At 44.5% G+C, this 144,179-nt stretch overlaps 1 protein-coding gene across 1 annotated transcript; it reads right to left on the minus strand.

Annotated features, from left to right (window-relative positions):
- Positions 1-56,073: 56,073 nt before the first annotated feature.
- On the minus strand, positions 56,074-103,153 carry JCAD (junctional cadherin 5 associated). The gene is given in 5 exon segments (XM_033208733.1): positions 56,074-61,188; positions 69,670-72,405; positions 72,408-73,426; positions 91,035-91,374; positions 103,058-103,153. Coding segments are annotated over 4 exon segments (4,071 nt in total). The 5' UTR covers positions 91,316-91,374; positions 103,058-103,153; the 3' UTR covers positions 56,074-61,153.
- Between the last annotated feature and the right edge of the window lie 41,026 nt (positions 103,154-144,179).

Below are 144,179 nucleotides of genomic sequence, written 5' to 3' on the forward strand. Positions count from 1 at the left end.
TGCAGCCTAGACCTCCTAGGCTTAAGCAATCCTCTTGCTTCAACCTCCCAAGTAGCTGGGACTACAGGTGTGTGCCACCATGCCAAGCTAAGTTTTAAAAAATTTTGTAGAGAATGGGGTCTTACTATGTGCCCAGGCTGGTCTCAAACTCCTAGCTTCAAATGATCCTCCCCGCTCGGCCTCCCAAAGCACCGGAATTACAGGCATCATATCTGAAACAAGCAAACAAAAGATTTTCAATTTGAAAATAGTTACAAAATAATAGTTTAAGTAACTTTTAGTAATATAGATCATTTATAGTTATTATAGAACATTTTAAAAATGAGGATAAACCAAAAATAGAAAAAAAGAAAGAAGAAATCATCTAGAATTATTCTATCCAAATACAATCATTGTTAGCATTTTGGTGCCCCTCTTTAGAGGCTGAAACAGTCCCATCTTACACTTGTGGTCTCCCTCACAGCATCTCATACAGGCCTGAGGCTTGGAAGACACTCAGTGGCTGAGTGCTTTAATGAAGGCTCTGCTGCCAGCCTGCTCACCACAGTTCCTGTTTCTTCACCCTACGCAGAAAGCACAGTATATTGTAGCAGCGAAACTTCTCTTTTCTCCAATCTGCCTTTATTAGGGCTCCATTCACTCCTCCTCTTGGGCTTCCTGCCTTCCCTGTCTCACAGCTTATGAGAAAGGGCCCACTGAAAACTCCCCCTAGCACAGAGCAGGGCAAGGTCTGCCATCCCTTCCAGCAGATACTAAGACTGGAAATGCACAGGTGCTTAGGGTTGATCTACACACGAATACCTGGGTTTGTTGAATAATAGGAAAATACTTTGTTCAAATTGGAAACTTCTCTTTTGAATGCCTGGGAACCTGTGGGATGACACTGCTGGAGTTGTATGCTAGGAACCGATTGCTCTTCATCTTTGCCACACTTGGGGTCCTTTGTTCCCACCTCTGATGCTAAGACCTGCCCTTCCCTGTTGCCTTATCTGCCTGGCCCTTTTAGTCTCACCACTCTCAGGGAAGGCTGGTATTGTTGCTTGGTGTCTGGCCAGGGTCACAGTCCTCTAGGAAGGCCAGGGTCAGCCAGGGCTCAGCCTCTCTGAGAGCCACAGGGCAATGGCCCATGGCAATCTTGCAGGGACCCAAGCCCTGATCTCAGGGGAATGTCTCCTGCCTTCAGCCTTTAAAAAAAGGGAAACTTCTCTCTCACTTTGTGCAAAACAGTTGTTCAAAACCAGTTGGTGGTATTTGCCAACTCATTCCTCAGGCTCAGCAATCCATCTTGCAGGTGGTAAACACAGTCTAAGGTATTTGCAAGGGGAAAAGGTCAGTGAAAGAACGAACACTCTTTGATTGTGCGACCCACACAGTTTGGATGGCTTTTGAGTCCTTTCTGGAAGCACCCTAGAGACACTTCTTAGAAGCAGCACACTCAAAGAAGGGATTTAGACTTTTGCCAGTGACGTTGTCTGCCTAGGTGCTTTTAGTATAAAATGAGCTGTGCATTTGGACACAACGTTATCTCGGTAAACACATGGAAATGAAGAAGGTGAAATGGTATTGAGAGCAAAGGAAAGGGTGATGGTTATCCTAGACCCAATAAAGACATGCACAAACATTTGCTGAGCACCTACTATGTGCAAAGCCTTGCTTAGATTACACCGTGGGAGGAAAAAGGAGATAGGTAAGACCATCTCTGGCTGTCATAATATGCGTGTTGTCATATCAGAAAGAATGCATTCACCTTTTGTGATGCGGTTACATGATTCACTCAAAAAGCATAAGATTCTGCTTTCCAGTCTGATGCCACAGCACCTGCCTGCCTGTCAGACCATGCAGGCTCCACTCATTCTGCCTCCGCTTCCCTCTCAGCATGTCTGTGTTCTCACTGGGACCTCCCCAAAGCCTCTTTTCTCTGCACTTTGGAGCCCCAGTCCTCCCTATCTTATTTCGACCTTGTTGTGTTGGAAAGGGGCCCTGGATTTAAAAGATTCAGATTAGAATTACATGTGCATCACATGTTTCTTGTGTGTCTCCACACAACTTGAATTCTCCGAGTCTCAGCGCTATAAACTGAATGTTTGTGTTTCCTCAAAATTCCTGTATTGAATTGTATCCCGCAGTATGATGGTATTTCAAGGTGGAACCTGGGGGAGGTGATTAGGTCATGAGGGTGGGGCCTTCATGAATGGGCTTAGTGCCCTTATAAAAAGGGCCCCAGAGAACTCCCTGGCCCCTTCTGCCGTGTGAGGATACAGCAAGAAGACAGCTGTCTATCGACCAGGAAAAGGCTCTCACCAGAGCCCACCATACCGGCACCCTGATCTCAGAATTCCAGCCTCCAGAACTGCAAGAAATAAATTTCTGTTGTTAATAAGCCGCCCAGTCTATGACATTCTGTTATAGCCACCCTGGCAGATGAAGACACTCGGTCTCTCAGTTTGTCAAACAAGGTCTGTACTATTGGCTTGCTGGGATTATTAAGTCAAGACTCACCAGCAATGTGTCTGGCACCACTGGGTACCCCATCAACTGCGATTTCCTTCCCTCTTCTCTAGTGTCCAAGGCCCCTGGATAGAATAGAATGCTCTCCCCCTTCTCATTCAGAGGGTTTGGGATATGGGAAGGATCCTTTACCTGATGATGAATTTAACCAACAAAAGTGAAGTCATTATTTTCAAATTTTGGATCTCAATTTCATTTTCTCTCTGGCAGGGTGATTGATGCTATATCACATTTCCCCCTGCAGCCGGAACAGCTTCTATTATGTCATCAATTACATACGGACACACGTCTGGGCTCTTGGGTTCTTGCAGCTGAGCGCTCGGCTCTCTGGGAGAAGAGGCCCCGTCACATCTCAGCTGCAGCAGATGAGGACCGGGCCGCATGCCGATCTCTTGGCTGGACCCGTGAATGTGAGAGACTTCCCATTCCATTTTCAAAACTTCCAGCAAAGCCAGATGTATAAGAGAAAAGGCATCCAGCCTCTGTAAGTTTTGGCGCGGTAGGAAACAGACTGATCTCTGGAAGATCAATACAAAAGGCAATGCGGCAGTTTTGCAGCTGAAAATACAGACGGCAGCAGCCAGCCACGCCTGTGACCAGGGGAGAGGGAGTAGAATGTACTTATGGACCCTGTAATACCGACCATATTGAAGGGTAAGTGGCACCCAAAGGGAGGCTGGTACTTGCTGGAAATGGTCAGTAAACCAGAGCACACCTTTGGTGCCGGGGAAGAACTTTTCTGTCACTCCCTGGAACTGCTCATGGAAATGCCATGGCTCAGATGAAGCCCACACATGCCCATACCCACACTTCAGTTTTCTACATCAGCTGACATTGCAATCTGAGAGCGATGGGAACAGAGGTTGACCCTCTGCTCCCATCCCTGATACCCAGGGACGATTTGCTTTTGTGAGAGATCAAAGACCTTGAATGCATTCATTTATTTTGCTATGAGTGGAGACAGTCGCCTTGAATAGGTACTCAAGGGAGAATTCTGGAACATATTTCTGCCTGTGGGGGTGCTAAAGTTTTGCAGCATGTGTCTAGTCTGGCATATGTCAGAGTCACCATGCCCAGTGGGGTGCTGACTGACTGGGAATGAGTGCCAGCCCAGGGCAGGTATCCTGGGATTGAAGTTCTTTTCTGTGGATCTAACCAGGTTGCTCCTTCCTTCCCTGCTTGGTACAAATTAGTTGAGAAAACAAGAAAACAAGGCATTTGCAACAAGCATAAGTACAATATGGATAGAATGATTCTAGCGATGCCATGAGGCAGTGCCCAGTGGATCCCAGCTGAGGAACAGACAGGGGTGCTTTGGGAGTTTAGGGAAGAGAAGGGCTGTGGGGAAATTAATGATCAGTGAAGCTCCTGGGGCACAGGAGCAGTTGATAGAGCCAGTTGGGGCCCTTGGCTAACCCCAGAAAGCCAGGTCTGTGGAAAGCCATATCTGCTTCTGAGAAAATGTTTGAAGGAAGTGGGAATCAGGAATGTGATTCTAGCCAGAACCCCTTGGATTTCAGCCTAAGGCAGAGGAGAAGCCCCGGCTTCCTGGGAAGGCTCAGAATGGGCATATTCCACTTTATGGAGTAGTATCTCCCCCTAGACATGGCCCCTGTCAGACCACACTGTGGACTCACTCCCTTCGTCAATGGCTGAGAGACTAAACCAGGTTAAAATGGGCATGATGGTCAGGCTGAAGTAGCAACCAAGTGACAAAGCCTGTGTAGCCTGGGGAAGATGTGAGGACCCTCCTGGTGCAAGTCCTAGGCCCAGGGTTGAGGAACTGACTCTGGACTTTCAAGCCCCAGCTGATGGCTTCTCCTCCACCGGCAGCGGCAGTAACCTTCCTTATTCTCTGCCTCCTCCCACTCCTATGCACATGGGCCAAGTCACTGGGGAGCCACCAGTGAAGGCGAGCAGACGAAATGGTACAAACTAGTTGAGGAAACAAGGCATCTGAAAAAAGTGTAATTACAATATAGACATCACAATGCAAGAGATGCCACGAGGCAGTGCACAGTGGATCCCAGCTGAGGAACAGATGGGGTGTTTGGGGAGTTTAGGGAAGGGCTGTAGAGGAATTAGTGGTTAGTGCAGGTAATGCTGGCAATGTTTGCAGAAGGCATGTGTCATGATATGATAGAACATGTTCTCTAGAGAATCTCCTTTATAAGGCTCTTCTAGGCCGGGCGCAGTGGCTCACGCCTGTAATTCCAGCACTTTGGGAAGTCGAGGCGGGCAGATCACCTGAGGTCAGGAGTTCGAGAACAGCCTGGCCAACATGGCCAAACCTCATTTGTAAAATACAAAAATTAGCTGGGTGTGGTGGCGGATGCCTGTAATTCCAGCTACTCGGGAGGCTGAGTTAGGGAGAATTGCTTGAACCAAGAGGCAGAGGTTGCAGTGAGCCAAGATCCCACCACAGCACTGCAGCGTGGGCAACAGAGTGAGACTCCATCTCAAAATAAATAGATAAATAAATAAAATTAAAATTAAAAAAGACTCTTCTTAGCCTGGGTATAGAACTGACATTAGTGATAGATCTAGAGAATAAAATGTTCTGTTCTTTTCCTCCTCTGCAGGTCAAATCCATTCTTATGTTTATTTATGAATCCATTATTATGTTCACATATCTATATTTCTTCTCTTTGTTTTTATGTGCATTGAACTGTATTGTCCTTGTGACTATCGTAGTGCATTTTATTAGCATTTGTAAGCATTGCAATAAATCAGACATTTTTTAAGTGCATTTATCTCTAAAAATAATTACTTGAGTTTTGGCTAACACAGAGGTATCTCCAAGAGGAACATCAATTTCTTTTGTTGGAGAAAAGGCAAACGTTTTTATGAAAACAATGCTCACACCACATCCTAGGGTATGGAGGAGCATACACGAGAGACAGGGCAAGTGCTTTTCCCAAGCAGCTGAGTCGAAAAGCAAGACAAATATTTTGAACAGTTCATATGTCAAGAAGACATGTGTAGGCTCTATTATTAAAATAATAGTGGCATCACAGTGTGCCGACATGGTGCTTTTATCTTCAAAGCAATTTATGACTGCTCATGAATTGACTTAGGACAAAAGATCAGAAATTGGCGGGAGGTTCTGGGTCTGTGATTTTGGGAAGAATGGATGGGACAGAGATCAAAGGAACATCCCCAGCCCCCATGCTTTCTCAGTGTGTGGCTTTGGATCCTGAAAGGAAACCTATGATTCTGCCCTGGGGCGGTTTCTTCTGGACAGTGGAAGCTGACAATTCAATGGCAGGGGTAGACGGGTGTTCTTAGATTCATCAAATCTCATTCTCCTAGTCCATGGCTGGTCATGGTCCTAGAACCAGGGTGGATCAAGAGACAAGTCCCACACCAGGGTCCCAAGGACTACATCCCACCCAAATCTGAAAAGAAATTTCAGATTCTCAAGGGACTTCTATGTCATCCCAGTATCCTTGGGACAAGATGCCCCCACAGGCTAACTCTGATGTGATGAAAGTGACATGGGTTATTGAGCCCTCACAATGTGTTGGGCCCTACCCCACTCTGTATACAGATTGTGCCATTTAACCCACACAACTCCTCTTTAAGGTAGGCACTCAGGTTTTCCCCATTTTACAGGTGAAGATAGTGGGATAGAATGTGATCCATATGGTTTGGCTGTGTCCCCACCCAAGGTCTCATACTGAATTGTAATCCCCATTATCCACACTTGTCATGGGCAGGACCAGGTGGAGGAAATTGGATCATGGGGGCAGTTTCCCCCAGGGTGTTCTCCTGATAGTGAATGAGTCCCACAAGATCTGATGGCTTTATAAGCGTCTGGCACTTCTCCTGGTTGCTCTCACTCCGTCCTGCCACCCTGTGAAGAAGGTGCCTGCTTCCCCTTTGCCTTCTGCCGTGATTGTAAATTTCCTGAGGCCTCCGCACCAATTTGGAACGGTGAGTCAATTAAACCTCTTTCCTTTATAAATTACCCAGTCTCGGCTATTTCTTCAATGCAGAACTGTGAGTCAACTGAACCTCTTTCCTTTATAAATTACCTGGTCTTGGGTATTCCATCGTAGCAGTATGAGAATACAGTGGTTAAGCAATTTTCACAAAGTTGGCAGCCATTGGCAGGCAGCAGGGTCAGGATTCACCCTTGGGTAGTCAGCAACTGGATTTCACGCCATTAACCTTAAGCCAGGTTGCCTCCATATGTCAGAGAAAGGAAATTGAATTTCTTAAACTTTGTGCTTCCATATCCAATAAACTTCTCTCAGAGCCTGTAACTCTGGGCTCATGTCTAATTGTGATTCCATCCAGTGGGTGTTGCAAGGTGTTGACCAAAAGGTCAAGAAAGTCTAAATGGCTTTTTGGCAAGCTGTATATCTGGGAACCCAGGGGGCTGAGTGACCGACTTTTGATCTCAACATGATAGACCAGGAAATAATAAGAAGAAAGCTTTCCACTGGCCTGTGATGAAATAGGCGCTGTCTGTCCTGACCCAGATGTCTGCTTCCCAAACCTGAACAGACCTCCTGCCCCATTTCTCTGCAAGGCTGTCCCGCTGGCTCCCTTGGCCTGGACTCTATAGTCCTTCTCTTACCCTTTGCACATAGCTCTTGCCCTTTCCTCGCCATTCTCCAGGCTGAATGACACTCTCAGGTTCCCAGTCACCCTCAGCTCCTTGTGACTCCCTCCTTGCTATCAACCAAACTCAGCCTACTGATGACACCTTGGGTAAGGAGGCTGATTCCATTAGATCCATTGCTTCATTTATTTCCATGCTCTTTAACTATTTATGGAGCACCCACTTTGTGCCAGGCTCTTTGCTAGGTGCTGGGTACACAGCTTGAATAAGACAGGCCTGGGCATTGCCCTCATGGAGCCTGTGGTTTAAACAGGAGCCCAGCATCAGAAAAATGAATGAACAATAACTTATCAATGGAAGTGAGCCCTAGGAATGAAAATTCTAGGGATTGGAGTGAGGAAAAAATAGGGAGTCCTGATCTCCTCTGGACATCAGAAGGGGCTGTTTTGAGGAAGTGATGGTTGAGACAGAGGCTGAGGAACTGGCCAAGAGTAGAGAAGGATGATAATCCCCACTGCTTGGAAGGCTGAAGTGGGAAAATCACTTGAGCCCAGAAAGTCAAAGTTGCAGTGAGCTGAGATCATGCAACTGCACTCCAGCCTGGGTGACAGAGGACACCCAGTATCAAAAAAAGAAAAGGCCAATGTGGCTCAAGGCCAGAGAGCACGGGGGCAGTGAGAGAGGGAAGGTGGGCTGAGCCAGGACCTGCAGGGTTCTCTGGGTCACAGGGCACATTTGGGTTTTAATCCTAATAGCAGTAGGAAGTCCTTGGAGGGTTTTAAGTAGAAGGTTGATATAATTTACATGTTTAAAAGATCATTTCAGTGTAGAAAACGGATTGAACAGGGTGGGAGTGGAGGAAGGGATACGCAACTGTGGCTTCACTGGGAAAGTCCAGGTGAGAGATGATGGGCCTGGATTAGGGGTGGCAGAGGAGCTGGAGGACTCTGTATGGCTAATTTCTGCAGACCCAGGAGAGAGTCTTTGCGTATATGCTCAGTCAGTAGTAAGTGTCCTATAAATGCCAGCTTCCATCATTGTTGTTATCAGTTCGTGTATGTGGTTTGGAAATACATAAATTAGCATAACATTATTAAGTAAAGGGAAACAACATTCTAGATCAAACACATTGGCAAACCACAGCTTGTCTTGTGGGCCCAGGCCAGCCTCATGCCTATTTTTGTAAATAAAGTTTTATTGGAACACATCCATGCCCATTTGTTCTCGTATTGTCCATCTATAGCTATCTTTGATGCTGAGTTGTGTAGTTATAACAGTGGTCTACAAAGCCTAAAACACTTACTGTTGGTCCTTTATGGAAAAGTTTGCTGATCCTTGTCCTAGATGAGTATGCTTTGTGTTGGTGAAAGCTGGATTTCTTTTTTCTTTTTTTTTCGAGACAGAGTCTCTCTTTGTCAGCCAGGCTGGAGTACCGTGGCGTGATCTTGGCTCACTGCAACCTCTGCCTCAAAGGTCCACACAATTTTCCTGCCTCAGCCTCCTGAGTAGCTGGGATTACAGATGTCCACCATCATGTCTGGCTAATTCTTGTATTTTTAGTAGAGGTGGGGTTTCACCATGTAGGCCAGGCTGGTCTCGAACTCCTGACCTCAAGTGATCCAGCTGCCTCAGCCTCCCGAAGTGCTGGGATTACAGGCAAGAGCTGCCTGGCCGAAAGCTGGATATCTTAATCTTTTTTCTCTGGCTTCCCAATCCTGAGACATGGGATTCTCTTCCACCTCTGCCCATGAGGCAAAGGCAAATTGCCTACCTTCCTGGGTAAAAGGAGTGCCATGGCTATGCTCACACAAGTAGCTATAGTTTTATATAATCTTATTTTATAGAATACATCAGAATATAGTAGCAAGGCCATTAGCCTTAGTGTTTTATTTTAGATTGACATTCTGGGTAAATATCTTAGAATATTTTGACCAGACCCCACAAAAGTCAGAGTTGTTGATAGGTACTTAACAGAGGGTGCTGTCCTGTGACGGCTCTCGGAAGCTTCTGGCTACCTGACAGGTGGAAACAAACACATCTGTCTGTGTATGAGCCTCAACACTTTTGTTCCTAGTACCAGGCAGGCTGAATAACTGTGGCTCAAAAATTCCGGGTAGAAAGTGGAAGGATTGGCAGCTATATAGAATTAAAAAATGGATTAAATTCTCATAGGACTTCATAACTCATGAATGAGTCATGTTTCAAAACAGTTTTTTATGTCTTTATTTTGTTCATCAGGGCCCATTTTACTATTTAACCCATTTTATATGTGGGAGTTAGGTCCTCTGGCAATGAGAAGATGCTTGTTTAAATCGTAATGAATCTGAAGGCTAGAACTGCACCAGTAGCACACTTGCAGATGGGTGTGACCATGTGCCTGAGTTCTGGCCGGTAGAATGTGGAAAGAGCCACTAAATGCCCCCACTCAAGCCTGGGATATCAACACATCCTGAGGAATCCTCCCCTCACTCTCTTCCTCCACCTGCTGGCTGGATGCAGGGGGCCCAGCAGAGGCCTCTGAGCCCAGGGGCCCCACATGTCCCACAAGGCTTAAACAAAAAAACTACAAACACAGTCAATTGTAGAGTTATTTTATTTGATGTTATAAGAAGTAACAACCATCAACACTAATGGGCAATGGAAAACTTTGAGAAATGGAATCCACAGTTTTAAAACAAAAAATTATTTTAAAAGTGCGTGTGTTTATTTTACAGACAGGTTCTTGCTAGGCTGCCCAGGGTGAAGTGTGGTTGCTACTCCCAGGAATAATCATAGAACACTACAGTCTAGAGCTCCTGAACTCAAGTAATCCTCCCACCTCAGCCTCCTGAGCGGCTGGGACTACAGGTACCTCCACCACTGCACCCGGCTGAATTCTCAGCTCTGTGTGACAGTGGAAGGAGTAGAGAGATCACTTGTGAATAACAGAGCATTTAGAGTGGACAGCCCGGACACTCAAGATCTGGCTCCTCCACTCACTCACTGGCTGCGTAAATCTGGGCCATTACCAAATTCCTATAAAACCTTAATTTCCTTGTTTGTAAAATGAGAATAATAACAAGACTAACATCATAGGGTCGTATTCATTCAATAAATATTTATTGAACATCTATTAGGTACAAGGGACCGTCCTTGTTTTGGAGAGTTCAGTATGACAAAGTCAGAATGTGGAGTTTACAGAATGAGAGAAGGCCCAAGAAGTGCCCGGCAAACCCAAAGCACTCCACAAGTCGAAGCTGATATAGTATAGAGAACATCACCCATCTCCCCAAATCATTACCCCAGACCTGCTGTAGTGACCCGGGGTTTCAGGTATGTGGCCATCTGAAAATTATCCACAAACTCAGAGCCAGATTAGGATGAGGAGAGAAGGGCACACTCATCCCAGGCGCAACATTTAAGGGGGCACCAAAAACTCTAATTAAAATAAACAGGACAAGCTCAGGGACTCATGTCTGTAATCCTAACACTGTGAGAGGCCAACGTGGGAGGACTGCTTGAAGTCAGAAGTTCTAGGCCAGCCTGGGCAACATAAAGAGACCCTTGTCTCTGCAAAAAAATTAAAAATTGGCTGGGTATGCTGGTGCATGCACCTGCAGTCCTAGCTACTTGGGAGGCTGAGGAGAGAGGGTCACTTGAGTCCAGAAGTTTGAGGCTGCAGTGAGGTATGGTTGTGCCACTGTACTCCGGCCTGGGTGGCAGTGAGATCCTGTCTCTAATTAGGAAAAAAAAGAGATAAATAATGTCTGAATGCATGTATTATAGCAGTATCCGTTCTCTCACTGATATAAAGAACTGCCCGAGACTGGGTTATTTATAAAGGAAAGAGGTTTAATTCACTCGCAGTTCCACATGGCTAGGGAGGCCTCAGGAAATTCACAATCATGGTGGAAGGTGAAGGGAAAGCAAGGACTTTCTTCACATGACGAATGGAGAGAGAAGTGCAAGCAGGGGAAAGCCCAGTCACTTATAAAACCATCAGATCTCGTGAGAACTCAATCACATCATGATTCAATCATTCCCTCCCTTGACATGTGGGGATTATAACTCAAGATGAGATTTGGGTGGGGACACAGAGTCAAACCATATCAATGCAACATTATAAACATACGCAAAAGAATCCATAATGAACAAAATATCAAACGTTTAAATAAAGGCAGGCTCAGTATGACTGAATTTTCCTTTTGCCTCAGAATCCGAGATAGTTTGCTGCACAAACTCAAATCTACAAGGCCAAGTCCACGATCTCTATTCCCAGGCACACATTATACTTTGCTAGAGCACTGCCACATTTTCTCTCTTCTATCTGAGAGAAAGCCACTTGCTAAGCATATGTCCAGAAACTGCCTTTTTCCTCTGGCCTCTTCAGATGCTTCAGAAATGGGGCTTTTGTTTTGTTTTGCTTTTTAACATTCACCAGAACATAAAGCAGAGAGCTCGCAATTGTTATTGGAAGGACCTAGGGAAGCAAAAACAAACACATAACTAAAATAGCAGCCCATGAAGGTCTAGATTCCCAGCCTCGGAGGCGAAGGTCTGTGGGCTAGGGCAGGGCGCACTCAGGGACCTCGAAACAGAGCCGAAATGAGCCCAAAATTCAGATCTAAAGCAACAGGCCATTTTCCTGTCAGTCCCCAGGCCTTGGACAGATCTCTCTCTCCCTCTGAAACATACACACACTCATATTGGGCATTTAACCATCTGCATTTGCCAGAAAACTGCAGTCTTCCTTTCGGGTTGTTAATACAACAAAAATCAGAATGATTCATGTCAAAGCAAGGACATACACTTATGTAGAGGACTGGGCAAATACATTACTGTGTGTGTGTCAGTGTGTGTGTGTGCTTGTGTACGCGAGTGCCAGTGTCTATGTGTCAGTGTGTGTGAATGTATATGTCAGCATGTATAGTTACGTGTGTGTATGTTAGAGTGTATGCATGTGTCAGTCTGGATCTGTGTGTGTGTCAGTGTGTATGTTTGTCATTGTGTCACTGTGTGTAATTGTGATGTGTATGTTCGTGTGTAAGTGTATGCATGCCAATATATGTCTATTTGTTCTCAGTGTGTATAATTGTGTATGTGTATGTTAGTGTGTACATGTGTCAGCATGGGTGTGTTTGTCAGTGTGTGTCAATGGGTGTGTGTGTCAGTGTGTCACTGTGTGTAATTGTGTATGCGTATGTGTGTATTGGTGTGTTGGCGTGTATGTGTCAGTGTGTGTTTCTGTGTGAGTGTGTGTGTGTCATAAAGAAACTGCCCCCAGGCACACTGCAGATCCTGCTGAAGCCATCTGGCCTGGACATTAACGCAGTGCAGATGTGGCCTGCAGAGAGTGCCTGAGCCACACAGGGCCACTTCCGACGCCCCAGTGACAGTGAGTGGCCTCCGTGTAACATGTTGTCGTTGGCATTGCTAGCAGCAGCAGGTGCTGTTTGGCTTCTGATTTAACTCCTCCTGCAGGCCCAAATCATTGCAAGGAGATTTATGGGTGTTACCACATTTTGTTACAGATTTTGTTTCCAGGAGCAGAGCCTTCTGTTGCAGGCAGGAGAAAGGGTGGCAGTTAATCCATCATGTCTGTATTGAGCTACATGATACTGAAGAACATTCGAGCAGGTTAGGGTGCGATGGAAGGAACACTTGGCACGTCAGTTTCCCAGAGATTGAAAAGTACACCTTAGAAATCAGTCTACTGACTGGGCAAACCATGTACCTGGGTAAATGATATCTTTCTTATTAACCAACAGCCACTTGTAGCCTACTAGGCTAGAGACTTTGAGGGGAAAGGGTGAAGTCCATGATCCCTGTTTTTAACCCATTTATGCCTAGCCTTCCATTATTGGAACACTAAGTCTGTGGGAGTTATTTATATCCTACTGCTCAAGGTTATTGCCAAGGTCTGATTTTTCATACACACACACAAAAATTATAACCTCTGGCACAAACGGGTTAAGGGACTTATAGAGTAGTTGTCTGGTTAGAAAATAATCACACTCTTTTGAGGAAAGATTTGTGGGCTCAATTTTATGAATTGACATCCCCTTTCTGCATGCATTCTCATCTTTAGGTAGACAGCTCTTGGAGGGGAGGGAAGGCTGGGCATTGGCTCTGCTGCTGACAGCTCTGCTGCTGGTGACCTGAGGCCAGTGCTTCTCCATGTGTGGCTGGGACCAGCAGCATCCACATCACCTGGGAGCTTATGAGAAATTCAGATTCTCAGTCCCAGCCCAGACCTGCTGAATCAGAAGCTCTGGGAGTGGGGCCCAGCAATCTGAGTTTTACCAGCCCTCCAGGGGATTCTGAAACATGCTCAAATTTAAGAGCCATGGTCTTAGCAAATCCCTTCATCTCTTTGGTCTTATGTTCCTCACTCCCTGCAAAATTGTAAAAATCATACGCTATAGTTCACTCCATTAAATTGTGGAGATCAAATGGGGAATTCAAGGCACTGAAGGCATAGTAAAGGACAATAACAAATAACCAATTAATAACAATAAAGTATCACCAGTGCGAAGCACAAAACATTCCTGAAGGAGATCAGCAAGCTCTTGGCAATGATTTGCAAGGATGTTCTATTTCAGGGATTGTCTCCTTCAGGGAAATGTCCAAGAAGCACCTTCCACTCAAGACCATGTTTTCAATTCCCACACCATGATGAAAACCTCACTTGCCCTCATGGTTGATTCTGTGAGCCAGCATCTGTGGCATCTTTAGTGGAAAGCATTCATATCTTCAGAGGCAAGGGCTCAGCCCGTATGGGCATCAGGCCAGGTGACTTCAGGCCAGACCACTTGGAACCTTTTCTTCACAGGGAGTGGAAGTCAAATCAGGAGATAAACATTCAGGAGAGAGAACAGCATTCCCCATCACTTCAGAGGCAAATCAAATATACAGTGGTGAATAGGAGGAGAAACCTCCTTTATTCAAGACATTGGGATAAAGGTTACATAAATAGTTCGGAGAAAACCATCTCTACCATTAAAAAAAAAACTCCCACTCATAAGCGGGAGATGAACAATGAGAACACATGGACAGAGGGAGGGGAACATCACACATGAGGGCCTGTCGGGGGATGGAGGGCTAGGAAAGGGGTAGTAATAGGAGAGATACCTAATGTAGATGACAAGTTGATGTGTGCAGCAAACCACCATGACACATGTATACCTATGTAACAAACCTGCAGGTTCTGCACATGTATCCCAGAACTTAAAGTATGATAAAAAAAAATTTTTTTAAGTTAAATTCACAGATAATGGGCTATTGTGTTAAGCTGTTCTTGAGTTGCTATAAAGAAATATCTGAGACTGGGTAGTTTATAAGAAAAGAGGTTTAATTGGCTCATGGCTGTGCGGCTGTGCAGGAAGCATGGTGTTGGCATCTGCTTCCAGGAAGGTCTCAGGAAGCTTCCAATCATGGCGGAAGGGGAAGTGGGAGCCGGCACATCACATGGTGAAAGCAGGAACACGAGAGAGAAGGGGCCGATCATGACTAGATCTCACAAGAACCCACTATTGCGAGGACAACACCAAGAGGATGGTGCTAAACCATTCACGAGAAATTTGCCCCACAATCCAGTCACCTTCTGCCAGGCCCTACATCTGGTGCCGGGGATGACAAATCCACATGAGATTTAGCGGGGACACAGATCCACATTATATCAGCTATCAAAAACAAAGTGTTATGATAGAAATTCCCAAGCTTATCAAGTAAGAAAGTCACTTGGTAATGTCAGTTTCTCACAGGACAATTTTTTTACTTTTTTACTGTGGTAAAATATACACAACATAGAAGTCACCATTGTAATCTTTATTGTATTTATTATTATTACTATTATTATTATTATTATTATTATTTGAGACAGAGTCTCACTCTGTCACCCAGGCTGGAGTGCAGTGGCACGATCTCAGCTTACTGCTATCTCCGCCTCCTGGGTTCAAGCAATTCTCCTGCCTCAGCCTCCCGAGTGGCTGGGATTACAGGAGTATGCCCATCACACCCAGCTAATTTTTGTGTTTTCGTAGAGATGGGGTTTCACCATGTTGACCAAGCTGGTGTCGAACTCCTGACCTGAGGTGATCTACCCACCTCAGCCTCCCAAAGTGCTAGGATTACAGGCATGAGCCACCATGCCCGGCCATTGTAACCATTTTTAAATGTATATTCACATTGTTGTGAGGCCATCGCCACCATCCATCTCCACGAGTTTGCCATCTTCCCCAACTGAAATCTGTACCCAATAAACACTAAGCTCCCATTTCCCCATCTCTCAACCCCTGGAAACCACCATTCTAGTTTCTGTCTGTATGAATTTGACCACTCTAGGGACCTCATATAAAAGGAATTATACAATACATGCTTTTGCGACTTGCTTATTTCACTTAGCATAATGTCTTCAAGGTTTATCTGTGTTGCTGCGTGTGTCAGAATGTCCTTCCTTTTTAAGGCTGAAAAATATTCCATTGTATATGTATACCATTTTTTATGTATTCATTTGTCTGTCAATGGACAGTATTTTTACTTTCCGTTTCCTATTTATTACCTACCTCAAAAGGTGATATCTGTAAAACACATAGCACAGGCCAGGTACAGTGGTTCATGCCTGCAATCCCAGTATTTTGGGAGGCTGAGGTCACCCGAGGTCAGGAGTTCAAGACCAACCTGGCCAACATGGTGAAACCCCATCTCTACCAAAAATACAAACATTAGCAGGGCGTGGTGGTGGGCACCTGTAATCCACCTGGGAGGCTGAGGCAGGAGAATCTCTTGAATCTGAGAGGCAGAGGTTGCAGTGAGCCGCAATAGCACCAATGCACTTCAGCCTGGGTGACAGAGCAAGACTCCATCTCAAACAAACAAACAAACAAAACAAAAACACACAGCACAGTGCTCAGAATGCGATGTGTGCTCAGTAGATACATATTAGCATTATTCATTATCTCTTGAGTAAGAAAATGCATGTTCACATATGGATGTGTAACCCCAGCCTAACTGCTCAGCGGCTAGGTAGGACATCACTGTTCAGCCTGTTAGCAGGTGCCCTCATCAGAAATGTCATTGTTGGCCGGGTGCAGTGGCTCACGCCTGTAATCCCAGCACTTTGGGAGGCCAAGGCGGGTGGATTGCCTGAGGTCGGGGGTTCAAGACCAGCCTGGCCAACATGGTGAAACCCCGTCTCTACTAAAAATACAAAAAATGTGCCAGGTATGATGGTGTGCACCTGTAATCCCAGTACTCAGGAGGCTGAGGGAGGAGAATCACTTGAACCCAGGAGGTGGAGGTTGTAGTGAGCTGAGATGGTGCCATTGCATTCCAGCCTGGGTGATAGAGCGAAACTCTGTTTCAAAAAAAAAAAAAAAGAAATGTCATTGTTCACCCCCCGCTTGAGAAAGGGATGGAAAATATAGCCTAAATGTTAATTTATAGCAAAACAAATATAATCAAGGCCATGCGTTTGGTAATGTTAATGCTTATGTTAATATGCTCCCTGGTGACAGCATTTTGAGATACCTGAGATAACGACATTGTGGTGTACACTTATCTGACAAATGTTTACATGGATACATACTGAGCCTGTGTCCACTGATAGTAAGGGCACAGATGTTTGGTGTTTATGTTGATGATTCTATCCTCAAACTGACACTTTATTTTCACTATAGCTGCTGTCTTTATCAGAGGTGTAGCTGATAATAGAATGTAAATCTTCAAAATATTAGAATATTTAGAATGTAAATCTTCTAGATTTTATTTCACTTAGATGTAAATCTTCAAAATATTAAATTTGGGAAGGAAATAATCTGTGTCTTTGTTTGCTCCTTTGATCCAAAGTCTACCTTACTAGGGCCCTAGTGAGCTGAGATGGCACCACTGCACTCCAGCCTGGGTTAGATTTTTGTTCAACTAAAAGGCAAGTAACAAGGAAGCAAAGACTGACCCTCAGTGGGCATTGGCTGGAATGAATGCATACATCAATAAACAATAAACATCAATTGGTAGGCAAGGCTAACCTCGATGGAACCTTCCAGTTGTGTTGCTTGACGAGGAGAAAGGAAGGCTTGAGGGATCCTCTGAGCTCCATGCCATGCCCAGCCCCTCAGTGCTTGCAGGCCTGTTTCCTTACCCTTTGGCCCGGGTTGAACAGTGAATGGGATGCAGGTGTGGAGTTAGTCAGGGTCTGCTTACTAAGCAGAATGAAAGAGGAGAGGAAAAGTTCAACTCCACATGTGCAGAGGAAGTCAATGGCTCCCTGGGGGAGAGAGAAAGCCCTGACCAGAGTTGTGCAGGCAGAGCTGTGCGCTAGGTGGAATATTTCATAAATACAAGCTAGAGAGGCAGCAAGATGGTAATTAACATAATATTCACATCAAATTAGCAGCCCAAGGGGACAGAGACAGAGAGGGGTGAACCTCTTTCTATCACTGACAGGCTCCCCAGAAGAACTTTTATTTTCATTTTTCTTTGTGCATCTAAGTTCTGTTTTATTAATAAATAACTGGACAAATGCAGATTTCTCAGGTGGCTTATTCACTACATCTGGACCATGCAAGTGAAGCTATTTAGGGTTATCTCTCATGTGGGAAAATTTTGAGCCCATAACTTATAAAAATCTCTTCATAAACTGACATCATGGATATCCTGATGAGATGCAGTGGGAGAACACACAGAACTTATATCATATTCTTGCCAAAATGGTGTAACCTGGACTTAAAATCAGAAAACATCAGAAAAACCCAGAATGTAGACACTTCCCCCCCAAAACTGGACTGGGTTCTGTAAAGAAATGTCATGTTCTGACATTCAGTGTCACAAGAGGCCAAAATAAACTGTAGGAGATGAAAGACTTTTCCTCTACTCTTTAGGTTTTGTGGTTGGGACCTATGAATTGAATTTACAAAAGACAGATTAACAGGAGAAAAAAGGAAACAATTTTTATTTGGTATTAATGCCTTTAAATGGCACAGGGGCTTTGTAGAAAGGAGTAAAGACCCCCAAAGAAGCAGTTAGATATGAGGGCTTATATACCATTTTAACAAAGAATGGTAAATTGTGATGATGTTGCAAGACAAAGGAAAAAGGAGTTTGGGTTGAGATGAAAAGTTGTGGAAAAAGTGATGAGGAAATATATGGAGGGAACTGATGGAAGGTAAGGATTATTTGTGTAAGGCTTTTTAGCAAGATTTGAACAGACTCATCTTAGTATCAGCTCCCCATCTCTGGTGATTAAATGTTCTCGTCTTCATGATACAGGAAGGGCACATTTTTTAAGGAATTTTTTTTTCTGGGACAGGGTGTCACTTTGTTGCCCAGGCTGGAATGCAGTGGCATGACCTCGGCTCACTGCAACCTCTACCTCCTGGGTTTAAGCGATTCTCATGCCTCAGCCTCCCCAGTAGCTGGGATTACAGGCATGCACCACCAAGCCTGGCTAATTTTTGTATTTTTAGTAGAGACAGGGTTTCACAAAGTTGGCCAGTCTAGTCTTGAACTCCTGACCTCAGGTGATCTGCACACCTCAGCCTCCCAAGGTGCTGGGATTACAGGCATGAGCCACCACACTCAGACTGCTTATGGAAATTTTATGTCCTACTTTTAGATAGAAAGGAAGACAGTGGAGAGCCTTTGTTGCATCTGCTGTTTCTCAATTCCCTTCAGCTCAAAATAATCAACATGCCGAAGTGGCTAGTTTTCAGGGTGGCATGTTCTGATCCCCTTCAAAACAAGCAAACACACAAACAAAACAACAGCAATTACAACAACAAACCAAAAAAAAAAAAAAAAAGGCAAGGGATTGCTCTGTATTAAAAGAAACAAAATGAGAAACTTTGATTAAACCACTATAAAGGACATTATTTAGACTACTGGGGATATAAAGGATATTATTTAGAATTTTTTGAATATGGATTACTTGTTTTATGGATTCATTACTTTGAATATGGATTCTGTATTAAATAATGTTGACATTGAATTTCCTGGGTGTGATCATGTGATTTTGATTATGTAGGAGAATGTTCTTGTTCTTAGGAGATACCTAGAATACCTGTCATACCTAGCAGTGAAGCATTGTGTTGTTTCTGATTTTTAAATGGGAAAGAGAAAAAGAAATGATATGTGCAAAATGTTAACAATTGATAAAAGGATATCCTGGTATTCATTATACAATTCTTCCAACTTTTCTATAAGATTAAAATTTTTCCAAATGAAAAGTTGAAAGGTAGAAATTATATTCTTTCCTTTATTTATAAAGCTGACACTATGGCCAGGTAAGTCTGTAGGATCCCAAAGAATAACAATCCCACAAAGAGATCACCAGCAGAAGGGAAGGAGCAGAGGACACTTGGTGAGCGCTTGTCCCTTGGTCCACAGAGGGAAAGAGCATAGAGCTCATGCTTCCCTGGGCATGAGTGCCAACTACCAACCAACTGGTTGCAGCTGCCAACAAGTCCTGACCTCAAGATGAAAATACACGGGGCCCCAAACACAACCACAGGGTCAAACTGCCAAGATATAACTGACTCACTATGGACCCAGAGACTGCTGCTTAATATAGCACTTGTCCAATATGAGTAATGGGGTTCTTTCTTTCTCACTCTCTCTGTTTTAATCAGAAATAGAGGATAATTCTAATTCAGGTGCTTTAAGTACCTCATATGAAGTTAGTCATCACTCTCTCGTGGAGTTCCCTGATTTAATTAGCATGGAAATTAAGAAGTCCTTGAAGCTTTGTTCAGCAATGATTCACCCCCAATTCTAAAGCTGAGGCAGAAATGACCCCTTTATCAGTTATCAGTGATGCTGCCTCTATCTCTTTAATCCCCAGAAGCAAGAGTTAGAAGAGATTCTTTACACAAGCCCATCACTGAGGAAGGCTTTGGGATACTTGATGTTTCCCTCCGTCAATGAGTCAGGACATTCCATGCTCTGTGCTTTTGTCCATGCTGTTCCCTTGTGTAGGAGGTTCTTTCTAACTTCTCCCCCTAGAGATCATTTATTTGCTATTCACAATGCTTTTCCATTTTGAGTAGCTGCTCTGTGAAGGCTTCTGGGACCTCTCCCAGTATGAAGTCAGAGATTCCAAATCCATTCTATCCACCTCTACTCTGCTACACTGGAAACTTGCTCACTAAGCTCAAATTATATTGCTCTCTTTTCTCTTTTCTCTCTCTGAAGACCAGAAGATAGTGGGTGTCTCCGGTCTAGGGATGAATGAAGTATTTGGCCCTTGGTAGGTAGTCAGTAGATACTTGTTGAATGAATGAACAGAAATCATCATAGATATCCAGAAAGACCATGTGGAATTGCAGAATTGGGATAACTCTTTAATGCACCAGTATCTCCCACTCACTCACAAGGATTAATTTATCAGTTTAGCTGGTGGTCACCTGGTAGAGAGCAGAGGCCTTAAGCAGAAATTAAGCAGAAGGGAGAGACATTAGTTCTGGCCTCAGTTAGACAGGTCCAGAGGGCTCAACTTAGCAGGAACCCTGGATAGCCGGGGCCAAGTACCAGCAACCTGTGCCAGATCATGGACAATCTCATTTCATCTCATCAGCTGTGTTTCTAGTACAACTGTTTTTTTAAGAGGAAGGCTATCCAACAGAAATACGATGCAAGCCACAAATGCAAACCTCACATGTAATTTAAAATTCCTTAGTATCTACATTAAAAAAGTAAAAAGAAATAAGTGAGGTCATTGTAGATACCATTCCTAATATAGATACTGTTCCTTAGTATCTACATTAAAACAGTAAAAAGAAGAAAATGAACTTAATTTTAAATGTATTTTATTTGATGTGAAACATTATTATTATTTGACCTAAAAAATTATCTTAATGTGATCAATATCGAAATATTATCTTAGCTCATGATCAATATCAACATTGTAATAGATTGTTTACATTCTTTTTTCCATTAAATCTTTGAAGCTCAGTGGTTATTTTTACTTAGAGCACATGTCAATTCAGACTAGCCACATTTCAACACCTCAACAGCCACATGTGGCCAGTGGCTGCCGCATCGTACAGGAGAGCTTTCTTTTTTCTTTTTTTTTTTTTTGAGACGGAGTGTGGCTCTGTCGCCCAGGCTGGAGTGCAGTGGCGCGATCTCCGCTGCTGCAAGCTCCGCCACCTCCCGGGTTCATGCCATTCTCCTGCCTCAGCCTCCCTAGAAGCTGGGACTACAGGCGCCTGCCACCACGCCCGGCTAATTTTTTTGTATTTTTAGTAGAGACGGGGTTTCACCATGTTCGCCAGGATGGTCTCGATCTCCTGACCTCGTGATCCGCCCACCTCGGCCTCCCAAAGCGCTGGGATTACAGGTGTGAGCCACCGTGCCCACCCAGGAGAGCTTTCAATCTGAATCTCTAGCAACATGGATTAACCTTCAACTCCTTTTTAGTCAAAAGAAAGTGAGCCACAGGATAGAACAAGCCAACCATCCTAGAATAATCAGTAGTCAGAGCATAGTGAGCTCTTGGCTTTTACAGTCTCTTTCCTGATGACAGATGAAGACAAGAAACACCAGCAGAAGAATTTCTCGTCTTCTCTCAATTCAATCTAACACAAAATTAGTGCACATCTGTACCTGGAGCCTCTTTTCATGTTTGTTTGGTTTTTTAAAATGTTTTTTCCTCACACATGCTAAATTTTATACACTGTGGCATAAAAAATTGACAGGAACTGAGTGAGATGTGGAAAATGTTATAATTTATTCAGTAACATTAAAATATTAAAAAGCCAGCCGGGCATGGTGGCTCATGCCTGTAATCCTAGTACTTTGGGAGGCTAAGGTGAGTGGATCACTTGAGGTCAGGAGTTCAAGACCAGCCCAGCCAACATGGTGAAACCCCATCTCTACTGAAAATAGAAAAAAAAAAAAAATTAGCTGGGCATGGTGGTGGGCGCCTGTAGTCCCAGCTACTCTGGAGGCTGAGGCATGAGAATTGCTTAAACTCGAGAGGTGGAGGTTGCAGTGAGCCAAGATTTTACCACTGCACTCCCGTCTGGGCAACAGAGTGAGACTTCATCTCAAAACAAAAACAAAAACAAAAAATCATTACCATGCCCCACCCCATATTAGTACATAATCTCATAATCTCCAATTATTAGGGAAACATAGAATTTTGGGTTACAGAAAATAAGGATTAAAAAGTCCAAAGAAAAATTTCAATAAAAAAGCAGTGTATTGGCCAGGCGTGGTGGCTCACGCCTGTAATCCCAGCACTTGGATCACCTAAGGTCAGGAGTTTGAGATCAGCCTGGCCAACATAGCAAAATCTTATCTCTACTAAAAATACAAAAATTAGCTGAGTGTGGTGGCGCATGCCTGTAATCCCAGCTACTCGGGCAGCTGACACAGGAGAATTGCTTGAACCCAGGAGGCAGAGGTTGCAAGGAGCTGAGATCATGCCATTGGACTCCAGCCTGGGCGACAGAGCAAGACTCCATCTCAAAAAAAAAAAAAAAAAAAAAAAGCCAATGTATAAATATTTTTGCTTTCTCACCATCCTTTTTTTTCTGTGAAATTTCATAAAACATATTTTTTTGGAAAATGTGTTCTCATATTTATGCTTCACATGTCTGTTTATATTTGATTTGTCGTGCTCCTGGGCTATCTTTGTGTAGCTATTTGGGCAAGAACACTTTGGCCATAGGTTACAGAATGGATTTTGTTCCTCCGATTTGTTGAATAAGCAGTTCCTGCCTCTTTGGAGCTGACAACTGACCAGGAACAAGCAAACTTAAGGCAACTCATCACAGTTAGGTCTTGCAAAGTGGTTGGGCTCATTTTGCTAGACCACTGCAACTTGGAAAAAATTCAAGATGACTGAGCGTTGGCTACTCCCTGCATTTCTCTACCAGGTTATAATAAAAGCGAGCTGTAGACTAAAATTTGTCCCAAACAGAGACATTTGTTAAATATTTATTAGCATATAGGCCAAAAGTTTAGATAATTAATTTGAAAGTTTGACAAAGGCCCAGTTTTCTGTCTGTTTAGGTGTCCAAGTGTGTCCTTGCATGAAAAGACTACTCCAGATAAGAGCACATTCCATGGGTTGAATTCTACTGGCCTCAGGCAATAAAAATCCACCTTGAGGCTAGGCACAGTGGCTCATGCCTATAATCCCAGCACTTTGGGAGGCCGAGGCGGGTGGCTTACCTGAGGTCAGGAGTTCGAGACAAGCCTGACCAATATGGTGAAATCCTGTCTCTACTAAAAATACAAAAATTAGCCAGGCATGGTGGTGGGCACATGTAGTCCCAGCTACTTGGGCAGCTGAGGCAGGAGAATTGCTTGAACCCAGCAGGCGAAGGTTGCAGTAGCCGAGATTGAGCCATTACACTCCAGCCTTGGTGACAGAGCAAGACTCTGCCTCAAAAAAAAAAAAAGAAAAAAAAAAAACCACCTTAAACAAATGTCAGAAACAACACCAGTGGGGTCAAGCATCAGGACCATGTCTAGGAAAAAAGGTTACAGGCCCTCTCATACAGCCAGTCCCTGAATAACACAGTTTGTTCAATGTCCTTAGGTTATAACATTGATGAGAAAAAAAATCAATTCTTGGTCAAGCTCACTGTCTATGTGGATTCTGCAGTTTCTCTCCTTGTCCATGTGAAATCTCCCCAGATACTGAAATTTCCTCCCAAATCCCAAAGATGTGCAGGTTAGGCAAACTGATGTGTCAACTGGTCCAGTCTAAGTGAGTGTGGGTATGGCTGTGAGTGACCCCTGCACTGGGATGGCGTCCTGCCCAGGGCTGGGTCTTATCTGGCTCCCTAAGTTGTTGGGACAGGCTCCAGCCATCAGCAACCTTCAACTGGAATAAGTATGTAAATAATTATCTTATTGTTGTTATTTGTCTCTAGTAAATGTCTATATAGCTCACACTTATTTCAATGTTTACATTTATTTATTTCAGTGTTTACATTCATTTCAATGTTTACTATTAGAAGTGTTTTGGTCTTTATTTAGAAGTTTGGTGATGTTTTTGTGAACACAAACACACTGTAGGAACTTAACGCTCATTTATATCAATTAGCCTGTGGTGAAATTGGTTTTATTATAACTCGTTTCACTTAAAGTCACAGTCTCCAGAAATCTATGGACACTGTTAAGTGATAAGTTACTGTACAAGGGTGAGAAGTGTTTCTAAAATATTTTCTCCTGTCTATACATCTTGACTTCCTTTAATTTCACTAATGAGGGTTTATTGCTGGCATTCAACATATTGGTCAACAACCCACTGTTTTCAACCTAAAAACCCTATTTCAGGTATTTATAAGCTAATTGAAAGGGTGGAGAGTTGATCAAGAATAGATAATAGGAACACTTACCATGGCTGCCTTGGGGCTTGGCTTTCTTCTGTTTGCTGATGGCAACATGGCCTCAGTGTCAACACTTAAACTAATAGAAATTAGTAATTTCCGGGCCAGGTGCAGTGGCTCATGCCTGTAATCCCAGCACTTTGGGAGACCGAGGCCAGCAGATCACTTGAGGTTAGGAGTTCAAGACTAGCCTGACCAATATGGTGAAACCCTGTCTCTACTAAAAATACAAAACTCAGCCAGGCTTGGTGGTGTGCGCTTGTATCCCAGCTACTTGGGAGGCTGAGGCAGGAAAAGCGCTTGAACCCAGGAAACAGAGGTAAGAGTGAGCCAAGATCACACCATTGCACTCCAGCCTGGGCATCACAGCGAGACTTCACCTCAAAAAAAAAAAAAAAAAAAAAGGAATAGTAATTTTACACTGTCTCTGTTGAAGGACTCTAAAGTAGACTACAGACAGAGTCCTATATTAGGAATAGGAGGATAGGGTCCTATGGGGAAGCCTAGCAAAGGGATAGAACCTAATCAAGACAGTAACAGAATTCCTCTCTGGGCCAGGTGCAGTGGCTCACACCCAGCGCTTTGGGAGGCGGAGGCAGGTGGATCACTTGAGCCCTTGAGAATTCCTCTTTGAAGTAACGTTTAAACTAAGACCTGAGGCCAGGTGCAGTGTCTCATGCCTATAATCCCAACACTTTGGGAGGCCCAGGCAGAAAGACTGCTTGAGGACAGGAGTTTGAGACCAGCCTGCGCAACATAGTGAGACCCTCATCTCTACAAAAATAAATAAATAAATAAAAATTATCTGGTCATGGTGGTGCACACCTTTAGTCCCAGGTACTTGGGAGGCTGGGGTGAGAGGATGGCTTGGGCCCAGGAGTTCAAGGCTGCAGTGAGGTGAGATCATCCCACTGCACTCCAGCCTAGGCAACAGAGCCAGATCCTATCTCTAAAAAAACAAAATAAAAAAGAAAAAATAAACTAAGACTTGAAGGATGAGTAAGAATTAGCCACAGGATGAAGGAAGATATATTGGGGTGAAGCAGGCTGGGAGTCTAGAAACAGGACATGGTGATTAAATGGCCATAGGGCATGAGGCAGGAAGAGCTCTGGTTTCGGAGAAAAGAGCCTCATCCACTCCTTTCCTCTGTTAATGTCTTTATCATTTGTTTCCTCTAGGACCTTTTTTGTCTGCAAAAAGAGGCCTTAATTATCCCAGAAGGCTGGGTTTCATTTCAGGGGCCCAGCAATCTTCTCCCTGTTACTTACGACAATGAACTTAGACTGCATTAACAAGGTGGAAAGTAATTTCTGAAATATATTATATTATTAATGTGTTCCTGTGCTGCTTTTAAAATCCTCATTTGCCACACATCTCTGACTTTCAAAAATGATGCCTGTAGTTATTAGAAGAAAATGCACCTTTGAAACTGAAATCTTTTGCACAGAAAAAATGCTTCTGAATCTGATATTTCTTTTCCTTAAAATATTCAGCCCAAAGATCATTTTTTCATCACGTGGGGTAAGGGGTGCATGGGGAGGAGGGTCTGTAATTATCTGGAAGACAGAATTGCCTCCTGTTTAGGCAAAGGGAGCTGGACCCACACAATGGGATGAAATTGCTCCTTAGCTTCTCAGATCAATGGTCAGATGTCAGAAATGCCTTTTGTTGTACCAAAGAAACAACAGCCTATTGGAGAGGTTATGATTTGCTAGTTCAATAGTCAGTCGCATATCTTTTATTTTGTTTTCCAAATCAATAAACACATGGGAACAGATTAGAGTCAATATACCAATTATGACACTTTAAGAAAACTAGTGGCCTCACTTGAAATGGCCTGCCTTGCTCAATGAGAGGCCTGAATACAAAGTTCTCCTGAAGATCAAGAAAGAAGAATTTGCTTGTTAAACACAGGCTGCTGGGCCTCCCCTCCGACAGCTTCTGATTCAGCTTCTGGGCTAGGGCCTGAGAATCTGCATTTCTCACAAGCTCCCAGGTGATGTGGATACTGCTGGTCTAAGACAACACTTTGAGAAATACTGATGAAGAAAAGCAGAGAGAAGGAAAGAAAGAAGGGAGAGGAAGGGACAGAGGAAGGGGGAAGGGAGGCAAAGAGGGAGGGAGGAAGGAAGGAAGGAGGAAGGAAGGAAGGAAGAAGGAAGGAAGGAAGGAAGAAGGAAGGAAGGAAGGAAGAAACAAAGGGAGGGATGGAGGGAGGGACAGAGGAAGGGGGAAGGGAGGCAAAGAGGGAGGGAGGAAGGAAGGAAGAAACAAAGGGAGGGATGGAGGGAGGGACAGAGGGAAGAAGGGAGAAAAGGAAGGAAAGAAGGAAGTGTTATAGAACCAACAGGTTTGTATGCCTGCTGTGCAGTCACAGACCATTATGCTGAGACAGCAAGGTTTGCAACAGAGAAAAAGTTTAATGATCACACCAATTGACGAGATGGGAAGATACCCTCAAATCTGTCTCCCCCAGGAGTTCTGGGCTGGTTTTTAAAGGAGATCATGGAGGGTGAGGGCTGGAGAACTGGAGTTGTTGATTGGTCAGGGTAAGAGAGGGTGAAATCATCAGGACATGAAACTAGGTACTTCAGTGAGTCAGCTTCTGGTAGGTTCCTTCAGACCAGCTGACCTCAGTAGCTTCACTGGTGCCCAGGACCTGAAAGAATATCTCAAATGGAAAATGCAACATTTTGTAATGTTCAAATTGTTATCTGGAGAGCAGTTAAGGGGAAATGTAACAGGTTCTGTGTGTTTCTGGGGCAATAGACAGCAAAGCACTATGAGGAAGGGTCAGAGAGCAGCTGACCCCAGGACTAATGCTGAGTGTGTACACGCCTGGTTTATTTTTGTTTCTCTCCCTCCCTTCTTCCCTGATTAATTCTGTAAAGTTTATAGGGATGGTTTTGGAAGGAAGGATGGAAGGAAGGAAGGAAGGAAGGAGGAAGGAAGGAAGGAAGGAAGGAAGGAAAGAAGAAAGGAAGGAAGGAAGGAGGAAGGAAGGAAGGAAGGAAGGAAGGAAGGAAGGAAGGAAGGGAGTTGAAACAGCCCCAGATGCGTCAAATAGTAGACCCCTTTTTTCCTGTGATGATTCTTGTTTTTTTGCTCACTAACCATGGGGTCTCCATAGGCAGATGAAGAGAAAAATGCTGCTGGTGGTGGGGTTGGTGGCTCAGAGATGGACATTCAGAGACCCATGCCAAATCTCTGTGATGGCAACAGAGTTCACAGGTGGGGTGGGCAGTGAAAACAAAGTTGAAAAAGAAAGGCAAGTGAGCCAACAGGTGGAGGGGAGACCTCAGAGCTCCAGAATGCAAATGAATTGTCTAGGTATCTTATGAAAATGCAGACCCATTAGGGCTGGGGTGGGGTCTGAGAGTTAGAACTCATAACAAGCTCCCAGGTGCCATTGATGCTGTTGGTCACCAGACTACACTTGGAGTAACAAGGGTCTAGAGGCCACAGGTGAGAGGTCTTGGCATTAAACACAGTGTATCTGTACCAAGAGACTTGGAAACAGTCATTGCCATCCTCAGCCCGGAGACCTCATGTACTCCACACATCACAGAGCACGGGGGTTCCCAAACCTAGGGAAGAAAAGGTCTTGTGAACAGTAAGTTAATCCACCCAGAGGCAGAAGCTTGAGTGAGAAAAGAGGGTAGATCCCATCAACTCACAATTAACTCACAGAGTGATTTTAGGCAAATCTTTATTTACTCAATTTCCTTATTGAAAAATTGGAGAAATCTGCTTAAAATGGGATCATGCTTGCAAGGGCTTTTAAAAGTCCAAGCAAAGAATTCTTGCCTTTGAAGTGATTTCTCCACTACTCTTAGGGCTGAGAAGCAAGGTCAAAGAATCCTAAGTCAGGAGCATCTTTAGAACCCCAAGATGAGGAATTCCTACTTGGGCTGGTCATTTGAATCATCTGGAATAATTTAATAAAAACACAAGTCCCAAGGCCTAATCCCCAGAGAATCTTTATTTATTAATATAGATTAATTTACTAGTCTATAAATCTATATTTATTCATATAAGTGGCTCATGCCTATAATCCCAGCACTCTGAGAGGCCAAGGCAGGAGGATGACTTGAGACCAGAAGTTTGAGACCAGCCTGGGCAATATAGCAAGAACCCCATCTCCACAAAAAAAAAAATATTTTTTTTGAAGTTCACCAGATTACTCTTATACTCATTTCTCTACTTTAAGCCCTATTTCAACACGGTATTTCAAGGCTTCTCAACCTCATTCCCAGGCATCAGCAGTACCGGCTTCACTGTTCTCTCACCTCCTGACTCTGTTGCTCTCTTCCACCCAGTCTGACTCATATACATATGTATTTTTAGTTAACTTTGTAAACGAACCAATATTGATACATGATTATTAAAGCCCCATAGTTTACATCAGTGCTCACTCTTTGTGTAGCACATTCTATGGGTTTTGACAAATGCATAATGACATGTGTCCACCATTATGGTATCATATAGAGTAGTTTTACTGTCCCCCTCCTCCAACTTTTTGTGCTCCACTTCCATCTCCATCTTTCCTCCAGCTTCCAAATCCAAACCCTGGCAACCACTGGTATTTTTACTGTCTCCATGGTTTTGTCTTCTTCAGAATGTCATATAGTTAGAGTCGTCCAGTACATTCATATTAAAGTGTTTTTCAGATTTGCTTTCACTTAGCAATATGCTTTTAAGTTTCCTCCATGTCTTTGCATGGTTTGATAACTCATTTATTTCTATTGCTGAATAGCCCATTGTCTGGATGTACTGCAGTTTGCTCATCCATTCACCTATCAAAGGGCATCTTGGTTGCCTCCGTGTTTTGACAATTAGGAATTCATGTGCATACTTTTGTGAGGACATGAGTTTTCAACTCATCTAGATAAATACCAAAGAAAGCAATTGCCAGATTTTATGGTAAAAGTATGTTTAGTTTTGTAAGAAACCACTGAATTGTTTTCCAAAGAGGCTGCACCACTCTATTTTTCCACCAGCAATTAAGAGGTCCTGTTGCTTGACTTTTTATTTTATTTTATTTTATTTTATTTATTGAGATGGAGTCTCGCTCTGTCACCCAGGCTGGAGTGCAATGGCGCAATCTCAGCTCACTGCAACGTCCGCCACCTGGGCTGAAGCAATTCTCCTGTCTCAGCCTCCTGAGTAGTTGGGATTACAGGCGCCTACCACCATGCCCGGATAATTTTTGTATATTTAGTAGAGATGGGATTTCATCATGTTGGCCGGGTTGGTTTTGAACTCCGGACCTCAAACGATCCACCCCACTTGGCCTCCCTAAGTGCTGGGATTAGAGGCATGAGCCACCATGCCCGGCTTGGCTCATATATTTCAAATTTATTTTGATTTAGTCAGTCACTTGTTTGGAAACCTTCCATGGATATTTGCTACTTCAGTATAAAACCGTGGTTTAGGGCCAAGTGCAGTGGCTCATGTCTATAATCCCAGCACTTTGGGAGGCTGAGGCAGGAGGATCACTTGAGCCCAGGAATTTGAGCCAGCCTGGGCAACACAGCAAGACCCATCTCTACAAAAAATAAAAAATTAGTGGGCCAGACGCGGTGGCTCACATCTGTAATCCTAGCACTTTGGGAGGCTGAGGCAGATGGATCACAAGGTCAGGAGATCAAGACCATCCTGGCTAACACAGTGAAACCCCATCTCCACTAAAAATACAAAAAATTAGCCAGGCGTGGTAGCGGGCACCTGTAGTCCCAGCTACTCAGGAGGCTGAGGCAGGAGAATGGCGTGAACCCGGGAGGCGGAGCTTGCAGTGAGCCAAGGTCATGCCACTGCACTCCAGCCTGAGCGACAGAGCAAGACTCCATCTCAAAAAAAAAAAAAAATTGGTAAGGTGTGATGGTGCACTCCTGTAGTCCCAGCTACTTGAGAGGCTGAGGTGGGAGAATAGCTTGAGTCCTGGGATGATACTATGTGTATGGTAGTGGCTAACATTTTGAGGAGTGCTTACCTGTACTGTTATAAGTCCTTTACATGCAGTATCTCATTTTAGTCTCACAATAACCCTACTAAGCACTATTTGTATCCCCATTTTACAGACAGGAAACTGAGGCACAGGTTAATTGGCTTATCCAATTTCACATAGCTGGGAGGTGGCAGAGCTAAGGTTTGAGCCCCAGCGGTCTGGTCATAAACTCTTGCTTGTAACCACTAAATCAGACTCTTTCTCATGTTGACTCTATACCTTTATTTTTCATTAAAAGATGTATTTTCTGGATGTATTTCCATGTCAGTTCATCTTATCTTTTTAGTACCTGCATAATGCATATAATTTCATTCTGTTATGCTCTATGATTTATTTATTTATTTTTATTTTATTTTATTTTTGAGATGGAGTCTCGCTCTGTTGCCCAGGCTGAAGTGCAGTGGTGAGATCTCGGCTCACAGCAACCTCTGCCTCCCGAGTAGCTGGGATTATAGGCATGTGCAACCATGCCCAGGTAAGGTTTTTTATTTATTTATTTATTTATTTATTTATTTTTGAGGCAGAGTCTCGCTCTGTCGCCCAGGCTGGAGTGCAGTGGCATGATCTTGGCTCACTGCAACCTCTGCCTCCCGGGTTCAACTGATTCTTCTGCCTCAGCCTCCTCAGTAGCTGGGACTACAGGCACACACCAACACGCCCAGTTAATTTTTGTATTTTTAGTAGAGACGGGGTTTCACTGTGTTGGCCAGGCTGGTCTTGAACTCCTGACCTAGTGATCCACCCACCTCAGCCTCCCAAAGTGCTGGGATTTCAAGCGTGAGCCACTGTGCCCGGCTTCGGTTTCATTTAATCATTTCCTATTGATGTTTAGATTGTTGGCTTTTTTGTTACTGTTGCCCTCAGTGCTGCAGTAAGCCTCCTCCATGCTCGTATAAGGGTCTCTGTGCACACATAGAGACGCCGAGAACTGTAATTGCAGAATGAGATGTGCACCTGAAAAACTGTGACTGATAAGTACCAAATTGTCCTCCAATTTTCATTCTCACCAACTGTGTATGAAAGTGTCCATCTCCCCCAGAAATAACTCTGGATATGAAAAAGTGTACAACTTTTGGTGAGCAGAACGAGTTTAAATGATCAGTAGGCGTTTCCCGCTTCCCACTGGGAAGGAGTAGAGAGGTGGTTGTGAGGAGTTACAGAAGTTACAAAAGACCCTGTGCTTCAACTTGTAGATGAAGTTGTGCTTCAACTTCACCCTGCACCCCTTGCTTCTGCACCATGTGTCACCCCACTGCACGCCACTTGCATGGAGAATAATTTGGTAGAACACTTTTTTTACCCCTATGAATCTACTTAATGGATCAATTCTTTAAATTGAGGTACAACATACTCACAGTAAACTACATAAAGTGCCCTCTGCTTAAGTATACGGCTTGATGGGTTTTGCTATGTCCATGCTCCATAACACCACATCTCCACACGGGACATTCCCAGCATCTCAGAAGCCCTCCACACTCACCACTGCCTCTCCAAATGTGACCACCACCTCAACTTATATTACTATAGATTCACTTTGCCTGTTTTTGAACTTTATATAAATGGAATAGTAAGCTATGTTATTCTTTTGGTGTCTGTTGTTTTTTTTTTTCACTCAATATTATTTTTGGAATTTATCCTTGCTGTTGTAGAACACAGTAGCTTATTCATTTTCATTGTTGTGTATATTTCATTGTTGTGTATATTTCACTGCATGGAAATCCCATCATTTGGGTATCCATTTGCACTGTTTCCAGTTTGGGGCTATTCTTGCATATGTCTTTTGGTGAACACATTGCATATATACTGAAGAACAGAATTACTGGGTCCTAGAATTCACATAGGTTCAGTTTTAATAGATACTTGGAACCAGTTTTCCAAAGTGATTGTACCAATTTATACAACTACAACCATAACTAAGAAAATGAAGAGGCAAGCCATAAAGTGGGAGAAGATCCTTGCAATACATTTCCTAACGAAGGATTCATATCTAAAATATGTAAAGAATTCCTACAATTCCAAAGAATTCCTTATTGATTTGTATCAATAAGAAAAATGTAGGCAGGCCGGGCGCGGTGGCTCAAGCCTGTAATCCCAGCACTTTGGGAGGCGAGGCGGGTGGATCACGAGGTCAGGAGATCGAGACCCTCCTGGCTAACACGGTGAAACCCCGTCTCTACTAAAAATACAAAAAACTAGCCTGGCGCGGTGGCGGGCGCCTGTAGTCCCAGCTACTCGGAGGCTGAGGCGGGAAAATGGCTGGAACCCGGGAGGCGGAGCTTGCAGTGAGCCGAGATCGCGCCACTGCACTCCAGCCTGGGTGACACAGTGAGACTCCGTCTCAAAAAAAAAAAAAAAAAAAGGTAGGCAACCCAAAAGAATCATTCAAAAGTCTTGAATAGGCAGTGGAAGTAGTTTCCATTGCCCCACACCCCACCAGTTGTATTAGTCAGGGTTCTCCAGATAAACTAAACAAATAGGCCATATATAGGAAGAGGTTCATTATAACGAATTGGTTTAACATGAATATAGAGGCTGAGAAATCCTGTGATCTGCTATCTGCAAGCTGGAGACCCAGGAAAACCAGTGCTGTGATTCTAGTCTAAGTCCAAGTCCAAAGGCCTGAGCGAATCACGTGAATCCCAGCCTAAGCACAGCAGAGGACTGATGTCCCAGCTCAAACAGGCAGACTAGAAGCAAAATTTTGCAAACTCACTCTTCCTTTGTTTTTTTTTTTCCATTCAGGCCCTCAAAGGATTGGATGATACCTACCCACACGGGGGAGGAAAACCTGCCTCACTGAGTCCATTCCTTCAAATGCTAATCTCATCCAGAAACCCTCGCAGTCACATCCAGAAATATTGCTTAATGCGGGCACCTTGTGGCACAGTTTAGATGACACCTAAAATTAACCATCACACTAATGCTTTTTTTTTTTTTTTGAGGCGGAGTCTCGCTCTGTCGCCCAGGCTGGAGTGCAGTGGCCGAATCTCAGCTCACTGCAAGCTCCGCCTCCCAGGTTTACGCCATTCTCCTGCCTCAGCCTCCCGAGTAGCTGGGACTACAGCCGCCCGCCACTTTGTCCGGCTCGTTTTTTTGTATTTTTTAAGTAGAGACGGGGTTTCAACGTGTTAGCCATGATGGTCTCGATCTCCTGACCTCGTGATCCACCCGTCTCAGCCTCCCAAAGTGCTGGGATTACAGGCTTGAGCCACCGCGCCCGGCCCACACCAATGCTTTATGCCGTCAATCTTTTAATAATTTTGAACCATTTGGTGTGTGAGTACAGACACCTCATTGTGGTGGGGTTTTTTTTGTTTTTGAAATGGAGTCTCGCTCTGTTGCCCAGGCTGGAGTGCAGTGGTGTCTCGGCTCACTGCAACCTGCGCCTCCCGGGTTCACGCCATTCTCCTGCCTCAGTCTCCCGAGTAGCTGGGACTACAGGTGCCCGCCACCACACCTGGCTAATTTTTTTTTTTTTTTTTTTTTGAGACGGAGTCTCGGTCTGTCGCCCAGGCTGGAGTGCAGTGGCCGGATCTCAGCTCACTGCAAGCTCCGCCTCCCGGGTTTATGCCATTCTCCTGCCTCAGCCTCCCGAGCAGCTGGGACTACAGGCACCCACCACCTCGCCCAGCTAGTTTTTTGTATTTTTTTAGTAGAGACAGGGTTTCACTGGGTTAGCCAGGATGGTCTCGATCTCCTGACCTCGTGATCTGCCCGTCTCGGCCTCCCAAAGTGCTGGGATTACAGGCTTGAGCCACCGCGCCTGGCCTTCACCCAGCTAATTTTTTGTATTTTTAGTAGAGACGAGGTTTCACTGTGTTAGCCAGGATGGTCTCGATCTCCTGACCTCGTGATCCGCCTGCCTCGGCCTCCCAAAGTGCTGGGATTACAGGTGTGAGCCACCATGCCTGACCAGAAGTTGTATGTTTTAATGTAGCCCAATTTATGTTTAAGTCAGTTTGTGTATATGTGTATAAGAATACTCTGCCAATCCAAAGCCATGAAGATATTCTCCTGTACTAGCTTTTAGAAATTTATGATTTACCTATCACATTCAGATCTACAATCCAACTGGAATTGGTTTTATTAATAGTAAAAATTAAATTTTAAGGGTAAAATTATTAATAGGATTAATAGGGGTAAAAATTAATGTCTCCTTCACATGCAATGTGGAATACTCCAAGGCACCATTGATTGAAAAGAACATCCTTCCCATTGCATTGTCATAAATCAAGGGGCCAATCCGGGCGCGGTAGCTCATGCCTGTAATTCCAGTACTTTGGGAAGCCGAGGTGGCTGGATCACCTGAGGTCAGGAGTTTGAGACTAGCCTGGCCAACATGGAGAAACCCTGTCTCTACTAAAAATACAAAAATTAGCCAGGCATGGTGCTGGGCGCCTGTAATCCCAGCTACTCAGGAGGCTGAGGCAGGAGAATCATTTGAACCCAGGAGGCGGAGGTTGCAGTGAGCCGAGATCATGTCCCTGCACTTCAGACTGGGCGACAGAGCAAGACTCTGTCTCAAAAAAATAAAAATTAAAAATAAAAAAATATATAGCACATACAATTATGTACAGTACATAATACTTGATAATGATAATAATTAAACAACTATTACTTCTTTATATTCTTACCATCCTATACTTCACATCATTATTTTAGAATGTTCTCCTGCTTATTAAGAAAAAAAAAGAGTTAACTGTGAAGTAGCCTCAGGCAGTCCCTTCAGGAAGTATCCAGAAGAAGGCATTGTTATCATATGAGATGACAGCTCCAAGTGTGTTATTGCCCCTAAGACCTTTCAGTGGGACAAGATGTGGGGATGGAAGACAGTGATATTGATGGTCCTGACCCTGTACAGACTTGGGCTAATGTGTCCTAGTTCTTCTTCTTCTTTTTTTTTTTTCTGAAGACAAAGTCTCTTTCTGTTACCTAGGCTGGAGTACAGTGGCACCATCTTGGCTCACGGTAACCTCCTCCTCCCAGGTTCAAGCAATTCTTCTGCCTCAGCCTCCCAAGTAGTTGGGATTACAAGTGCACATGCCATCATGCCCGGCTAATTTTTGTATTTTTAGTAGAGATGGGGTTTCTCCGTGTTGGCCAGGCTGATCTCGAACTCCTGACCTCAAGTGATCCATCCACCTTGGCCTCCCAAAGTGTTGGGACGATAGACGTGAGCTGCTGTGCCCAGCCTGTGTCCTAGTTCTTAACAACACCACCACCAACGCAATTAGAAATAGAAAAAAAGCGTATAGAATAAGGATATAAAAAATATTGTTGTACAGCTGTACAATATGTTTATGTTTTAAACTAAGAGTTATCACAAAGAGTCAAAAAAATTAAAAAACCTTAAAATTGTATAAAGCAAAAAAGTAAGCTAGGGTTAACTTATTATTGGAGAAAAAAATATTATGAATACATTTAGTATAGCCCAAGTGCCCAATGTTTACAAAGTCTGCAATAGTGTACAGTCACACCCTAGGCCTTCACATTCACTCACCACTCACTCACTGACTCACCCAGAGCAACTTCCCATCCTGCCACCTCCACGCATGGTAAGTGCCCTGTACAGGTGGACCATTTCTTACCTTTTATACCTTATTTTTCCTGTACCTTTTCCATGTTTAGGCATGTTTAGATACACAGATGCTTACCCTTGTGTTTCAATTGCCTACAGTATTCAGGACAGTCGCGTGCTGTACAGGTTTTCAGCCTAGAGGCAATAGCGTGGGTGTGTAACTGGCTATACCAGCTAGGTTTACATCAGTGAACTCTGTTGACACGGCTCCAACAAGTAGAGGAACACCAGGTTCTTCCTCTGGAGTCGAACTGGATAAAACCACACAGACACAAGTGGAATGGTTTTAAGGTGCAAAGGGCTTAATAAACAAGAAAGGAGGAAGGAAGAGGAAAACAGCTCCCTCCTACAGAGACAGAGGGAGGGGGGATTCCAACAAAGGGAAACCCTAGTGTGGTGGAAACCAGTCAGTTATTTGAGGAGGCAGGAGGAGGCGGTGTCTGATTGCATAGGGCTTAGGGGATTGGTTTGACCAGGCATGTCACTCACATGGCCCTGGAAAAAAAAACTGGCCCTCCCACCCTAGCTTTTAATATGCAAATGTGGGGCGCCATGATGTTCTTCACACGTGGGATATGGGTGCGCCCTCATGTTGCCAGGCACATGTGAGAGCAAGGACGTATTTGGGTGGACCCAGTTTCTAATGGCCAGCATTTGTATCAGAGGTTGCCGGCCTAGCTCTAAGAGCCGGAGCTTTCCTGCTAGACAAGAAACATTTCTTTAGCTGCTTTAAAAGAAACAAAAACTTTCCAAGGACCCCTTTTTCTCTCTATCTGCCTAAAATAATTTCTTAATAACTCCTGTAACACTATGATGTTCACACAATGATGAAATTGCCTTTGCATTTCTCAAAACATATCCCTACCATTAAGTGACCCACGACTGAAACATGTGTGTTCCTTATTTTGTCTGTTTCCCCTACTAGAATGCAACCTCTTTCTCTGACAGCCGGGTGTTTGTCTGCTTGGCTCTCTCCTGTCCCCTCAGTGTCTAGCATAGATGCCCGAGTGAAGCTTATGATGCTGTGAGTGCTCAATGAGATAACGTCTGTAAGGCAGCAAGGACAGTGCCCAAAGGCCAGGAGAGCTGAGGACCTGGTGGTGTCTGCCATCATTGTTCTGATGGTGGCGAGGTGGCAGGTGACTTCTCTGTGCCTCACAATCTGTCCAGGGCCGTGCTGGGGTCTGTCCACCATCAAGGGCCTCTGCAAGAATAGAGAAGTGAGGTGCCTTATTTGAGCCCGTCAGGCACTGAAGTTTCCAGAGAGCCCCCTCCCTACCATGACACCGGCCTCCACCCCCAGCTCTCCCCAGGACGGGGCTGGAACGCTCCCACGGATTGCAGCAGGCCCCTCCGCTCCTGTCTGGCACCTCATTACCAGAAAGATGTGGACCCACTGGAGCGAGTTCAGAGAAGCGCAGCAGCCCCAGGGAGGCGAGCTCGCGGGCTGATTTATGAGGCAAGGCTGGAGGGGGGGATCACGAGAGCAGAAGACACCCTGGGAGCGCAACTATGAGATGTGTGCGGCTGGCGTGGGGTGGGTGTTTCTTGAAACATTCCAGGATGAAACGAAGGAGAGAAGCTTTGAGACTGATTGTGGCAGGAGGTGTCCCTGACAAGGAAAGCCTCGCGTCAGCAGAACATTCTTTCCATAGGAGAGTGGGAGGCTACTATTTAGAAAGCAACAGATTAGACAAGATCCAGCACGGTGAACTGTGATTGATGAAACTCCCTGAACCAGCCTGGATAGGATACCTTTAGTCTCTAGGACAGTCAAGACATTGCCAAGGATCCATGATCTTGTCATCCTCATCCTGTTGGGCTCAAGAGCAGCCAGGGGAGCATACTTAACTTGCTGAAATGAAAATAAACATGGACAAGTCAGGGAAAGGGCTGGGGAGAGTTCTGGAGTGTTTACACATAGCGATCTGCCAGGCCTTGCCTCTCAATAAACCAATGCCTTAGAGAAAGGTTTTTCAGCCTCAGAGCTCTTGACATTTTGGGCCAGATCACTCTTTGTTATGGTGGTTGTCCCGTGCATTGGAGGATATTTTGCGGCATCTCTGCCTTTACCCACCAGATTCCAGGAGCCTTCTACACCAGTCATAATAAAAATATCTCCAGACATTGCCACAGGTTCCCCCTGGGGGCAAAATCACCTCTGGTTGAGAACCACTGCCCCGGGTGAGCTGAGCATGAGAATCTGCTCACTGTTCTGTCTCGAAACTCAACACTTTAACATGTTGTGAGCATCTTGCCATACTGAACGTGTTTCAGAGATATTTCTTCTACCACCAGCTTGTGGATGTAATCCATACACCATGGGGTGAAGAAAAAGCTACCCCATGTTGGGCTTATTGAGAGATGATCTTACATGGAGACTTCCAGAACACTTTTGTTTGTTTGTTTGTTTGTTTGTTTAGGAGATGGAGTCTGGCTACATTGCCCAGGCTGGTCTTGAACTCCTGGCCCAAGTGATCCTCCCACCCAGACCTCCCTAAGTGCCGGGATTACAGGTGTGAGCCACTGTACCCTCCCCCTAGAACATTTTTCAAGGATCTCTTTGACTCTGTATGATTTTCATATTACCCTACAACTAGAGAGCCTGATTTGTAAGTAGGGTGCTCTCCATCATAATAACCTTTGGCCACTCCTGGGATCATAAGAAAGACTGATGGATTTCAAAGTATTTGGAAAATAGAGGCAGGCAAATTGCAGTTCTTGAGAAGAGAGGAGTTAACAGTCGTGCTAAGAGTGGTAGCGTGGCATAGAGGTTATGATCCCTGAAACTCACGTGGATAATGAATGTTTCGAGATAAAGGCTCAGCTGCTGTAGCCAAGAGACGAAAAACACGGTGCCTGAAGGAAGATAGATGTTTATTTCTCCCTCATGTAATGGTCTCCACGTTGGAGGACTGTTTCTGCTAAATAAATCAGAGCGTTGACCCTCACTGGCAAGGACCCAGCTGTCTGTCTTGTGATTTCACCATCTCCTAGTGTGTTGCCTTTGGCTGCAAGGCAGGGGCTAGGTCGTGAGATGTCACTGAAGGGAAAAAGAGAGTCTGGGACAGCAAATTCCTCTTGAGTAAGTGAGGCAGAAGTGGCACCTGTCTCTCTGAAAAGAACTTGGTTATATGGCCACACCCAGTCACACGAAAGGCTGGGGAGGGTGGACTTTAGCTGTGTGGTCAAGTACTCGGGAAGTAAGGGAGAACAGGCCAGAGAAGGAAAGCAATGTCTACCAAACAAGGAATTCAAGTTTGAATCCTAAAGTAAAGCACCCTTCAGAAAAGGACTAATCCATGTTTCACAGTCTCTCTAGATTGTATTTGATCTCCTCAAACTCCCTGCATGTCCCTGGATTTGGGGCCAAAGGCTGTTCAAAGACAGGCATTCTGTCACTCCCAAAACAAACTCATGAGGGAGAGACAGTTAAGCTATCCCAGGACAGGGGTTGCTTGAGAGCAGATGGGGGATGGTCCGAATTTTTGGTAGGTCTTCAGGGGCCTTCCTTGCAATGCTGGGATGTGGCCAAAATCGCCTTATGGCTTTTGGGGGTTGTCAGCAATGGGCAGACCCACATTTTCCTACTTCCCTGAAGAATTTCTGTGCTGGAGGAATTACCCTCCCAGCCTGGGGGCAAAACTAACTGTGCATAACCAAAGGGCAGATGGAAAATAGTAGAAAAAGAACAAAAGGGGCCAGGCAGGGTAGTTCACGCCTATAATCCCAGCACTTTGGAGGGGAAAGGCAGACGGATCACTTGAGGTTAGGAGTTCAAGACCAGCTTGGCTGATGTAGCGAAACCTCAACTCTACTAAAAATACACAGTAGCTGGGTGGGGTGGTGTACACCTATAATCCTAGCTACCCAGGAGGCTGAGGCAGGAGAATCGCTTGAGCTGGGAGTCCAAGGTTGCAGTGAGACAAGATTGTGCCACTGCATTCCAGCCTGGGTGACAGAGTGAGACTCTGTCTCAAAAAAAAAAAAAAAGCTCACTTTGGGAGGCCGAGACGGGTGGATCATCTGAGATCAGGAGTTCGAGACCAGCCTGGTCAACATGGTAAAACCCTGTCTCTATTAAAAAACACAAAAAATTAGGCAGACGTGGCGGCAGGCGCCTGCAGTCCCAGCTACTTGGAAGGGTAAGGCAAGAGAATTGTTTGAATCCAGGAGGCGGAGGCTGCGGTGAGCCGAGATCACGCCACTGCACTCCAGCCTGGGCAGCAGAGTGAAACTCCTTCAAAAAAATAAAACAAAAAACAAAACAAAATGCTAATTGAAAAGGAACAAGAGACTCCACTTGCCGTTGGTTTTTGGTCCAGATTCCTGAGCAGAGTCCTGGGACCCATGCCTGGACAGGACTAGGAAGGGAACAGAAATGAGCCCCTTCCTTTCCCACCTCCTAGACAACATCAGGAAGGGCTAACCAAAGGAAGGAGACTGGGAGCAGACAGAGGACAGGTCAGAGGTGAGGGGGAGGGAGGGGTAACTGAGGGCTGCATGCCCTGCCCCTGATGCTTGCTTTCCCTATGGGGAAATTTGATCCCAGTTCAATCCACCGCCAAGATTCCCTGAACGCAGGTGAAGTAAGATGCCAGGCAGCCTATTTAACATGTACACAAACCCAGCCCAACTCCCCAGTCATCTGCTGTTGGAAGTACCCAAGGGAACAGTTGTGTGGGAGCTCTGCTGGTCATGTGACACTTGTCACAAGCCCAGGGTGTGGGGAAAGGGTGGATTAACCACAGAAAGCCTGGCACAGCCAGAACACCCCTGGATCCTCTATCTGGAGAGAGTGTCTGGTTACCACGCGCAAATGATATGCAGAATTTCTCATGCCTGTAGAGTTTGCCATGGTTCTCTGTTCTTAGAGGGGTTTCTTCGGGTAGCAGATGTGGCTGCATGGTAGAGTTTTAAATCACCGTGGCCTGATCCAAAAACCAAGAAATTCTGATTTCGTTGGTCTGGAGGCACACAGACAGCAGTCTTTCTGAATGTGCCTCCAGGACTAAGACCCACTGACATGTGGGAGCTCAAGTGATCTTCCAGTTACCCCACTGAGAAAAGGGGGACGTTTCATGGATAAGAAAACAGTCTCAGCAAATGAGATGATTTGCTTAAGATTATCTGCAGACAAGTCATTAGATTCTCTTGTCCAGAAACCACAATGTAATTGTCCCTTGGAGGAAAAAAATAATGTCTTTTAAAGTGGATTCATAGGTTTTGTGGTGTCTACAGATACTGTGATTTTATTTGACTCTTACAAAGTGAAGGAAGGAAAGCCATCTGAGTATCTGGGGTCCCACCTGCATTCTCCACGTGCCATACTCAGATGCGGGAGAGTAAGGAACATTCAGCCAGTGGTTGACATGTGTTTCCAATGCTTGAACATTTGTTCCACATGTTTTTGGGCTCTCCAGGAAACTCAGCCATCAGTTATTCATGTCTCTTTTTTTGTTTTTTCTTGTTGGGCGCAACACAAGGGCTCCCTCCACGTTGGAGAATTCTACTTTCCCATGGCTACTCTCGATCAGTCACTGCCACCTTCCTCAAGAAAATATCACCCCAGGGCCTGAAAGCAAGCTGTTTAGTGCAGAGCCTGGAACGTCTGAATCGCAAAGACAGGCTTGAACTAGAATTTCTGGCTCGAGAAGTCTTGAGGCCTGCAGACAACTAATACAAGAATGATTTTGTATTGAAGAATAATTTCGTAATGCTGCAACAAGACCCTCAAGAGGTTTGGGGATCCTGACTTATAAACAAGGCGCTCGTCTCACAGCTGCTTGAGGATGTTTGGGGCGGGCATCCATGACTCCCAGGATGGGAGAAAGAGTTAAGCTAAGGGACACTGTTGCTTTTGGTGTGGTAATGGAAGTGCAACTGTTGTGTACACGCATGATTCCCCCCACGTACAGCACATATAGTATACACACCTGCAGCACATGCGACACCCAGAGCATGTGCACTCCACACATGCTCACACAACACCTGCATACACAACACACACATGCAACACACAAAATTCGCAGTAGATGTGCACATAATTCAAGTTCACACAACTCCTGTATACACAACACACATGTAGCACACACAACAGTCAATGTGCACTCAATGCAAGCTCACAACATGCATGACGCATGCACACCACACACACGCAACACACAAAATTCACAATACATCTTCATTCAACACACACCACACACATACAACACACAGGACACACCATACATGTGCACACAACACAAGTTCACACAACACACATAGCACATGCATATACTTCACACACACACACACAACCCACAGGACACACAGTACGTGTGCATTCATTGCAAGCTCACAACACACATGCATATACACCATACATACATGCAGCACAAACAACACAGTACATGTGTATGCAGCACACACCCAATCCGGCTTCTTGGGGACTTCACTGAGCATTTTCAATAATTAGCCAGCAGGGGACAGCATTGCAAAGGCTTTTCAGGACAGGCATGCTCCCTCAGGAGGCAACAAGTGTCAAAGATTCATCAACTTTACAACCTACATCCAGTGCCTATTATGTACCAGGCATTTTGTTAGGTGCTTCCAGCCATGATGAAAACGGAAATGTCTCTTCCTTCAAGACTAAGCTTCCTTCAAAAACTCGAGAGGTGGAAGATGGTGTGGGGGTAAGGGGTTGCGACTGAGAACCACCACGTGGCCGCCTGGCTCCGAGGCTGGGCTTGGGCAGTAAAGTCGCTGCCTTGGATCTAGCTCTGCCACTTAGTCTCTGCCCCTTTTCTGTAACATGAAGTGGCTGCTACAGCAGCAGTGTCTTGCAGAAATACAGTGTGAGCTGCACATACAATCCAAACTAAATTCTCTAATCATGCAATTAGAAATGGGAGAAAGAAGCAGGTGAAATTAATTTTAGTCATATGTTTTATGTAACCCAGCATATCAAAAATAGTAATATATAGGGCCAGGCATGGTGCCTCACGCCTGTAATCCCAGCACTTTGGGAGGCCGAGGCAGAAGAATCATCTGAGTTCAAGACCAGCCTGGACAACATGGTGAAACCCCATCTCTACTAAAAATACAAATCTACTAAACATACAAAAAAAAAAATTAGCCAGGCATGGTGGCAGGCACCTGTAGTTCCAGCTACTCAGGAGGCTGAGGCAGAAGAATCGCTTGAACCTGGGAGGCAGAGGTTGCAGTGAACAGAGATTGCTCCACCTGCACTCCAGCCTGGGCAACAGGGCAAGACTCCATCTCAAAAAACCAAACCAAACCAAACAAAATAGTAATATATATAGTCAATGGGTAATATAAATAGATTGAGCTAATTTACATTCACTTTTTGTACGAAGGCTGCAAATCCAGGGTGTATTCTACACTCACAGCATGTCTCAATTCGGACCACCTGCACTCTATGCACTCAGTTGCCACCTGTGGCTGGGGCTTGTCGTATTGAACAGCCATCCAACTAGAGTTTTCAGGCTTTGCAGGGTGTTAGAATCACCTGGGTGGTGGGGGAGTGGCTACTAAAAAATTTCTTGTGCCCAAAACAATGAAACAACAAACAAATACAGTGATCAGGCCCTACTATATTAATTCTAGTCTGTCTGAAAGCCTGAGGCTGTCACCCAAATACCAAATGCCAGCCTAGCTCATTTATATTCCCTTTCCAGTGTGCACCTCCTTCCTTCACATCACACACACACACACACACACACACACACACACACACAGTTTGGAGTCTGAAATTAGGAGGATCACTTGAGCCCAAGAGACAGAGGTTGCAGTGAGCCAAGGTCACACCACTGCAGTCCAGCCTGGGCAACAGAGCGAGACTCTGTCTCAAAAAAAAAAAAAGGCCGGGCGCGGTGGCTCAAGCCTGTAATCCCAGCACTTTGGGAGGCCGAGACGGGCGGATCACGAGGTCAGGAGATCGAGACCATCCTGGGTAACATGGTGAAACCCCGTCTCTACTAAAAAAATACAAAAATTAGCCGGGCGAGGTGGCGGGCGCCTGTAGTCCCAGCTACTCGGGAGGCTGAGGCAGGAGAATGGCGTGAACCCGGGAGGCAGAGCTTGCAGTGAGCTGAGATCCAGCCACAGCACTCCAGCCTGGGCAGCAGAGCGAGACTCCGTCTCAAAAAAAAAAAAAAAAAAAAAAAAAAAAAAAAAAATCCAAACCACAACATAAAACAGAGGGATAAAGAGAAGATACAGTCCGCTCTTCTTCATCTCTTGGTTGTTGGACCTTGTACATCCCACAACCTTTGCTGACATCCCTCAGAGAAGCTCCGTCACTTTGTCCTCCTGCTCCCAGCAGATGCCAAGCCCGGGAAGGGCCCCTCCTCTTGTCACTGTCCCTCCAGGCCTGGCAGAGCCGGTTCCTTTGTTAGTGAGGAAGCTGTGATCCCGGGAGCAATGGCCCTTTCCTCTCTGGGCGGAACACGGAGCTCAGCCTCTGCCCTCCCTCTCTCTGCTCCTCCTTGTCACCTTGCATTCACAGGCCTGGGACAAGGACCCTCCGGGATCCTTGCCTGCAGTCCTTTTGGTTGGCAGGTGCTGCTGATTGGCATGGGCTGACAGCCTTCTTGAGGGGGATGTCTGGAGGCGACCAGCTGCCTCCACACACAGGTGACCAGGTGTGTGGCTGCTTCAGTTCCAGCAGTCACCGCCTTTCTGGGGAAATTCCATGCAGGATGAGGGGCTGAGGGAAAACCCCATGTACTTTGGGACCCCAGGACAAGAGGATAATTGTGCAAAATCCCATTGACATCACTTTTTCTCTGTAGGGAGCTGCAAATTAACGGTAAAAAAAAGCAAATGAGCAAAGTAACTCCTAGTTACCCCATCCATGCTGGGGAAGAGAAGTTTGGAGACACTAGTGTCTCTAGTTATGTAGCATTTATTTTCTAGACCTAAGCGTCTACTCTGCCATGGTATTAGCTGTCCTTGGAAGCGTCCCTAACTTTCCCAAGCCTCTGTTACCTCATCTGCAAAATAGGAATACCTGATGTGCCTGGCTCTCAGGGTTGTTGTGAAAACGGAAAGAAAACAGCAGCTGAGCATTGTCAAGGACTGTGACAGGGCTGAGGTTTTTACCCCATTTGTCAGGTTACAACTGGGCCTGCCAGTTTCATGAATGGGGATAGAAGACACAAAACTCCTGGGTCAGAGCTAAGGGCATTTATTACTCACTGCAACAGCAGTAGCCACGCATTTTCTTGCGTGGGATCTGTAGACTACAATACCCAGAGTGCGATGTGAAGAGGCCCAGTGAGATGGTCACACCAGGCAGGAACCCTGAGTTTAGGAATGTCACTTATTTTTAGAATGGGTAGGAAGCTTGCCTGACCTTTGTCCCTGAGAGAGACATTATCTTTATTCTGGGCAGTAAACAAACCTACCCTTTCCTCTGGAGAGAGACACTGACTCGATCTTCCCAGGCTGCTCTCTGCACAAACACCCTTGGAAAGCTAGTCCGGAACAAAAGCAGTCCGTGCCTCTCTTGGCAAAACAGGCTTCTGCCTTTCCAGGCAAGAGACCCATGGAGAATTTTCTCCCCACCAAAGCACTATTGAGAAAGTGCAAGTGCTACGTATGTGTAAGGTACTTGAACCTCATTTACCCTGACAATTGCCCTGTGAGGTGGGAGGGGGTAAAAATGACCCTATCATGATGCTTATGTGGAAAGAGTGTCAGGCATAAGAGGTTCAGCACGTGTCCAAAACCACCCAGCTATTTGGTGAATCACCATGTCTAGCACTGAGAAATCTAGGCTCTAGGCCCTCTGCTATTTCTACTACACCACTGGCAAGATCATCTTTAATACCCCTCAAGTCTCACTCATTCCCACTAGAATCTACAAATTGTGACAGGCCATCAACAGTGAGCAGTCAGCACCATTAGAAAACTCTGCAGCTTCCAAGGCTGAGTTCATTTGAAAGCAGGTGATGTGTGTTAAATAACCAGGCTTTGTTCCGGGTTATCAAAATTCACCCAACATGCCAACGTGGGTGTCGAGGGGTTACGAGGGAGTTTGCGGGCACTCGGAAGCAGTTGAGACCCCGTGAGCTGCAGAGTGGTGAGCGAGACTGAGGCGTACGGGAGTGGGAAGTCGCAGACCCTCACACCCGCACTGATGTTGCTGCTCTTCTGCTTTGCATAAGAGGGTTCATACCCGTTCTTTCTGTGCCAGAAGGAGGGACAGGAGCAAAAGTTCTGTGGCCTGGGGCTTGAGGTCTCCCTGTTGTTCAGCAAGTGTCAGCAAGGGCCTCTGGCCCTGGAGGGGCTCTCACTGAGCTCCTGTGGAAGTGGGACATGTAGAATCCCCAGTTCCTACACTGTCTCCTATGGGGCTCCAGCTTGGCTTGGACCTCTTTCCTGGTGCACAGTATGGCTGCTGATCAACACTCACTGAATACTTAGCAAGTGCTAGGCGCTGTGCTATGCCAAGCCCCTCGCACACATCATCTTATTTAATCCTCACAACAATCCTTTCTATAGGTGACATGCTTGTATCGCATGGTAAGTGACAAAGCTCCAACTCGTTGCAGATCTTATCTGGCTCTGAGGCCCAGATATGCTTCCAACAAAGGACTTGTGAGTTATCTTCACATTTTTAGAAATAAAGTTGGGGTCCAGGGAGCAGAGCCCCTGAAAGCCTCTCTTTTGTGCCACCCTGTCGCAACAAAGCACTTCCAACTAGATCTTTAGGTAGACAGGTCTGCGGGTTCTGCTTGTAGGAAAAACAGCAAGCAATTAGCACAAGCCGCCTGGATGTGGGGCTCAGAGAACATGTCCTTCGTTGGCATGCATGTACACTGCCCTCTAGTGTTGAAACGCCAGCAGGCTGCTACCTCTGCTCAGCTTGCACAAGAGGTCAGACCCTCGCCTTCTCATGGGTAGCAGAACAGAGCCTGGCATTTCCTACTCTGAAGAATGGGCCACTTCCCACTGAGTGGCCTTTCCTACACAAAGGGCAAGGAACCCCGCATGAAAATGTCCCGAGCATTTTTGTGCTGCCTGGGGCAGCTGGCCACTTTCAGCAGGCTTCACTCTACAAGCAGCTTTTTCCTCTGAAAGTGACTTCCGTACACCATTTATTATGATCTGTCATCTCTGAAGCCATTTATTTCAATGGCCAGTCATAAGTATTGATACTTGACAGGATTTTCAACTTGGATTTCACAAACCTCACATACATTTTCTCTTCTCTCCCATGTCAGTATTCCTTTAGAAATCAAAACTACATCAAAAGAGATTCACCTGATTGCAGAGCTCAGTCTGTGAAGTCGGTGCCTCCCTGTCGCCCCGAGATTCCTAGAGCTGCCATGAGCAAGGCATATCAAAGAAACCTGCCCTTTGACAACCATGTTTTATTTTCACCAGAAGGCATCTTCTCTCCATTGTATAATATGTGATTCCAGGGTCTATGCAATGGTTCTGTAACTTGAAACCTCTCTGGATCAAGAGAAAAATGAAACTCTTTGTAGGCATCATTCATTGGAAGCACTCAAACTTAATAAAGATGATCTATTGTAAATGCAATACATTTTCTGCTGGGTTTAGCTTATTTTTCTTCATGGTACAGCCTTATATATGTGGGATGGATTTGAACCAGATATAATATGGGTACAGTTATAACTCTGCAGGAAATCTCCTCAGAGTAACAAATCTTATCTTTATAATAAAGACAGCCATTTAAAAAATTTCGTATAAATCGTGCCCCACAAGGTTGGCGGAACTCAAGCATAGCATGCCATCTAAGTTCATGCATGTGGCGTTTCCCGCAGGCAGAAATAACTCTTTCGATGGCTTCTTTTTGTGCTTCCATAGTTGAAGACAAAGAAGACAGGTTCTATGGCAACATTATGAGGCCATCAAAATCAATGCTCCAAGCCCCACACTTCGTACTTCTTCTTTTCTCTACAACAATTACAAGTTGTTCTTTTGTTTTCTGACCTTCTCAGGTTCAAGGTCAAACCTCCTAATAAGTTTTCTATTTCTGCAAAACAATTGCTTCTACACTCAGCAGGTTTTCTTTTGGTTTTTTCTTTTCTTTTCTTTTCTTTTTTTTTTTTTTTTTTTTTTTGAGACAGAGCCTGGCTCTGTCACCTAGGCTGGAGTGCAGTGGCACCATCTCAGCTCACTGCAACCTCTGCCTCCTGGGCTCAAACCATCCTCCCACCTCAGCCTCCCAAGTAGCTGGGACTATAAGCATGAGCCACCATGCCTGGCTATTTTGTTGCTGTTGTATTTTTAGTAGAAATGGTGTTTCACCATGTTGGCCAGGCTGGTCTTGAACTCCTGACCTCAAATGAATCACCCACTGTGGCCTCCCAAAGCGCTTGGATTACAGATATGAGCCACCTTGCCTGGCCCACATTTATCCTTTGTGTTACAAAAGATCCAATTATACTCTTTTAGTTATTTTTAATTGCACAATTAAATTATTATTAACTATAGTCACCTGGTTCTGCCATCAAATACTAGCTCTTATTCATACTTCCTATTTTTTTGTACCCATTAACCATCCTCACTTCCTGCTCCCTTCTGTCCTCCCCAGCCTTTAACCATCCTTCTGCTCTCCATCTCCATGAGTTCAATTTTTATTTTTAGCTCTCAGAAATATGTGAGAACATGCCAAGTTTCTCTTCCTGTGCCTGACTTATTTCACTTAACATAATGACCTCCAGTTCCATCCACGTTATTGCAAATGAAAAGATCTCATTATTTTTTTTGGCTGAATAGTATTCCATTGTGTACATGTACCACGTTTTCTTTATCCATTTGTCCTCTGATGAATACTTAGATTGTTTCCAGATCTTGGCTAGTGTGAATAGTGCTGCAATAAACATGGGAGTGCAGATATCTCTTTGATACACTGATTTCCTTTCTTTCAGGTATATACCCAGTAGTGGGATTGCTGGATCAAGTGGTAGCTTTATTTTTAGTTTTTTGAGGAACCCCCAAACTGTTCTCCATAATGATTGTACTAATTTATATTCCCACCAACAGTGTATGTGGATTCTGTTTCTCCACATCCTTGCCAGCATTTGTTACTGCCTGTCTTTTGGATAAAAGCTATTTTAACTGAGATGAGATGATATCTCACTGTAGTTTTGATTTGCGTATCTCTAATGGTCAGTGACACTGAGCACCTTTTCATATACTTGTTTGACATTTCTATGCCTTCTTTTGAGAAATGTCTATACAGATCTTTTGCCCATTTTGAAATCAGCTCATTAGATTTTTTCCTATAGAGTTGTTTGAGCTCCTTATATATTCTGGTTATTAATCCCTTGTCAGATGGTTAGTTTGCAAATATTTTCTCCCATTCTGTGGGTTGCCTCCACTTTGTTGATTGTTTCCTTTGTTGTGCAGAGGCTTTTTAACTTGCTGTGATCCCACGTGTCCAATTTTTTTCATGCAGTACTTGTTTTTTATAGTAAATACAGATAAGCAATCCATTCATACCTACATACCCATAACCCCAATTCCAGAAGTGATTATTGTTAACATTTTGGTGAAAACATGTCCAGGTTTGTTCTAAACTTTTGTTGTACTATGGTATTGACTTCCTGCTCTACCAAAATAAAATAGCGGACCTGGTGTACTCTGCCTCCCTGTTTTGTCTAATATCTAGACACAACTTTGCTTCAAAATAAATATTTATTGATAACTCACATTATTGATACGTGCCAGGAATTTTATTAGCCCCTGTGGATTTGTGAGACAGACACAGTCCAAACCCTCATGACACTGTTGCCTAGGAAGAGGGGACAGTGACATCTGATACTTTCAGCACTCTCCATTACAGTCCTTACAATGGTATGAAGGGGAAGCCTAAACCAGAACCGCCTAACCTCACCTGGCCAGGTCAGGGGAGCTGCTGCAGACCATGAGGCTCAAACAGACATGGTGGGTGAATGGAAATTGACAGAAGAGAAGGCGAAGGCCAACCAGCACAAATGAGTGGCACACACAGGCACCAAGATAAAGGACCCAGAGAAGAGCTGGTGGATGGTCTATTGCACTGTGTCTGAAGACACCTCAGGTGGCTATGGGACCGCTAGCATTAAAATCACGTATGTACTAGTTAAAAATGAAGTGTTCTGGTCCCCATGCCGGATGCACTAAATCAGCGTCTTCTCTTTTAACACATTCCAGGCACTGGAATACACATTGAAGTTTGATAGCCAAAGCCCTAGAGTCTCCATGGCTTGTGTGTGATGGCCAGGGAGCTCTTGCAGTTCAAATCTTACAGGGTCTTCCAGAACCAGCTCAGCAAGGGACTCCACAGGAGGCATGGGAGACAGGCATATTTGCTGAATCATAAAAAGCAAATGAATGAAGGTTAGTTACCATATTTCATCAACTGCACGGGCACTTTTTTTTTTCACATTTTAATTTCTCTGAAATTGGGATGCACTTATAATCAATGGCAAGTAGTAATTTCATCAATAGCCTTTTCTTCCTTTTTTGGAATGAAGCAAATAAAATGGCGTCTCTCCTGCATGTGTTGAAATACAGCAGTTGTCTTCTCCCATAGTCGCCCAGCCTCTCCTCCCTCATCTAGAAGACCCACCTGAGGGGATAGTCTACACCCTTTGGAGTATTTGCTGCCATGTTAATTTGTATTGCATGAACTTTCTCCCTGGACACAATTTTGCCCCGATATCTTTCATCACTTTCTTCTGGCACCTGTTTCATTTTTGCCTTTAGTCACAGAGTCTGATTTAAAAAAAAAAATAAAATTGAAATCTGTTCTGGGTGCATCCTCTGGATTTATAGAGGTATCTCTGTAAATAAAAATCTCAACAACCAGGAAAGTGAGTTCAGAACGCTTCCTCTGCAACTGAGACCAGCTGAAAGAATGACACAGAAAGGCAGAGCATTCAGCAGTAAAACTTAATATCTGAACAGAGAGGTTCTGGGGTTTCCAAGGCTCTGGGCTCCATCTCAGGCAGGAAGGCAGCGACAAAGGCCCTTCCTGGGGACTTTCTAGTAGGATGCGGGGGGCTGTGTCGTTCCATCCCTCTCTGTGTCATCTAGTCCTAACCTTTCCTCTTCCCCGGCCCGTCTCACCCACCAGCTGCCCCTGCCCCCGCTGCCCTGATGGTTTTCTCCTGAAGATGTTAGGACCCTCATGTACAGCCTCTGCCTCTGCAGAAAACAGGAAGGGTCTCCTCTGTAGAGCACACAAGGATGGATGAGGTCTGCTGTTCCTAGAACCCAGACACTTGGCATCTAGACCCCTGTGTTTGCCATTCACCTCTTCTCATGTATCCCTGTTATAAACAGCAAGGGCCACTGTGCAGGCAAAGTCATTTCCTCTATGGAAGGGGCCTCTCCCAGGAATGTGAGAGTTTGCACTTGACAGACCCTGGAACTAAATTACACAGGCAACTGCTTACAGATAACCCTCTTGGCCTTGTGGTTGCTCCTTTATTAAACTGAAGGCACTACTAACCCGCCCCCAACATTTTTTTTTTTTTTTTTTTGAGACAAGTCTCCCTGTTGCCTAGGCTGGAGTGCAGTGGCATGATATTGGCTCACTGCAGCCTCAAACCCTTGGCCTCAAGCGATCCTCCTTCCTGGGCATCCCAAAGTGGGGGGATTAAAAGTATGAACCACCCCTTTCTTCATGGTAGCATGTTTCGTTTTTTGGTGAGACAAAATCATCCTGCTGCCTTTGAGGTTCCGGTCACATCAGCTAGTCACAGAGACACAGGATGCACACTAGCTGCTTGGTATTGCCATCTAGTGAGCTTCCATCTGCCCTGGGGCTAATGCTCAGCTCATCGGTGGTTTAACTGTGTCAGGGCCTGCCGGTTGCCAATGAATAACTATTGTAACTCTCTTTATTAGCAACAGAACTTTGATTTTATTTAGAACCACTGTGATGCCCAGTTAAGTGGACTACATTTCCAAGACTTCCTTGCAGCTTGATCATGTGACTGAATTCTTGCAAATGGAATACAGTCCTTCTGGGGTATGCAGGGTATTGGTTCCAGGTCCCCAAAGGACACCAAAATCCATGGATGCATAAGTCCTTTATATAAAATGATGCAGTGTTTGCATATAACATTTATATGTCTTTCTGTAAACTTTAAGTCATCTCTAGATAACTTATGATAGTTAATACAATGTAAATGCTATGTAGTTATTATATTGTAACAGTTGTATTTTTAAGTTGTTGTATTGTTATTTTGTTTCTTTTTCTTTATATTTTTGATCTGCAGTTGGTTGAATTTGTCGATGCAGAACCTGTGAATATAGAGGGTTGACTGTATATGCAGAAGAGTGTAGGACTTCCTGGAAGTCTCTTTAAAGGAAGCTAACTCATCTGGGAGGATAATTCTTCCTCTTGTCAGCTGCCTAGAAAGTGTCCAAGATAGCCAGCACTATAGCAGCCATCTTGGACCGTGAGGTTACTTACTTTCAGGATGGAAGCCACTGCAAGGATGCTGGAAAAGAAAGATACAAAGAGCCCAGTCCCTGATTGCCAAGGAGCTTCTGTGCTGGCTGGCCCTGGACTGCCTGTCTCTGGGCTCCTTTGAAGTGTGAGACAATAAGCTTTCACTTCACTTAAACCACTGCTGTTTTCAATTTTCTGGCATAGGCAGCTTAACCCAATCCTAACAAATGCATTTCGTATTGTAAGAATATTACCATTGAATTTCATGACTAAATAGAAGATCATTCTGTCATCCTCCTAGGATGCAACAAGCTAAAAGGAACAGCATGGATGTTGGGGTTAATGTGAGTAGGTCTGAATCCCTGCTTGGCTGCTAGCTGTGTGCTGCAGGCAATAATTCAGCCTCTCTGTACCTGTTTTGTCTCCCACAAAATGGTGTGCATTAAATTAATTAATGCATATAATATGCGATGCCTACAGTAAGGAACCAACATGTTGTGCATTTTATTTTAAATACTTAAAAAATTCTAGGTATAGATTGAGGATCCTGTATCCAAAATGTTTGGGAACTGAGGAGTTTTGGATTTTGGAATTTTTTGGACTTTGGGATATCTGCATATACATAATAAGATATCATGGAACATAAGTCCGAACATGCAGACTGGAGTGCAGTGGCGTAATCTCAGCTCACTGCAACCTCCGCCTCCCTTGTTCAAGCAATTCTCCTGCCTCAGGCTCCTGAGTAGCTGGAATTACAGGTGTGCTCCATCACACCCAGCTAATTGTTGTATTTTTAGTAGAGATGGGGGTTTCACCATGCTGGACAGGCTGATATCAAACTCCTGATCTCAAGTGATCTGCCCACCTTGGCCTCCTAAAGTGCTGGGATTACAGGCATGAGCCACTGTGACTGGCCAAAACATGAAATTCATTTATGCTTCATACACTTTATATAACATCTTAAATAATTTTGTGTACTCATCACATGTGGTCAGGTGTGAAATTTTCCACTTGTGACATCATGGCATTCAAAGAGTTTGGGATTGGCCGGGCGCGGTGGCTCACACCTGTAATCCCAGCACTTTGGGAGGCCGAGGCAGGCAGATCACGAGGTCAGGAGATTGAGACCATCCTGGCTAACACAGTGAAACCCCGTCTCTACTAAATATACAAAAAATTAGCCAGGCGAGGTGGCAAGCGCCTGTAGTCCCAGCTACTCGGGAGGCTGAGGCAGGAGAATGGCATGAACCCGGGATGTGGAGCTTGCAGTGAGCCGAGATGGCACCACTGCACTCCATCCTGGGTGACAGAGCGAGACTCCGTCTCGAGAAAAAAAAAAAAGGTTTTGGATTGTGGAGCATATTGGATTAGGGGTGCTCAACCTGTAAATGCAGATTTGGGTTTATTTCCACACAAGCTGACCCTGTTATCATAATCTTAGAAATATACCAGTGGGGCCGGGTGTGGTGGTCATGCCTCTAATCCAGCACTTTGGGAGGCCGAGGCAGATGGACCACTTGAGGTCAGGAGTTCGAGACTAGCCTGACCAACATGGTGAAACCCTGTTTCTACTAAAAATACAAAATCAGCTGGGTGTGGTGGTGCATGCCTGTAATCCCAGCTACTTGGGAGGCTGAGGCAGGAGAATCACTTGAACCCAGGAGGTGGAGGTTGCAGTGAGCTGAGATTGCACCACAGCACTACAGCCTTTGTGACAGAGCGAAGGTTTGTTTCAAAAAATATATATATATAAATAAATATATATACACACATAATATATATATATATATATATATATATATATACCAGTGGAGTTAGATTAGGTAGAAATACCCATGGCTCCATGGTTGGCCCCGGTGTGGTGGCTCGCACCTGCAATTTCAGCACTTTGGAAGGCTGAGGCAGGCAGATCCCCTGAGCCCAGGAGTTTGAGACTAGGCTGGGAAAGATGGCAAAACTCCATCTCTAAAATTAAAAAAAATTAAAACAAACAAACAACCACGGTTAATGTACAGGACAGAGTGGGGAAGTCAAGAGAAGAAACAGTGACCAGGGTCTCCAGAATAAATCTCCTCTAACTCCAAGAAAAGCTGGGCTTTCCAGCAGAAACCAAACCAGAGGCCCCCTGGAGCTCATATGGGTTAGCACTCAGTTTCCCATGGAGTTTTGGTCCCCCAAACCCTAAGCAATGTAGGACTGGCAGCTTTTCCAGCCAGTCAATTGCAAGCTGACCACTTGGGGAAACACTGGTGTGTGGGGTAGAAGCAGAAAGGCGATTTAGCTGGTGAGACACAAATATCTCCAAAACGAAGTACATTTAAAAGGACCCCAGCAGCCAAATAGTGAGAAAAGCAGTCTATGTGGGTGACTGCAGATTAATGCCTCGGGCTGACTGCCCAGTTTATAAACACCCCAGTGCCCTGCCCTAACGTAAGAAAAACATGTCGGGAGAATTCAATATTGTCAGTCCCTTGGCTGGGCCATAGCGGCGGTGATGGGGAGACGCATGATAAGTTACTGGAATGGGGGAAGTGGACCACCCTGGTGAGAGAAATGGCAGGACTCCCACCCTGGCCATGACCCAGTCCGCAGTCACGTACAGACGTAGTTTTCCAATTGTTTTACTCTTGAACCCTTCTGGCAGGACAAAAGACCCTATGGACTTTCAGGTTTGCCAGAAAATAGTTATATAAGCTTAGAGTTGGAAGAAGCCAGCTAACTTAGCTCAATTCCCCTCTCCACTTACAGGATGAAGTGTTCCAGGGGAACGGCGTCAATGTCACAGCTAGTTAATGGCAGAGCCAGGCCCAGGATGAGTCCCCCAATTCCTGGGTTGTGTGTTTCATCTTCTAGCATTAATGTGGTCTAGGGATTTTTTCAGTTATATTTTAATATGTGGATTCAATTATCAACCAACTAGGGGATAGTCCTTACTTTAAAACCCACATCTCAATGTGATCTGAAATTTCAGACTACCTAGAGGGCCCTGGGATCCTCAAGCTTTGGGGCTCTGCACACGTGGAGCCAAGGAAGAAATGAGGAAAACAGCTTACAAAAGCTTACGGGAGAGAGAGGAAGCCTACACTGGAAAGAAGGACCATGTTTTTAAAAACTCAGAAGCAACAGCTTAGAGGTTTATTGGTCTGACAATAGAAACGATTGGAGAGTATGATGTTGCACCAAGTCTCCCTCCCTTCCAGAACTGCCCTACAAGAAGACAGAAGCCTGGAGGGTAAAACCTACAACACTGCCAGGCAAGTATTTTACCCAGAAGGCACTGCTCTAGCTTCATTTTCCATGCACTCGACACCCACAATGTGCTGGAGGTTCTCTGTATATTGGATTCTGATGTTCTTTTGGTAGGAGAGGCTGGGGAGGACACAGAAGCCAGGGATGTGATATGTACAAGGCCACATGGTTATTGAGAGTCAATATTCACACCCAGTCCCCAAATTAACTCTTGGCCTCTTTCCACAATGTCAGTAAGCCTTGGGGGAGATGTAAACAGGAGCTTTAACTCCCAGGAAATCCCGGTGGAGACCAAAGGTGCTGGAACCCTGTGGGCTACCTGTCCCTGCATTACCCACACCATCTGAGCTGCTGCCCTTCAGGAACCAGCCTCTAGGGCAGCTCTTGCACCCACAGTAAAAGACAACAGACATAGGTACTTTCATGCAAAATCTTTATTTGGAACATGTATGTTACTGAGCAGGCCAGCCACCATCCTGAAATAGCAAGGATATTTACATTGTGCAGAGAAATACAAGAGCTTCTTGAAGACATTCATCTGTGCTTTGCCGGCATTTTATCTGTTGCTTTGTCCTGTTTCTCTCTTCCCTGTACTCATTATTCTTCATGCACCCTCACCTCTCATCACCTTAAGGCATCCTGTACCAGCCTGATCTGGGGGCGGTGACTGCAGCCAGCAATCGGCCATTACCAATTGTCTTTCTGGGACCCTTTCTACCTGTCTTAGGTATTAATGGTGCCCAAAGAAAGAATAAACAGATGAAAGTTTCTGTGGTTAGCTGGGCACGGTGGTGCACACCTGTAGTCCCAGCTACTAAGGAGGTTGAGGTGGGGATAGTGCTTGAGCCCAGGAGCTTGAGGCTGCAGTGAGCCATGACCGCACCGCTGCACTCCAGGCTGGGCAACAGAGCAAGACCCTGTTTCAAGGGGGGAAAAAAAGTTTCTTTGGGGTTGCAAGGCCTTGTCTTCACCAAATTTTAGAAGTCCCCCTGAGATGTTTCTGCTTAACTTCTCTTACAGGCCTGTGAGAGCTCAAATTTCAGCTGACCCAGGTGGAGAGTATTTCATTGATTTTTATAATCTGGAAATGACTGCTTTTCCTCCTGGCTGGGACATATTGTTTTCATTTCTGTTTGCTGCCATATGCTTCTCAACTTGCACTTGCCTTTGTCTCCTTGCTCCATGGCAATGAATGTCTCACATCTCGGCTCTGCTGCAGGGCAGGGGTGAAGGGAGGTGGAAGAAAGAAGAGATGGTCCTTTGGCTTGGTTGTAAGCCCTAGCAGGGCCTGCCTTTCATACGGAAAGGGTTCCTCCTCACTTGCTTCAAGGCATGGGGATGAACGGCCAGACAATCTGGACTTGCCTTTGGGTTTAAGTTTCAGTCACTAAGCAGAGACCACAGAACAAGGACCTCCCGGTCCTCTGCTGTATTTGTACACACAAGTATCACAGAGGCTCTCTGAGGTCAGTCAGGAATCTGCAGGAGCCTTGGCTGCCTCCTCACACGGCTGATGAACCAAGGACTGTTGCGACGGGCAGGTTGCTAGCCCAAATCAACCTTTTCAAGAGGCCTCAATCTGAATTTATGGTCTTAATGACTCCCTTTTTATTTCTTTCCAACAAAACCTGCAGGCTGGAGGCCATTCTTCCTTTAATGTTATTTTATCATCTCCCCCTTCTTAGTGTGGTGGGTCCCAGAGTGGACCAACCCACACTCCTGGAGAAGGACCTCCCGCCATGCAGATTCTTAAAGGTCACTGGAATGTGTCTCTTAAATCCTGTCCTGAGTAGCAACTCTCCTCCCACAGACAGATGTACAGAATCTGCAGTCAAAAACAAAACAAAAAGAAAAAGCAAAAATCCCCCAGGCCTGCAACAGCTTTGGCTTAAGAAACACACTCCCATCCCACATCCCATCTTTTAAGCTTCATCTCCCCTGCACAAACGGGTCTGGTAGAACAATGCTCCCAAACGCTAAACTCATTGCTTCTAAGAACTTACGACATGGGAAATGTTTCTCTAAGCTCAAATACGGAGAGAGAGACAATTCTGCTGCACTGGTCCCCTTGTAAGAGATGCTATCCTGACATTTAATCGTGTATTATTTCATCATTTAAAACAAACGATAATAAAAAACTCAGCCAGAACACACAAACATGATCTTTGGGAGTCACAGGATGAAAGGTAGGTGAATGCTGTCTTCCATCAGACCCTTCTGCCTCTGAGCTGAGAAAGTAGTTGTTTCAACTGATCAGCTTCATCCTTTCTCTTCAGAAGCCCTAAACCGAGATGCTGTCAGAATAAGTCATTTTGCTACCACAAAAAAAATGATCAGGGTCTGGTTTCAGAGTCATTTGAGTTTTAAAACATAAACTTCCATTAACAATGGCCCTTCACCAACAGTAAAATGGGGCAGCAAAAGTTCTACTTAGAATTTCCACATGAATGAAACCAGCAAGGAACTCTGCTAAGGAAACCAGGATCTCAAAGAACAGATTCATGTTTTAGGGACTTTAAAAGAAGAAATCCAAGCAGTTATGCACATGGACATAATCCTGAAAACCCAATCAGGGGTTGGGTGCATTGTCAGTGAGGAGTTTTTCTGTAGTTTGCAGAAACATGAGGTTGAAAGTGATAATATAGATATTTGGTTTTCAGTCATTCAGAAATTTTCTTCAAAGAAAGGCAATTTGAGCTAAATTACCATCATTTATCCCTTCTTTTGCAAATCAAGAAATACTAATCCATTGCACATGTAATCCCTCATATAATTTTTAGTCCAAATGGTCAAAATTACAACTTTTAATTTTATGAGCTCCAAATTATTAAACACCAACAGTAAACTGTGTGCATGAGAACAACAAAGACAAATACAAAATATAGAAACTTTTTCTTCCAGCCACAAAAAAAAACAAAGTTATGTATGTATGAGAAATAGAAACAACTGAATAATTAGTGTTAAATTCAAGACCTCTGGGAAAGCTGTTGTTGGTTATAGGCTATTATTTACCTTAGAATACGAAAGTTTAAAGGTCAAATTTTCAAGTTAAACTTTTAAAGTTACCTTTCCCCCAAAAAAGATGTACATGTAGGCTTAAGTTTAGAACAGTTAAAGTATAAATGTTGATAATTTCAACTTAATTCAGAATGGTTTCAGAAAGATGTAACAGTTTAAGATAACAAAACAGAAGGGCATTGCAGTTTGGTTTGAGAATCACAGAAGGTACAACAGTTTTTTTTCCTCGGGGATCCTTCTCTTTCTCTTGAGGAATGAACTAAAATTCAGTTATTTTGATTCAAAGAGGTATTTAGATGGTATCAACAAAATTTCAGAGGAAGTCAGAATGCAGTTCATATACATGTATGGGTATGAATGCGTACACGTACATGTATACATGTGCACGTACATAAATGTATATACACATATACCTTCTTATGTTTGCATTTAAAGAGGGAAGTAAGACCTCACAAAGACCTCCAGGCGCCTCAGCCCTTATTTGGTACTACCAGGTAGGTGACTTGAATGATTCACCAACCACAACAGTGTCTGAACTCTTCCCCACTCAATTTTTCCTGGGAAGGGGAGCTTTTTGTTTCCTCCGCATACTGCTGCTGTGAAATCTGGAGTGCACTCTAATTTTTCGTAAGAGCTGAATTCTGGACTGCAGATAAGTATTTTGAAAAGATTTGGAAAGATTTTTTGGGGCGACTTAGATTCTGTTTTGTTTGTTACAGTCCAAATACATAAAGTTGTTATGAAATAAAATCATACGGTGCAGATGAGAACAGGCCGGGAGAGCCAGGCCAGCCGTTTTAGGGCCAAAGGAGAGATCACCCAACGGTTCACATTTTAGGAATTTGAAATGTCTAAAAATAGGTAAGGTGGTTTCTCTAAAAGAAAATAAAATGAAAGAGAAGGGGAAAAAAATAAAAAGGAAAAGGAGAACGGGGTAAGGAAGGAGGGCAAGAGGTAGTAAGGGAAGGAGGGAGGGAGGGAGGGAGGAAGGAAGAAAGGAAAGAAGGAAGGAAGGAAGGAAGGCAGGCAGGCAGGGAGGGAAGGGCAATGATTTAGGGAATGTTAGCCATCAAGAATACCTTACTTAGAAAGAAGGAAAAAAATGCATAAACTTTGTGCAGGTTAATGCAATATTAAACACATAGGCCTCATAATACTTTTGTAATGGCATATATATAACGTCCCCAAGCACTTTCTAAAAATATGCAGAGACTAATTCAAGATCATTCTAGATAAAAATACGTATTTCTTTAAAGGGGTGGCATGGCGGGGTGGGGAGAAAAGCATGGTTTCAGGGCAGATCCCCACATACATACAAAGATAAAACTATGTTTTTTGGTAATTCTAGTTGATATGGCAGCAAAAATTGTCATAACAATGTTGGCTGGTTTTGAGAGGGTTATTTTCAAATATAACCTGATAGCTACATTTGTACAAAAATCTTTGTGAAAAGTTTATTTTATTAACCCTGTGATATGTCTATATTGACATTTTCTAAGATAAAATAAAAGTAGCAGAGTTGTCAGTGGGTAAGAGACAGAGCTTTAAAGCAAAAGTGAACCCTCTTTGGGTTCCTCTCACACAAAGGGATATAGACTCTTAAATAAAATAATACTTCCTTAAAAATCTGCCGCCTAACAATTGTTTACATCATAGAAAAATAGCATTTTCGTAAAAAGAAATAGTCACTTTGTTAAAATGGTCTATTTTAAACCAGCAATTATTTTTCATATAAAGAATTTCTAAATACCCATACAGAAAATAAAAATAGATAATACTGAGTGCAAAGCAGACAATGGCATGTTTGCAACTGATCAAAATATTTCACTGCCAGATAAATAATACTCTTAGTATATTACAATACAAGTTTTAATTTTTCAGGAACTTAAAAGATATTGCTTTTATTCTCTGCTGGCAAGTTACTTATAAGTAAAGTGACTTCCAGCAGTAGAAGGTCAAATTGATTAGAAATGGATCATACCTATTGATTCACATTTCCCCTAAACTGGAAGTGCTGAAACGCCAGGCAATAGCCTGTGTCCCAAACTCCTTCACAAGAGCATGTACTGCAGGCCATGGAGACACAGAGGGGAGCACACCATTCACAGGCCTTTCCAAAGCATTTGCTAGATCTTCCATGTTGAAATCTTCACCCAGAACGAGAGCAACACCAACTATTTACCAGCTTGGTCAAATCTGTCATGAGGGAGGGTTTCTGTGAAAACTCCTTCCTAATTATAGGCATTAAATCTTCATGCTATAAAAACAGATGGTTTCAACGGACGATCGCTTTATCGCCACAAAGCAATTCTGAGAGGATGGCAAGTTTCCTAGTGGCAGTGGTAAAGAATGTTATCAGGATGCTAAAAACCCAGCAGCTTCCAGCTTCTACATGGGGAAGTGGGCTGATAGACTACATTTCTCAGCTCCTTGAGAATACTCAATTAGCAACGGAATGCAAGCTCCGCCAGCATTTCCTCACACCCTCTCCACTCTGCTAGGGTCATAGGAATCTGTAAAAAAAGAAAAGAAAAGAAAATCAGCGGTATATTCAACTGCTCTATTTTCTGTTTAATCCTTAGACCACAAATTTGTCTAGGGAACAAAAGCTACAAATGTATAAAGGTTAATTTTTGGACATTTTAACAATAATGTTTTCACTAAGGAGTAAAACAAATTTGTCAAAAAGGCCTGTTTTCAAGGAATGTGCATAGTCATTACCCAAACACAGATGGGAAAATATGAACTGCTTAATACTTCGGCGGCTCCTTCCTGTTCACCGTGGAATATACGTCACTTTAAACGCAGTGTTTCCAAACTGGCAGTGATGTGTTTGGCTGATATTAAGGTAGATATCTTATCTGGCTGATATTAAGGTAGAAGTCTTATCTTTCTTTCTTCTTCTTCTTTTTTTTTTTTTTTTTTTTTTTTTTTGGTAAGTTATAGCTCAAAAGAAAGCTTGCTTTAGGCCAGGCGCGGTGGCTCAAGCCTGTAATCCCAGCACTTTGGGAGGCCGAGACGGGCGGATCACAAGGTCAGGAGATCGAGACCATCCTGGCTAACACGGTGAAACCCCGTCTCTACTAAAAATACAAAAACTAGCCGGGCGAGGTGGCGGGCGCCTGTAGTCCCAGCTACTTGGGAGGCTGAGGCAGGAGAATGTCGTAAACCCGGGAGGCGGAGCTTGCAGTGAGCTGAGATCTGGCCACTGCACTCCAGTGCAGGCGACAGAGCGAGACTCCGTCTCAAAAAAAAAAAAAGAAAGCTTGCTTTAGAATATGCATCTTTGTGATCAAACACTGTCCCTTGAAGGCGTGAGGATCCCCAAATCCTGACTGCCTGGCTGGCAAAAAGAGGCTTTCTGTCTCTCATCACCACTGACCAGCAGGCAGCCCCAGGGCTGGATGCTCACCTGTCAGTGGAAGGCTTCTAGAGCCTTCTAACACATGTGTGTACCAGTCTGGGCCCTCACACTGATCCATTCTACTGCCGGCAATGGAAAAATCCCAATCTGTGCCCAGATGACCTGGATTTCTAAAACGGGACACCATGCAAAAGAGCAATCATCCTAAACTGCCACTACTGCTGCTGCTGGGCGCTGCCAAGTCCCACAACCTCCAATTCACAGATGTCTGTCTGGAATCCAGACAAACCTAAGGCTCATGTGTGCACCTCCTGTGGTAAGATTTTCCTGCCATAGCAGCTCAAAGGCTTCTTAATTTTTAAAGAAAAAATGTTTAAGCAATCTGGAAGGAGTACAACCATTATGGAAACATTATGGAAGTTCCTCAAAAAAAATTAAAAATAGAACTACCATATGATCCAGCAATCCCATGACTGGGTATGTATCCAAAGGAAAGGACATCAGTATGGAAGAGATACCTGCACTACAGCATTATTTACAATAGCCAAGTTCACGGCAGCATTATTTACAATGGCCAAGATAGGAAACTACCTAATCATTGAGGTTTTCATCACTGGAAGTACGGATAAAGAAATTGTATAGCTGGGCACGGTGGCTCATGCCTGTAATCCCAGTACTTTGGGAGGCTGAGACAGGCAGATAACCTGAGGTTGGGAGTTCGAGACCAGCCTGACCAACATGCAGAAACCCCATCTCTACTAAAAATACAAAAAATTAGCCAGGCATGGTGGCCCATGCCTGTAATCCCAGCTACTCGGGAGGCTGAGGCAAGAGAATTGCTTGAATCCAGGAGGCGGAGGTTGCTGTGAGCCGAGATCGTGCCATTGCACTCCAGCCTAGGCAACAAGAGCGAAACTCCATCTCAAAAAAAAAAAAAAAGAAGAAAAGAAAAAAAGAAATTGTATATACACACGCAATGGGATATTATTCAGCCCTAAAAGATAGGCAAATCCTGCCATTTTACAACAACATGGATGAAACTTAAGGCCATTATGGTAAGTCAAAAAGCCAGACACAGAAAGACAAATACTGCATGATCTCACCTATATGTGGAATCTTTTTTTTTTTTTTTTTTTAAAAAAAAGCTGAAATCACAGTAACAGAGATTAGAAGGGTGGTTGCCAGGGGCTGGGGTAAGGAAAAGGGGAAATACTGGCCAAAGGCTACAAACTCTAAGCGATAAGATGAGTAAGTACTGGAGACTGAGTGCATAGGATGGTGACTTTAGTTACTAATGCCATCATGTACACTTGGAATTTGCTAATAGAGTTACATCTCAAATGTTCTCAACACACTTCAAAAACTGGTAACTATGAGAGAAGATGACTATGTTAACTGCCTTGACTGGGGTACTCATTTCACAATCTATAGATGAATCAAAACACCGTGTTCTATACCTTAAATATATGCAATTTTTGTCAATCATGCCTCAATAAAGCTGGGAAAAAAAGAAAAAGGAAAAAAAAAAACAGCAAGGCTCAGCATGGTCAAAAAAGGTGATTCACTTAACAAAGGAAAAAAAGGAAATCTGGAAGTATCTGAAAAGTTAGAAAAACAATCTTTTGGCCAAACGAGGTGGCTCATGCCTGTAATCCCAACACCTTGGGAAGCTGCAACAGGTAAATCACCTGAGGTCGCGTTAGAGACCAGCCTGGCCGACATGGCGAAACCCCATCTCTACTAAAATACTAAACATACAAAAATTAGCCAGGTGTGGTGGTACATGCCTGTAGTTCCAGCTACTCGGGAGGCTGAGGCACGAGAATCACTTGAACCTGGGAGGTGGAGGTGGCAGTGAGCTGAGATCGCACCACCGCACTCCAGCTTGGGCAACAGAGTGAGACTCGGTCTCAAAAAAAAAAAAGAAAAACGAAAAACAATCTTTTCTGAAATCTATCTGGACAACCGTGCATTAAAAAGGCCATAGACATTCCAGTTTCTCCAGCAGCAAAACGTCTTACACATCCTCCTCACTCCTTTACAACCTGGCTGAGACAGATGTATGATACAACAGGTATCACGACTGTGATGACTGAGACAGCGTTCAGAGTACTTTAAGCCCTACATTACTAACCAGATGGGATAGTCTCTGCATTTAGGAAAAGAAGTTTGCGCCTGCTAAAACATCATCAGCTGCACGCAGGGATAATCTGGCTGAAAGGAAGGGCAGTTCACATAAGCTCTTCCTGACTGTTGATGCTTAACAACATCCATGAGACAATATAAGACATTAATAGCTGGGTGCTTCATTTCTGTGCTCAATCAGCCTCAGAGTGCTCACATTCTGAGAGGGTCCGCCTGTGAGCAAAGGTGTCTTTTTCTCCATTGAGAATAAGGTGTGCGGTCATGAAATTACGAGAATGTGTGGAAGTCACACTTCTGGCTAGTGGGAGCATCTGTTATTAAGATGCTTAGTTTCTTCTAGGCTAAGCCTCACATTACATAACATTAGGCACTGAACAGGCCATGCCATGTCTGTCTGTCCCACCCCACCCAACACACACACACACCCTTCAAGACCCTTATTATCTGTGCTGTGTTGTACCCACCATCGAGTGTCTTTAGATTACAGATAGTCATTTCAGCTCACATCTTTTCCATGGTCTTCTGTGCCAGGCACCCTAGAGACACCTCCACAGGACACGCCTGCTGCCCACAGTCCCCTGGGCTCTTTCTTCAGCTCATGGACTGTCCAGGTCCAATAAAATTATAATGTGGGCCACAAAACATTACTTTATTTTTTAGAGACAGGGTCTCACTCTGTCACCTGGGTTAGAGTGCAGGGGCACAATCACAGCTCACTGCAGCCTCAAACTCCTGGACTCAAGCGATCCTCCTGCCTCAGCCTCGCAAGTAGTTGAGACTACAGACATGCACTACCATGCCTAATTTTGTTTTTCATTTTGTGTAGAGATGGGGGTCTCGCTAGGTTGCCCAGGCTGGTTTGGGGCGCAAATGATCCTCCTCCCTCTGCCTCCCAAAGTACTGGGATTACAATCATGAACCACCACACCCAACCATCATTATTTTAAATTTTCTAGTAGCTATGTTAAAACAAATAAAAGTAAACAGGTAAAATTAATTTAAATACTATATTTCACCAAATATATTCAAAATATCGTTTCAATATGTAACCAATATAAAAATGATTGAGACATTTTAGATTCTTTTTTTGCACTAAATCTTTGGAATCTGGTGTGTATCTTACACTTACAGCACATCTCAATTTGCATGAGCCATATTTCAAGTGCCCAGTAGCTGTATGTGACGAGGGGCTACGATATTGGACAACAAAGGTCTAGAGGGTAGGGTGGTTTCCTGTGGGTTCCATTTCAGCTGAGGACAACTTACTGAGGACTGCCCTGGTGGGCATTTCACATATTAATGCCCTCGGAGAGGTGCTAATGTCCAGCCTTCTCATGGCGTGATCTGGCATCATGAAGCCTTCCCCGATTTCTCTCATTTTGGGCCTCACACAGATATCTCTTCTCATTCTTCCCCTGGACTCATATTAACAGGGTTTGCAGCAGAGGATGATGGAACCGGGAGGTTCTGTGTACGATCAATGCCTGGGATGACACTTCCGAATTGGAGCATCAGTCATCCAGCAAAGATGGGAATCTGTGACCCAAATTGGTTTTGGGCTGCTGATTTCTTAGCCAGAGGCATGAAAGACCACTAAAGACATGTGAGCTGAAACCATCAACTTTAATCTAAAATAAAGACACTTGATGATACAACAGGCACGACACAAGAGTGTGTGTGTAGGGTGGGGTGGTGCGAATAGACATGGCATGGCCTTGTGTTACAGTTCCAGAACAGATGCTTGAATTTAAGTGGGCTACAAATTTAGGAGCAATGAAGCAGTTCTAGCATGCTGGGGTCACGGGGGCAGCAGTGGGGTGGGGAAAAGATGAGGATTCTTATGTTTAAAATGATTAAATACATCAAAAGGAAAGCAAAGTCCAAGCGCTTATCAGTGACATAACAACAAGGCTTTACTCTAACTTGTGAAGCAACAGTGAGTGGAAAAGTGGACATATGTCAAAAGTATTACTACCTCCATCATATGACCTCAGCTGTTCTCAAAACGAGTGATTTTGAATATTGAGGCCTGGTGACCATCACATGAAAGGCCCATAGAGGGCCACCTGAGCAAAACAAATGTGAGAAATCGTCCCTAATGGTGCTCTCCCCTCCAATTATGGTCATACACCACAGAACAACGTTTTGGTCAATGACGGGCCACATAGATGACAGTGGTCCCATAAGACAATAATGAAGCTGAAACATTCCTATCATCTAGTGATGTCATATCATAGTGCAATCAATTTCTAAACAAATGTGGTATAGCCTAAGTGTACAGGGTTTATAAAGTCTATAGTAGTGTAGAGGAACTCTCTGGGCCTTCACATTCGGTTACCACTGACTCACTGACTTGCCCAGAGCAACTTCCAGTTCTGCAAGCTCCATGCATGGTGAGTGTCCTATAAAAGTAGTCCTTTCTTTTTTTAATATTTTATACCATATTTTTGCTGTGAATTTTTTTTTTTTGAGATGGAGTTTCACTCTTGTTGCTAAGGCTGGAGTGCAATGGTGCAATCTCAGCTCACTATAACCTCTGCCTCGCGGGTTTAAGCAATTCTCCTGCCTCAGCCTCCCAAGTAATTGGGATTACAGATGACTGCCACTACACCTGGCTAATTTTTGTGTTTTTAGTTAGAGACGGGTTTTCACCATGTTGGCCACACCAGTCTCGAACTCCTGACCTCAAGTGATCCACCCGCCTCGAGAATGCTGGGATTACAGGCATGAGCCACCACGCTCGGCCTCTACCTTTTCTTTAGATACATTTAGATACACAAATGCTTACCATTGGGTTACAATTGCCTGCAGTATTTTACACAGTAATAGGCTGTACAGGTTTGCAGCATGGGACCAATAGGCTCTACCAGGAAGACGAGGTGTTTAGTAGATTCTACCATCTAGGTTTGTGGAAGTGCACTCTCTATGGCGTTCACACAATGATGAAACTACTAAGGATGCATTTCTCAGAGTGTAGCCCCATGAAGCGATACATGACTGTACTTGAAAATGCCCGAGGAAGCTGTCAACATGAGTAGCTCTCTAGCTGCAGAGTTTTGGCCATTTTATTGTGTATTAGCAAATGCATCAGATGGAGAAGAGAAAAAAATAATTAAATGCTCTGCTTGTTAGTAGCGATGGTTAAAATAAAAAAAAAAAAAAAAAAAACCAAAAAGGTCATGAGGGAGGTGTTGTTAATAACTGGCTAAAATGAAAGTCTGCATTACCTGGGTGTTCTTAGATACCTACTGGACCTTCTCATGCTAAACAGTCAAGCTAAAAATGAGGGAGTGCTTTTCTGCACTGGAAATTCTGTGTTATCAAATACTCCCTGGACTGGGCACCATAACTGAGGCAGGAGGATTGCTTGAGGCCGAGAATTCAAGACCAGCCTGAGCAATGTAGCAAGACCTCATCTCTACAAATAACTAAAAAAATAGCTGAGTGTGATGGTGGATGCCTATAGTCCCAGCTACTTGGGAGGCTGAGGCAGGACAATGGCTTGAGCCTAGGAGTTCAAGGCTACAGCGAGCTACAATCATGCCACTGCACTCCAGCGTGGGCAACAAATTGAGACTGTATCTCAAAACAATCAAAAACCTCCCTGAAATAGGTGTCCATGAACTGAGACATAGAAATATTTACCAACTGCTATTTTATTATAACAGGATTTATTTGTCTTATTTTAAGCTCCTTACAATTTTCAGGAAGATGTAGGACTGAGAAAATCATCCTGATTTTATAGATGAAGAAATTTGCTTTAGAGGTCTATGACAAGTTTTAACTAGCCTTAAAGTCTAGTGGGCAGATTTTTTGAGGAGGAATGGGGACTGCAGAGGAATTACACTGAAGACTACAATAAATCCTGACAGCTCAAAAAATGGGCAGGTAACTCTTTTCCACCATAATGGCAAAGCCTTCACATTCTCAGTATTCTCTAGCACTGCAAAGCCCCAACTTGTCCAGCCAGAGGATCCAAAGGGCCCCGATGAAGGATTATCTCAATCATGTATTTTGCATAAGGAGCAGAGGAACAACACTGGCTAACACCCCTAAGGATCCCACTGTATTTGGGGGAAACTTGAGAGTGCCCATGTACATTTTTTTGTTCAATAGAAATCTCTGACTACTTCCAACTGAAACAATGGCTCTTTTCTATCTGCTTCAATATTCTTGGGTTTCAAAACAGAAAATAGAAAGGGGTAGGAGGAGCGGAACCACCTGTTGAAGACTGGGTAGGAAGACAGAAGGGCCCAGCTCAGGAGAGAGCATTCCTCTAACTCAACTTGTGGGGCCAAGTTTTTCTTTTTCCCTTACTGTAAAAAGGCTTGGACTGGTCCAGGCTCAGTGGCTCACGCCATAATCCTGGCACTTTGGGAGGCCAAGGAGGGCAGATTACCTGAGGTCAAGAGTTCAAGACCAGCTTGGCCAATATGGTGAAACCCCGTCTCTACTAAAAATACAAAAATAAACTGGGCATGGTGACACATGCCTGTAGTCCCAGCTACTTGGGAGGCTGAGGTAGGAGAATCGCTTGCACCCAGGAGGCTGAGGTTGCAGTGAGCCAAGATCGTGCCACTGCATTCCAGCCTGAGTAACAGAGTGAGACTCTGTATCAAAAAGAAAAAAAAGGGAAGGAGAGACAAGGGGAAGGGAGGGGAGGGGAGGGGAAGGGGAAGGGGAAGGGGAAGGGGAAGGAGAGGGGAAGGGGAAGAGTAGGGGAGGTGAAGGGGGGAGGAGAGGAGGAGAGGAGGAGAGGAGGAGAGGAGGAGAGGAGGAGAGGAGGAGAGGAGGAGAGGAGGAGAGGAGGGGAGGAGGGGAGGAGGGGAGGAGGGGAGGAGGGGAGGAGACAAGACGGGGGAGAAGAGGGGGGAGGGGGGAGGGGAGGGAAAGGGAGGGAAGGGGAAGGAGAGGTGGGGAAGGGGAAGGGGAGGAGAAGGGGAGGGAAGGGGAGGGGAGGGGAAGGGAGGGGGAGCAGGCTTGGACTAAATGACAGAAGGTCCCATCCAGTCCATGGCTTATGATGTGGATCTTTCGACATTTATCTCAATTCTTCTTCTGATCACCTGAGCTCAGGAGTTTGAGACTAGCCTGAGTAACATAACGGGATCTCGTCTCTACAAAAAAGTTAAAAAATTAGCTGGAAATGGTGGCGCACGCCTGTGGCCCCAGCTACTCAGGAGACTGAGGTGGGAGGATCGCATGAGCCCAGGAGGCAGTGGAGGTTGCAGTGAGCAGAGATTGCAGAACTGCACTCCAGCCAGGCGACAAGAGTGAGATGCTATCTCAAAAAAATAAAATAAATACGCTGCAAGATCTTGAAGTTTAAAGATGGCTTCTGGATAATTATTCGAAAATGAGGAATCTTTTGATAAAACAATTCCCAGGGTCAACTTGATCTTTTCTGAATATGCAGATTTACATTATCCACCAACCTGGTATTCTGTACTGACTAAAAACTCCAAATGCATACCTGATTTCTCACCTGGGCACCAGAAGTCTTGATCCACGCTCTTCTCCTTTTGTGCTGCCGGATGCTCCTTCTCTTCCCTGGAGATGCTGCCCTTAGAGACAGAGAGTGAGTGGTCCACTCTCTGAGCCCGGTCCCCACTGCCAGGAGACACAAGGCCTCCCGGGAGCCCAGCCTGGCCCCTCGTGGTGGCCTTCAATTCCTCGGCCTCCTCCTGGGAGTCGGCATTCCTGAAGCTCAGGAATCTCATCCGTGACACTGAGCTCACCTCTTTCATTCTCATCAGGCGGTCAGGGTCTGCTCTCCTAGGCGGGGAGGCCAGTTTCTCTTGTAAACTTTCAATCACTTTGGAAGGGCTTCTGAGTCTCTTTTCTGAGCCTGCCACACTTGGAGTTCTTTCTACAAAATGGAACAAAGTGGACCTGAAGGGTGGTTTTGTCTCCACATCCTTTCGTTCGAAGAACTTGGACTCCAAGGGGCTGGGCTCAGGCTCAGGGATGGGGTCTGTGCTGGTGACAATCCCGTCCACATCTGAGTGCTCGAAAGCCTGAGGAGCCCGTCTGGCACTGTCCCTGTCCCCTACAAAGAGAGGGCTCTTAGTCCAGCCACACTTCCTCCTGCCATAAAAGGCATCAGTGGACACCCTGGGGACATCTGCCGGTGCTGGGCGAGATGGCAACTCTTCCTGGGGGGACTCTGGGGTGTAGGCACTTGCATCGGGCTCAGCAGGCTGGTTCTGTCCCACTATACGGGTGCCCGGCAGGAGGGACTCCACTGCTACCTCAATGCCCAGGATCCTTGCAGCCCTGGCTTGCAAGGACTCACCTGGGGGGATTTCTATTGTGCTCGCTTCACCCAAAGACCCCTCTAGCTCGCTGGCACCCTGCTCTTGCCCAGGGGTGAGCCCCACAGACCGTAAGTCTGGAGCTGAGAGCCCTCGGTTCCTGTTAGACAGGGACATCGGGAGCCCTGTGCCCCTCTCTCCACCACTGTCAACCTTCCGAGGGACCGTTTCACTTGGTTTCACAGAGCTGAAAGCACTGGTGATTTTCTGACTTTCCTGGGGCTCCCTAGGTTTAGCTGGGTAGGACGGGGGCAGTGGTTTTGCATCACTTGATCTTGAAGACATTCTCATCACAGGAAATGGGCTACCTGCCAGCTCATCCATTCCATTGCTAACCTTCAGGTGTCTCTTCTCTGCACTCATGCTTCCATCTGCTGACCACAAAGGTGCACCGCCACCGTCTTCCATGCAAAAGCGGCCTGGGGATGGAGGCCAGGCACGTGGGTGGCCAGGCTGCAGCTCCTCACTCCAGCTCTCAGACTTATTCTTACCTCTTCCCGACCTGCACACAGGGCTCTCCGGCACCCACACCCTCGGCTGTGGCTCAACCCTCATTTCCAGGCTGTTTCTGCGGAAGCCCACATCCTCCTGTCTGCAGTGAGCACGGTTCTCCTGCTGTGGCTCTGCCTCACTTTCCTCACTGCTGCTACTGCTGCTGCTACTGCTGCTTTCTTCCTCTTCCTGGAGCTCCTTGTTAAAACTTTCTAACTGACTGATCAAATCCCAGGGACGACGGCTGACCGGTTTCAGGAGAAACTGCCCAAAGAGTTGTTTACTGTTGCATGGGCCTGTGGGCTCCCCCTTCACCACCTCCCGCTTAGGCCCAGGGTGGGCTCCACGCCCATGGACATCCACGCAAGGCTGACTTCGGCCTGCTTTTGGCACCGGTGCCTGATCTACGGACAAGGAAGTCCTTGAGAAAGCACTGTTGCTGGATGGGCTGAGGGACCTGTGGCCTTTCAGGTTACCGGCACTTGGCCTCTGTTTGTGATCACCAGAAGGGAATGCTGTGTGCGTCTGAGCTTCGGAGGCAGCAGGGTCCGAACGTTTTGGACTCAAAGCGGCACAACTCGGCCCTCCCGGCTTTGCACCAGGGAGCAGCTGTGAACTTTGGGGTTCCTCAGAGAAACTGGTTTGTGTTTGCTGATCTCTGTACCGGTGCCCTGGCCAAGAGCCAGAATGCTTGAGTTCTCTGTGCTTTGTAAGGTGGATGAGACTGAGGTCATTTGTTTGTCTGTCTTCTTCTGGTTCCCCTAGATCTTGTTTTTGGAACTCCGTTCTCCCACCCATGCTTCCTGTGAGGGCCTGCAACTCCAGGTCGGTGGAAGACATGCTCAGCAGACTCTGTTCTTGCAGAGCCGGGCTCTTATCAGACCCATTCTTTTGATCAGCACTGGGCTTTAAGTCATTGTTGTCCATATCTCTATCTGGCAGATGTGATTCTGATTTCACTGGGATAGAAACCAAACAAAATATAGTCTCATTCATTTTTGTCTTTGAACTTTTCTTGGTCCGAGTCCCAGTTTGGAACTTTTTGAGCTTGGTTTGAGTTTCGCAGGTGCTCTCGCCCTGTGAGTATGGGGAGGAAACTTGTCTCCCAGTGTGCCCATGCTGGCTGCCTCTCACATCAGGCCACTGTCCCCTCGCCACACAGTGGCCTCTCTGGTCAGGGAGGCCACTGTTTTCCCCATCCCCGGGGAGCTGGCCCCACAGCCACCGGGGGCTGGGATTGGCCAAGACCGGGCCTCTCTGATCCCCCGACAGGGGTATTAAGCTTTGTGGATTCCAAATGGCACCATCAGGCTGCATTCCTCCATGAGCCGGCTCTTGGGCTGTGACAGGACTGGAGTTATATGATTTATCGTCAAGTTTTATGTCTTCACAGAAACCCTGGGGCTGAGCTAGTTAAAATGTCGTAACCGTGGATCATCAAAGGGAATGTACTGAACGAAGCCGTCGTAGGCAGTGACGGGTCGGGGGTGTGCAGGGAGCCCCTGAGGCGAGCGGGTGCTCGCACCATACTCATTCCCAGTTCCAGGGGGGCCCGAAGGAGGCTGACCGCTGGCCCCAGCCTTCTCGGTCGGAGACTGCTGTTGACTGTGATCACCACATACATTTATGGGCACTGTGTCTTCCAGGTAGGGGTTTGGGATGTTCTGTGGGGGCGATCTGTATGAGGGCGGAGGCACATACACTGGAGGTTCCAATCCAGGGTCGGACAGGCAGAGCTCATGCCTGGGGACATAGGCGTCCATCTGCTGGCTGTCCTGAGAGTCACTGCTGTCCGCTCCTCCCCTAGACTGCTGGTGCGAGCTGTAAGATGGGGGCTTGAGGGGCCTCCCAAACTTAGGCCGGGGAAATGGGGCTGAGCAGCCACCTTTCTCAGAATTCCTCGTGGAGTCCAAATTCGGTGTGCAAGTGGGAGGATACGGTGGCATTTTAGGTGAATGTCTTTCATTGAATGGAATGGGAATGTCGGTGCAACTCAGACTCTCGGGGGAAAGAACTCTAGGCAGTGAGCGGGATTTCCCTTTGTTTTGAGAATTCAACACATGTTCTCCTTGAATGAATGGGTACAGGTCTTGAAACAGTCTCTCCCCAGCCCCATCAGACATCTGCCTCCCTAATTTCCTTGGCTGGTTCCAACTTTCCAGGCTGACATTCTGCCACTTGGCAGGACCCGACATTCTCAATTCTTCTTCCCAAACTGGCTTCTTCATCACATGCTCTGACCTTCCTCCAACTTCCCATGGACCCTCCCTCATGTGGACAGGCAGGCTGTGGGCTTGGGCCATTCCTCTGGCCTCCAGGTTTTCATGCTCCCTCGGCTTCTGGCTCCTGGCTTCTTGCCGTCCTCTCCTCCGGTAGGCTTGGTCGTTACCAGTAGGGGGATGAGAGGACCATGCTGAGGTGGGTTGACTATAAAACCTACAAAACAAAGAGTCACAGATGTTAGGCACAGAAGAAATATGTCTTCATCTGCTTCTGTGACTGGCATTCGAAGTCAAACTCAGGTCAGCAACTTGGAAAACTTGGTTCCCAGCCACAGTACTTGCCAGCTTGAAAGAAAACATATCCCATTAATTATGGTTGGAAGATAGCCACATGTTTTGGCATCAAGGGCCAAGAAGGGGCAGCAGTGGGCAACCCACAAGAATACAGGGATGTTAGGCATACTCCAGAGATGTCAAGGTCCTTATAAACATTAAAATGTTCGGTGGGAGGCTGGGCACCATGGTTCATGCCTGTAATCCCAACACTTTGGGAGGCCAAGGTGGGAGAATCTCTTGAGGCCAGGAGTTCGAGACCAGCCTGTGCAACATAGTAAGACCCTGTCTCTACACAAAATTTAAAAATCAGCCAGGTATGGTAGTGCCTACCTATCTCAGCAACTCCAGAGGATGAGGTAGAAGAATTGCTAGAGCCCAGGAGATGGAGGCTGCAGTGAGCTGTGATGGCATCACTGCACTCCATCCTGGGCAACAGTGAGACCCTGCCTCATAAGAAGACCAAAAAAATGCCCAAGGGAATGAGGGTTAACCATACAGCAGCATTTTTCAAGGTGTGGTCTTGGATCACTTGCAGCATATTGCTGGCTCAGTCCAGACATTCTGTGCAATCTCTGGGAGGGAATCTGGGAACCTGCTTTTAAAAACACTGCTTTTCAGCAGGGGTTCTGAAACTTTAGTGAGAATCAGAATCACTGAGTACTGGAATTGCTAACACACAGATTGCTGGGTCCCATCCCCAGCTTCTCATCTGGAGAGGGGCGGGAGAGGGGCTCTATAATCTACAAGTTCCCAGGTGATGCTGATGCTGCTGGTCCCAGGGCCTTACTTTGAGAATCATCATTGCTGGTGGTTGTTCACTCTGACTGCACATTAGAATCCAGGAGGACTTCAAAAATCCAGATGCCAGGCTGTATCCTAGACACATTACATTACAATCTTAAGACGTGTGGGTGGTAAATGCAGGGGGAGGCAACCAGGCATCCGATATTCTCCAAGTGTCCCCAGGGATTCCCAGTGTGCAGCCAAGACTAAGAAAGATGTCTCTAGCAGAGTCCCCTCATCTCTCTGATGGTAAGCATCACCCAGTGAGCTTGTAAAATATACACATTACCAAGTCTCTCCCTCTGAAAGTTCAGACTCGGTAGGTCTGGGTTAGGGCCCAGGCATTTGTATTTATATTTTTATTTTTGAGACAGGGTCTTACTCTATCACCCAGGCTGGGTGCAGTGGTGTAATCATGGCTCACTGCTGCCTCAAACTCCTGGGCTCAAGCAATCCTTCCACTTCAGCCTCCCAAGTAGCTGGGACTGACTACACATACTTCACCATGCCTTGCTAATTTTTAAGATGTTTTTGTAGACATGGGGTTTTGCTGTGTTGTCCAGTTTGGCCTTGATCTCCTGGCCTCAAGAAATCCTCCCACCTCAGCCTCCTCATGCATTGGGATTACAGACATGAAGCATCACACCTGGCCCATCTGTTTGTTTGTTTTTTGTTTTGTTTTGTTTTGTTTTTTTGAGACTGAGTCTCGCTTTTTCGCCCAGGCTAGAGTGCAGTGGCACAATCTCAGCTCACTGCAACCTCCACCTCCTGGGTGTAAGCAATTCTTGTGCCTCAGCCTCCCGAGTAGCTGGGATTACAGGCGCCTGCCACCACACCCGGCTAATTTTTGTATTTTTAGTAGAGACGAGGTTTCCCCATGTTGGCCAGGCTGGTCTCCAACTCCTGACCTCAAGTCTTCTGCCCACCTCGGCCTCCCAAAGTGCTGGGATTACAGGAGTGAGCCACTGCACCCGGCCCCATCTGTATTTTTAACAAGCACTTCAGAGGATTCTTATCCTAAATTCTGGGAAACACTGCTAGGGCTCACATTGAGATTGACTAGAGGAAGAGGGGAGCCCTGTTTATGGGGTGAAACTCTCTGCAAGGCAGGAAATGGTAGTATCAAATGCAGGGTGTTGTTCACCACTGGGCCACACATTAGGATTTCCTTGTGAGCCTTTAAAAAATACCAATGCTCAGGGCCCATCTCCAAATATTTGGATTTAATTGGTCTAATGAGAAGCCAATATATTTCAAAATCTCCCAACTGACTCAAGAGTTCAGAATCACAGTTCTAATGCAACCAAAGGAAAGTATCTGAAGAACATAATGTGCAGAAATATTAAGCTACTACCCATGAATGATCAGAGATTAGGGCCATATAATAGGCAAAAACCATTAACTGGAAGGAAGTTCAGGGGACTCAATAGTTTTGATTAACCATGGGCTGGGCTGACACTGAAAAATGTTTCAAGTCTGAGATAGCTGTTTGCTTTTTAAATTATTACAGTAATGGATTCATTGTTGAAAATGAATGTTGGAAGAATATAAAAAAGTACAAAAAACAAAAATTGCTTATATTCTTTCTACTCAGACATGGTTACTTTGATACGTATCTTCTCGCCTGTGTGTGTGAGGATGTGAATTTTTGAACAGCCTGAGTATTCTACTAGGTATCTGGCATTATGTGAACATTTCAACATTTCCTGACACTTGTAGCACAAACCACAGAAGCCACTTACACAGTGGTTGCTGTGTGCTAGGTCCATGCCACATGCTTTCTGCCTACTCATTTAAGCTTCACCAACATCCTTCTGAGGTAGGAGCTACAGTCATTACCATTTTACAGAGGAGGAAACTGAGGCACAAGTGTTCAGTAACTTGCTTAGTACTAACATTTACTGGGCACTCATGCTGTACCATGCATGGTGCTAAGCATGCCAAGTAAATTATTTCATTTCAACGTTATAATTACCACTATTTCCCACTTTTACAGATAAGAAAACTGAGGCATAGGTAGGTTAAATGATTTCCCCAAGTTGCACAGCTTGCAAGGATTTGGGAAAGAGTTCTAAGCCAAGAAATGGGAACCTAAAGCGCTCAATTAACCCCACGTTTTACTTCTTCCAGTGTCATGCAAACCCCCTCAGGTGCTTAATGTTCGTGGATGAGTTGTATTCCCTCACACACACGGGAGTTACTTAACCCTTCACCAATGTTGGACATTGACACGGATTCTATTCTAAAACACTTTGAGACACACCATTGTTCACAAACACGGGATGCAGATCTCAGATCATTTAGAGTAAGTCCTTAGAAAAGAAGTGAGTAGATCATGGGGTGTTGTGTGACACATATTGTCAAAATGACCTTAGATAAACTATCCAATTTATAGGCCCTCCTGTCGTGCAGAGGACAGCTGGTCTTGTTGAACCTTTTCATCCCCAGTTATTACAGCTATTTTTCCCCATAACTTCTCACTACTTTAATTTGCATTTCTTTGATTACTAGTGAGGTCAATTTCTTTTTCCCCATGTGCTTAGGTGTTATTATACATTTTGTGGTTTCAAATGATTCCGGCAACACAGTCTGCTTTTCAGCTGGTGGCACAGCGAGTGAACACAACATGAAACCGGGAGGTGCAAGGCCACCAGTTCTATGCAGCAACAGTGCATGAAGCCTGGGAAGAGTCCCTGCTGGGGACTGGGCTGCAGGAGAGCCCTTCCAATCACAGAAGCAGAAGGCTGTGGGCAGGAGCCCTGGTAAAAACTTCTATTTTTATTGCTACTATTCTTATTTTGGAATTACCTCTTTGCCTTAAAAGGTAAAGACAGACCCTCAAACTCTATCCAAGGCCGGGTGCAGTGGCTCATGCCTGTAATCCCAGCACTCTGGGAGGCTGAGGTGGGTGGATCACCTGAGGTCAGAAGTTCGAGACCAGCCTGGCCAACACAGTGAAACCCCGTCTCTACTAAAAATATAAAAATCAGCCGGGTGTGGTGGTGGGTGCCTGTAATCCTAGCTACCAGCTACCCGGGAGGCTGAGGTGGGAGAATCGCTTGAACCTGGGAGGCGGAGGTTGCAGTGAGCTGAGACCATGCCACTGCACTCTAGCCTAGGCGACAGAGCAAGACTGAACCTCAATAATAATAATAATAATAATAATAATAATTCTGTATCTGCTTCTACCCCCTGATAACTTGTTAGGCAGCCACTTACAGCAAAGCTTAATTATGGGCTGGAAAACCAGAAAATATCCAAAATCAATCTGAGGTAAGGCATTTGCCACTGAACAGCCTCAATGCTTCTGTGTTAACAACCTGTACGTGGTATAAGCTGTCTTAACACCGGGCACAGTAGTAGGAGATCATTTTCTTTTGTTGTCACTGAAACTATGTTTTGAGCATTTGAGTTTTGAGTGCTGAGAAGGGGACTTCCTGGTCAGGTTCTATGCAGATTATTCATTTTGAAAGCCATCACCACTGGCCCCCCTCCACATCCCTTTCCTCCCTCTCTCCCCACTTTAGCTGAGCCAGGCTTGCTGCTCCAGAAGCTGCAGAGTCCGCCCTTGGGGACTCCCGTGTGACCGCCCATCAGTAGCCTGCGAAATGCTGTAGAACATGAACCACTGAAAAGTCTTCAGCACCTACTGTCTCTAAGCTCTCAGACTCTATAGAAAATCCAAGGTCAAGACTTAAAAACTACAACGTAAGAAGGCATTACAATTGTTACACCCCACTGTGAAAGGCTAAAAGAAATCATTAGGAAGTATGTGGTTGGTGCTTTGCACCAGGAACAATCTACCCTCTTACCTCTGCTCTTAGGCTGATGGTGAGTGGGCTTGTATTAAGCACCATTCTCATTCCTGACAGTCCTGTGAACGTTTTCCTGGATTGCCTGACTTTAGGGAGGAAACCATACCGTATGGCTTTGATGCATTTTCTCAATTGATATTCGGGTTTCACAGTGTGCTTAGAGAAGGGGCTAAAATCCTAAGGTGCTACTTGTGCAAGTACATGCCACAAGCATAATCAGAAGACAGATAAAAAATGACAGAAATAGGACAAGAATACAAACAGCCCGTCACTTCCTACAGAGGGTGCATGGTTGGTTTTCTTCTCCACCCAAAAATGTTACATTATCACTTTAACTTTGTCAAAACTGCCATATATAACAAACCAAAATAACTAAGAATTTTGGGTTAAACTTCCCTCTGTTTGCACAAAGTGCCAAAATTCCAATTTAATAAAAACCCAGGTCATCTGGGAAATTTTAAATTATCCACTTTACAACGCAGTCCACATATCATAGAAAACTATAAACCATTTAATTAATAAACATTTATTTTGTACCTAGCAAGGGCCAGGCTCTGACAGGTGCAAGCGCACTCACCATGGGAATTGCTCTGGTAGATTTCTCCTTCAGACAAGTTAGCAAGAATGGCTCTTCTAGTAGCTTTGCTATAAGATGCCCATTACCAGTTAAAATGTGCACTGCTGCATATGGTTTCAAAGCCAAAAATATATTTTCTGATATGTTTAAGGAAATGAGATCAAATTTTTCTTTTTAGAAAAATGAAACTAATTATCTTACATTTTAAAAGACATTAACAATGGCACTTTTAAGAAAACATGCTGAACACATTAACACAGGGTGGGAAAAAGATAAGGAAAGCAAAGTGGAATGTGATCGCCCAGACAAATTGTGTCCACGAGTTCAATGGGACAGGCAGGGTCTTTACACAGAATTCCCGAGCGAACAGGACGGAGGTGAAACAGAAGTTACTCTTGCCAACAGCCCCATCTCTCATCTCAGGAGAGATGAGGCCAACGAAACAACCGCTAGCAACTGCTTGGGAAATATCTGAAATATGAGCATGTGGAAAACAACATGTTTAACGGAAAATGAGCAAATCTACTCACTGCATATGCAGCAGCTAATTATGAGAAAAATTAGGAGACAGTTCTGTTCGTTCACACAACTCCTTCTCAACCACAATGGAAAATGATACCCTTCTTTTAAAAAGTGAAAGTCTCCTTAGAATAGCAACATTTGCACCGGGCACAGTGGCTCACACCTGTAATCCCAGCACTCTGGGAGGTTGATGCGGGCAGATCACCTGAGGTCAGTAGTTCGAGAGCAGCCTGACCAACATCGTGAATGAAACCCTGTCTCTACTAAAAATACAAAAAATTAGCCGGGCGCGGTAGCAGGCGCCTGTAATCTCAGCTACTTGGGAGACTGAGGCAGAAGAATGGCTTGAACCCAGGAGGTAGAGGTTGCAGTGAGCCGAGATCGTGCCACTGCACTCCAGCCTGGGCAGTAGAGAGCAAGACTCCGTCTCAAACAAAAAAAAGAAAAGAAAAGAAAAAAATAGCAACATTTGGAATGCCTGTAACCATTGGCTTACATTCTCCATCTTCTCAGTGGCCTCCAAGGTCCTCATGAGCCACACTGACTTGTTATCACTGGGGCAGCTACAGCCTGGCACTGGGCCTGATACCCAGCAGCACGGGATAGATGTGTGGATTAACTTAAAAAATCAGCTAGAGGCTTGCTGCCCGCCTGATGAACTGGGGGTTCTGTGGGAAGTGAGACAGACAGTTACCCTTCCCTCCTGCATGAACAAAATCCTGAGCCTTGTCCTCCCGTGGGGGCCCTCAAAGTCCAGTCAGCTGTGCTTTGCTGTGGTCATTGGGGTGGGGCTGGGGAGGCCCCACTAAAGCCATGCTTTATCCAACGATCCCTTCCTGGTTCCCAAGTCTGCAGTCTAGCAGATGCCTACTGCTTTCCATTGCTTTCCAACCCTAGTGTTATGTTCTGGACCAGTGGATGGTCATGGCATGTTGGCCTAGCCTGCTCCTTCAAAAGCCACTCCCCTTCCACAGGCATCTGTATCTAGCCATTGGTATCTAGATGCAGAAACTGAGCACCAAGGCTGCAGGTCTCACTGAAAGAGCCAGGAGCAGCGTTCTCTTCTGGTTGGCAGAAGGGGCTTTGGGCATCTCTTTAGAGTGACTCATATTCACCAACCCCAGTGTCAGGTGCCTAACATGCTTCTGCGATGGCCTCAGCCATGTTCCATTCCAGAATTTGCTCTGAAAGCTCTCTGGGTCTGCAAGCCTGCAATTTCATTTTTCGGCATGCCTTGGTCTATTCAGTACTACCCTGCGCAAACGTCCCTCTGACACAGGGTAACGAATGGGCTAATTTTGGAAAGGGGAAATCTGGGGTCCAGAGAAGATGAAGACTGAAGTATAGAGGTTAGCATAAAATTAAAGGTCAGTCAGAAAAGAGAAAACTGCTCTGAAAATATAATGGGTAAATATCAGTCTTCAGCAAAGTTCAATTTGAACAAGAATTGTAGGTTGCACTGGCAGAATTGTAACCAGAAAATCCACAAATGCCGAGTCGGACTGCTAATGCATTGTCAGGCCTGCTTTTTATGATGTCACAATGAATGACTCTAGATGACAGACAGTGCAGATTCAGTTAAAACATAAAGTACCTGGCAGACTATTTCCGGAGGTTACTGTTTTTTTATTAAAAAAAAAAAAAATACAGGCCGGGCGCGGTGGCTCAAGCCTGTAATCCCAGCACTTTGGGAGGCCGAGACGGGCGGATCACAAGGTCAGGAGATCGAGACCATCCTGGCTAACACAGTGAAACCCCGTCTCTACTAAAAAATACAAAAAACTAGCCGGGCGAGGTGGTGGGCGCCTGTAGTCCCAGCTACTCGGGAGGCTGAGGCAGGAGAATGGCGTAAAACCGGGAGGTGGAGCTTGCAGTGAGCTGAGATCTGGCCACTGCACTCTAGCCTGGGCGACAGAGCGAGACTCCGTCTCAAAAAAAAAAAAAAAAAAAACCACAAATAATGGGTCTGGAAGAGGAAGCATGATAAATTTGAGGACTTAGAAGTGATGCTAAATTTGGACATTTGAAGAAGGGGCACAGGAAAGCAATTCAAAGGCACTTGAGTTATCAACGTGCACAGAGGAAATTAAGTAGGAGGCATTTTGGAAAGGCACCCACTGATATCGACCTGGATGGAAGCCCTTGAAGTCACAGTTCCTCCACTGCACGGGCTTTGAACTCCTGTGCTTGGATCTGGCTTCCACAAATATGAGCTCAGAATGGAAAAATTAAAAAAAAAAAAAAAAAAAAAGAAGTTGGAAGCCATCGCCACTACAGTGCCAACCTGGTCAGCCACAAGACCATAATATTTTTTAAACTCTGATGGCTAGAAATGGACACAAATTGCTCTTCTGTGGTTGCCAGCAGGTTTCTGAATCATCTTTGGGTTAGGGCTTCAGCAGACTTTTGATTTTGCAAGGTCTAGTAAAGAACTTTTATACACGCAAGGTAAGTCGGAGACCACGGTCCACGGGCCCCGCCCCGGGACTGGGGTTTGGGTTGTTGCTTCCTTTTCATAAATTAGTAAATTCACAGCGGGTGCTGATATGAAGGATGGAGCCAGCTTGGAAACTGTCATGGTAATTCTAGTAGTATATCTTTTTAATGCACGTAACAAAATCAGGGGCTGGGAGATCGCTCGTGGAAGGGGGCGCCTCGTTGATGTGGACCACTGACCAACCTACAGGTAGAGAAGACAAAGAGAGACCAGGCATGGAGGTTCACGCCTGTAATCCCAGCACTTTGAGGGGCTGAGGTAGGAGGATCGCTTGAGCCCAGGAGTTAGAGACCAGCCTGGGAAACATAAGGAGACCCCATCTCAACAAAAAAATTTAAAAAGAAAAATTAGCTAGATGTGATGGTGAGTGCCTGTAGTCCTAGCTACTCAAGATGAGGCGGGAGGATTGCTTGAGCCTGGGAGGTCAAGACTACAGTGAGCTGAGATGGCACCACTGCACTCTAGCCTGGGTGACAGAGAGAGACCCTGTCTCAAAAAAAAAAAAAAGAAAAGAAAAGAAAAGAGAAAGAGAGAAGAAAAGAGAGAAGAGAGAAGCAGGATGGAGCAAAGGGATGCAAATGAAGAAAGAAGGGCATAGGTCCATGTGGAAGAAGGAAAACAATACCCTGGAGAAAAGGTAGGTGGAGCTGGTGAGGGTTCCTGGGGCAGCTGCCAGCTGTGTGCAGTAACATGTCCCTGACGAAGGTGCTAGAACCTCTCACTGTGAGTCGGGGCATCTCTGAACAACATCCTTCCTGCAACTGCACTTCTGAGGGAAAAAAGCTGGGTCACAAACCCCTAACCTCTGACTCACACCAGCTATTCAAATGAGCCCACTCCTTTTACTGATTAACATGGCAAGGACACACGGATGCCTTCTAATCAATGTAAAGGCAAGAAGCCACACTGGGTGGCCCTTAGTCAGCAGCAGACTCCCTACAGGGCCATACGCTGACGCTCCTCCCATGCTAGGGTCCCACTGATAGAGGACCCTGTCCCTCCACATCAATGATCACCCTGGGAGCATCCCAGGGCCTACTGGAAGCCACCCCTGAGGGTGTCTTCACAGGCAGGGACAGGAAGCACTAGAGATATGGTTCCCCACCCGAGTGACTAGGAGAAGTCCTGGTGACTGCACGCAGCACAGACACTGTTCCCTCCCACAATGTGAGGCCCTTCCCACCTGATGGCTGGGTAGCCGGACCGGCCTCGGCTTCTGATGCCTCATCTGTACTGCAGGGACAGAAGCCTTCCTTTTGAGTTTTCTGGGAGGGATGAAATGAGATAATACCTTCAAAGTGTTATTCATCACTTTCTTGTGGATTCCCTAACTTGAGGAAGAAAAGGTACAGATGGAGAAAAGTAGGCTGAGAAGACAATGTCTGTGGCCCAGCCTTGGGGAACCCGATGAACCTGCAGTTGACACCCAAAGACAGCTGCCCGGGGTCAATGGAATAGTCCAGGCTTAGGGTACCTGCAGACGGGTGGTTTCTGGCTTCTCACCACACCATCAGGGAGCAGTGTTGGAACATTGCCAGGAGAGTGTGAGCAGCTGCCCTGGGCACTGGAGGGGCAGTGTGGGTTTAAAGGCCAATACCACGGCTGTCCAGCGGAACACTGTCAGCAGCGTCCTTAACTGCCCCTGCCTCTGATGTCTCATCTGTACTGCAGGGACGGACTAAGCCTTTCTTTTTGTATTCTGGGAGGAATTAAATGAGATGATACATTCAGAGTGTTTAGCCCAGTGCCTGACACGTAAGAAGCCCTGTTTCATTTAGTATTAACTCAATTAAAATACATTCTCAATGGAGCAGGTTATCTTGAAGCTCTGTTTGCTTGATCTCCTGGGGAAGGGGGTGCGGGTGGCACACAGGAAAGGGTGAAGAACCAAGTGTCTGTCTGAAGGTGATGATTATTTCAGATCGGCATTGTCTTTGTCTAAGTTGTAATCAACAGGCCTTCACAATGCCAGGAAAGAGTGACAGAGCCGACTGTCATCACGAGACGCTGCTCCTCCTTGGGATGGCTGGTCTCTGACGAAGAAGCTACACCCATTTCCACAATATGGATGTAGAACAAACCAGTATTTCATTTATTAAAACAAGGCAGGAAGAGAAGCTCTAATCCATTCTCTCTCATGCATATCTAATAGGTAAGGCAGATTATTTCAGTATTTTCATATTTTCTCTTTAATAAGGGCATGTCAGATTTTTACCACGTATACCAGTGTGAACCCCACAATGCCATCACTGACACAGAGAAAGACCAGGCTCGTTTCTCATTTGCCTTTTTCTAGCACCACTCTCGCTTTCATTTATTTATTCGTTTATTCAACAAATATTTATGGAGTATTTACGGTGCCTCTGACCCACGGTTCTTCAGAAGGCAAGATGAGGGCTATGAGAGGCAGAAAAGGCAGTCACTATGCGTGGGTTCCTGAGAGCCTGAAGGACCCTGCAGCTGAGTCTCTGGTGATGACACCCTAGGGAGGCTGCCTAAAGCCCCCTAGGCCCAGAGCTGGTGCACAGTGGCCCGCCAGTGACACCCCCAGTCCACACCCTGTCCTTTATCGAGAATGCAGAGGCACAGTCATCTTTGAGGCAAAGGGGCTGGACTGGAAGACCCACTCGGGTCTCTTTTGGACCCCGTCTCACATTCCCACCCTCATTGTCTCTCCGTGGGGCATTTCCTAGCTCTTGGACTCATCCAGTTCTCTAGCTGAAGGCAGAATTCCACATGAACAACTGTCCTGTGGGGATGGCATAACCACCAAGACGCATGAGACCCTCGGTGGTGCTGCCGCTGGATCTTCCTTGTCATTCCAGAAGCCTGCGCCTCCACACCACTGCACTTCCAGAAGCCTCACGTTCAAGGGACACAACCTGCTTTTTAGTGGGGAAACTGGTGCTGGTAAAAGCCACATGGGGCGCACGTGGGAGAGAGGACCAGTTTCCCTTCTGGAAGTTTCCACACTTACGAGCGAGACCAAGGAGAAGGGCATACAGAAGACAGTGGGAAGAGGCGGCCTGCCTCTTCCTGGTGTTCATGAGCATGCAAGCCCTCAAGAAAAAACAGGCTTTGCCCCATAACAAGGTCAAAATACCAATGGCTAATGCTTAGGATGGGAATCAAGTGGTGAAAAGGCAAATCGTGTTTGTGGATTTATAAGTTTGTAAAAGAAAGAGGAACATAGAAACAGATGTTAAACTTGAAGCATTCTCTGTTTTTGGAAAACCCTTATAAGCAGGAGATGATTTAAGAGAAGCTTTAAAAGACTCTGAAAATGAACTGTTTACCATATCCAGTAGCACTATCTAGAATGGATGTTTACTGATCAAATAGAAACCTCCCAAGATGAGGGCCCCAGACCACCACATCAGAGACTCTCCCTAGGTTGCTAAGTCTCTCATTAGTTACGACTGCCGCTGATGACAGGAGATAATTACAAGTTATTCTCATGGGTAACTAACAAAAAAATCTTACCCGAATTCCTGGGGCTATGCAGAGAAGAGCCAATTATGGTATAACTTTCAGCTTCAAACCTCTGCTATGTTAAGAGTATTTTACAGCTTCCTCTGATTATAATATTTCAAAGGAAACACATTAAGGAAACCCTGAGTGCCTGATAACAGCCTTTTACATATTTTAATGATCGTTAAGTATTATTTAGTTTTGGCTACTTGTATTTTAAGCATGCAGTTTCCTCCATGTGCAGATAACACAGTTTTTCCTCTTTGCCCACTTCCTCTTAATCTGTGTGTGTGTGTGTGTGTGTGTGTGTGTGTGTGTGTCAGCAGGCAAGCTTTGGACATGGCCTGTGGGTCTTTTCCTGGACCACGTAAGCGACTTTCATGCAAAGCCTACAGCCAGTTTCATCACTACACTCTGTTAACTGAGACCATTTAGGAGTGGGCTAGCATCTAGATGAGCTCTCCATGGAGTCAATGACTTAAAAAGGGGGAAATGCCAAGTCTTTAGTGTTACTTGTCAAATGGTCTGTGAAGAGAACATGTTTTGGGGTACACAGGCAGTCCCTGTGGCCTGGAAACTGTCCTCATCCGCAGCCCCTGCAGCAGGGAAAGCTCAGGCATCCATGCCTGGTCATTCCCTCCTCCCCATCCAACCTCCCACTCCCTTGTCCAGCCCCTCCCCTCTGATCTGAGGGGGCAGACACCCTAACCCAGACTCAAGCATCCACTGGCTGTCCAAAACTCAATTTTTTCAAAAGTTTCAACTAAGGGATGTGGGTAGTTGTCAGCAGTGGGTTCTGAAGCTAAGCCATCAAGAGGAGCAAGGGTGGAGTCTAAGTCTGCCAGCCAGAGGTAGGGGGAAGCAGAAGCTGTCAGGGAAGGGAAGAGGAGCATAAACAAGTACCCGGAGACGCAGAGATGGGTGGCAATGGGGGACAGAGATGAATGAGTCCCCAGGGGAACAACCCACAGTCCAGGGGGACACCTTCTCATTCCACGTATAATGAGGCCAGCCAGTCTTTCTCCATTTCCTATGAATGGTCCTGAATCTCTCCATGAATCCTTACAACAACCCCTCTCTTTCCTTTCAGGTAGGTTCCACTTCCTACCTCCCAAAGGATCTACCAAGGAGGGAAACTCTACTGCTAGGAAGTCTTCAGCCCAGGGGCAAGGAAGGCCCCTGAGCCAGGAATCCCACAATCAGGCTTCACAGTCCATCTGCTGTGCTTTAAACGCTGGTAAAATTACCAGTCATACGAACAATGGCCCAACACATTAACATGTAGCTTCCAAAAACAATTACTGTCTACTCATCAATTTAGATAAACTATGTACAAGGAGAACCAACTCTTGGTCCTTCTCCACTACTTACACCTAAGAGATTTTTAGCTAGTTCACATGCTCCTTTGCCTTTCTTCACAACAGAATTGTCATTCTTCTCCTGTCCTAGATGCTCAGTACTACTTGATCTGCTAACAGTGAAAGCTCAAAGCAACAGCCCCTCAGCACATTAGGAAACAAGTATCCTGAATGCTCGAAAATCTCATCAAAGCTTCATAGTTGTGGTTTCTTTTCTTTTCTTTTTTTAAGTTTTACTAGATGTCCCTCGAGTAGAAAGGGAAAAAGACAAAAAAAAAGTTTTACTAGATAGAGCTGGTCCTTAAATCAGAAACTCTGTTCTAAACTAATACTAATCATTAGAGGGTAAGGAACAGTCCTGACCATTCTTACTAGACAATGCTGATATTCCAGCTAAGCTCCAGATGATGGATAATCCTGCCTTCCATGTATGCTCCCTTTACAACATCCACAGAAGAGCAGTGTTATGTGCATTATCTCATGTAGACAGGTCAGGATGCAGTCTTTATAGGCCTCTCCAGACAGGAAAGGGACACAGCTGGGCTCTGGGAGCTGTCACACGTCCATGCATGCCAGGGAGAGGGTGGAGGACAAGGGACTGAGAAAAGACCATCCAGTGATGGTAACCCCAGGAGCTCACAGAATCAAGTGCTCCTTTCAAACGAAAACAGGCCTCACCTGGAGAGAGCTCAGCCAGGCCCAGCGCTGCTGCAGGGTGGCAGCCCCAAGGCCTCTGGCAGCCCAGGGTGGGTGGGGGAGTTGTGGCCCAAGCTGGGCTCCCTCTACTGCTGCACTGAGTGGCCAGACATCCTCTGGACTTTGTGTTTGCTATGGTTTAAATGTTTATTCCATCTAAAACTCCTGTTGAAATTTAATTGCTATTGTCACAGTATTAAGAGGCGAGGCCTTTAAGAGGAGATGAGGTCATGAGAGTTCCACCCTCCTGGGTGGGACTGGTGCCCTTATAAAAGGATGAGTTCAGCCCTCTCTCGTTTGATCTCACTCTCACCCTCTCACCTTCCACCATGAGATGACACAGCAAGAAGGTCCTCATGAGATACCAGCACCTTGACCTTGGACTTTCCAGCCTCCAGAACAGTGAACTGATACATTTCCATTCATCATAAATTACCTGGCCTGTTAACAGCAGCACACATTGGATGAATGCAATGCTCTTCAGTTATAAGACAGTAACATTGCCAACATGCCTAGGTCGCCACTGTCCTGTCAGAACAAAACGAATTTTCAATCAGTCCCTGGGGCCCTTCCAAACGACCTGGACCTCCGTCCTTCCCAGGACATCCGTGGGGTGCTGAGGACTGGCCCAAAGTGTGGGGACACACGTTAAGGCAGCCCTCAACCAAGCAACTGCAGAAGAGGAACCCTCATGACCCTTCCCAACCATACTGATGGCTTCAAGTTGGACAGGGCTCTCCTGGGCTCTAGGCACCCCCTAGACCGGGAGACCAGCCCAGCAGAGGTCACTGTGTGGGATGGAGGAGACAGCAAGACCACAGCTGCGCTTTTGAGTAACCAAAGACTGGGATCTGACAGCACCAGTTATCCATCAGATTCAGAATTCACATAAGCCATAGTAGTATTGGCTTCTCTTATCATTATTATTTTTTTAATTTAAGCTGTTTACTATTGACACCTATTTACTTCTTCCCAAAGCACTTTGTTTCTGATGGGGAAAAACAATTCTCCTTCATGCCTATCTTTCTGTTTCCCTCCAATATTCAGTTCTCTATTGGGCACCTAAAAAATAAAGTCATTTCAACCCAGGGAACCTTGCAGCCAGTCTCTGAGGCTTGGGGCACTGGGAGGGATGTTTGCAAACATGTATGCATTTGCTGTTTCTACCCTAGGACCAACCTTCAATCCAAAAGCTACTCTACATCACCTAAGTGAATCGGCCAATCTCAGCAACATGGACAAGAGGCCAGATCTGTCGAGAACCCTGTCATCTGTATGAAAACATCCCAGGGCTACACAAAGCCACTTATCTGAGCCCTTCACTTAGGACGGAAAGAAAGGCAGCTTGCAGATCTGATTACACCATAGTCCTCAGGAACCTGCTACCACACAAGGGGCTAGAAAGTCCTGAGCGAGTTGTGGATGAGGTTGGCAGCCACACTGCCCACACAGAACTCTAAAGGGGTTCTCCTGCCTCCCACCGTGGGGCTCAACTCTGATCCGGCCCCTCAAATTTGAGGGAGACCCCACATAACCTACATGGTCCATCTGCAGGGATTCCACAGCCCTGTCTTTACTTCATTAGAAACCTACCGTTCTGCTTTTCAACAGTTGCTACAATGGGGGAAAGAATAAATTGAACTCATGAGCATGTATTAAATAACCATATATGCCCACTACTGTAAGACTCTGTACAAGAAACAAAAGAAATAGGAGACAAGGTACAGTCTCAGTACCTTGAAATCCAGGTTGGAAGATACAGATATACTCAGCACAAAACTAAATGGAAAAAAAAAAAAAAAAAAAAAAAACAAGCACCAGTTTGTGTGGTAGTCATTAAGGTTATCTGAACCCTCACCCATCTCACCCATAAGCTCCCTCTTCCAGCTCCGTGCTGGAAAATGGGGGTCAAGAAAGTGAAGGCCTTGACAGTAGTTGACTGAAGTGTGAGTTCTGAAGCACCAGGTGAAACAGAAACAGCTTCCAGCCCCTTCTTCATTGTGACTTTTCCCCCTGAGCCTGGCTCCATCAGTGCTAACTCCCCTGGCCCCTCGCTGGAGAAGCAATCTGACTCGGCAACTTAAACCTGCTTTCACTACAATGGGCAAAAAACGAGGGCTCTCACCTTTGCTTTTCTCCAATAAATGTGTTAAGTGCTCTGACTCTAAAAACAAAATCCTTCCGATTTTTGCCTGAAAACTGTCAACCAACAAGGAAGGTCCTTTCTCTGCAAGGGTGACCTTGAACCATGGGAGGCGAGTTCATTCCCATCAGACTTGCCCATTTTGTGTGTTTGTTTCTCTTAAAGAAAGGTCCTTGATTCTGTCTATGTCCTTCGTCCATATCTAACTGCTGACATGCAGTTACATAACACACTCTGTAGACTCACAGCTCTTCCTCCCCAGTCTGTGCCTGGTCCCAGTGCAGCACTAAAGGCAAATGCAGTGTTAGGAAGGGATGACAAAGGTTTCCTCCAGGTGGAAACTGCCTGGGAGAGGGCTTCAGGGCTCCTCTCCCAGCCTGGCTCTGTGGCAAGCTGCCGAAATTCTTTTTTTTTTTAGCCATCCTGTTCCCCTAGCCAACCCGCCCTCTCTTTTTGTTGTAAGGAAACACCCACAGATGCAGCTGTATTCAGATGGGATCCCACATTAGGGCCAGTGTGTGTGCAAGGAAAAGATAGGTCAGAAGCCAATGGAATGATATGAATATATCAGAAGAAAGGTTTTGTCTTACAAACTGAGGGGAATACAGACCCCTTTTCAACTCTCTGTAACCTGCAAAATATTGAATTGTATCAATAAGAAAGCCAAATATACTGTGAATGGGTGCGTGGTTGTGAACTAGCTTTTATAAAGTTCTAAAATGACTCCTGAGGCAAGATGAAGAGATTACAAGGGAACCAAGAAGCAGAGTCCTAACACATGGCATTTAGCATGATAGAATGTGTTTACTCACTGCTATTTATTGAAGGCCTATGATGGCAAAGCCCTGTGCTAAGTACTGCTGGAACACCTTGAATATCTCAGTGGAAACAAGTGATCTTGGGCTGGGCGTGGTGGCTCATACCTCTAATCCCAGTGCTCTGGGAGACTGAGGTGGGAGGATTGCATGAGGCCAGGAGTTAGAGATCAGCCTGGGCAACACAGTGAGACTGTGTCTCTACAAAAAATAAAAATTAGCCAGGTGTGGTTGTGTGTACCTGGCCCAGCTATTCGAGAGGCTGAGGTGCGAGAATCACTTGAGCCCGGGAGGCCAAGGCTACAGTGAGTTATGACTGCACCACTGCACTCCAGCCTGGGCAACACAGTGAGACCTTGTCTCTAAAAAAAACAAAAAGAAGTAGCCAGGCACAGTGGCTCACTAATCCCAGCACTTTGGGAGGCCAAGGCGGGCAGATCACGAGGTCAGGAGTTCGAGACCAGCCTGACTAACATGGTGAAACCCTGTCTCTACTAATACAAAAATTAGCCAGGCGTGGTGGCACATGCCTATAATCCCAGCTACTCAGAAGGCTGAGGCAGGAGAATCACTTGAACTCTGGAGGTGGTTGCAGTGAGCCGAGATTGTGCCACTGCACTCCAACCTGGGCAACAGAGCAAGACTCGGTCTCAAAAACAAAACAAAACAAAAAAAAAGTGTTCTTGTGTCTAATACCATTTATCCCTCATTGGCCCCAGCCAAATATAGAGTTGAAAGAGTTTGCCTACACATCACCCACTGCTAACTCCTGAGTCAAAAAAGAATGGTGCGTTCACAGTGAAACTTACCCCGCCTCTGAGGTTCTGGAAGCAGAAGTGCTCTGGGGCTCCCCAGGGCCTCTCGGTGTGCTGCGGCGGCTTTCGGAGTCACTCACGTGTCCTTTCGCCGCGGACGTCTTACGAGGTGCGAGCGCCGCAGGGCCATCCTCATGCCCATTCTGCAGGCCCTGGGCTGCTCGTGTCCCAGTCCTCGCTGCCTGGCGCCCCTTGGGGTTATCCTCACGCGGTGCCGGGAGGCCTCTGGACAGTTTGTATCCATGAGAGATCAGGAGGTCTTCTACACTGTACATGATGCTCAGGCTTCAGCAAAGCTCAACCGCTGGAACCATGGTGGTGGCAGGACCCAGCACTGCAGAACAACAGAGAGCTCTATTTGTGACCAGGTCTCCCTGGGGGTCAGTCTTACACCTCCTCCTCCCGTGGTCCCCCCACCAAACCAGGCCACAGCGATGGACACAACACAGAACCTGCACAGAAAGAGGAGACACAGGGATGGCTCTGCCTGAAATTGCTCTCCATTCTATTCACGTAGAAAGTGGGTGTGGCTCTGGCTCTAGAGGACGTGGTAGAACCCTGAGGACCTCACCCTTGGATGGCTGCCTCTGGTAGAAGAGCATGTGGCATGGCGCTTAAGCAGTGACATCAACACTGTCCACCTTCCCCTTGTCCCACTCACCTACAAAGAGCAGGCGGAAAGAGTGTGGACAAAAAAAAATACAGATCTGGGAGCTGCAATGACTCCTTCATGTTTCTAAAAAGAGAAACTACCAATATTCAGCTTAATCTTAGGACATGCCCCTGCTTTCATCCTGTAGACATACCTTTGCTGTACGAGAGAGTGAGATCTTTAATCAACACAGTCATGATATGCTTCAGCGGAAGCGACTGAAGCAGCAACTGCCAGGGCAGCCCCTCCATGGCAGTCAACTAGCAACCAAAAATAGATTTTAACTCTTTAGGTTCATGATGAGAAAACAAACAACACACTGATCAATCATACACACCCAACTCACTACACAATACCAAAGTTCTCTTTTCCTTATGAAAGTTTTTTTTTTTTTTTTTTGAGATAGAGTTTCACTCTTGTTGCCCAGGCTGGAGTGCAGTGGCATGATCTCAACACCCTGCAACCTCCGTCTCCTGGGTTCAAGCGATTCTCCTGCCTCAGCCTCTCGAGTTGCTGAGAATACAGGCATGCGCCACCACGCCTGGCTAATTTTTTGTATTTTTCATAGAGACAGGGTTTCACCCTGTTGGCCAGGCTGGTCTCGAACTCCTGAACTCAGGTAATCCACCCACCTCTGCCTTCCAAAGTGTTGGGATTACAGGCATGAGCCACCACACCCGGCCTCCTTATTAAACTTTTATGAATCAAATTTCTTTCTAGTAGATCTTGGGGAAAAGTTTTTGCATCTCTCAGCCAAGGATGTCCACACCCAAATCCTGCTATAGTACCTGAATCAACAGCAGCAACTTCCTCCAGTGTAAGCTGCACAAAATGAGAGGACCCACAAAGAATAAAAATGGGCAGAAAGCTACCTGAGAGCAAAAGAGGTAGAGACGCCCTGCTTACTCCTACATGAGAACATCTTTCCTCCTAAGTCTTCCCTTTGATGATAAGGCGTAAGACAGATTGGTCAGCCGGATCCACCCACCACTGCTTCCACGAGGGCTGATGGTAATGCTGGCCTGGGTGAGAGGCACACAAAAGCCACAAAAGCCAGCCCCACCAGAAAGCTCAGCCAGCTCCAGCCCCACTTTGCTGGTGGACGGAAATAGAGTTGCTGCAGCCATGGCGAACAATGGCCAGGAAACGCCTGCTGGTCCATGTGCAGGTGAAAGGAAGGTGCCTGCAGCATGTGCTTCCTGTCACTGGGAGCTCTTACTTGTGTCCGTTGCACAATTCTGCTGTGCCTGTCCTCACTCTTCATCACCTGCTAGATTACAGTAGGGAAAGTCTCGTCTGTCAGCATGGAGAGTATCAAACTTTGGAAGTTGATAATTTTCCATTATGTCCTTACATTTTATGGAAGCTGACAAGCTCTGGCAGCTACTGTACTAGTAGAAAAATCTCCATAGCAACTCTGCCACTCCTGACACTCCTACTGCATGTCTTTCGGGGGGTTGTACAACTTGGGTCATTTGCTTCAACAGACAAGGAAGGACCAGAGAAGCAAGAGTTTGTTCTTCAACTCAACAGAGCAAGTTCCACCATGTGAGGGATTATAAAGGAATGAGATCCCATCACAAGCAAAGGGCTTCAGGAACACAGAGTCAGGCTTTAGGGCAGGGTCTCTGGTTTGTTTGACGCTTTATCCCCAGCAACTTGCACACAGTATGCACTCAATAAATACTTGTTGAGAAAATGCACAAATGAGAGACAGAACTGTTTGAGCTAGGTTTTGAAGAATGGTTAGGAGTTCATTAGGCAAAGAGCATGTGTATGTGTATGAGAAGGGGAACTGGCATTTAAAATAGATTTTGAGTAGAATTATCCCAAGGGCAAAGAAATGAGGCTGGGCACAGTGTAATCCCAGCACTTTAGGAGGCTAAGTGGGTGAATCACTTGAGGCCAGGAGTTTGAGACAAGCCTGGACAACATGGTGAGACCCCGTCTCTACTAAAAATACAAAAACTAGCCAGGCATGATGGCAAACACCGGTAATCCCAGTTACTCAAGAGCCTGAAGGAGGACAATCGCTTGAACCCGGAAGGCGGAGGTGGCCATGAGCCGAGATCATGCCACTGTACTCCAGCTTGAGTGACAAAGCAAGATGCTGTCAGAAAGAAAGGAAGGAAGGAAGGAAGGAAGGAAGGAAGGAAGGAAGGAAGGAAGGAAGGAAAGGAAGGAAAGAAAGGGAAAGAAAGAAAGAAATTAATGGCTTAGTAACAGAATCCTGGCAACCTAGAACAAAGTCCCCAGGCTCACTGGTTCAACATCACACACAGGGTCAGCATCACAGTTAAAGTTAGCATTAGGTCTCATGACACTCAGTTTCTATCTCTCACTCTGCTGGGCTCTTTAAAATAAAAGCAAATTGCACTGTACTCCAAGTGGCCACCAAACACACTGAGGAACAGGCATGTGCAGCACACAGCTGGTTGTGCTACAGTCCATTTGTCAGAATGGCAGAGAAGACATAACCCTCACAAAACACAGATGTGGGGCATTTTCTTCCTGGGGCTGGATAGGTTGGTCCAATATGGCTATGTGTTTGCATGGTAATTATATTTAGTAAGAATATCTTTCAATCGTAGTTAATTGATTCTTCCCTCCCCTGCAGCCCAATAAACTCTTCCTCTACAAACTCCAAGGAAAAACCTAAACTATAAACCCAGGATTGCAGCACACATGAAATCTAATAACATCAACTATTAATGACCATCCGTAATGTGCTAGATTCTGTACTGGCACACTTTCATTCATTCTATGCTTCCAGTAAACTTCTTGATATAGACAGAAACGTCTCCATTTTCACAAGAAAACTGAGGCTGACAGTCCAAGGTTACACAGCTTGTGTTAGATCCAAGGTTTGAACTACATCTGTCTAGCTTCAAAGTTCAGGCTACTAATTTAGGTTCACCCATCTATATTTTCTTCCTTAACATCAAAAAAGTTTCCTAATTTACCAAATAATCCATAAACATAAATAAGGAAAGATAGAAGGCATAATGGCATTAAAATTCATGTATTTAAAAGGAAAAAAATTCTCCTTTATTCTCTAGGAGCAGGATGGCTCTTCTAGATGACTCTTCTCACACACCACACACAAACACACATACACGCACGCACACACACACACACACACACGAGTTGATGCCTCACTTGACTATAATGTCTTGATGGCAATGCTGGTGTTAATGTTTAAATGCTCAGTAATATGATTCATTCTCGAATACACCATGCAATTGCCTTGTGACCTTAAGAGACCTCTTTCATCATTTGGGGTTTTGAGCTTTTCATAAATAACATGGGGCTATCATAAAGCATGCTGTATGAAACTAAAATGCATATATAATAAGTGGGAGATGAGTAACTTAAAAAAAAAATTCTTAAAGAAAAAAAAAGTCCTATATAGAAATAGCCATTCTTATCTGCAACATTAATAGAATTTGGACTTAATTTGAGTAGACAACAGCAAACCACAAATGGGTTTGGGCAAGGGAAATCTGGCAGGAAAGCAGAGGACTAAAGTGGATAGAGCGAGAACAGATGGGGGACCTGTAGTTACAAGTCCTTTCTATTGTAACATGCACGGGGGGCTGGCAGAGGGGATAAGAAAAAAAAGGAATAATAAGAGTAATTTTCAGGAGAAGAAGTACAATGGATTTTAGCCTCAGTGACGAGGATAATGATCATTCCATTAATAGAAATATAGAAACTGGAAATAATTGTTGGTTTGAGAAGATGACAGCTCATTTGATTTTGATTTAACCAACCTAGTCTCACAAAATTCTCTTTTCCCCAAATCATCATCAAGTGGATTTTCATCAAAGATTAATTATGTGTCCTTCCAAAGAACCTGAATAAAACCACTTGTGCAGCGATCTTATTGCATGGCACCTTTTCAAAGTTCTTTAAATATTAGTTCTATGGTGTCTATTCAAATGGAAGGGATTATAAAATTAGGAAGTTGCTGTTAACCATCCACTGACATTGGGCATGGAGCTGGGTTACCTCCCGCTTTGCTATTGGGATGAGTGTCTGTTTCTCAGTGGTGCATGGTATTTATCTGTGAGCTGAATCAAGCCTGAGTCACTGCACAGGAGGAAAGGAGAGAACCCTTTGGGTCTCAGTCTTCTCCTGAAAGAGTAAAATGAGAAGGCTGAACTAGAGGTTCTTTAGAGTCCTTCTGGCTTTAGGGAGCAGCCCCCTTTCTCTAGCCTATTCTTGCCTGTGATGAGCAGCAGGCATCGAAGTCAGCTGCCCCAGGAAAAAAGAGTACAGCTTGTGGCCATGACACAGGCAGGGCTAAATAGGTCATCTGAAGACAGAACCTCTGACCTTGGCCTTATTAGCACCTATGCAGAGGCCACCCAAGAGAGCAGAGATAAATAGCCACCCACTGAGGAAAGGAGTGTGTTGGGGTAGGCAGGCCAGGAGCGAAACATCCAGCAATTCTCCATCCCAGAGTGCGGGTGCTTCACACTTACGCCAATGTAAATTCATCAGGGCACTTGTTTTACATTGGAAGTGCCAGGCACTGGGCTGAAGAATATAAAGACAAATAAGACCCCATCAGCACCCTCTCTTGCAATGCTATGGTCTACATGGTATTATTTCAATTATGGATCCTCTCATCACTAAAGGTTGAGACTGGCGAATGAATGCCATTTAACAGGTACCATCTTCTCCCTTTCCATTTATAAAAATGAACATTTTAATTCTCATATTTACAGTTACAACGCTCAAGACAGTGAAAGGAAACAAAACATTAAGGAGCTCATGAAATCAACCAGAGCTTTTTTTCCTTTTTAAAATTGGCCTAGAACACAAGCTAAAAATTAACTTTAAAAAGAGAGACAAATATACTATTAAAAAGATGAAAAGCATGGTCATCCTCACCTGTAATCAAAGAAGTGCAAATTAAACCAAAATGCCATTATTCACTTATGAGATTAAAGCTTTTAAAAAGCAATGCTTATTGTTGGTAAGGGCATGAGGAGCTACAAGGGTTCTCCTGTTTGTGTGTGTATAAATGGCGGGGGGGTGGGAGGTGCAGGCTATATGTAAATGAAAATGAGTATTTCCCTTCTTAAAAGTGATTAGCCAGATTTGCTGTCTCACACCTTTGATCCCAGCACTTTGGGAGGCTAAGGCAGGCGTATCACTTGAGGTCAGGAGTTCGAGACCAGCCTGGCCAACATGGTGAAACCCCATCTCTACTAAAAATACAAAAAATTAGCCATGCATGGTGGCGCTCACCTGTGGTCCTAGGTACCTAGCAGGCTGAGGTGGCAGGATCCTTTGAAACCGAGGCAGAAATTGCAGTGAGCGGAGATTGTGCCACCATACTCCAGCCTGGGTGACAGAGCAGATACTCTGTCTCAAAAAAAAAAAAAAAAAGAAAGAAGAAAAATTATTAACATGTAACAAAATATTTAAACATCTGAAACCCTATGAAATAATCTCACTTCTTAGGATTCATCCTAATGAAATAATCAGAGATACACATAGTTTTATATAAGGATGTTTATCCAAGTTTTAATTATAATAACAAAATTAGACTAAATATCTAATTTAGTAAAAAAAAAAAAAAAAGAAGAAAAAAAACTTCTGGGCCAGGTGCAGTGGCTCACACTTGTAATCCCACCACTTTGGGAGGCTGAGGTGGGCAGATCACCCAAGGTCAGGAGTTCGAGATCAGCCTGGTCAATGCAGTTAAACTCCGTCTCTACTAAAAAGACAAGAAAACTTAGTCAGGTGTGGTGGCATGCGCCTGTAGTCCCAGCTACTCAGGAGGCTGAGGTGGGAGAATCGCTCGAACTTGGGAGGCGGAGCTTGCAGTGAGCGGAGATCTTGCCATTGCACCTCATCCTGGGCGACAATCAGACTCCATCTCAGAAAAAAAAAAAAAAAAATTCTGCATTCATATGGTGGACTATAATATGTATACACATGCATAAAATTATGTTTTCAGGTATACAACAGCACAGGGAAATGCTTGTCATACCATACTAAATAATAAAGACAGGATACAGAACCCTATATTCAATGTCATACCAAATTTGTTTATATACATATGTACTTGAAAGGGGAAAAAACACTGAAAGGAAACATACCAAAATATCAGCAGAGGTATTGGACTCTGAGTTTTGTTTGCTTTTTTTTTTTTTTTTGAGATGGAGTCTTGCTTTGTCGTCCAGGCTGGAGTGCACTGGCGCGATCTCGGCTCACTGCAAGCTCCACCTCCTGGGTTCATGCCATTCTCCTACCTCAGCCTCCCGAGTAGCTGGGACTATGGGTGCCCGCCACCACGCCCAGCTAAATTTTTTGTATTTTTATTAGAGACGGGGTTTCACCGTGTTAGCCAGGATGGTCTCAATCTCCTGACCTTGTGATCTGCCCACCTCGGCCTCCCAAAGTGCTGGGATTACAGGCGTGAGCCACCGCGCCCAGCTGGACTCTGAGTTTTTAAAAACTTTCTTGATTTATACTTTACTGAATCTTATGATATTCTGTCATGAAATGTATTAGGTCCAATCATATGAAATTGTCATTTTGCATGTCAAAAATAGTCAAATATTGGCAATTTCATATACTTACTATACTTAATATTAACTTTATATAATTAATATTAACTTAAGTATATGTAACAACATACATAATATACACATTATTATATAATGTTAATATAACAATATTGTTTCATCATCAATCATCATTATTCATAACTTAATATATTACTAACATATTACATAACTTAAGTTATATATAACTATTTCATCATCCGAAAAACACTTTCATAAACGAAATGCTGCTTAGGTTAGATTAGGAAAATGCATCTTTAAAAATATGTTATGTAATTGGAAGACTCAATGACAATAAAAGAAACATTGAAGAAAAGAAAAGAATAAATGAATAGTAAATTACATAAGGCTCTAGTATATGGTACATGTGCCTTATCTGCCAGAGAGACTCTTAACCTGTTTTCAGGAAGCCAAAATAACATGTGCTGCAGAAGAAATCTAATACAAGGTTACAACCAGCATTGTAAAAAGGTCTTAATTAGACATTGTTACTCCTCTAAAAGACCTAAAACTTTTCAGTTGTATTCACTGACATTCCATGCTTAAGATGTAATTGGTCCTTCAAATTGTTGGCAGTTCAGTGTAAATATCTTTTCAACTGACAACATTTAGGTCTAATGCTATGATTAATATATAACAAAGTACTTTCTTTAAACAAGAGGTAAATCACCAAGACATAAAACAAACCAGAATGGAGTATGTTGCTAACTGACACGTAGGTTTTTAATGCTTTCCACAGATTTTTTCCTAAGGGTAGAATTGTGTATTTTCCTATGAACAATAGAATTGCTATTTCCCTTTCCAGTCTTAATTATTAAATAATGCAACAGTTCCAGTTGAAGTCCTGGGACACCAAGTTCTCACAGACTGCTGTTACCATGCCACACGTGTGATGACCAATTCTGCCAAGGCACTCAAGTTGTTAAAATCTCACAAGATGTAAAAAGTCATATTTAATCTGTGAAGTAATCATTTTAGGAGGACAACCTTAGCTTTCTTTAAGGTGACAAAAAAACAAATGAGTTGGAAAACTTGGGTCTAAGATCAAAAGGATCTCAGAACGTTAATCTCGCTGGGGTGGATTGGTATTAAGGCATTTGTTCAGAAAAAGAGAAAGAAAAAGAAAAATGTCCCCAATATTATGCACTGAATTTTTTTCCTATTATCTCTTCTGACTCCTCTTTTCTTTTCTTTCCACAACTAATGTGAATACACATACACATGCACTTAAACACACACTCTTTCTCCTGTCTTCTCTTTCATCTCTAAATTCTGTGTCACACAATTATGGCTTTGGCTAGCAATATTTTTTATGAGACCCTAAGTACTTCATGAACATTTCTGAAAGATTAGACGTCATTAAGAAAGGACTCAAACTGGATAAGATTTTTAAATCTTTTGGAATTTTTGGCTGTTTGCAAAAATAGCTGTAAAACATTATCATAGGATAGAATTTTATTCCCTTATCATCATAGATGTCAAGCTCCACGTGTAAAGATACCTTAAATATTCCATTAAACTTACCCTACTTTTGGTTTTGTTTTTAAATATCTTCAGAATAAAAAAAAACCAAGTCTTTATCAAAATGTTCGACTTAAATTATTTCATATAATCTTTACATTTTTATTTATTTTCTATGTACAAAAGCCATGTAAAGTGATTTCAAAAGTAAACACTGCAAAATTCAGTGCTTAAGTAAAAAGGAAAAGTTCCTAGTAACTCCACTGTGCCAAGAGATAACCAGTAGCAACAATCTGGTTTCTGTTTCTCCAACTATTCTTCCTACACAGACAAGTTGCTTGTTTTTTTTTTTTTTTTTTTCTTTCCTTCTTTGGAATATATCTTGGTGCTTCTTCCTAACAGTATCTAAATTCTTTCATTTACATACAGAAAAAACAAGCTTTACAGGTAAACTATAAAGATAACCAATAAGCACAAAACTATAAGAATACTTCACAATCTGATAATAAATCTGCCGGGCTATTTATTTAGCCAGGCTATTCCCAAGCGTATGTATAGAAAGTTGTTGGGAAAGATATTTAGTTCTAGATAATCCAAATTTTTAACAAGACACCTTCAATTCAAATCAAGATAACTGAGGTTTTAGTATCTGGGGGAGCGGTTCCTGTATTTTTCTAAACACCATTTAGTGTTTAAAGAATATATCAAAGCCCAACCTCTCCCCTCCCTGGGCTGCTGGCATTTGTAAGTCAGTGGACCTCAACATTCCTTCAATCAGCAGGCCCTTGAAACAAAGCACAAGAGCAAGGTTTTAATGAGAGAGATAACCCTTCTCATCCAAAGGGGTAAAAACAACATCTGTTAAAAACCCAAGTAAACTGCAGTAATGGGTTCAGCAATAGGCCCAGAGGACTTCAGAGACTGAGTCTTTGCTTATCAAAATAAAAACCACAATAGAACAATTGTTTCACTCCAACGCTCTGTGTTCTAAACTCTCTCCAGATTAATTAGCATGGAGTTTCGCCAAGCTCATTAAAAGAAAAACTCCGGACTCCTAAGGATGATTGGTGTTTACTGTCCTCCCAAACTGGCCAGTGAGAACTTGGGGGAGCCACAGACTTCTGGGCTTTTTGTACTGATAACATTTCTAGGATTTATTTTTAAATTGCATGTTAAAAATTAGACTACAATAATCTTTTCATATTTACTTTTTTTAAGTGAAAAAACTGGCCCTTATTTATTTTCCTTGTATACCTCCAACCCTGTTACATTTTATAGCTGCCGAACAATAGATCACAGGCTTCTGGAATCTGTGACCACTCAGATGAGTTATTAGATAACCCTGATGACTCTGTCAAGTTGTCCAGAGCATGTGGACACTCAGGCCAAACTTCTTTTTTCCTGAAACAGGCTTTCTCCACCCACCCAAATCCCCTAATTCTCCTGGGCCTGCCAAGGGCCTGACCTTCCAGTCTCTGCAGCAAAGGGTGAAGTTTTACAGGAGGAAGGCCCAGCAGATTAAAGGCCTCTGTTCAACAAATATTTGCTCGCCCACTCCAGGCGGACTAACAGTTTCCTACATGCTGCATGCCCAGAGTGACACTTAGAGACTTTAGGAAGCTTGTTAAGCTGGTGACTAAGAATCAGACACCTAATGTCAAGGTAAATAATTAAGTCCCAATCCACAGAACCTTATGGAAAACCAAACGACTTTACCAAACTCCCAATTTCACACGAAAACCAACACAAGTCCCATGAAATAGAATCTGCATATGATTTCCAAAAAAGCCTGTATGCATTCTTGCTTTGCTGGGTGGTCTTAAAATTCTAAAATGAACTGACATTCCCAAAGTTTTACCTGTAAAGCCCATGACCCTCAGTTTACACCATGCAGACTGCCTTTCTTTGCCAGAGCATTTCTGGCTGCCTGAATCCTACCCGTCAGGCCCCTTCCCCCAAATCTCTGTATTTTGCAACCCTAGTCCTCAATCTCTGGGATGTCTATTCCTTGTAAATCTGAAAAGACAAAAGACCAGAGAAGGAAAACAAGTTGTGGGAGAAACATCACATTAAACTGTCAGGACAGGAAACCCTGGGAGTTGTGTGGTCTCTGCACCGCCCCACCCCTCTCCCCAAGACTAAGACCAAGCTACTGGATTTGGGGAGGGGATGAGGACACCGGAGGCGGGTGGAGTGAGTGCGGGGGTGGGCGAGTGGGTGTGGGTGTGGGGAGGTGATGTGCCCAAGCTAATTTCACCAAGGCCTCTACTTCTGAAGCGCGTGGATGACCAAACACCAGGGCATGCCCAGGTAGCGCTGGCCTAAAGTTCTCGTTTTTATTTTTTTCTTCAGTAGTGAAATCACAGCTTCTTTACAAACGTCCAAAAGAATCCCAGGCGCTCCGCTTCTTGATAGCAAGCGAGAGGGGCCCTTTTAGCTGCTAGTGCTGGGCCCCACTGTGGCCAGGGCATCGAGGTAAACCCTGGCGTTTTGGGGGTGAACGGACCCCGACTGGAGATGGGGGAAACAGAGGGTGCCCGCGGAGATCTGAGCGCAGACACCCTGGGTGGGCGGGCTCCAGATCCCATAAATGAGCTGATTAACGGGATTTACAGCACTCTTAGGCAGGGCTCCTGCCCTTCTTCCACCCCACGCGCAGCCCAGAGCCGCACTCGCTGGGAGGCAGCCGCGATTAGCACCCTAATCCCCAGCGCAGACCGCGCAGAGACCGGAGCGGGAGCGGGAGCAGGAGCAGGAGCCGGAGCGGGGCCGCCGCAGGAGCCCCCACCGTCCCGGGCAGTCCAGACTGCCCGGGCAGCGTGGGAACTGGGACCTCGGGGACCCAGCGCGGCGGCTGTCAGCTCCGGGGTGAGGTCCGCGAGGTCGGGGCGCGGGGGCGCGGGAGGGGTTGGACACAGGCTGGGGAGGGCGACTTCGAGAGGGAAGTGAGTGACCCCGGCCCCCCAGGCCTTCCGCGCGCCGAGGGGCGACGCGAGCGCTAACGCCAGCCGCGGCCCGCGGTGCCCGCCCCGGGACTCCCGCGCCCAGAGCAGGGCACCTGAGGGGAGGGGACACCCCTCCCGGGCTGGCAGGCGCCCTCCACCCCGAGGCTGCGGGGCCTTGCACCGCGCGGGGGGCCCAGGCTGGGCTGCGACTGCGGGTGCGGACACCCCCCACCGCCGGGGTGGCTGGGACCGGAGCGACGTCCCAGCTTGAGAAGTTGGGGGGAGTGCGGGAGGCTGTGGGTGAGGCCAGCGAAGCGCCGTGGGAGCGGCCCTAATGGACGGTGGGAGCCAGGAGGGTTAGACGCTGGGACTTACCGAGCGGCTCCCTCATGCCGCCTCGCGCCGCCGCCGCCGATCCGGCCGGCCGGGGACCAGCGCGACCCGCCCCGCCTGCAGCCGCCGAGGCCGAGCATGCCCGGAGCACCGCCGTCCGCCCCGCCCACCGCCCGGGCCCGCCCCGCCCACCGCCGGGATCCGCCCCGCCCACCGCCCGGGGCTGCCTCCTCTGCGCTGAGGGCTGTATCCAGGCCAGGATCTTCCTAGGCTTTCGGGGGTCCGCCCGCGTGTGTCACGCGGAAGGCATAAGTGGGCTGACCACCCTTCCCTCTTTTCTTGTCACTTGGGTTTGGGCCACGTCAACCCTGTGGAAATGTCCAAAGACACACACACTCTCACAGATACACACAAAGCAAACATATTCATATACACTCTCAGTTACACAAAAACACACAAATATGTATGCAAACACACTCGTATACACCCACACACAGATGCACACAAACACACTCACAGGAAACAGGCACACACAAACACAGATACAGGACACACAGATGCACACAAACACACAGTCACAGACAACTGCACACAGACACACTCATATACAGTCAGACACAAGTGCACACAAACACACCCATACACAGTCACACACAGATGGAGCCAAACACACTGACACATATACATACATACGCAGGAACACAGTACAGCTACACACACACACACACACACACACACACAAACGCACCCACATAACACATTGATATTATGAAGAGAAGGAAACAGTGATGGTGACAACAGCTTGGGATTTACTTCTTTTAAAAAAAAGTCTTCGAGTCAACTAATGCGCTGGAAGCCACCTTCAGATCAGCTGGCCCGTCCTCTCCTGTGGCAGAGGAGGAAACCAATGCCAGGAGTAGGATTTGCCTACAGGGCAGAGGTAGGAGGGGAGATAGGAGGAGGTCAGTGGGAGAGTTCAGACCAGAATGAACATTTCCTGACACCAAACCCACTCCATGTTTCTGTTACAGCGGGGAGGGGCAGAAAGATTAGACTGCTGCCTGGGTCTGCTCAGGGCAAACGTTTTCATAATTTTGGAAGGCAGACAGAAGACAAAAAATGTGAAATATTGCTGATGCATTGGGGAGAGACAGGGAATATTAGTTAAATCCACCTAGACAAAACATGGATGGCATAGCGGACTGGTGACCTTGCCAAATGAGTTTTCAGAAAACTACTTAGCCACATCATGATTTTAGGACTGTATTTGCTGTCAAAACACCAATAACTAACGTTTTTGGCTCTATCACCATGTCTGAGCCCTTCCTATGCACTATTTCTTTTAATCCTCATCACAGTTTGATGATGTGGGCACCACTTTACAAATGAGGAACGGGCTCAGGGAAGGACACAGATGGCAAGCTGCAGAATCTAGCCCAAGACCCTTGCTCTGAACCACCAGAGCAAGGTCGTTTCTTTGTTCTCTTGAATCGTATGTTCCTCATGGTTAGTAGCAACATATAATCTAACAGAGCATAAAAGCTAAACACACTATTGCTGGAAAATAATGAACAATGTAATTGAGTGTTGTATTGTGCATTATCAGGAGTGCATGGGAGGAAACCAGATGGTGGTGATGAGAGCAGGCAGTGTGATCAGGGACTCGAGAGCCAGGTAGCTCGGGTCCTGGGCTTGGCTTCTCTGCTACTTTCTAGGTGTGATACTTTACTTCTGTTAGCCTCACTTTCCTCTCTAACAAAGTGGGGTAATGATGGTTTGCATCTCATAGGAGAGTCATGAAAATTCAATGAGATGATGCCTTCTTATCACTTAGTTCAGGTACATGTAACAGTGAAGAAAATGGTGGCCAGGCATGGTGGCTCACGCCTGTAATCCCAGCACTTTGGGAGGCCAAGGCAGGCAGATCACCTGAGGTCAGGAGTTTGAGACCAGTCTGGGTAATATGGTGAAACCCCATCTCTACTAAAAATACAGAATTAGCCGGGAGTGGTGGCAGGTGCCTGTAATCCCAGCTACTAGGGATGCTGAGGCACGAGAATCACATGAACCTGGGAGGTGGAGGTTGCAGTGAGCCAGGATTGTGCCACTGCACTCTAGCCTGGGCAATACAGTGAGATTGTCTCAAGAAAAAAAAAGGAAGGCCGGGCGCGGTGGCTCAAGCCTGTAATCCAGCACTTTGGGAGGCCAAGGCAGGCAGATCACCTGAGGTCAGGAGTTTGAGACCAGTCTGGGTAATATGGTGAAACCCCATCTCTACTAAAAATACAGAATTAGCCGGGAGTGGTGGCAGGTGCCTGTAATCCCAGCTACTAGGGATGCTGAGGCACGAGAATCACATGAACCTGGGAGGTGGAGGTTGCAGTGAGCCAGGATTGTGCCACTGCACTCTAGCCTGGGCAATACAGTGAGATTGTCTCAAGAAAAAAAAAGGAAGGCCGGGCGCGGTGGCTCAAGCCTGTAATCCCAGCACTTTGGGAGGCCGAGACGGGCGGATCACAAGGTCAGGAGATCGAGACCATCCTGGCTAACCCTGTGAAACCCCGTCTCTACTAAACAATACAAAAAACTAGCCAGGCGAGGTGGTGGGCATCTGTAGTCCCAGCTACTCGGGGGGGCTGAGGCAGGAGAATGGCGTAAACTCGGGAGGCGGAGCTTGCAGTGAGCTGAGATCCAGCCACTGCACTCCAGCCTGGGTGACAGAGCAAGACTCCATCTCAAAAAAAAAGAAAAAAAAAAAAGGAAAGAAAGAAAGAGAGAAAGAGAGAAAGAGGAAGGGAGGGAGGGAGGGAGGAAGGAAGGAAGGAAGGAAGGAAGGAAGGAAGGAAAGAAAAAGAAAGAAAGAAAGAAAGAAAGAAAGAAAGAAAGAAAGAAAGAAAGAAAGAAAGAAAAGAAAGAAAGAAAGAGAGAGAAAATAGTAGCTACTACCAGTAGCACTTGCACTGCTACTGCTATTTGGGTTGGAGCCACCAGGGAAGACTTTGAAGGACAAGTGGGTTGTGGCTAGGGGGAGACACAAAGACTGGGGAAATAGGATTCAACAAAATTTAAAAGATAAAAAAGGAAATGCAGAAGTTTTTTTTTTTTTTTCTTTTTTTTTCCCGGAGAGTCACAGTTATTAACAGCAGTGATATTACTTCTTGTCAAAAAAGCATCATTCAATGATGGATTGCTTCAGTGACTTATAGAATTCCTGTTTCTCCTCAATTTGCCAACTCAATGAAATAACTTTGTGCTGGGGTGGAGCACCTATGTGCCCAGCATGGTGCAGACACCTAGGGAGCCAAGTATTCCTGCTAGAACATTTATCAGCCAGTGAATTGATATTAGGATGTGTTTTCCCATAGAACAATATCGTATTGTTGGGTTTCTGGGTCAACCCCATGGAAGTTTTATAATGTATCTAAGTGCCGCAGAGTTGCAAAAAAAAAAAAACAGAGAAGAGTTGCAGTAAATCAGAAAACAACGCTGATTCAATGCTAGGAACTAAGCTAAACCAAACCAAATCAAGTTTAATAAGAAATTGTATTTTAGCAGAAAGGCTGGCAAAGGCAGATTCGATTAGGGGAATGTAATGGGATTGAAATACTGGAGATTCTAGAGAAGATGACTTCACAATTTCAAGATGCTTGTGGTTTCTTGACCCTGCTCTTTATCCTAACATCCTCATTTCAAAATGTTTGGCTTCCGTCTTTCCTCAGTACTGATGTATCCCTAGCCCTGCTTTAATGTTTTCCTGGCATGACTCAAATCATTTCAAATGAAGAAGCAGAATGAAAAGATGGGAAGAGAAGATGGTGGTGAGGCTGGGGATGTGGTGAGAGGGGCAAGCAGAAAGGTGGAAAGTTTTTCTAAAGATCTGGGAATAGAATTAACAAACAGGAAAGAGGGTGTATTCATCTGTTCCCATGCTGCTAATAAAGACATACCCAAGACTGGGTAATTTATTAAGGAAAGAGGTTTAATGGACTCACAGTTTCACATGGCTGGGGAGGCATCACAATCATGGTGGGAGCATCACAGTCATGGTGGAAGGCAACGGAGAAGCAAACACACGTCTTTCGTGGCAGCAGGCAAGAGGGCATGTGCAGGAGAACTCCCCTTTATAAAACCATCAGATCTCATGAGACGTATTCACTATCACGAGAACAGCATGGGAAAAACCTGCCCCCATGATTCAATTACCTCCCACTGGGTCTCTCCCACAACACAGGACTATTACAACCCAAGGTGAGGTTTGGGTGGGGACACAGAGCCAAACCATATCAGAGAGTAAGGTTGAAAAGATGCATAAGTATGAACAGGTGATTAATTATAAATGTAGGAAGATAATAAAGGTAAAAGGTAGTGAGGAAAATCCACTGGACCAGTTTCCACACCAGTCGCCAGTACATGGACAAGGGATGGTGGGCAAGACGTGAGAGAAACCAGCGTAACCTCCTGCCCCTTATCCCTACCCACTCCCACTTTCCTGCAATTTGGGTCTCTTGCTTCCGCCTACTTGATCTTGGGAGACATAAACACAGGAAAAAAATACCTATCGCTTATGTGATGTAAAATATAAACTATGATTGAAAACAGCATTTAACATGAAGCTGTTAGAAGTCTGGCACAGTCCTAGGAGCATGTGCCAGGAGCCAGCCCCGGATGCCCAATGTCCCCGCCTTTCTTGAGTCCTGGAGAAGGGATTTCACAGACTCAGGAAGGAACTTGGATTATTGAGTCATTGGGCAGATGTGCAGTAACCAGAGAAATAATGCTTAACAGCCTGCTTAAAGAAAGAAAAAAAATAAAAGCCAAGATCTTGTTTCTCTAACTTACTGCCTGTTCAAGGACCTAGAGCAACCCTCCTCCCTCCCTACTTTAGGGCCCTTCTCTGTAGACTGTAAGATTTCCTTTAACTGATTTAGATATTGATTTTGTTTTTCTTAGTCTGTAAAGACACTACCAGTTCTCATTTTTAAAAAGATTAATGCTCTTTTAAAAAAAAAAAAATTAATTTGTTGTCTTCATTGACATATAATAATTGTACATATTTATGGGGTACAGTGTGATGTTTTGATACTTGTATACATTGTGTAATAGTTAAATCAGGGTGTTTAGCATATCCATCTGCTATAGTTTGAATATTTGTCTCCTCCAAAACTCATGTTGAAACTTAATTCCCAATGTGGCAGTGCTGAGAGATGGGATCTTTTTTTTTTTTCCAAGACAGAGTCTTGCTCTGTCGCCCAGCCTGGAGTGCAGTGTGGCCATCTCGGCTCACTGCAACCTCTGTGCCCAGGGTTCAAGCAATTCTCCTGCCTCAGCCTCCTGAATAGCTGGGATTACAGACAAGCGCCATTGCGCCCAGAGACGTTTTGCATTTTTAGTAGAGATGGGTTTTCACCATGTTAGCCAGGCTGGTCTCGAACTCCTGACCTCGTGATCTGCCTGCCTCAGCCTCCCAAAGTGCTGGAATTACAGGCATGAGCCACTGCACCTGGCCCAAGAAATGGGATCTTTAAGAGATCATTGAATCATGAAGGTTCTGCCTTCATGAATGGATTAATCTATTCATTGATCAATAGATTAATGGGTTAATGGATTAATGGGTTATCATGGCGGGGAACTGGTGGCTTTATAAGAAGAAGAAGAGAGACATGAGCTAGCACGTGAGCACGCTCAGCCCCTCACCATATGATGCCCTATACCACCTTAGGTTGACTCTGCAGAGCCCCCACCTGCAAGAAAGCTCTTACCTGAGGCAGCCCCTTGACCTTGGACTTCTCAGCTGTAAGAAATAAATTTCTGTAACTGCAAGAAGTTTCTTTTCTCTATAAATGACCCATCTGCGGGTATTCTGTTATAAGCAATGGAAGGACTAATACACCATCACCTTATACATTTACCATTTCTTTGTGTTGAGAACATTCAAAATCCTCTCTTCTAGCAATTTTGAAATATACAATACACTTCTTAGCTGCAGTTACCCTTCTGTGTGATAGAACACCAGAACTTATTCCTCCTAAATGAAACTTTGTACCCATTGACCAAAAAAACCCCACATTCTCTTCTGGAGTGCAGTGGCGCAATTTCGGCTCACTGCAACCTCCACCTCCTGGGTTCAAGCAGTTCTCCTGCCTTGGCCTCCTGAGTAGCTGGAATTACAGGCACGCACCACCGCACCCGGATAATTTTTGTATTTTTAGTAGAGACGGGGTTTCACCATGTTGGTCAGGCCGGTCTCAAACTCCTGACCTCGTGATCCACCCACCTCATCCTCCCAGGGTGCTGGGATCACAGACGTGAGCCACTGTGCCCAGCCAAAGCCCCACATTCTCGATAAAACCTTGAGGTCTCTTTTGTTGGCTTGTTTTAGAAAGTCGGGCAATGGTGGTTACATGGAAACTGTCAAGGATCTCGTGAGGATAGAGAGTAGATTGGTGGGTACCAGAGGCCAGGAAGGGTTTGGATAAAGAGAAACTGATTAATGGGTACAAATACACACTTAGAATAATTAAGACCTGGCATTTGATACATCAATAGGTATCTATGTTAACATTAACCAATTGTTCATTTCAAAATAGCTGGAAGAGAATATTTTGAATGTCCTTAGCATAAAGAAAAGATAAATATTTAAAGTGATGGACGTCCCTATTACCCTGATTTGATTATATGAATTTATCAAATTATTACATGGATCCTGAAAATATCTACATCTAATATGTATTAACTAACTAAATAAAAAGATGTCAAATTGAAAAAATCTAGAAAAGATTTTATGTCAACAAGTGCTAATAAAACTTGTTTGTAGTTATTGCTATGCTTTATATTAATTCACAGACTATACTGCATATATATAATATATATATATATATTTTTTTTTTTGACTTGAGCTCTCACTCTGTCATTGAGGCTGGAGGGCAGTGGTATGATCACAGCTCACTGCAGCCTTGACCTCCTGGTCTCAAGCCATCTTCCTCCCTCAGCCTCCTAAGTAACTGGGACTATAGACACACACCACCATGCCCAGCTAATTTTTGTATCTTCTGTAGAGATGGGCTCGCCCTGTGTTGCCCAGTCTGGTCTTGAACTCCTGGACTCAAGCAAAGTTACCACCTTGGCCTCCCAAAGTAGTGGGATTAGAGGCATGAGCTAGCATGCCCAGGCCTGCATAATTATTTTTAACCAAGAACTAGAAATCTGTTTCTCAAAGTCTGCTCCATGGACCACCTACACCAGGACCAGCTAGGGGAGGGAGAGTTGACTAAAGGCCAAATTCCTGGACCTCATCAAACCGATGCAATCAGAATTTCTAAGTTCTACCACTGAGATCCTGGAATGTGTACTTTAAGGAAATGCCCAGGTGATTCTCACATACAGTACAGTGTGCGAAGCAGGGATGGAGCACAATAAATAGAAATGATGTGTGTCAAGAGAGGAATGGATTGATTGACACATAGTATACAGTGCAAAGACAGCAGCCGTCGACATCATTGTATGATGATGGGGAGTCACATAGCAACGTCCTTCACGAATCAAGTGCGTTAGATGTTCACTGTTGGCTTAGAAGATTTGACACTAACTGAAACAAAACCTACAACGCTGGGGACCAAGAAGAGAGTGACAGTTTTTCAATCCTATACCTCCACTGTGAGGAGATTGAATCTGCATAGTTACTGCATGAGAAAAATCATTTCTAATTGATTGCTCTCCTCATGTCAGCTTGTTCTCACATAAAGCCACATATTAATGGAAAACAACTTCTCTGTCACGCTCACCGTAGCAAAGAGCTGCTATTTACTAGTGGTAGACAGACATTCCAACCTTTCCCCTGCCTGCAGTTTATAAAATTTTTTGCCAAATTCATAAGGAAACCCCTGGAATGGGCCTTGACTTATGTCTGTCCATGTACAAAAGGGTAGCATTTATTAGCAGGGTTGTATGGTTTTGAAGCACAGTCATGCATCACTTAATGATGAGAATACGTTCTGAGAATTGTGTTGTTAGGTGATTTCATTGTGCCCTCCAAGGAATGGCAGTGGCTGTCAGGGATCCCGCTGGTACCGGGGGGATGCCAATGTGACTTCAAGCAGACAGGGGTGTGGCCAGCACCGGAGTGGTCCAGACGTGGGCACCCCCTGGGCTGCCTCTCCCACCATTCCACACCTGCTAATCAAGAATGAATCAAAATTAACCCAAGCATTTTTTAACCCCATATGACTTTTTGTTTTTAAAATGGGAAATAGGCCGAGCTCCGTAGCTCACACCTGTAATCGCAGCACTTTGAGAGACCGAGGCAGGCAGATCACTTGTGGTCAGGAATCCGAGAGCAGCCTGGCCAACATGGTGAAATCCCTTCTCTACTAAAAAATACATGCTTGTAGTCCCAGCTACTCAGGAGGTTGAGGCACAAGAACTACTTGAACCCAGGGGGCAGAGGTTGCGGTGAGCCAAGATGGCATCACTGCACTCCAGCCTGGGCAACGGAGTGAGACCCTGTTTCCAAAAAACTAAAAAATAAAAATAGCCAGGTATAGTGGTACATGCCTATGGTTCCGGTTACTCAGGAGGCTGAGGTGGGAGGATTGCTTAGGCCTAATAGTTCAAGGCTGCAGTGAGCCATGATCATGCCACTGCACTCCAACCTGGGCAAAACAGCAAGACTCTGTCTCAAAAAAAAAAAAAAAAAAAGAACTATGCAAATAACTATGAACTACATTAATTGTGAAAAGAATGCTTCCATTTGGGGAGAGAATGGTGTATCATGCTTTTATTAATTCAGGGATGTCTAGCAATACAAAAATGACATCAAGGTGGGAGGGAGAGATGAGAACTACTTTTTTTTTTTTTTTGAAACAAGGTCTTGCTCTGTTGCCCAGGCTGGAGTGCAGTGGCACAATCTTGGTTCACTGCAACCTCCACCTCCCAGGATCATGCGATCCTCCTGCCTCAGCCTCCCTAGTAGCTGGGTTTAGAGGCGTGTGCCACCACATCCAGCTAATTTTTTGTATTTTTAGTAGAGATAGGGCTTCACCATATTGGCCAGGCTGGTCTCGAACTCCTGACCTCAAGTGATCCTCCCACTTTGGCTTCCCAAAGTGCTGGGATTACAGACCTGAGCCACCGCAACTGGCTGAGAACTACCTTTTTTTTAACGTTTCTTATGTACCAGGCACTGGGCTAGGCCTTGACTTACGTCCTTCCATGTGCAAAAGGGTAGCACTTATTAGCAGGGTTGTATGGTTTTGAAGTACAGTCATGCACACTTAATGATGAGAATACATTCTGAGAATTGTGGTGGTAGGTGATTTTATTGTTGTGCAAACATCCTAGAGTGCACTTACACAAACCTAGGTGGTGTAGCCTACTACATACCTAGGCTACATGCTATAGCCTATTGCTCCTAGGCTGCAAACCATGCAGCAAGTGACTCTACTCAATACTGCAGGCAATTGTAACACAGTGTTATTTGTGTACCTAAACATAGAGAAGGTACAGTAAAAATACAATATTATAATCTTATGAGACCACCACTGTAGATGTGGTCCATGGTTGGCTGAAGTATTATGCAGTGCATGATGGTGGTTCTTCTAGTTAAGTGTAAAAGAGGATGTACGGCTGGGCATGATGGCTCAGGCCTGTAATCCTAGTACTTTGGGAGGCCGAGGCCGGTGGATCACTTGAGGTCAGGAGTTCGAGACCAGCCTGGCCAACATGGCAAAACCCCATCTCTACTAAAAATACAAAACATTAGCCGGGCATGGTGGCGAGTGTCTATAATCCCAGCTACTTGGGAGACTGAGGCAGGAGAATCTCTTGAAACCAGGAAGCGGAGGTTGCAGTGAGCCAAGACTGTGCCACTTCACTCCAGCCTGGGTGAAAGAGCAAAACTCTGTCTCGAAAAAAAAAAGAATGTAAATCTCCCATGAAAGAAAACTTTCCATTTCATTAGTCACCTGCATCCCTCAAACTCCCATCACACATTGAAGCTGCTGGTGCAGTACTGCATTTATCAGGGTATATCTTGGATTTGCTTACATGATACTTGGTTCAGCTACTGGATTCCGAATACCTTTTAGAAGACACTGTTGATCCCTGCCTTAACTGTGTTTCATTAGTTTAGACTTAGTTTGTTTATTTGGCCTTCATTAATCACAGGACCAAACTAACAGCCAAGGTTACTCACACCTCCCCTGTGATCCAGAGCCTGCTCTCTCAACCACCTCCTTATCTGACTCTTCCATGCAAGCCAATATTTTCCCAGCCCTGAATCAACCCAGGGCCAGGTCCCAGACAACTAGGGATAACTGTGTCCCAAAGCCACTGGAATTATTCCAACTGGCCATTTCTAGGCTCTTTCCCTTCTCACTCCTTGCCTTTCCTGTGAAAATCCCAGTAATGGCTGTGGCCAAGGCCTTCTCACTCCTTTCTGCCTCCTGACCAGTACTGGTGCTTATCCTAGGCTTTGCATGGCCTGAGATGCCTCTTGTTTATAGGTCAACTGTGAGTAACTTTAATCTTTGCTTTCAGTAGCATTGGCCTTTCAGATGTCACTTAGTCAGCTTTATAAACTACAACCCAGGCACAAATCAACTTCTCCGTTGACCACAGCCTAGCACCCTACCTTTGGACAGGTAGATGAAACATGTCTGTTGAATAGAATTTTTGAATACCTCTGAAGTGGAAATGGTCCCTTCAGCTCACATTGTGGAAATCCTGAGTGGGGACTCTTCACCATAGGAATGGGGGCCAAAGCATTAACTGAGAATTGGCGGTGACCAAAGGAATGAGGCAAAATGACCAGAACAGCCAGGCGCAGTGGCTCATACATGTAATCCCAACACTTTGGGAGGATGAGGCAAGAGGATTGCTTGAGCCCAGAAGTTCGAGACCAGTCTGGGCAACATAGCAAAACCCCCATCTCTACAGAAAATTTACAAAAAAAAAAAAAAAAAAATTAGCCACTGCTAATTCTGGGGCAGGAGAATGGCTTCAACCCGGGAGTCAGAGGTTGCCATGAGCCGAGATCACACCACTGCACTCCAGCCTGGGCGACAGAGCGAGACTCCGTCTCAAATAAACAACAACTAGAAAAACCCCCAAAAAACACTGTATTAATTATTTAATATATAAAATCCACCACAACCCCATATTTAGATGTGCCTATAGGTGTGGTGGCAGGCACCTGTAGTCCCAGCTACTCAAGAGGCCAAGGAAGGAGGATTGCTTGAGCCTGGGACGTCAAGGTTGCAGTGAGCTGTGATTGTACCAATGCACTCCAACCTGGGCAACAGAGTGAGACCCTGTCTGAAGAAAAAGAAAATGGCCAGAAAATGTTAGAAAATGTCTAGGCTCTCTTGAATTCTTTGTCAATTTGTTTTAAATCTGCAGGGAGTTTTATTTTTGCTTTTTCTGTGTTCTAACTTAAACCCAGCTAACCATCCCAAAACTCATTGGTTAGCCTCTTATGGACCTGAATGACATGTATATCAAGCAGATGGCATGCTATTTGTGTGTTTTGTTTAATCTCACAAAAATCAAAACTTCTAAAGCAAATCAATCAAACCGTGCAAATAAGAGCGACTATAGAGGATAATTAGTGGTTTGTAGGAAGGCCACCCGTGCACATGAAATATAAGTCCGAGAAAAGAAAATAAATCAAATGAAAGTCAGCTTATCAGCCACAGTTGAAAAATAACTGTGAAAGTCCAAAGCCAGTGTCTTATCTAGCTGGAACAATCGGTCAGTGTCTCTGAGGCCCTGGTAACTGTTGCAATGTTTCCTTTCCCCGACCCCCTCCCTCCCTGCCCTGCTAATTTAATGCATTTTTCCCAGTCGGCGCTGATAAGATCCAGCAGGATGTCCTGTGTCATCTGCACTTGCCATCCCTAGAGGCTCCATCCTTGCGTGGGTACCCACAGCAGCTTCCTTGTAAAAGAATAAATTGAGCACTACTTTCAAGTCAGCAGGGAACTACGTGCACTTTTTAGTTTTCTCAGATTAGTGGATGTATGAATTATTTGTCCGCATCTTTTACAGTCTTCCGTATAGTTCTGGATGCCTGGAATGTGTATTAGAACTTTTGTTGAAACCACCAAATACCTGTAGGTTGCTATAACTAACTGGTCACAGATGTAGCATTAAATCCACCCCAACTTTTTTCCCTGCAGCTACAGCATATGCTGGAGCCATAGTTTTATACATCTTGGAACAGACGCTATTCAGAAACAAAACCAATACCTTATTTGGGGTCAGGGGCTACCTATTTATTTTCCAGGGGCCTGTTTATCAGTAGGCACAACTAAATATGGGGTTATGGTGGATTTTATATATTAAAGTATTAATACAGTTTTTTTTTTTTTTTGAGACGGAGTCTCAAAAAAATCACCCAGGCTGAAGTGCAGTGGCGCGATCTCAGATCACTGCAACCTCCCCCTCCCAAGTTCACGCAATTATCGTGCCTCAGCCTCCCGAGTAGCTGAGATTACAGGCATGCGCCACCACATCTGGCTAATTTTTGTGTTTTTAGTAGAGATCAGGTTTCACCATAATTGGCCAGGCTAGTCTTGAACTCCTGGCCTCAAGTGATCCATTTGCCTCGGCCTCCCAAAGTGCTGGAATTACAGGCATGAATCACCACGCCCCGACCTAAATTATTAATAAAAATGTAGAAGAACATTTCTTAGTTCTTCTAATTCTTTGCTGTGACCTCACATGACAAATTGTCCTAATATTATCATTATTGTTGTTTTTACTTTTCCCGGCTCCCTTCCCAGTGAAGTGTAGTATCAACGAGGCACTAGCACGTGGGAAACCTCTGGAAATGGTGACAGACTGCGGACTGTGAGGACAAAAATCTTCTAATGTTGAAGTCATTGCAGGATGGTAAATCTGATTTCAAGTCACGTGATGTACAATTTTAAGGGCTTAATGACTATGTTTAAGAAAATATACTTAAAAGTTAAGGCCAGGTGCCGTGGCTCACAGCTGTATTCCCAGCACTTTGGGAGGCCGAGGTGGGCAGATCAGCTAAGGTCAGGAGTTAGCGACCAGCCTAGACAACATGGTGAAATCCAGTCTCTACTAAAAATACAAAAATTAGTCCAGCTACTCTGGAGGCTGAGGCAGGAGAATTGCTTGAACCTGGGGGGCAGAGGTTGCAGAGAGCCAAGATCGCGCCGCTGAACTCCAGCCTGGGAGACAGAGTGAGGTTCTGTCTCAAAAATAAATAAATAAATAAATAAAGTTAAAGGACAAGTATTTTACGTGTAGATTTGAAACACTAACTACATTGATATGAACACAATAAAAAGGAATTCTGACACTAATACATTATTGCTTTGGGAAAACAAAATATGCTCCTCTTCCTCGTAAAGGCAGGTGAACAGAGGTTAATATTATAAGCTCCATTCATTCAATACTCTGTTCACCTGAGATTATAATCCTAACCTCAGGAAATCTTGACGGAACACTTTATGGTATTTCAATAGTTTTAAGTCTAAATGCTTTTTTAGAAACCTGAAAAGGCACATGCTGTTTGTAATACTATTCCGGAAGGAAGGAAAGAAGGAAGGGCAGGGCAGGGCAGGAAGAAGGGAGGAGAGGAGAGGCATGTAAATTAGAGGCATGTAAATTAGAGGCATGTAAATTAGAGGCATGTAAATTAGAGGCATGTAAATTAGAAGCCATCTGAAGCTAAGAAATGAAAGAAAAAGATGAGAGGCCATGAAATTCCTTTAGTTCATAATTAACACTCTCTGCTCTTCAGTAATTTGTATTTACGTAACATCCCTATTTTCCAGATTACATGATTTATCTTACGTTCTATGCTATATTAGACACTACGTCTACTGTATCTCAATATAAGTCTATGCCTTCCTGCAGCATTTATATATCCATAAAGATCTCATTCATCACACCAGACTGCAAGTTTTTAATAGAAGACATCTGATGACAATGGTTACTCACAAAATAAACTAGGACTGGAAATGTCATAGTCTGAATCTATGAGATTTTAAATCAGTAAATTTATGGATCATTTGAAAAGAAAAAGAAGTACTGGTTGGCTGTTATTATTGATTAGGAAGCTAGAGGTAGGGCCCACAAATCTTAAACAATTTCTGGTTTTTTTTTTGAGACAGAGTCTCACTCTGCCGACCAGGCTGGAGTGCAGTGGCGCGATCTCAGCTCACTGCAACCTTCGCCTCCAAGAGATTCTCCTGCCTCAGCCTCCGAGTAGATGAGATTACAGGTGCCTGCCACCACACCTGGCTAGTTTTTGTATTTTTAGTAGAGACAAGGTTTCACTATATTGACCAGGCTGATTTCGAACTCCTGTGTCCACCTCGGTCTCCTGAAGTGCTGGGATTACAGGTGTGAACCACTGCACCCAGCCACGATTTCTTTGATTCTAATGTGCACCAAAGTTTGAGAGCCATGGGGCATGACCAGTACTAACATTCACTTTACAGGGACAGGTTCTCTTGGGAACACCTGGTCACTCGCCCTGTAGATCTCAAGAACTACAAAGTGATTGATGGCCCCATTTGGGGAGCTGAATGTATTCACAGTAAAGTGCTTCCCAATTTCCCTGTTTATCAGGAGGTAACATAACCCAGAAGAGGAAGAAGTACGTATGCTTTGGGGTCAGACAGATTTGGGTTGGATCTCAATGCTGCCATTCATTATGTGTCTTCAAGCAAATGACCTCATGTCTCTGAGTCTCAGTTCCTTACATGATAATGATCCACAGTGTGGTTAGGAGAATTAGATATTTGGTGAAACCGTTTAGTACAGAGCCAACATTCTATAAGCATTAGCTGTTCTTATGCTGCCCCCTCCATGAAGTTTGTGTGAGAATAAATGAGAGAAACACAAAGCACCTGGAACATCATGGCACTCTACAAACGGGAGGTGGCTTCCATTTCTGGGGACTAAATAGAACTAATGAGCAGTTCCCTCATTTACTGAGAACATGGAGGGTTACTATTTCTATATTCATTTACTTTTTGTGGGAAAAATATTACAGAGATGGAAGGTGATTAAGAAATTTTAGAAGGACCATTCCATTTAGCATTTGCAATGGACAGGATAGCAAGATTGTCCTTTCCTTCCTTCCTTCCTTCCTTCCTTCCTTCCTTCCTTCCTTCCCTCCCCCCCTCCCTCTTTCCCTCCCTTCCTTCTGTAATAGTACTGCAAATAGTATGTGCATTTTCAGGTTAAAACAAAGCATTTAGACTTCTTAAAACTATTGAAATACATAAAGTGTTTGGTCAAGATTTCCTAAAAGGCAGGATATTTAGAGCTACTTCCACTCTGCCAGGGAACCCAGATAGCACAAGACTGCAAGATAACACTTTAATGAGAAGATTCTTATGTAATGGGAAATGTGAGCTTAATCTGAGCATATGGCTGTGAGTGCATGTGCGTGCATATGTGCGTGTGTGTGTGACACCTGTGTGTGAAGAGGGCAGTAAAAGCTGGCTTTTACAGTTTAGAAGAGTAGTCTTAGTGTTGGAAATCTTGGCAAAAATGCTATGAACAAAATATCCCTCTGATAGTAAATTCGGAGTATTCTTTGAGGCATATAGGATACATTTACATCTCCTCCATTGGATATTGACACACATTGTACCTGTGGCTAAGACGTTACTTCACTTCCTTTCACCACTTCTTCCAAGTTTAATTGGAGGATGCCAAGCAGGCAACTGGCCAAGCAGAGAGGAATGGGACCATATTATAAACTCACTGAAAGATTCAGTGATTTCAAATCCTCAGTCAACCTAGCTATCCGGGCCTGGCTTCCATATGTTGCCAAGCTGATAATATCCCCCTCACAGATCGGGAGTCATGAGGGTTGGTGCTAATGTGCACAGCTCTGCACCCACCTAAACACACAATGACGACTTCCAGGCAGAGACAACAGGACCTGCAGCTGTGCTCACCTCCAGCTGCCAGCGGTCCCCTCATGGGAGGAGAATTCAGAGGAGATTGAGCGCTTTCAGTGTGGTAGGGCTGTAGATGAAAGGAGAATTCAAAAAGGATCTGGAAGACGTGGTTATACTCCTCAGAGGTGGGTAGTGGTAGAGGAGACCATGAAGCCTGTGTTTCCTATGGCATGGCCACCATCCCACACAGGACTGCTTTCTGATATAGGAAGGAATACCTCCTTTCCATCCCCCATGTTATACTACTGTTTTTTGTTTTTATAAGAGACAAGGTCTCCCTCTGTTACCCAGGCTGGACTGCGGTGGCACCATCTTAGCTCACTGCAGCCTCAACCTCCTGGGCTCAAGTGATCCTCTTGTCTCAGCCTCCAGAGTTGCTAGGACTACAGGCACATGCTGCCACATATGGCTAATTTTTAAATTTTTGTATAGGCAGGGTCTCACTATGTTGCCCAGGCTGATCTTCAACCCTGGTCTCAAGTGATCCTCCTGTCTCAGCCTCCCAAAGTGTTGGGATTACAGGTGTGAGCCATCAGGCCAGATCAGACTTGTTTTTGAAGGGTTTAATTATTTTGTTTAAATTATGATTGCACAATCTAGAAATATACATAGAATTCTAGGAAACGTCTTATTCTTCTATGAAGAAAAAGGCCTTGGAATCAAAACGAAAGAGTGCGGAGTTGTCCTACTTTCTGAAGGGAATAAACGAGCTTTAGGAATGGAGGATCCAATACAATCCTAGTTCCCCTTTGATATTATGAGGAAGCTCATCCCATATAAGCTTACAAGTTGCTTCCAACATGTGTTTAGTTGGGTTATTTAGGAACAACATGCTCTTCTCATTAAACCTGTAGGTCTGGTGACATTTCATGTAGCTTTAGTCCAACTCTGTGGAATGACCCAATTGATTTAATATTCACATTGGTACCAATGATACAGGATAATTGCTATTTAATAAATGGGCTAACAGTCAGCTAAAGAGCTAGTGTACCCAAGGTTTCCTCCCACTGTTAGGTTTCAGTCCAAAGCCCTACCCTTTTTTAACCCACCCTGGGAAGCTACATCCACGCTGAATACAAATTCTTATATAAAATGAAGCCAGTATCACATCAGAAATGCCAAACATCAAACACCAACAGATGCCAACCTGTCAGAATTCACGCTGTCAGATTCTGAAGCAACGCACTAGAAAAATGTGATATGAGCAGGAAGGGGAAAAATGCATTTGAAATGAGGGAGAGTTGTTCTTGTTTTGCTAATATCCATGAAAGGGAGGAAGAAGTCCCTCGAAAGAATGAGGGCAAAAAGCAAAGGAGCTCCTGTGCATTTGGGTCTACTCCGTTTGCTTGACACAGCTGTATCCTCACCATATTATAGCACTATTTCCAAGCATTGTCATTTGTTCTGAATCATCTAGACTAAAATGACAAACGGAGTTAGCCTGATGCTTCCTGAGGCATATGTGGTTTTACTTCTAACTTGCAAATATGGTTCAAACAAGGACTTTTTTTTTTTTTTTGAGACAGAGTCTCACTCTGTCACCCAGGCTGGAGTGTAAAGGCATGATCTAGGCTCACTGCGACCTCCTGGGTTCAAGCGATTCTCCTGCCTCAGCCTCCTGAGTAGCTGGGATTACAGGCACCCACTACCGCACCCAGCTACTTGTTTTTGTATTTTTAGTAGAGACAGGGTTTCATCATGTTGGCCAGGCTGGTCTCAAACTCCTGACCTCAGGTGATCCACCTGCCTCGGCCTTCCAAAGTGCTGGGATTAAAGGCGTGAGCCACCGTACCCAGCCAACAGGGACTTCTTGAGTATTTAGTACCTATACAGAAATCTGACAGTTATTTTAGAACATCAAAGTTTTTATTTAATCAAAATAGTTACAATGTACAGGTGTTTGCTGATTGTAGAAACCACAGGTGAAATTGATTTTCATTGTCTTTTTTTTTTCTTATTTTATGTTTCTTTGAACTAGGATTATCCCTCAAGATTTTCAGTATCTTAATCCCTCAAGACGGGGGGGTCACACTCAGCCAGACAGAGAAACAGGGCTTCCTTTTTCAGAAAGGGGCAGTGTCCCAGGGCTGTTTGGCTACCCCTTTTTAAATTGTAAGTGAAATTAGGAAGGATTATCTATATGCAGCTAGAACAATATGTAAGGACACATGTGGGTATATGGCATTACTATCCATTAGAGTTTAAAATAAAACTCGGCTGTGATGGCACCAGCAGACAGCCTGTTACCTTCAACTTCACAGGAATGAAAGTCAGCATGAAAGCAAAGCCATCATGCTTGTCAAGGGTAGAAAGAAACAAAAGACATACTCTAAGCTGGTACAAACCAGCTAGGAGGGCTGAATTGCTCAGGCCCACGTTTTACTCATTTTAAAAGGAATTCTCAGCAAGTGGAGAAGGCACATTCCCCAGCAGAACTCACTTGCCCAGAAGGGAAGGCAGAAAAATGGACACATATTTGATTGAACTTGGAAACACGTATGAAGACATTTGGTATTGCAGAGTATATTAATGCCTCTGCAAGGCAGCCTGGGTGGGCCACTGAAACCTGCCTCCCAGGGTTACAGCATCAGCGAAAACAGCTTCACAGAGTCCGAGTGTCTAGTCTTCTTGGGTGCAAGGTAATGTATTTACAAACCCCTGGCCAGAAGATGGTATTGGGAACAGAGATGCCTAAGCTCTTGGAAAGGAATTGAGCAAATAGAATCAAATAGAATTGACCTTTCTATCCTTTTTTGTTGTTTGCTTTTTGAGATGGAGTCTCGTGCTGTTGCCCAGGCTGGAGTGCACTGGTGCAATCTCAGCTCACTGCAGCCTCCTCCTCCCAGGTTCAAGTGATTCTCCTGCCTCAGCCTCCCGAGTAGCTGGGACTACAGGTGCATACCACCATGCCTGACCTTTCTGTACTTTTGTTTAACCATTTAAAGTATACATTTCAGTGGCATTAAGTGCATTGATGGTGTTATACAACCATCACCACTATTCATTTCCAGAAACTTTGTATCATCCCAAACAGAAACTGTATTCATTAAACAATAACTCCCCATTCCCTTCAGCTCCTGATAACCTCTACTCCATTTTCCATTGACAGACATACCTCTTCTGGATACCTCAGACAAGTGGTATCATATACTATTTCTCATTTTATGTCTGGCTTATTTCACTTAGCATGTTTTCAAGGTTCATTCATGTTGCAACACACATAATTCACTCCTTTGTAAGGCTGAATAATCTTCAATGGTCCATATATGACATTTATCCATTTATCTATTGTTGGACAAAAGTTTTTTCCACCTTTGGCCATTGTGAATAATGCTGCTATGAACACTGGTGCACAAATATCTGTTTGAGTCACTATTTTCAGTTATTTGGGCTATATACCTAGAAGTAGAATGGCTGGATCATATGCCAATTCTACGTTTAACTTTTTTGAGGAACTGGCAAACTGTTTTCCATAAGGACTGTATCATTTCACATTCCCACCAGCAGTGAAGGGAGGGTTCCAGTTTCTCCACATCCCTGACAACATTTCTTGTTGTTTTGTTTTTTACATAGCCATCCTAATGGGTACGAAATGGTATCTCATTGTAGTTTTTATTTGCATTCCATACTTTTTCTAATTTAGTCACTAAAGATAGGTATGGTTTTTCCTCTGAAATTCCAGTAGCTTCTCTTGGTCAACCAAACAATGTGTGTGTGAAGCATATTTCTTCACAGATTTCAGAGCTACTCAGCAGGGATTTCACCTTTTCACTGTCATACCACATAGCACAGACTGATTGGAATTGAAGGAAGGCAAACAGCTGAATCAAGAAAGGCACTTTGCACTCTCTCTGGGGCAGGATGAAGCGTTTATTTCTTTTTCTTTCTTCCTTTCTTTTTCTTTAGTACACCAGCATCAGAGAACTGCCATTTAGTGCAAAGCAGGCAATTCACACCATCAAGCCTGTGAAGGTAGTTGAAGTTGCTGCTCTAATGGCCGAATGGCTGGACAAAAGCGTCCATTGTGGGGCTCACTGCTTTTGAGGATAACGATGATTGTTCTGATCTGACAGCAAGACCATGAAATTATACCTGTGATAGAAAGAGCTGCATCTTGAACAAGTCGCTCCTCTAATGATCAGCTAACGGCAACAGGCCCCCTTTACACTACTGACATAAAAAGTCACAGGACAATCGTACATTCCTTTTTTGAAGTAGATGTATCTGAGCTGCAGCAGGCGTCTCTCTGATGACAGTTAGGAGGATGGTGCCCCTGATTCTGGGACTGATGCTGGCAACATTCAGGAGAGAAAGGTTGTGGCTGGACTTCCCAAATACACGCTGGTAAAAGAAGGTCATGTGCCACACTGGTCTTCTTTGTGTGCCCTTGAAGCTGGGAGCTTCATTTGATTTGTGGACATGGAGGGAATAACAGTAGTGAAGGTAGGTAGGTAAGTGTCCCACAAATCTGGCTCTAGGCTCTGGTGCTCAGACTTTAGTGAGACTATTCCAGCCAACAGCAGGGAAACCCACCTCTGCCAGTAATGCCAGCCTAGAATCTGGGGGAACTTGTTAGTAAGTCAAGAATGGTAATCATCACAGGGCTTCTGGTGAATTGGCAACAGAGATCAAAAAGGTAGAAGTGAACTTTGAAGTGATGGAGATGTTACTTTTTCAGATGGACTCTATTGAGTTTTAAGAATAAAAATTTCCAAGAGAAATAATTTGATTGGTCTAGTTAATCACCATTGCCCCTGTCTAGGCAGACCTTCTTTGCAAACCTCTTCCTGGTTCCTGGTCATGGATTGGCCACCCTTGGGTCAGCTGATTCACCAGGCTCTGATCAGCTGAGGGGGCTTGGTCACATGACACACAACATGGCTACTCATACTGAAAGAATAGAGGGCAGTGGGAAAGATAATTTCTTTTCTTTCAGAGACTGTGTATCACAACTATAATTGATGGGTCTGATACATTCATACCTAACTCCACACTTAGGAAAACCAGACAATTGGACTTCACATTTTTCTCCCTTGCCTAAAACGTATAATAGTTTCTGCAGATCATGAGAATATGTTATAAAAATAATGTAGGTCAGGCCTTACTTGCTTTTACAATTGTTCCTAATCATCATTATTCATCATTTACTTAATTTTTCAAACAACCCGTCTTCCCACAGAGAGAGCAAGAATGATAAAGAATATCTACATAAGTCTCTTGGCAGAAAAAAAAACTCCTATAAAATACTTTCCTGACTGAGCTACCTGAGTTGAGTAGTTTAGATATTTCCTAGAGGAAGGCCAGGGAGACCCAATTCTCTTCCTGCCCAGTGGTTTTGTTGAATAGTCAGTGAGTGAGGGAAAAAAATTAAAAGTTCCTTTTCCCTTTTGGAATTCTCATCTTAGAAGAACTACCAAGTTTCAAAGCACCACTTGAATCTTTTTTCTTAAATATTTAGTGTTGAATTCTCTTAATCCCTTTTCCCTCCTTCCTATATTCAAACAGCAACACTGAGAGAACTAGCCTCTCAATTCCTGAGGCTTATGACTTTGAGTCAACTTCTATCCCGCCCTTCTCTCTCTTTCCCCAATAGTGAGTCATCTCTGAGTCCTGTATTTGTATCCTCTTGACCCATCTCTTCCAATATAATCCTGCAATTTTGGCACTAGTCTTATGTCTGGGGCTCTTCCGTTGGCCTTACTCTACAGAGTTAGATTTCCTACACAGCCTAGAGAGTAATCTGACATAAATCCCATTTCGCTCATGACATTTCTCCATTGACGAACCTATGTTCAAGCCACTGTCGAATTCAAATGCCTGTATCACATGCTTCCTACATTTAAGTTCCCAATCTCATGATTCATTAACTCACCCCCAGTCAGTAGGAGAGCCCTCAATCTCACCACTCTGCAGGCCACTGAGCCAGGCCCCCTGCCCCATCAGCCTTTCTACCAGCCATTTCCCCTCTGGAATGATCCCCTTATTACCCACTCCTGTGCTCCTATTCAACCCAAGTCCGGGAGCTATCCCCCAGCATTAAACCACGGGCCTGCACATACTGCATGCTTTCCAGGAACTGCCCTCTTATGGTCAAACAGCATCTTCTTGTCCATGATGTTTGCTACCCAGATGGCCCCGAAGCCTCTTCCATGACTTGTTCTCAGTTTAGGGAAAGAGGAAAACAGATTCTCTCTTCTCACCAAAGCAGCTCTATTTTAGACTCGTACCAGGTGTACTTATACCAAAATCTCTAAAGAGCAATGGAACATACCTTTTCTTTGCCCCAAATCTCCTTACTATTGACCACCTGGGGTTTCCCAGATGAAGGCAAATGCCTCCTGAAGTTAAGCTTAAAAGGCATCTGTGTTACCTGGAAGGGATAAGACATTATTGACACCTAGTGAATTTGTACCATGGATTATTTTAACAGATTGGCTAGAGCATGAAAGATAAAGGAGTAGAACAAAGGGCAGCTGTATTTTGATATGTTATATATCAGTCTGGAATTTCTTTGGTTACAAAGGGCAAAAACCCAGTTTGAACTATTTTGGTCAATTTATCTTGGACGACTTAATTGAATGACAGAATTGGAGGAAGGGTTGAATGAACAAGTTGGGTAAGTGAAGCCATAGAGCTGAATCTGAGCCCAACATTTGTTTTTTATTTTATTTTCATTTTATTTTTGAAACAATCTTGCTCTGTCACCCAGGCTGGAGTGCAGTGGCACGATCTATGCTCACTGCAATCTCTGCCTCCCTGGTTCAAGTGATTCTCGTGCCTCAGTCTCCTGAGTAGCTGGGTCTACAGGCACATGCCACCACACCTGGCTAATTTTTGTATTTTTAGTAGAGATGGGGTTTCGCCATGTTGGCCAGGCTGGTCTCGAACTCTTGGCCTTAAGTGATCCACTCACCTCAGCCTCCCAAAGTGCTGGGATTACAGGTTGAGCCACTGCACCTGGCCTCCTGAGCCCAAGATTTAAATGCCAGCAGGTACCAGCAGCAGTACCGACATGTTGCTGCCTAGAAAAGAAATCTGTGTCCCTGAGAGCTGCCCCTAAAGAGATCACTCACATCTGCTGTATAGCAGCTCCTTCCAAACACTTGTTTGGAAGCTGTATGTAGTATTATAACCTCCAGTATTGCCTACAATTCTGTTGCACTAAGAACCTCTTTTAGTGTTTAGAGATATCAAATGTGTTTATAGCTAGAGGGTCAGTGGGTACATTAAATTTCCTCATTTGCTGATATCTAAACTGAGCTACATTTGTTTAAATATATCTTTTACGTCTAAGTGTAATTGTGCTTTTACCTTTTTCTTTGAAATGAATTATTATGAATATATATTTATATCTCACACATAATGGAGATGATTAAAACCTTAAAAAGTGCCTTGGAACAGATGGTAGTTTTAGAACAAAACAGATCCATTAGCTGTCAAATCCAGCTTCCCGTAGGATGAGAAATAGAGTTAGTTCTCAGGTAGCACTAAGAAAAGCTCTCACTTAATCTAATACCTTGGGTTATGGATTATTTTGTAAAAAAAAAAAAATTGGCATAGGAAAACTATGACAACTCACAAAGTGCAAAAAATAAAATAAAATAAAAATTCATATTATTCTGTAAGCAAACAACACAAAACCTAATTGAAAGTATATTTTAAAAGATGATATGGGCTGGGCACGGTGGCTCATGCCTGTAATCCCAGCACTTGAGAGGCTGAGGTGAGCAGATCACTAGGTCAAAAGATCAAGACTATGCTGGCCAACATGGTAAAACCCCTGTCTACTAAAAATACAAAAATTAGGCCAGGCATGGTGGCTCATGCCTGTAATCCCAGCACTTTGGGAGGCTGAGGTGGGTGGATCACCTGAGGTCAGGAGTTTGAGACCAGCCTGACCAACATGGAGAAACCCTGTCTCTACTAAAAATACAAAATTAGCCTGGTGTGGTGGTGCATGCCTGTAATCTCAGGCCGAGGCAGGAAAATCGCTTGAACCCAGGAGGAGGTTGTGGTGAGCCAAGATCACGACATTGTACTTCAGTCTGGGCAACAAGAGCGAAACTCTGTCTAAAAAAAAAAAATGCTAAGAGTGGTGGCAGGCGCCTGGACTCCCAGCTACTCAGGATGCTGAGGCAGGAGAATCACTTGAACCTGGGAGGCAGAGGTTGCAATGAGCCGAGACTGCATCACTGCACTCCAGCCTGGTGACAGAGCAAGATTCCATCTCAAAAAACAAACAAAAATACAAAAACAAAAAAAAAGATACAATTGATTTGGAATTAAATGGTGCAAATTTCCAGAATTTTCCAAATACACATAGTTTTCCTATCCCCATTTGTGTAATCTTTTATTTTTTTCTTAACCATGAGAAGAAGGAAAAAATAATCTCTAATTTTATAGAAGTAGTATTTTCTAGAGCCAGAGAAATCACTAGAGATGACACAATGATTTGTCCAAGGTCAGACAACTATTTAGAGTCAGAGCAGAAGCTGGAGTCAAGTCTCCTCTCCTTTATCCTTTCTACCACCTCCATCAAATGCTCAGCAGTCCTTTTCTAAAGGAGTGGTTCTATAAATAGTCACTCGTGTCAGATTTTCTGTGTGTTTGTTCTTGTGGCTCTACTAAGTAAAATGTTTTGATAAAAGATCTTTAAACAACATGTTGCACGACGGCAAACAGTTCTCAGGGCAAACAAATATATTTGCGGATGTCCTGTTCTACTCAATAGAGACAGCAGAGTTCTTTGTATACCACAGTATACAGGGTCTAGAGACAGCTAAATTTAAGCTAAAATGCCTGTAAGCAAATCTGTATTTAAGTAACACAATTCATGCTTTTACATGGAAATGAAATGAAACTTCTGTCCACCAGCACTAGCACAAGTCAGGCATGAGTCAGAAACATAGGTGTTTAAGCCATAAGAAAGAAAAGGTGGCTGGGCACAACACTTATGCTTGTAATCCCAAAAGTTTGAGAGGCCAAGACAGAAGGATCGCTTAAGCCCATGAGTTGCAGACCAGCCTGGGCAACATAGTGAGACCCCATCTCTACAAAAACATACAAATAGCTGGGCATAGTGGTACACACCTGTAGTCCCAACTGAGGAGGTTGAGGTGGGAGGATAGCTTGAGCCCAGGAATTCAAGGCTGCAGTGAGGTATGATCTTGGCACTTCACTCCAGCCTGGGTGACAGAGTGAATGAAAAAAGAAAGAAAGAGAGAGAAAAAGAAAGGGAGAGAGAGAGAGAAAGAAAGAGAGAGAGAGAGAAAGAAAGAAAGAAAGAAAGAAAGGAAGGAAGGAAGGAAAGGAAGGAAGGAAGGAAGGAAGGAAGGAAGGGGGAGGGAGGAAGGAAGAGGGAGGGAGGGGGAGAAGGAAGGAAAGAAAAGGAAAGAAGGAAGAAAGGAAGGAAGGAAAACGTGCAAATAGGCAAAGAAATTTTATAGAATCTGAAAACTTCACTATTATTCAGAAGTGAGAAAGAGAAATTTGACTTGATATAAAATATAGTGTGATGATTAATTTTATGTGTCAGCTTACTAAATCAAGGGGTAGCCCAGGTATTTGGTCAAACATTCTTCTGTGTGTTCCTGTGAGGCTGTTTTTTGGATGAGCTGAACATTTAAATTGATAGACTTGAGTACAGCAAATCACCCTCCCTAATGTGGGTGGGGGCCTCAGTCGATCTGTTGAAGGAATCAATAGAACAAAAAGACTGACCTTGTCCTAAATAAGGGAGAATTCCTCCTGCCTGACTGCCTTTGAACTGGGATGTTGACTTTTTCCCACCTTCAGACTCAAAGTGAAACACTGGCTCTTCTAGGTCTCAACCCTGCTGGCCATCAGATTGGAATGTATACCATTGGCTCTCCTGGGTCTTAGAATTCTCAACTCACCCTGAAAATCTTGCAACTTGTCAGCCTCCTTAATGGCATGAGCAATTTATTATAATAAATCAAATCTCTGTCTATCTATCTATCTATCTATCTATCTATCTATCTATCTATCCATCCATCCATCCACCCACCCACGCACACACATCCTGTTGGTTCTGCTGCTCTGGAACATGCTGATGAATACATTTAGCAATTATTTGCACTCTGGAAATAATCATAGTCACTCGATCTAAGTTCATCTTGTTTATAGAGTCACTGTTTTCAAACTGGTTTGCCATCACATTAATAAAATAAAGAGACCATCCTGATATGAGAGTAGTAGGTGTCCTGATATTCATCAGCTTCTTTTCTTTCAGTTATATAACCTTTCTTGTTTTAATCTTTTGGTTTCTTTATGAACTCAGGTTTGGTGTTATATTTTTCCCTATTTCAAAGGAGTAACTTGATTGTGTTTTGGTGTGATTTATACACCTGGTGTCAGTATGATTCAAATTGGGACATCAGGGGAAAAGCAGGCTTAGGTAACATGATTTTGTGACCTTGAATTGGTCTTTACATTTCTCTAGTATTTCTACATTTATCTTTTTTTCATCTTCTGGTAAGTTCATTCTTACCATAAGATTCCTTCTAGCTCAAAGATTCTGTAATAAATAAAATACGTGGTTTCTGCTTCCAATAAATTTGTCATCGAGCTAGAGAGAAGATATTCTGGATTGCAGTACAGGCAAAGGTTTTGCAGAGGCTTTGAGAAGACAGAGATGAAGGAAAGTTGTGTGATCATGAAAAGCTCCTTGACAAGGATGAGATGCCCTTACATGATGGGATGAAGGAAGAGCTTCCCAGAGACGGGCAATGTGAGTTAAGAGCCAAAAAAGCGAGAACTGGTTTCAAGACCAACGATGTATGTTGGGAATCATGTGTGGGGATGGGCAGTGGAGATGGGGAGTGATGGGTTGAGCCTAAAAAAGTGGCCCTCCAACCACTTTGCAACTGAGCAGAGAGTCCTGATCTCTAGCATCCACCATGACTCAGTTACCTATTCTATGTAATAGTGCCCATGGGTTTAAGGTGATGTCCAATCCATGAACTGCACGATGCCCTACACATCTGTGTAGCAGGAATCTATGACATCCCCAAGTGTTTGTTTAGCCAATGTCAAACACCAATCCAGTCCTTCCCCAAGAAAGTCTATTTGTTTAATGAAGTCTTTTGAAATGTTAAAATTCAAAATTATGTGACAAATTGGGTGAGTTGTAGGCAAAATTTATAAAACTCTGTATATGTCTGTTAACTCATTGGAAAATGGGAAATTAAGACTTTTGTCAGCATTAAACTATCACCAAAAATTAAAATTAATTTTAATTTTTAAAATTAAATGTAAAACAATTACATCAAAAGTTTATTTTTTTAAAGAAAGGATTTTCCTCAAAAAAGGAACATGTACAAAGTACACTATTGATTAACTATCTTTAAAAAAATTCTAGAAGCAAAGTCTGCCCATTGCCTCTTTTGTTCATTGAACTTTTCCCCTCCACACCCTTAGTGGACAAATTCATGTAACCAGCATGTCAGCGATATAGGGCATTATCCCCAAGGGAGCATTCACTGACAGGGCAGAAGATAGAAAGTACTACTGAGTTTGAAATGAGCTGCATTAGACAACCCAGTTGAGAGCTTACTTCTTTTGGTTTGCAGCTGCCTACAGGATGATGTCAGTTGACAGAAGGCGGAAAGTTCTGTGTTTGAGTGCAGCAGTTTCTTCAGCTTTGGATTTTCAGCAGTGAATTCAGCAGGCTGAAAGCCATGTCACAAATCCTGATCATTAATTACCACCCACCCTGGGTGGAAATCCAATCCTACTAATGAAAAAAGTTGTTCAATGCTTTGTTCGAACAAACAAAAGTCATCCTTGCTTTTTTAACTGCAATACTTCCCAGAGCACATACACTGGATGAAACAATGGTGGGGCTGTCCACCAAGCCTTTTCAAACTGTGGATTCAAACTCTTTCCAATCTGATGCATGTGATTTGAAAATGCTCCTATACCTTTTATAAGTAAAGAAGTTAGATCAGTCTGAGAAGTCAGAAATAGTTTTCTAAAAGGGTTACTGATATTTTTCTCTTTTTTAAAAGGGAAGAACAGATTTCTTAGTGTTGGTAGATTTTTATTTATTGCTAAAGAGCTCCTGCTGTCACCTGCTACAGTGGGATAAATATAGTATACCGAACCCTAGACTCAGGGTCCAGAGACTTGGGGTGAGGAGGGTCCTGACTCTTCCCAAATAAACACGCAGTGTGGTAGGGGAACCCTAATTCCTGCTAGTGAGATAGAGTCTTGCTCCAAACTCCTCTCCACATTTTTATAAACTCTACCCCAGGCAAAGAGGCTAAGTGGCATCTGATTGTCAAGTCTGGGAGGAGGCCAGGCACAGTGGCTCACACCTGTAATCCCAGGACTTTGGGAGGCCGAGGCGGGCAGATCACCTGAGGTCAGTTCAAGACTAGCCTGGCCAACATGGTGAAACGCTGTCTCTACAAAAATACAAAAATTAGCTGGGCATGATGGTGGGTGCCTGTAATCCCAGCTACTCGGGAGGCTGAGGAGGGAGAATCACTTGAACCTGGGAGGTGGAGGTTATAGTGAGCCGAGATCACACCATTGCACTCCAGCCTGGGTGACAGAGAGAGACTCCGTCTCAAAAATAAAAATAAAAGTAAAAATAAAAATTTAAAAAGTCTGGGAGAAGGAGCTGAATACCATCTAGCACTTTACTCCTCCATCTCTTAGAGTGTACCGGTTAGTACATACTCTTGGCCAGTTCTCAAGGAGGGTGGCCTGTGGTTGTTTAGCAGTAACACTGACCATGGCAGGGAAAGTATATCTCATTTAGGGGCATGGTATTAACAAGCCCACTTGGCCAATAGACTGAAGCATCATTCTCCAGAAAAAATTCTCCATTTTTTCTGTAATACCGTTGCCCAACTCAACTAATTCTGAATGTGGGAAGAGAAAAAGCGGGGCGGGGAGGTGGGTATTACTTTTTCATTCCTATTGGAAAAGGTCTAGCATGGCATCTGAAACCTTGTTGGATTTCTGTAATTTTTTTATTCTTTTTTTTTTTTTTTGAACCAGAGTCTCACTCTGTCACCAGGCTGGAGTGCAGTGGTGTGATCTCAGCTCACTTCAACCTCCACCTCCCAGGTTGAAGCCATTCTCCTGCCTCAGCCTCCAGAGTAGCTGGGACTACAGGTACACACCACCACACCCAGCTAATTTTTGTATTTTTAGTAGAGACGAAGTTTCACCATGTTGGCCAGAATGGTCTTGATCTCTTGACCTCGTGATCCACCTGCCTTGGCCTCCCAAAGTGCTGGGATTACAGGCGTGAGTCACCATGCCCAACCGACTTCTGTAAATTTTTACCTAAAATTAGTGAAGGTGGAGAGTGGGTCTGGTGAAAAAGCAAAGTAGGCTGAGTGTGAAAATTAGAACTAGGAAGTCAGTTTGACGGTTGATCCAGCTTCGAACTCCCAAAGACAGGTCATTAACATTAGAATAGAAAACAGGGCAATCATTTTCCCCATGGGAAGTTCAAGCTAAAACAGTCACCCTAGGAGTTCCAGAACACACCCCTGTTCCAGAGCCTGATGGTCTCAGCCAAAGCTGTAGGAGTGCTCACTGCAGGCCTCCTGATTCATTTGTTTACTTAGAGCAAGCAGAGAGATCGGTCAGCTTAGTGTTCAGGTTTTAAATCAAATAGTTTCGGAGATAGCAAGATAAAGGCCCTGATTCAATTTCAGTTTCTTTCTCTTTTAAAAATAATAAGATTCTGAAATACAATAACCCAAAGGCAGGAACTAGATAAAGTCCATGGGAAGAAAAGAAAACAACGGACAGATAATTTATCTGTATCCCGAGGAGAGAAGCAGAGTCCAAAAATAATGCTCATTGGCGGGGCGCGGTGGCTCACACCTGTAATCCCAGCACTTTGGGTGACTGAGGCGGGTGGATCACCTGAGGTCAGGAGTTCGAGATCAGCCTGGCCAACATGGTGAAACCCTGTCTCTACTAAAAAAATACGAAAATTAGCCAGGTGTAGTGGTGGCGCATGCTTGTAATCCCAGCTACTTGGGAGGCTGAGGCAGGAGAATCCCTTGAACCCAGGAGGTGAAGGTTGCAGTGAGCCAAGATAGCACCACTGCAGTCCAGCCTGGGCGACAGAGTGAGACGCCATCTCAAAAAAACAAATAAATAATGCTCATTAACCAAAATGGAGCTTTATTTTCCCTCTTCAGTGCAAATTGTAGAAACCATTGATGACAGAAGGACTTACAGATCCTAAATCCCTCTTAGGTTCTATGGTGGCAGTGAATCATTGGAAATATAACAGACTGAGCACTGTGCTGGGGGTGGAGGCTGTACCATGTCCTTGGTAAAGTCATTTTCCCACTATGCATCAAGATTTTGTCCTCTGCAAAATGAAGAAGCTGAGAGCTTTCTTCCCTTGGTGGTGAGGGTGGGGCTCTGGCTCCAGCTCCTTCTACCTGGCGAGTGTGACTGCACCACAATGGTATCAGCGAATGGCTACTGGAGAGAAGGCAGAGGCTCGGAGAAAAGCATCTGTCTTCCAGCAATTGAATAACACCTCTTCTCGCCCTGCTCAGTCTGGCTGCCCCATTTGGCAGTCACTTGCAAACTACTGCTGTGTTTCCATCTGTCAAATCCCAGCAGAACATCAGGGATAGAGAGTGTGAAGTGTGGATGCTTCTTCCGTGTTTTTTTTTTTTTTCTACTAATGGCTGTCAGGGATGGAAGTTTTGGAAGACCTTTTCAAAAGTCTCTTCTGAAATACATAAAAATATCTAGAGTTCATTAGATAATTGCTTCATAGAATACAGGGTTACCACCACCATTTTTGTAGCCAGTGACACTGTCTGATTTATCCAAAGGGGTAAGAAGTCATTGCAGATGAGTTAATCACTTGGAATAGAGCAGCAGATGCCAGATGTCTAATGAACAGGAAGGCTTTTCTGTATTTTAAGGTTTTTAAAGTACACACACACACATACACATCAGCTCTGCTGTATAAAAGTGATTCACAATACATGAAATCATGATTGTTTCAAAATAAATTCAAAATGATTGATTTGTTCTGTTCCCAATTACGTTGGTGAGAATGGTCAAAAAGAATGTGTGTGTCCATACATTCCCTGGTTAACTTCACCAACAGCTAGAGAATATGTGGTCATTTTCCTTCTCAACCTGATGGGTGCTTATTTAGCTAAGTGCTATCATCTTTTGTTTAAAGGTTATTACCCAAACAACTGCTGGGCCCAGCAATATGATAAATAGTGTTCTTTGTATTCCTTTGTTTCTGAAGCTAATGACACAAAAAATACCCTAAGAGGACATCAAGCTCCCAAACCATCATGAGCACTATTTAGTTACTTGCAGATTGCTTCCAGAACTTTTGAGAAGAAAATATTTGCACAGGCCGGTTGCGGTGGCTCATGCCTGTAATCCCAACACTTTGGGAGGCTGAGGTGGGTGGATCACTTGAGGTCAGGAGTTCAAGACCAGCCTGGCCAACATGGTGAAACCCTGTCTCTACTAAAAAAGCAAAAATTAGCCAGGCGAGGTGGCGGGTGCCTGTAATCCCAGCTACTTGGAATACTGAGGCAGGAGAATTGCTTCAACCCAGAGCCAGAGGTTGCAATGAGCCGAGATTGTGCCACTGCACTCCAGCCTTAGTGACAGAGTGAGACTGTCTCAGGAAAGGAGAGGAGAGGAGAGGAGAGGAGAGGAGGATGTGAATATTCTACTTATTCTTGTCTACTCCTAAATCCCTTTCCATATTCAGTCAAAAGTCCTATCAGACCATGACACGCAAGACCCTAAAAACTGAAAATCAAGTCACTGTAGGGAACATGGTGCCTCCAGGCCTCTGGGACACAGCTGTCCTCCCAAGGTGGAAGGATTGGTCGCTTCCAGCTCATTGTCTGTCCGTTAGCTTCTGCTCTAATTCACATGCTATTGATAAATAAGATGGAGGGCGAGGGAGGGAACTGGAGCCAAACCCCACGGCAAGATTAGAAATGCCAGCCGGATGCAGGCAAAGCCTTGGAAAACAACAGGGTATGTGGCTGGGCCTCCCATTGTCAGCCTGGGCCAAGCTCATTAATCTTCCAGGCCCACTGACTTGTTCAGACCACAGGTGCACACGCTGGTCGTCATCTTCATGGCCAAATAAAATCATCAAAACTCTGGAGGAGTAACAACATGGTAGCTTAAAGACAACTGACTGGTACGTTTATGACAGGCTTTGCAATATGATTTCTGACAGTTGTTTGGCATCATTAAGAGATCACTAAACAGAGCTAAGAAAAAATTTTTCGAAAATAGATGTGATTCTGGACGAGATTCTAATAACATAATGGAATCTCTTCCTAAATTTGTCTTTAAAGGAAGCTCTTGTCTTTAAAGGAAGCTCTTGTCAAAAACAAGGCTGAGAGGATAAAGATAGGTTATAACAACACATGCGAACTGGCGTCAGATTTTTCTTGGAGGGGCGTAGGAGGTAGGAAGGTGGGAAGATGTGAAAACATAACTTTATCAGCGACTTGAATTTCCTCATAATAGCAATAACTGTTCTTTGTTTTTTGTTTTTAGGTTTTAACACAGTCTTACTATGTTGGCCAGGCCGGTCTTGAACTCCTGGGCTTAAGCAATCCTCCCACCTTAACCTCAGTAACTATATTTTAAATAATTTTATAATTACTTAAGTCCTTGGCTATTTAGGGATACCTATGTAATTATCTATGGACATAATAATTTGATGCCAGAGAATTGTTTTAAATAGGACAGGCAAAATACTAAAAACAGTTGAAATTCTTCATTTATGGTGGTTTATAATATTTTTTCTACTTTGGACTAAGTTTTTAAAATAGATTTTTTTTAGGCCAGGTGCAGTGGCTCACTCCTGTAATCCTAGCACTTTGGGAGGCCAAGGTGGGTGGATCACCTGAGGTCAGGAGTTCAAGAGCAAATGGTGAAACCCCATCTCTACTAAAAATACAAAAATTAGGTGGGCCTGGTGGCACGCGCCTGTAATCCCAGCTATTTGGGAGACTGAGGCAGGAGAATCTCTTAAATCCAGGAGGCAGGGGTTGCAGTGAGCTCAATCTCCTGTGACAAAAAAAAAAAAGTGTATATATATATATACACACACACATACATATATACACACACATGTATACACATATATATACACACACATATATATGCACACATATATTTACATATAAAGTTAAAGTAACTTTTAAACTCTTTGCAAGTTCTTTAAAGTTTATCTACTTTAGGTCTAAAAACAAAGAGTAGATTTTTGACGACACTAGGGATCCTCTGGAAGGAGAAAGGAGAATGGCCCAGGAAGCAGAAGGGGAGGGATTTGTCTGGTGACTCGCTGTGCACGGGGACCCAAGGAAGGTGACAAAGTGGCAGGAAGGACTGAGGACAAATATTCTCATGTTGGTGTGGAACTCCAGCTCCTCCTGGCTTATGCTAGTAGACAAAGCAAAGTAACTGGGAAATTCTATAGTTGTCAAAACCATCACAACCACTCCCACTCTCCCATCTAGTTCCCAAGCCCTCCAAACAGAAGCTAGCAGGCCAATGCGTTGTTCTTAGTTTACCAAACCTAGGAAACAGCGGGCAAGAGAGAATCTAACCATGGAGCACCAGCCCAGCGTTTTATGTCAGGAAGTCCACACGATGAGTGGCTTGAGAGTCCTCCACAAAGAAGCTTTCTCCTTCCTGTGGGCAGGATGAATAAAAGCACCCAGCCAGCACGTTGGATGCTTGGCATCGGGAGCTTTAACGTTCCCAGCTTTGTCTATCTTTGAACAACTCCCCAAACCTGTGACATGTAATAATTTGTACTTTCACCAGAGCATGGACTAGAATGGTACAAGAGCAATGTTTGAGGGTGAGAGTGAGTCATTTAGCTAGTGAAGGAACCTCGCTTACTGCTTAGCATCTCCACTTCAACTCAGGATTCATTATTTTTCTGCTTGGTACCTCTGGAGGGGTTTTATGGAAAACTAGAATATTCTGTGGCAGTAGAGATCCCTAAATAAATTATGCGTATTCTGAAAGTGAAAAGATGGCAGAATGCTCTAAGTAGGCCGTGGGTTTTAGCCAGAAAATAGAGCTTCGGGATAAATTTTAAAATAATGGATTTACCACAATAAACAATTGGAAAAAAAGAATAGAATAGACTATGGAAAGAATTCAAACTTTGCAGATACACTAAGGTTCTAGATATTGAGTCTACCACTGTGTTTTCCAACTTTGAGATGGGAAAGAGCTGTGTTCTTGAGGTAGATACTGAGACCATGCCAGGGAAGGAATCTACCTCTAGCTATAAGCAAGGGAATTGATTCACACTGGGCATGGTTTAAATGTTGATAAAACCCACAGTCTCCTAGTTTTTCCATGTAGATCCCAATGGCATACTCATTCTATGATAACTGTTTGTGTCCACGTATTCGTGTTGCTTACAAGATAGCATTCACATCTGGGCACCCACATCAGTTTGGATAATTTGAAACTGGCATTTCAGTGCACATAAGCTGCCTGTGGAGAGGTGTGAGACAGACATAAGACTCACAGCTGGCCCCCTGCAGGACTGCAGAACAAACTGAAAAAGAGGCTGGCTGACTTGCTGCATCAATGATGAGTCTCTTACAGGATTGCTTGGTGCCTTCTCTTCCTGAGCTCCTGCCAAATTATGTCCTGAGCTCTAGCCCCCTGCATGTGGCTCTCTTTTATTATCAGAGCCTCACTCTGATCCTCAGGACTTAATTCTGGTTGACACCACTAAAGCCATGGGAATCCCGGGGATAGAGTCTAGCTCAGAGAATAAGCAAGTATTTGCAGACCCAAGTCCTTTTGCAAGAGTCTTCAAAATAAACGCTAAACTTCTTGCTTGTATAGAATATTCGCTGATTGACTATTGCCCGCACTAATTGGGTCCTCTCCCGAGAGTTTGCGCATCTTGTTCTAAAGAGGTTGGGGCCTTCATGGGATTCTGTCTTTGTCACATAACACTTTGCTCAGCTCATGAAGACTTATAATGAGACGGTTGATGACATAGGAAGGAAAAGAGTGTGATTCTCTTTTGGGGTTGATAAAAGAAAATCATTAGGAACTTGCCTCCCTGCATTGCTATTGCTTTGTTAAGTCAAGATGAAAGTTCATCAACTGCAGACTCGGCACAGTGGCTCATGCCTATAATCCCAGCACTTTGGGAGGCCAAGACAGGCAGATCACTTGAGGTCAGGAGTTCGAGACCAACCTGGCCAACATGGTGAAACCCTGTCTCCACTTAAAAAAATACAAAAATTAGCCAGGCACAGTGGTGGGTGCCTGTCATTCCAGCTACTCAGAGGCTGAGGCAGGAAAATCGCATGATCCCGGGAGGCGGAGGTTGCAGTGAACTAAGATCATGCCATTGCACTCCAGCCTGGGTGACAGAGAGAGACTCCATCTCAAAACAAAGACTAAAACCACAACAAAAACAAAACAACAAAAAACTGCTTACAGAGGGCTACTATGAAATATGGGAAATACAAAGGAACAAAGCCTCCCAGGTGCTATAGGGCTGCTGCCACTGTGCATACAATATTCGCCTTTTGTTGAAAGCAGAAGAGCTACTTCTACCTGTATTTTCCCTTATGCAGTCTGGAGGGGACTGCATGGCAGCCTTATGGAAAGAAATCAGTTCTCTTACTGCTCCCAACTAAGACAACATCCTTGCCTTTGGAAAAACCAGCCACCCACTCCTAACTTAGTTTCTTCCCCACACACCTCACCGATTTAGCCCACCTGTTCCCCGTCATTTTCATTCCCCCACCTCCTCCCAAATTTCTGTCTCCCTGATCTCGCTGAGATGTGGAGTCGTTTCCCTTCTTTACCTCCTCCTACACTCTCTCTGAAACAAGCACACCAAGTCCCCCATTTGGGAGTGCAAAGGAGGACATCTAGTTCTCACCAGAAATTAGTTTCATTAATTGTCTGAGTTGGTCGTTGGACCCAGTGATTCAGATTTCAGCCCGGGGTGGATCTTGGCCAGTGCACCTCCAACAAGGGTGTAGTTCTGAGTCCCTTTGGTCACCTCATCCTTTTCCTTAGCATCCCTCTGGCCCTTGGACAAACTTTATGTTTATTCTCTGTGCCCTAGAACTCTGGGTTCTTCCCTGGTTCATGCCTCTATTTGTCTTTCCTGCATAGAACTTGCAGTTCCCAATTTTGCCCATGATGGACAAGTTCATGGCTCTTGTCTCTTGATGTTATTTTCTGATCCCTGACCCATTTCTTCACTTCTCTGTCAGTTTTGTCGATAGATATTTACTGATCATTAAAATTGATTCTACCCCTGGGGGAATGAATCATGGCTTTTTAACCTATTATTCTAAATTAATTCCTGGGCCAGGCTTGCAATGACCTTGTGGCCTCAACAATGGGCACCAGTGTCCCAGGTGCCTTGGAGGTATTTTCTCAGCTCCACCCAACAACCCATAGCCCACTTTTCATCTCATCCCATTGCTGAGCTTGCCTCCCCATTTGACCTGCTCTGGCTTTGAATTTGGGCCTGGAATTGTGCATTTTGTTCTTTTCTCATTTGCACTTCATGTATCTGAGTACTGGAGCATTTATTCCACTGTGTTTTAATTATTTGCTCACCTGTGTATCTCCCAGGCCCGATCACAAGCTCCTTATGGTCAAGGACTGTGTCTCGCTCATCTTAGAATCCTGAGTGCCTGGCTCATGAGAGATGCTCAGGAGATATTGATGAGGTTAGCAGCTGAGTTCCCCAGAGGAGAAGCCTTACAGCCTCCTATAAGCCCAGACAGTACTTCACTCCTGGAGCAGTGGTAATAAAAAAAAAAATGACCACATTAGTAAGTAATAGGCTGTCCCTATTCATCCCAGAGACTTTTTGCAGGGGTTTTTTGTGTGTTTCTATTTGCTCATTTGTTTTTCAGTAAGGGGGAACTTCTCTTTGAATCTTGTGGCATGTTAAGTCCACTGACCACAAGTTAGGGAAAAAAATGCAGTGTTTCGCTTTTTTTGTTTTATTATCAGTAAAAGTCAAGGTTCAGTCCACAGGATCCACACAGCCATCAGAGGGGCCAGTGTATGGAGAAGCTGCCAGGAAAGATGCCATCAGCCTGGGCCATTGAGGTCTCCTCTGTAACCCTGCCTCTCTGTGTCTTCCTGATTCACCTGCCCCACTGCCCCCAGGTGCTAGGGACAGAGGCACGTGTATTCCAGACCAGCATTGATGATGGGCAGCCCCACCAAATCAGCCTGGAGCTCAACTCCTGCTGCACCACCAACCCCACCTCCCCGAGCCTCAGTTTCCACATCTGTAAGATGTGGAAAACACCACCTACCTTGCAGAGTTGCTACAGGGATCAGTGGTAATGCAAAAATGCTATTAGTATCGTTATTATTATGGAAATCTCTAGGCAGGAATCACATTCTCAAGCTAGCACATAATGAAAATCAAGGAATCACTAATGCATTATTCATCACACCTTGACATGACTTTTATGTAACATTCAGCTGAAGTGTCTTCGATCTGTGTCTTCTTATTTGCTATTCTGAGCTCAGAACATAGGATAACTAGCTCATCAGTTCAATGAGCTGGGATTTTTTTTTTTTTTTTTTTTTTTAATGAGCATCTGTTTGTGCCAACATCTTAGGTCCCTGAATGTACCTGTTCTCCTGAGGTTGAGGTATAAATTGATGAAGGCTCAGGTGGTGTCATGGAATGTCTCAAACAGATTAAGGCTGCACGACACGTGTGTGACTTGTATTCTATTTGGAGACAGTGTGGGAAGGTGAATCCAGCAAGAGCTCAGATTTTCCAGTGAGCAAATGTAGAATTTTAATTAGCTTCGAGTCCATTTCTCTGCTGGAAATAGATCTCTGAGCATTTCTTCAATAGCATTACAGTAATTATAACAATTCGGAAAGGAATAAGTTACAGGATGTATTTTTGTAAGCTTAGCAGAATGAGAAAGGCCACATCCAGTTCTGTATTTGGAGCATGCCTGGAGTTGCTGTCAAATGATGCTCAACAGCATCAATGACAATAATGTAGACCATCCTATCCACAGTACTCTAAGACTGTACTGGCCGTGGCACTTCCTACAGTAATAGAAATGCTCAAACCAAATCTTCACTGTCTAATATGGTGGGCACTGGCCACATGCAGCTAGCATAACTAAGGACTGAATTTTAACTTTATTTAATTTTAAATAATTAAAATTAAATAGTCACATGTGGCTAGTGACCACCTCATGGAGCAGCACAGATACCAGTTGGTGCTTACGCTAAGCCCCCTGCAGTCTGGGATATTAGTGGGACAAAGGAGGAAATGTCAAAGGCCCCCAAGGCACCATAAATCCCACACCCTAAAGCTCAAAGGAATCCAATTTGCTGAGTTCTCTATTTTTCATCCTACAATATATCAGATGCATCCAATTAGAAAAGAGATGCAGGGCCAGGTGCGGTGGCTCATGCCTATAATCCCAGCACTTTGAGAGGTTGAGGCGGGCAGATCACCTGAGTCAGGAGTTCGAGACTAGCCTGACCAACATGGTGAAATCCCACCTCCACTAAAAATACAAAATCAGCTGGGTGTAGTGGTGCACTGTAGTGAGCCTGTAGTTCCAGCTACTCAAGAGGCTAAGACAGGAGAATTGCTTAAACCCAGGAGGTGGAGGTTGCAGTGAGCCAAGATTGCCCCACTGCACTCCAGCATGGGCAACAGATGGAAACTCCATCTCAAAAAAAAAAAGAAAGAAAGAAAGAAAAGAGACGCAGATGCAGGTACAATGGCAGCACCCCTGCCCAAGAAATGAAAAAGTTTGAAAAGGGAACAAGACTCAAAGGAGAAAAACTACCTGGGATTCCTGAGCCCAAGGACAAGCAGCCTTTACCTCAAAGTCGTCAAGGAAATGTTAAGAGTTCAACAACAGATGCTCCAGGAAGGGATAGAGGGAAAAGAGCAACCCGAATCCAGACTTCTGGCCATCAAAAGTGGTAAAATATGGACGGTATTGGTGCACAAATGGGTGAGTTTTGGTGATCTGGAGAGTCCAGCTGCTGGTCACATCCCAGTCCCTCCGTAACAGCACCTTGTGATGTCCTATTGCTCTTGGGAGAAATAACTACTGCGACCCTCAGATCTGCCTAAAGTAGCTTTGCCCACAGCGCCTGCCTCAGTGTATATGACTTCTCCTGACTCTTTATTCTCTAGCTAGGCTGATCTTCCTTCTGCTTCCTGAAGGTGCCCTGATCCTTCCTCCGCAAGACTTCTATCTAGAAGGTTTCTTCCATGCTACCCCCGTTTCTCCCCCAGCTGGTTCCTAGGTACTCTCAGATCTCAGCTCAAGTGTGCTCCTTGGAAGGCCCCCTGAATCCCCAACCCATCCCCACCACATCTAGACCTGGTTTCTTTGTTAGTCACGCTTCCCCCTGCATTTCTTCTCCACAAACACCTACTTGAATATACATGCGCATCAATGAGATGAACTCATTTATTCATCTGTAAACTCCAAGAAAGCTGGGATTGCGTTCGGCCTGATTCATTCGCTTTTGTGTCCTCAGTTCCTGGATTGTGCTCAATAAATGCAAAATGAAAGAATGAATGAACTCCAGTTTATTTCTAAGATTTTCGACATGACAAGTGTCCTCCAATCCCTAACACTTTCACATCTTCCTAAAAAATCTCTTTAAGCTCTAGGATGACTCATATTCTCTTTGAATGCCATTCCAAAGTTCTTACTGTCCAATAACTTATTATCATGAAATCTTCAACCTTAAAATTCCACCCACTTCTCCTTTGTTTGCTCCACTTACTGTATCATCCCCCAAAAAGTTCCTGATGTTTTTAAAACCTTTGGAGCTCATGTTGCAAGCTGAATCACATCTGTGGTTCTTTTCTTAGCAATGTACTTGCCTTGATTTTTTCAGTTTTCTTCACTTGGTTTATCTGATAACCTCCGAGCTCCTTATACTTGCTACCAATTATTTAGGTATCTATTACTTAGATAGCTGCATTATCTTTTGAGATCTATAGTTCATCCTTCACCCAGAATTTTTCTATTATTTTTTCCATAGACTTTCTCTACACTGTGAATCTTTCTAATTCTTTCTCTTTTAAAGAAAATTATTTAAAAATGGGGATAATGAAACGTAAACCTAATCCCAACTCATCTTACACCTCATCTTTGAAACATAAAACATCATTGCAAAAGAAAGATCTCCATCCTGGCTAACACGGTGAACCCTGTCTCTACTAAAAATACAAAAATTTAGCTGGGCATGGTGGTGGGCGCCTGTAGTCCCAGCTACTCAGGAGGCTGAGGCAGGAGAATGGCGTGAACCCAGGAGGCAGAGCTTGCGGTAAGCCGAGATTGTGCCACTGAACTCCAGCCTGGGCGACAGAGCGAGACTCTGTCTCACAAAAAAAAAAAAAAAAAAAAAAAAAAAAAAAAGAAAGATCTCAGTTAATTATTTCCAAAGCCTTCAGGGGATTTATTCCTAACTTCTTATTTTCTGTCTCATTCCTAAAGAATCAGGGGCAAAACTCTCATTAGTCCTAATTACCCTCCCTAAATCCAATCAAGTCATTATGCCTCAGGCTTTGTTTTCTTTAGAATGAGTTTCTTCCCTAGTTAAATTATTTTCTCTTTCTAATATATTTTATTTAGTACCAAATTCTTGATATAAATAACACTTCTCTTTCGTGTTTATTAAGCACTTACTATGTTCCAGGCACTGTGCTAGGGAAACAGCAATGAATAATAAGATGAAAAAAAAAATTCCTGTCCTCATGGAGATTATATTTAATAGGAAGGGGTATAATAAACATATGAATATATATAATATAATGTTAAATAATGATAGGATCTACAAATAATCTATATGCCAAATGCCATATACAATGAAAAAAATCTGAATTTATACTAAAATAGATGTTAGATATGAGTTCTAAATTTCTTTTCAAAGAATCAATGTCAGTATGTTCAATTCTTTGCCTTCTACTTTTAAACTTAACTTCCTCATAAAGCAACCTTTTTCAATTATCTGCTACACCCTGACTCATTCCGATTACCTGCTACCTGCTCTGCCCTGACTCATTCTCCACGCTGCATAACCATTTTTCCTGCCAAACCATTCACCCCGTAACTCTCCTTAAATTAGCCAATCGGAATTGGTTTAGCCTGCGCGGTCTGACTGTA

Source organism: Trachypithecus francoisi, unplaced genomic scaffold (genome assembly GCF_009764315.1).
Source record: "Trachypithecus francoisi isolate TF-2019V2 unplaced genomic scaffold, Tfra_2.0 Lachesis_group9, whole genome shotgun sequence".
Taxonomy (NCBI): Eukaryota; Metazoa; Chordata; class Mammalia; order Primates; family Cercopithecidae; genus Trachypithecus; species Trachypithecus francoisi.